The sequence below is a fragment of the Schistocerca nitens genome, chromosome 4, assembly GCF_023898315.1.
Source record: "Schistocerca nitens isolate TAMUIC-IGC-003100 chromosome 4, iqSchNite1.1, whole genome shotgun sequence".
NCBI lineage: Eukaryota > Metazoa > Arthropoda > Insecta > Orthoptera > Acrididae > Schistocerca > Schistocerca nitens.
In genome coordinates, this window is record NC_064617.1 from 551,864,369 (window position 1) to 552,008,547 (window position 144,179).

Sequence of the window (144,179 nt, forward strand, 5' to 3'; positions counted from 1 at the left end):
ATTCAAAGATGTAGTAGCAACAGCAATTGAGAGATTCATACCTCATAAACTGGTAAGAGATGGAACTGATCCCCCATGATACACAAAACAGGTCCGAACGCTGTTGCAGAGGCAACAGAAAAAGCATGCAAAGTTCAGAAGAACGCGAAGATTGGCTAAAATTTACAGACGCGCGAAATTTGGCACAGACTTCAATGCGAGATGCCTTTAATAGGTTCCACAACGAAACATTGTCTCGTAATTTGTTAGAAAATCCGAAGAAATTCTGGTCATATGTAAAGTACATAAGCGGCAAGACGCTGCGCAGTGACGATGGTACTGTTACCGACGACTGTGCCGCTAAAGCGGAGTTATTGAACGCAGTTTTCCGAAATTCCTTTACCAGGGAAGACGAATGGAATATTCCAGAATTTGAAACACGAACAGCTGCTAGCATGAGTTTCTTAGAAGTAGATAACTTAGGGGTTGCGAAGCAACTCAAATCGCTTGATACGGGCAAGTCTTCATGTCCAGATTGTATACCGATTATTTTCCTTTCAGATTACGCTGATACAATAGCTCCCTACTTAGCAATCTCATACAACCGCTCTCTCACCCATAGATCTGTACCTACAGATTGGAAAATTGCGCAGGTCGTATCAGTGTTTAAGAAGGGTAGCAGGAGTAATCCATCGAATTACAGACCTATATCATTGACGTCGGTTTGCAGTAGGGTTTTGGAGCATATACTGTATTCAAACATTGTGAATCACCTCGAAGGGAACGATCTATTGATACGTTATCAGCATGGTTTCAGAAAACATCGTTCTTGTGCAACGCAGCTAGCTCTTTATTCGCACTAAGTAATGGCCGCTATCGACAGGGGATCTCAAGTTGATTCCGTATTTCTAGATTTCCGGAAAGCTTTTGACACCGTTCCTCACAAGCGACTTCTAATCAAGCTGCGGACCTACGGGGTATCGTCTCAGTTGTGCGACTGGATTCGTGATTTCTTGTCAGGAAGGTCGCAGTTCGTAGTAATAGACGGCAAATCATCGAGTAAAACAGAAGTGATATCAGGTGTTCCCCAGGGAAGCATCCTGGGACCTCTGCTGTTCCTGATCTATATAAATGACCTGGGTGACAATCTGAGCAGTTCTCTTAGGTTGTTCGCTGATGATACTGTAATTTACCGTCTAGTAAGGTCATCCGAAGACCAGTATCAGTTGCAAAGCGATTTAGAAAAGATTGCTGTATGGTGTGGCAGGTGGCAGTTGACGCTAAATAACGAAAAGTGTGAGGTGATCCACAAGAGTTCCAAAAGAAATCCGTTGGAATTCGATTACTCGATAAATAGTACAATTCTCAAGGCTGTCAATTCAACTAAGTACCTGGGTGGTAAAATTACGAACAACTTCAGTTGGAAAGACCACATAGATAATATTGTGGGGAAGGCGAGCCAAAGGTTGCGTTTCATTGGCAGGACACTTAGAAGATGCAACAAGTCCACTGAAGTGACAGATGACACTACACTCGTTCGTCCTCTGTTAGAATATTGCTGCGCGGTGTGGGATCCTTACCAGGTGGGATTGACGGAGGACATCGAAAGGGTGCAAAAAAGAGCAGCTCGTTTTGTATTATCACGTAATAGGGGGGAGAGTGTGGCAGATATGATACGCGAGTTGGGATGGAAGTCATTAAAGCAAAGAAGTTTTTCTTCGCGGCGAGATCTATTTACGAAATTTCAGTCACCAACTTTCTCTTCTGAATGCGAAAATATTTTGTTAAGCCCAACCTATATAGGTAGGAATGATCATAAAAATAAAATAAGAGAAATCAGAGCTGGAACAGAAAGGTTACGTGTTCGTTTTTCCCGCGCGCTGATCGGGAGTGGAATGGTAGAGAGTATGATTGTGGTTCAATGAACCCTCTGCCAAACACTTAAATGTGAATTGCAGAGTAATCATGTAGATGTAGATGTAGGGATGGAACAAGGAGACCATAAAAAAAAAACAGATTAGCACTGGCGAAAACGGCATTCGGGCTAAGCCTCAAACATTCCTGCTAGCGCCAAACATACACCTTAATTTGAGCAACAAAATTTTTGAGGAACAGAAGAAAATCGGTGTCTTTGAGATGTGGCTCTACTAAATAACGTTAAAAATGTGGTGTGCTAAGGTACCACAGAAGAAGAGTTTGCGACAGTTGGTACCGTAAATACCGTGGACCTTCATCCGCAGGAGAAACATTCCTGCGCTCAAACCAATCACGCTGCACGCGAGAATCACGCCACCTGGAGCGGCAGCGCCACCAGGAAGAGAGACGCACGCTTAACTATCCGTGCTCTCCTAGAGATTCTTCGTCCTAGTCTATCTAGGAAGTTCCTGCACAGTGTTGGTCGTATCAAGTCTACAAGTCCTCGAGTGAGACAAACAGTGGCCGGTAGATAGACATGGTTATTCTTCAGTAGAAACATAACAATGAATAGAATTATCGTGCACCGGCGGATACCGCCTACCAGAGATTTAACTGAGTACTGTATTTCCGAACTGTTCTTCGAATTGCACATCAAGATAGAAGATTAGTTTCCTTCCGTCTTAGTTCAGAGTACATTATTTAATGTGTGTTCATGGAACTGTGGTCATCGCAGGGCGCATTAGTATTAACAAAGCTGAGTATTATATTTTAATATTCACTTTTCCGTGTTACTTTTATTGAGTGTGTGCTGCCCTAGAACCCAAGCATCTACCCTACCAGATTCAGCGGCAGAGAGATTTTCACCAAAGTGAAACTGTGGCGGCAAAGAGAACCTTAATATTCAGACACAGGAATAAGTATTAGTGCTGACGAGGTAATGCGCTAACAGAACAGCAAACTAGTTACGCCGTTCTCAGTCGACGTATATATAATTGAATGTGAGTGCATCACCCTCGCGAACAGAAGAAACTCTGTAGACCTAAGTGACGATGCCGAAGTGCAGGGGATGTAATTCGTTGTAAACAGAGTCATCAGCAAACGGCGACTTGCTAGACCACAGGCATTGGTGTGTAACGAGAAGTGTCCGGGTCGTTATAGAAGAGCCAAGTGGAGAACTGCGTATTACAGAAAGCACTGTAGTTGCTACAGTGTTGAACATAGATCCGAAAGAAGTGATTGAAGTACTTACCAAGGAGCAAGAGATGCAGGTTGTAAATCCCCGTAATGACAGTGCGAGTAAATTAACTGGTGACACTTGAACCAATCGAACAGAATCTGCTTGCCAAGTTAAATCATTCATTGCTGGAAGATCAGAGAATAGTTTCTCCCGCTACACATAGCCTCGTTGATAATTTCCGAGAATGGGGTAATCTTCCACAACTCCCTTAGTTCAACTCACAATACATACCGCGGCTCAGGAAGCAGTGAGAGTAAGTCGAGACTGAGGGTTCTATTGCATTACATTCTTAATAAGTTTTACATGCACTTATTAATGAAGCCAAACCAGTATTAGCGTGTATAGAACGTGACGATAAGCAAATAATGCAGTACTCACTTTAAAAATACCATGCTACTATCTAGCACACTATAACACATCATGAAATTTTTTGCCTCTCAGAATACTTCTAGTTGTACAACAAGAGGGCTTAAATCTGTATATCATAAATCACAGAACAATTTGAAAAGGATAACAAGAAAAGTTATATAATTTTAACCCCAAACACAATGCCGAAAACATACCTCACCAAAATCCGACTCCGTAAACTCATCACAATCAGCAGCATTTTCCTTTCTAGGATTAAGCTGTTGCCTGTTCCGAACCCCGTAACAAAATCTTTCCCACCTTTTTCGAGGTGTTCCGAAACCTCTTTTCTCATTCGGCTTGAAGTTCAGAATTTTATGGAGAATTCTGCGACATTCCATTCTTGTGAAGTGTTGTCTCTAATCTTGCATGCTACCTCTCAAACTTTTTTGCATTAATGTTGAAAATATTTTATTCTGTTCTAATATTTTCATTTCTCATCATCTCTCTTCTTGTGCAGCCATTAGCCTTTCTTAGGAACCTCATGCGAATTGTTTTAATTTTTCTATAGTCATCCAGATTTCGCTTCCAACAATAACAGACGAACCGCAATTACTTTGTAGAATTTTGTGATAGTCGCTTTTTGTACTTTATGGCCCAATGTTCTGCTAATGTGACCGCAGACTGCCTGGCATTTGTTTTTTTTTTTTTTCAGTATCAGAATAGTAAAGAAAAGTTATAGAACAGCCTAAACAAGAGATGTGAGGCTCTTGTTGTAAAACTGAATTATCCAAACCACTTTTTGATCTGACTGAATACTTACCTTGGAATGCTATTGATTTCATTTTATTATTAGAAAATTTAAAGTTGTACTTCTTACAAATTTCCTGCAGCAAGCATACTGATCTTTGAAGATGATCTTCATTCTTCTGAATGATGACGATATCATCAGCAAACAACAGTATATCCAGTTATTCCTCAGTCGTTTATCTTAGTTCCATTGTTTACTTCACATTTCCATTCATGAAGAATGAGAAAATGATTGTCCACACTGTTGTCTGACATCTTGGTTAATAATTATTTCTTCTAGTCGATTCCTACCTCTGGTTATTACAAAGCATCTAGTCTTGTATAGACTTTTCACCACCTCTATTAGATGATAAGGACATCCAAATTCAGACGTAATCTTCCCCAGGCTATCACAGCCCACACGGCCAAAAGCCTTCTCAAGATCAATTAGGGCCATATGTGTTTCTATATTAAATTCTCTGTGTTTTTCTATAATTTTTAAATGAAAAAAATGGTTCAAATGGTTCTGAAAACTATGGGACTTAACTACTGAGATCATCAGTCCCCTAGAACTTAGAACTACGTAAATCTAACTAACCTAAGGACATCACACACATCCATGCCCGAGGCAGGATTCGAACCTGCGACCGTAGCGGTCGCGCGGTTCCATACTGTAGCGCCTAGAACCGCTCGGCTACTCCAGCCGGCCGTTTTAATTACAAGCACATTGTGTGTGCATGAATGACCTCATCTAAATCCGTTTTATTCTTCAGAAAAAAATAACTTCTTTGATATTCTTGAAGTGGTCATTGATTATCTTTGAGTATAGTTTACTTGCACAGTTTAGAAGACTGATGCCACGATAGTTTTTACACACATTACGTTTCACTTTCCTCGAAAGAGAGATCACTTCTGCTGCATACCAACGGTCGGGGATCTTGCACTTCGTCCAGTATTCCTTTATTAACTGTAGAAGTCTTTTATCCAGTGGTAACCCTCCATATCTAATTAGTTTGGGATTTATTCCATCTATTCAAGTAAAGTAAAAAACAAGGGGCCCAAGCATAATAAGTAAAGTCTCATCCTTATGGCAACGCATTGCACAGTAAGTAAGAGAGCAATTCAGTCAACATCACAGTAAAACAGGTAAAAATTTATTAGAACACAACATGTAACTATTGGCTAGTTTTAACACAGTATCCCCTATAACGGCGTCACCCTACTGGAAATGTGATCAGTAACAATTTAGATCCACCAAGCAAGACACAATAGCCAGAACTACAAAGATTTGCACCTGACATAACAGGCAAAACCAGCTTTAACCACCGTACCTCAACACATACCATGGGTAATATTAACTTCTACTCTCCCAGCACCACTCTTCTTGAATCCACCTAGTCAAGTACCACCTGCTCTTCCACAGCAAGACCAATGCGCTGTGTGGACAGGCAGCACGTCAAACCCAACTCCCAGACTCCAACAGATGGCCTATGCTGTTTTGTTACACGAACTTCTGCTCTGCCTCGTCCAGCTCGCTTCCATCTTAGATAATCACATCCCTCGTGATCCCTTGCTGCCCACCTTCATGCCAGCACCTCTCCATTGGGGCGCCACGTGTGGCAGCGCTCGCCATCGACTGCCGTTCAGCAGGTGACCTGTACGTGACGCACATAAAAATTGTTCTGGCGCAACCACAAGCGCCGGAACGAAGAGTAAGAACCCAAGGCCAGAAAGGGTGGTGAAGGGACGTCATCCAGTAGCCCGTTGACAAGGATAACGCCATGACAGGAGCGACCTCTGCTAGAAGTGAATATAAGCGCCGCTCCTGCCAGCCTCGCCCGGACATTAGTGAACAGCATCAGCGCCGCCTAGCAGAGAGTGCTGTGAATTCAGTTATTAGTGATCCACAAACAGTGTGACAAACTTGCAAGAACTCTGACTTGGTTACATGTCGCCCATCGCTTGTCACACCTTTGTAAATACAAGTTAAGCGTTGCCAATCTGCTTTATTGAAATAAAACTACTAATGTTATTTGGTTGAATTGTTGTATAGCATTCCGAGAACGCAGCATCCCTTAGGTACCCTATACGAGATGAGTGGACAGGACACCACATTTGGCGACAAGGACTCAACACAAATGATGCCTGATACAACCTACAAGCTGCTAGGAAAGTAAATGTCACGTAACGCACAACATGGTATGGGAGAAGCAGTACCCGTCATTCAAGGACTGTATAGAACTCCATATAGTCTACAAGCTGTACTCGAACAGATGATTAATGAGCAGCTGGCTCAGGGTTTTTGAACCTAGAGAACCATCAGATCGACCGAGGCCATGACTAATAGTAATTGTCTGGAAAAATAATCTACAGGAAAACAGAAAGACATGTTTTTCGTTGGTAACAGGAAGTTGAATGCTGTAATGCCACCACGTATTCATCCGTTGGCAAATATGATATAATCCTCGGGTTTTCTTGCTTCATAGGAAATCTTCTCTGTTTGTGATTTAACCGGTGCATACAGGGATAAAACATCATTTACTGTGCCTACGAGTGCATACAACTGTCTCCCTTTGGTATTCACACTGCACAAGCAACATTTCAGTGACTAACGGGTACTATCGTCAGAGGATTAACAACCATACACTACCTGGTTCACTCACTGATGTTCTCATTTTAAGCCAAGACATAACAACATGCTGAAAGGTGGTGAGCACTATTTGAGACATTTCGCATGCAAATCTTTGCTAGTCCATGTCAAAATTTCATTTCCTTGTAGCTGAAGTAGAATATTTAGGAAACAGGATAACCGCAGATCTAGCATAACCTGCTTTAGAACTAGTAGAAGCTGAGAGGAGCTATAGGGACCCGGTAAACCTGAGAGAACTGCACGCATTCTTACACCTTGCTAATTTTTACTGAAGATTCATTTCGCAGTATGGTGGCACAATATGCCTGATGGCTACTCAAAAATGTAGCGGTTTTTACTTGGCGTTCCAGATATTCAAAATCAATAGAAACACAGAAAATTGGTTTTGACGAAGGACCCATTATTGGCTTGTCCAGACTAAACAAAACCCTACATCCCAGCAAATTAGGCTAGCAGTTGAGACGTCTTATCATAAGTAACTAACAGAAAAGAGCATAAATTTCCAGTAGTTTTCCTCCCTTCTGAAAGGGACAGAAAAGGAGTTATGTGTTTTATACACCATAAAATAGTCAGTTGAGAATTCATTGTAGTAACAGATCATGCACCACTGAAGTGACTTCTAGACCTGGAAGACCTCAGCAGCAGATTACCCTTGTGAGCCTTGCATTTAAGTGAGTACTAATTCCATGTAGTTGATCGACCGGGGAAATGAGATGTTGTATTTCCACACCGCCACATCTCGTCTCATAAAACTCTGATTTGAGTAATGAAAGAGGCCAAGAGCCATTTATTTGCCAATGTATAATATTTAACTACGCATTGTAATTATGAATTTTGATGATTTAAAAGGGGAAATGAATCCAGCGCCACTGACGCGCCTAAAAACTATAAACTAATTCAGCGTGCATATAAAAACATCGGTATTAAAGACAGACTGTGAAGACATTTGAATATTTAAAAAAAAAAGACAGCGCGCAACCCATCGTCCACTGCAGGGCGATATCACTCTCTTTTTATCTCCTGTATAATGCGGACGCACCATTACATAGGCGTCAATATAAGATCTGCAATTTGTTTAAATCTACAGAGATATATTGTTATTTTGTTGCATGTGAGACTAGTATGTGTGAAAAACGCAGAGTGGTGAATGAATGAACATTTCTACGTGATATCTAAACTTTTCAAACGACTCAGGCTCTGTCATTGTTGTTGACGTAAGTATTAACATGTTATATTTGTTTCAAACCCAAGCTCGTAATAATAGTGTCAATTACTCTAAATTTGTGTTTACTTTGGTAGTTGGACAATCTTAATCATTTACTTTCTATGTGCCAAGTTTTTTCACAGAGACAACCGTGTCCGAGGTGTCATTGTGTAGACAGAACAGTCGAGGCCGACGTTAACGTACTACTTACATTACTCATTCTTCAAACTCAGTTTTAAACTGGCCCTTAGGTACATTTTCAGTGTTAGTGACGTCCGGGAATTTCTTGGCAAACTTTACTTCTCAAGTCGCACATCGCTCGCACAAAGCCTCGCTGTTCCACAATGATACGCGGCACTTTCTAAACGGGAACGGGAGCCACGCAAGTATATGTTGCTTCCCCTTCTCAGTCTGAAGCTTAATAATAATATTTACTTACAGAAAGCACATAGCAGTCCTGATAGATTAAGTAGGGAAGACAGAGAATGATTCACAACTCTTAGGAAAGACGAATTAATGAACTGACATGCCGTATCAATTATGAAAACAAGTTTTAGGTAGTGTAGGTGCCCACCAGATGCAGGGCCCTACGGGAGTGTCGCATAAACAAGCGGACGTGCGATGGTGAACTACTTTGAAGCATTGGGGTCCAAACGTCACTTAATTACCAAACATTTAATTTCCAAGAATTGTCCATTCACTGTCTTTCTACCGGCGCTGGCTATGAGTGCTGAGCTCGCGCTGCATCAAGCCGCAAAGTAGCACGTTAGCGCCAGGCGATGAACCTGCCGGCGCAGGCTGTGGCGCTCACGGAGTCAGCTGCACTAGGGGCGTCACACGAAATTCTTGAGGTAAAAGTACAAGAACACTGAAACCCTTAACGCGGATACCATTCTAAGGATATATTTGACTCCAGTGAGTGGGTAAGTTGCTCTCTAACATGCATTCTTCTTGTGCAATATACTGTATTTCCTCCGTTCCGCCAACTGTGAATGTAGCAAGAAATGGTAGTAGGATGTATAATACTCGCGTATGTTAATTAGTTGCAAGTCAACTTAATTGCAATTAATAGTCCACTTTTACTTAGACGTTCATACGTCTTTTTATTATAGGTGGTATCATGAATGTGATATAATTTTTTCATAATCGTCGTTTTTAAGTATTCCGAATTATCCCAAAGGTTTTATCTCATTGCTAACTGAAGTCCAGGGTTAAGATACTTCACTACTGATGCTTTGGTTCTGTTGTATATCATACGGTGTCGGGAAACGGCAGCAGTGGCACGTTCTCACGCCAGAAGTCCATGTGCTCGCCAAGCCTGTCGTGTGCGAGCGAGAAGTTGGCCTGCATCAGCAGGTAGCTGCGGCTGCTCAGGTCGTACGGCTCCCACACCACAGGGTCCGCCTCAGGGGTAGGGTTCCTGTCGGGAAACACAACATATCCATCGTCTTTGAGATGTTGTAAAGATATTCACAAGTACACTCTAAAGAACAAAACAGAAAACTCCTCATTTCAATTGTGTATAAATAAGCCTAAATTATGTACATATTCAAGCAATCTGGAAGCATAATTCACTGTCACTGTACGTGCTCCAAGTTGATGTTAAAGGCTACTTCTGGCTTGTATATGTTTACGTTCAGTGATGAATCTGACCTGTCACAACATGAAGCAAATGCAGTTATTACTAATTCTATTTCATTTAGCACTGTGTATATCGAATCAGTTCTCGGAAGTGAAACAACGTTTTTAGATTTCAGTATTCTTTCAAAAATTGATTATCTTTAAAATTAATTTTTTGTATAATGGAAAAACACTGAGAAGTAGCATAAAAATGACATTTGAGAAATGAGAGCCACCGTTGTGCAATTGGTAGTTCTAATGCAACCACTCACCAGGAAAGTACTTGGGCTCGAACAAACAGATCTGTATGAACGTTTGGTTACACGACCATTATGTACCTCTGAATGTGCTGGTGGGTGTCGTTTTTCTGCAGAACTCTGCACTCATTCTCTAGATATCACTGTAGATGTAATTGTAGACGCCATAAACAATGCAGGAATCTTAACTATAAATGTAAATGCGGAATGTCAATAAAATGCTCCGAGCAATACAAATGACTACGAAACGCACAGTGAAGAAATGCAAGTTGATCGCATGGCGTATTTGCACATTCTATAATATCAGTGTTGAACGCCACGTCTGTGACACTTTTGAAGTTGTTCACTGGTTCATCAATATCGTAGCCAGCGTTCTGCCACGCGTAACGAAGCATTGGTCTGTATACTCCCGTAGCTAACTGATTGTAAATTACAGAATGCATATTCATGATAAAGAATCTGTCTTGCAATTTCGGCTGCATATTACTGGAACGTAGTTTAATGAAGTCTGTTATTCTCTTGGCATATATTTTATATTGCCTGAAGAAATACACATCCAGACGTTGTGCATATTTTTTTAGTTTTAGGCGGAATGATATTTAAATCTTCATGTTTTCCGCCAGATGCTTCCAGTAGTACTCGTTCATTCTGATGTCCAGACCAGGAGTCACAAAGTACTAATGACTTTCTCGACAAATGTGGATTCAAAACTGACAAAAAAAAGTCTTCAGATGTTGTTTCGTCATCTTCCCACTCACACTTGCATCAACGATGACATTTGGAGGGCACCGCGTTTCTATTTCCCTTGACACGCGGGGTCCAAACTTTCCACTGGATTCTTGGAAGCAAATATAGAGTTTGTCTGCCAATCGTCCGTCCATTGATATGGCAACATCGGTCGTGTAACTATGTGTTGCACAGTTAACTGATTGCAACATCGCGACAGTGTTTCTCTCTCCTTTCATGCATAGTGTTCTGTCACAAGAAAGTTCATAGTTGAATTGATTCTGATCACAGTTCCATACAGAACTAATATCGATGTTTTCTCTCGTGATATGCTCATTGACGTCAGCAACATACGTTTGAGCTCTTTCAATCAGCTCTTCTTCGTCATTCTTATCTTTTCGTGCTTGGAGCATAGTGATACGGCGTGATGTTATCCTAAACTCCTTTTTCAAATTGGTAATAAATACTAGTGAAGCTGTATAGTTTGTACACCCGAGATTTCTGGCTACGTCCAATGCCCAATGTTGTAAATGCCAATAATGAACGGCGGAACCGCATTCTCGCGCTTCATTGAATTTCGCCATTACACGCTCCTTGATGGTCTTGAACAGCAGTGTACGATTTCCTTTGAAAACTGTATTTCCTTCTCTTTTCTTTGCCACGTAATCCAGTATGTTTTTAATATTGCTTTTAGACTTCAGTTTAGGGTTATCTTTTCAGAAGTGTCGAAACCTCTTACGTAATAATCATCGTACATGTTCTCCAGTGTGTTGTCATCAAACGCCGTGATGATACTTGCAACTTTAACCTTCTTCTTGGGAGACGGTTGGTACTCACTGTCACTGCTTCCATCGCCTCTTCCCGCAATTGCCGTAGCACTACCGTTTGCAATGAGTTGTTCGTCATTATCATCCCTATCATCATCATTATGTGTTAGTCTTACAACAGTATCTGTTTCTAACTTCTGCTCATATTTGTGCACTATAATAGATACCATAAAACATGCGCATGATTCGTCTTCTACACCAATACCATCTTCACGAAGAAGGGTTCTTCGTAACTTCATCTCAACCAATCGCAATACATTAGCAGGATTGATTACCAATCGCCGAGCCATCCTACGCTTCAATACACAAATAATGTCACAAAACGCAACTTCAGAGGCACACTGCACCGTCCCTACTGATCTCGACTGGCGTACCGGCAGGTCAGTGTGCAATGCGGCATGGCATACGCAGAGGCCTCTAACGGACGAGTGCAGAGTTTTGCAGATGCGGGAGCATTACCAGTGCAATAAGAGACCTTTCGATTATTTCTCACATGGTTTTGGTGTATTTGTGTTTGTTCGAGCCCAAGTACTTTCCTGGTCAGTGGCGACAGACAGAGGAACAATGATAATGACCACAGGAAGAGTTATAGCCATATTGTAACAAAAATGCCAGCTAGTTTGAAACACCTGAAACCTAGGCTACAGGAAAAGGCCTTAAACGCCATTCAGGATCTCATATCTCATGATCGTCCACTTCTCCTCCGGTGGGTTAATTTAGATGAATGTACCTTAGTGTAATCTTTAATCGTTAGAACAGAAACAAACTTGGCGTTAATGACGGTCGTTTTTGAACCGTTATCAGCAAGGAGCGGTGGCAACTAGCGGAATGTGTCAGATAACGACATATCGACTCAATTAATGATGGCGAGAGGTATCTACGATGACAAAGGCGCTAAAAACAACTAGTCCACGTCACGTTTTACTACATAGCACTATATGTAACTAAATTGGTTTCGTTGTGTGCATTATAGAATTTACCTTAAGTCTCTGTTACATAATTTGAGTATGAACAAGAGAGATGATTAATACCGGAAAATAAAGTACTCAGTTGAAAAGTAGATAAATCTGAGACATCGCAGTTGGGGGATGGAAGCTGTGAGTCTAATCAGCAGTCGTGATCCATCAGTCCTCAGGTTTGTCGCAGTCAACCACGACTACGTCTCCTTCTCAGAGTAGTACTTGCATCCAAGCCTAAATTATTTGTTGCGTGTAGTCGAATCTTTATCTTCGACGAAAGTTTTTAACCTGTAAAGATCCCTCTGGTACTACGAGAGTATAAAGGCAGAAGCCTATTTCAGGCCTTTTCCTCACATTTTTGTCTTTTTTTATGCTTGATTTCCGTATGAGATTCTTCTGCTTCATATACTTTCCGATTCGATTTTTTTGCTGACTTAGCACTTGTATCGGGAGCTGATTACATACGTGATTGTGGCTAAGACTGTAACAACGTAGATAACTCATCTCTCTGTACAGAATGCAACATACCGTACCAACAGTAGCCGTTTCTCTTTAACTTATCTAGCTCTGCGACTACCGGAAATAATTTCCACTTCAGGCGGGCTGCAGGTGAAGCTTTCAAATGCTGTAGAGGGATCATCCATCAATGAAAGTGCTATTTTCGCGGTAATAGACCATATAAACAGCCGAGCGATTTTTTCAGCTATAATCCTGCGGATTACCTGGATAATTGGACAGGACAGTCCAAGGAGCGTCTAGCGCTTTTCGCAGCAGAACGGAGCACTGGAGTGGTGGGTCGAGAATTTCGCCTGATAGTGAACTGTCGGTGGAGTCTTCAACTGTCCGTTTGCCGATACCCCTCGGCGTTTGGTCTTCAGACTCCATTCCGGACGCTAGATATGCGGCCACACGTGCGTCTATGGTTTTTCTTACCTCTGCCTTTTCATGGGAACGCAGGGCAAAGCTCACACCAAAATTTCCAGAGTTTCTACAAGCGAGTTTGGCCATGAGAATATGGATGAACACTGTTCTCGTTTCTGAAAGCTCAGAGCTTATTGTCGGCTACATTATTAACTTGTTGGTGGGAATTTGTTAGCTGACTTTCAGATCCCTTTTTGGAGGAGCTCTTAGGCCCTGTCTGTGATTGGCTAGAAGAACTGCACCGAGTATATTTCCGAGGTCTGAAGGAAAACTTTCTAGAATTAGAGAAGTACTCTTACTCTGGACTCAACTTATGGTTCCACGTGTGTTCGTGTTTCCTTGAGTTCGGCATCGTCCACGTCGTCAAAGTTCAACACTGGACTTAATTTGGACTTTTCCGCATCTCTGAAAGGTAATAATGCAGGTGCCTCGAAATCACAACATTCCAATCCACACTGACCACAACTTGCAGCCACTGTAGTACATGACACAGAGACCCTTCATCAGCCAGCCCAGTCACAACCACGGTACGACCGCTATTTCAGTGCGCTCGCCAAAATTCTGAAGTCACGAGAAGTGAGAGGGGAGAAGTTCATTTCGATTTATGTTTTCAGTTTGTACATCATACGCCCTACGCACTCCACCAAGTTGTATGCATGTGTTCTACAGTCTAATTTGCTCTTTCAAGGGGATCTTTTTCCGTATTCAAATAACCACACATGTTTCGATTCTGTATTGAGTCCATTCGCTGGTGTTCATACGTCTTGTGACGATCTTGATAATCCTCTTATTACTTGTTAATCTGTTGAGCACTCTGTTCTGACCCATACTGTTCTTTGTAATTTTTTTCATTACTACAGATTTTTATATCACCATTTGAATTCACAGATTTTGTCCGTTAAGCGTATGAACGCCACTTCAATCGTAATTGTCTAGTATCATGTTCGTGATGACTCAAGTAAGCATTCATTTTTTTACTTTATTCTGTTGTAGTAACGTCGTTAGAAAGTTTTTTCTTAATCTCATCTTTGATGTACTTTGCTGAAATTTACGTTTTCTAACTAAATTCCATATTTACTGGATCAAACTCTACGAATCTGTGACTAACAAATTAATTTATCCATTTGAGCGCCAAAGTCTTCCAACCACAAGCAACAGTCAGGGCCCCTGAAACGTTCAGGAACTTATTTTATGGCGTTTCCAGTGAGTACACGGGGGTAATATATCATTTCATACGATCGAGGATGAGAGTACATGTAGAGCTACAGGTTGCGATCGCAGTTCAACTGGCTTCTGGCAAAATTTATCACTTCATGTCTCGACACATGTCCTATCATCCTTACCCTTCTTCTAGCCACTGTTTTCTACTTTTTTTTGTAGATGACTTTATGGTAAACCTCTTCATTTCTTATCTAATCAGTTTACTTAATTTTAAATATTCTTCTTTATAACAACAACCCACACGCCTCTTTTTTCTGTTTTTCCACAGTCTTTGACTCAATTCGATACAGTGTTGCTTCCGAGACATAGGATTTCAGAAATTTAATCCTGAAATTTAAGCCATTGTTTGATAATAATATGCTTCGTTTAGGCAAGAAACCCCTCTCTGGCCTTTCTAGTTGGTTTTTCTGTCCTTCTTGCTTCGTCCATCATCTGTTATTTCGTTTCCAGGACAGTACAGTTCCTCCACTTCATCTGCTTCGTGGCCTCCAAAATTTGTGGTAATTTTCTCACTAATCTGGTTTCTGCTACCCTCATAACTTTTTTTCTTTCGTGTGCGCTCAATTAATATTCTGCGCTCTGTAGTCTGTTCATTCCAGTGTGTCCTGTAAATTTTTCTCGCTATCACTACAAATGGCAATGTGATCAAAGAATGCAGAATACAGCTGCAAAAGTACGAGAGCTATTCGGAAAGTAAGGAACGATAGGTCGCGAAATGGAAATCACAGTGAGAATCAGAACTGTTTTATTTGCAACAGTTAGCTACAACTTCGAACTACTTATCTCCATAGTCACCGATCCGACTTAGACGTTTGTCGTAGTGTTGTACCAACTTTCCAGTACCCTCGTTATAGAAGGCAGCCGCCAGTGCTTTCTGCCAACTACGCTGGCCCACAGCTCGTTGTCTGTACCAAAATGTCTTCATAGCCAGCGGTTCGTGTGAGCAGAGATGAAACTCAGAGGGAGACTATTACGGGCTGTATTGTGGGTAATTAAACATTTCCAATTGGAAACGATGAAGGAGCATCTTCATTGCCCCTGCAGAATGCGGCTGAGAAGAAACCACACGACAGTCATCTAATTTGGCTGCATAGCTTCAGGCGAAATTTCTCACCAGGCCCTCGTACTTGGCGTGAGACACTGTTGTTCTAGGTATCTTTATGTACTCCCTGGGTGCTCAGAACTGAAAAGAACGACGTAACGTGATCGACGGGCATACTAGAGACACTGCCCAACACACCTGTGGAAAACTTCATCGGAGTTTCACTGTGGTTTCCATTTCACGGCCGATCGCTCCTTGATTTCCGAATAACCCTCGTATTTTGTGCCCAGTTTTATTCACATTACTTACGACTCGTTTGTCTGAGTCCTGCATGCCAATATTTTAATTATTGTGTTCTGCTCCAAATTTCCTGTCCTAACTAATATTTACGTTGTGTTCTCATTCCCCAACAACAACTAATTCCATAACTTTACGACAGAAGCTCAGGTTATTTGACAATTATCATGATCAGCGCATATTTTAGTTGTAAATCATATTACAGAAAGAAGAGATTTACCAAAAATCCTGGGACAAGCAAGCCTATGTCGGCTAGTAGACACCAATGAGGTGGACAGAATATTTAGAAAGGATAATGCATATGGGAACAGCTGCCCACAGAGTAACCACTTGAAGGTCAGCGAAGGTGCAAGTACGCGGTAATCACTTCTCAGAAGGAGAAGAGGCGACAGGAAAAAAGCGCAGCTAACTCCTGTTTATAAAAGGGGAACACAACGGACCTGCAAACCTTCAGACCCGTGTCTTTAACATCGATTAGCTGTAGAACATAATCTCGGTTCGAATATAATAAATTTCCTTGAGAGGGAAAAATCTCCTGTCCACGAATCAGCCCTGTTTTAAAAAGCATCGCTCGTGTAAAACTCAGCATTCCGTTTTCACACATGGGATACGGCGAACGATGGATGTAGGGCAACAGGAAGATTTCATATTCCTACATTTCTGTAAAGCATTTGACATGGTGCCATGATGACGACTGTTAAGCATACTGAATAGGTTCCTAGGGATACGAGTGGCTCTAAAATTTAAGTAACACAACCCATTGTGTTCTCCTCGACGGCCAGTGTTCATCAGAGACAAGGGTATCGTCAGAAGTGCCCTAGAGAAGTGTGTTGCTGTTAATGTGAGGATACATAAATGATCTGGCGAGCAGGGTAAGTAGCAGTCTACGGCTGGTTGCTGGTAATGCAGTGGTGTATGAGAGGGTGTTGTCATTGACTGGCTGTAGGATTATACAAGAAGATTCAGGCAAAATTTCTGGTTGGTGTGAATAATGTCAGCTGCCTCCGAAAGTAGAAAAACGGAAGTTAATGCAGATGAATCGAAAAAGAAAACCATAATGTTTGAATACAGTATTAGTGTTTGCTGCTTGAAACAGTTACATCGATTAAACATCAAATGTGAATGGCCGACTTCTGTTTATTGGAAGAATTTTATGGAAGTGTAAAGGAGACCTCTATAGGACGCTAGTACGACCCATTGTTACATACTGATCCCGTGCTTGGGATCCGCATTCTCTCAGATTACAGCAAGACATCGAAGCAATTCAGAGGGAGTGGGGGTGGGGGAGGAGTTGCATTGGGGGCTGCTATCTTTGTTACCGGTAGATTCGAACAACACGCAAGTATTACGGAGATGCTTCGGAAACCAAATGGGAATCATTGGAGGGAGGGCGATATTCTTTCGAGGAACGCTATTGAGAAAATTTAGAGAACTGGATTTCAGGCTGACAGCAGAACGACTCTGCTGCCACCAACGTCCATTTTGTGAAAGTATCATGAAGATAGCTCGTTAGAAATCATATAGATAGCCGTTTATCTTCGCTTTATTTGTAAGTGGAACAGCAAAGGAAATAGCTGATAGCGGTAGTCTACCCTCCGCCACCCAGCGTACTATGGCTTGCTGAGTATGTATGTAGATTCAGATACAGATTTGAAGCTAGGCTCATCGTACAAAAGGTTAGACCAAGTAACCAGTGTATTAATTGGATATAACTGCCGATACACTGCAATACAATGTGCGAAAAGCCCAAAGATAATGAAGGACGTCGGGTGCAGTAGTAATCGAGTAGAAACTATCCTCGAGAAGCGTGTAAAAGGACAACCTTAACCAATATCAAAGGAGTACAAAAGAAGTGTCCAAGCAGCAACCAGTCATTAAAGTTGAGGCAGGAACCGGTGATATTAGTTGACAGAATTAGCTACTGATGGAGCAGTAGAACTTCATCCAGAAGGCGACAATATTACTTCGGGTAGTGCAGCTAGAACTGATACATAAGTGGCTAACTTAGAAGTGTCCCCTATATGTTTCACTGAACAGTGTTGAACAAAGATTGTCTATGATTCATATAACAGTGTAGTTGAATTAAGCCAAGGGCCATTGACATAATATTTTAGACCTGGTAGCCATTGATGTACTGTAGTGGTCAGGCAAAGTTTCCACTGAAGTAGCTGAATATTGCTTGTCCCCTGTGAAGTAGGACAACGGCCAGTGATATAATAACTAGGCCAATAAGTGCCCATTGATTAAGTAGTTACGCCTCTTATCCATTGATTTAATAGACAGCATAACAAATACCAACGACTACACCTTTGCCTGAGTGAGGCACCCCATGTAGTGCATCTGATAGGGTTTATACACTCCTGGAAATTGAAATAAGAACACCGTGAATTCATTGTCCCAGGAAGGGGAAACTTTATTGACACATTCCTGGGGTCAGATACATCACATGATCACACTGACAGAACCACAGGCACATAGACACAGGCAACAGAGCATGCACAATGTCGGCACTAGTACAGTGTATATCCACCTTTCGCAGCAATGCAGGCTGCTATTCTCCCATGGAGACTATCGTAGAGATGCTGGATGTAGTCCTGTGGAACGGCTTGCCATGCCATTTCCACCTGGCGCCTCAGTTGGACCAGCGTTCGTGCTGGACGTGCAGACCGCGTGAGACGACGCTTCATCCAGTCCCAAACATGCTCAATGGGGGACAGATCCGGAGATCTTGCTGGCCAGGGTAGTTGACTTACACCTTCTAGAGCACGTTGGGTGGCACGGGATACATGCGGACGTGCATTGTCCTGTTGGAACAGCAAGTTCCCTTGCCGGTCTAGGAATGGTAGAACGATGGGTTCGATGACGGTTTGGATGTACCGTGCACTTTTCAGTGTCCCCTCGACGATCACCAGTGGTGTACGGCCAGTGTAGGAGACCGCTCCCCACACCATGATGCCGGGTGTTGGCCCTGTGTGCCTCGGTCGTATGCAGTCCTGATTGTGGCGCTCACCTGCACGGCGCCAAACACGCATACGACCATCATTGGCACCAAGGCAGAAGCGACTCTCATCGCTGAAGACGACACGTCTCCATTCGTCCCTCCATTCACGCCTGTCGCGACACCACTGGAGGCGGGCTGCACGATGTTGGGGCGTGAGCGGAAGACGGCCTAACGGTGTGCGGGACCGTAGCCCAGCTTCATGGAGACGGTTGCGAATGGTCCTCGCCGATACCCCAGGAGCAACAGTGTCCCTAATTTGGTGGGAAGTGGCGGTGCGGTCCCCTACGGCACTGCGTAGGATCCTACGGTCTTGGCGTGCATCCGTGCGTCGCTGCGGTCCGGTCCCAGGTCGACGGGCACGTGCACCTTCCGCCGACCACTGGCGACAACATCGATGTACTGTGGAGACCTCACGCCCCACGTGTTGAGCCATTAGGCGGTACGTCCACCCGGCCTCCCGCATGCCCACTATACGCCCTCGCTCAAAGTCCGTCAACTGCACATACGGTTCACGTCCACGCTGTCGCGGCATGCTACCAGTGTTAAAGACTGCGATGGAGCTCCGTATGCCACGGTAAACTGGCTGACACTGACGGCGGCGGTGCACAAATGCTGCGCAGCTAGCGCCATTCGACGGCCAACACCGCGGTTCCTGGTGTGTCCGCTGTGTCGTGCGTGTGATCATTGCTTGTACAGCCCTCTCGCAGTGTCCGGAGCAAGTATGGTGGGTCTGACACACCGGTGTCAATGTGTTCTTTTTTCCATTTCCAGGAGTGTAGAAAGAAGCCAGGTGTCTCTTGTCAGTGTTGATCACATGTGAAATACGATGGAGTAATAAGTGAAGGAATTCCGGCCTATGTGTATGTGTTTGTGGATCTGTTGTTCAGACAGATCTGTTGTTCAGACACCTCACACACAAATATGAGGGATTGTAGTAAATATACTTGTTTTAAGAATTCATTTAATCTTGCTACTTTGGTAGATCACCATACCCATAATAGAACCTGTCCTGCTACCCAGAACCAACCCTAAACAACGAAGGAGACTATTTCCTCTCGACTCCTTTATAATGGTTAATTAGGGGTGAACTACTATTACAGCAGCACAATATTGTCGTCTACTTTCTGACTGCACTGCATAGGTCACACCACTCTAGATTGGTAACTTTGACCTGTGCCGGGACATGTCACACCAGCCTGCATCACTTCTGAATCTTTCCACCCCTTAATTACCTAATTCCTTTCATTTCCCAATTTTCTTGTTCCATTTATTTTTATGAAGAGTATGTAACGCCATGTTTCGGTTACCCTGCTCCTCCGCACTCTTTTACGTTATATTGCGCCAGATCTGCAGTTTTATGCAATAATTACTTACTATGAGGGAGCTAGATGTCGTTTACACAGCATAGCTACTTTATCTGTCAGTCTATATCGTCATTTAGAATTTTGGCCTCATTGCTGTCCCCCTCTCCCCCCTCTCCCCCTCCCCCCCCTGCTCCCCCCCCCCCGCCGGCCAGAGTGGCCGAGTGGTTCTAGGCGCTGTAGTCTGGAACGGCGCGACCGCTACGGTCGCAGGTTCGAATCCTGCCTCGGGAATGGATGTGTGTGATGTCGTTAGTTCGTTAGGTTTAAGTAGTTCTAAGTCTAGGGGACTGATGACCTCAGAAGTTAAGTCCCACAGTGCTCAGAGCCATTTGAACCCCCAACCCCCCAACCCCTCCCCACCCCCTCATACTACTCTGTATATTTCGGTTTTCCTTCGTTCTTCTCGATGTCGCTTCTATTTAAGGATATTTTTGTATTCCTTATGTATTCAACTACAACGGTATTCTCAACAGCGCATTAAATTTTACGTATAGCAGGTTTCGAAGGACCATCCATATCCACATAGACTTCACTGTATGTGGATATGGAGGGGCATGTGGTCAGCACATTTCTCTCTCGGCCGTTCTCAGATTTCTGTTTCTCAGTCATATAGCTCCTCAATTGGCATCACAAGGGCTGGGTGCGCCTCGCTAGCCAACTGCTCTCGGTAGACTCACACGGTCACCCATCCAAGTACCAGCCAAACCCGACCACGGTTGACACCGGTTACAGACGGGAACCGTGTTACCACTGCGGGAAGGCCATTGTTCATAGGAGAATACAGCATCGACGGAAAATTCGTCTGTCTTCTGACTTTCAACCAGTGAAAGGAAAGATCGTGAACGGGCAGGATTTTCTTGGATTGGTGAGACCTGCTATGTTTCCAAATGGTAAGGTTGCGAAGTAAAACATCCAGTTGGCTTCTATGGATGTTCTCTTCCGCAAAATAGTCTTAGCAAAAGCCTAAAAAATTACCTCACCAATCATCTGGCGAAATCATTCTGTATGAACAAAAAACCACAAAAAGAAAAGAAAGATAAAAAAGAGATAAAAATGAGAGACAGAAGATCTGCTCTTCATGGCAGTGCTCTGGAGGACGTCTCACCATGAGAGTCAGCTTCGAACTAGTTTAAGCGTTTCTCCGAGGGGTAACATCTTACACAGTCCGGTAAGTCAAGTCTTTAGATTTGACAACGTGCTAGTTTTCAAGTTTTTGTATTTTCAACTCGTATCCCCGCATTTTTAGTTTTCCACCTTTGTAAAATGCTGCCACTACACTTTCTGTTGCTGACTACGTTTGTAATACTGTACTGAGTGCTCACAATGACGCATTTAATTTCTTGTTCGAAATATTTGTATAGAGCTCCAGTGGCCAAATGTGTCAACAACGGGACTTAACAGAAAGACGTCAATCATAAACTAACTAGACGCAGCCTAGTGATGCTCTTAATTTCTAACGCATTGACCCTTCATATACTGGAAGTATGCATTTACTAGTGATTTGCTTGCAGCAAGAATTCATTATAATTTCGATAATTTAATTTTTCATTCAGCCCGCCCAGTGTCAAACAAGGCAACTACGTACCCATATTTTGCGAAGTTCGTCCAGAGACGCAGCATATTTCTGCGCACTTTCTCTTCTTCTGAGTCGGGGTCTAAGTTATATTCTGTATCTTCTCTCAGAAAAAGAATAGGTAACTCTCCTGCATGTGACACTCCTGAAAAAGAACAAGAAAAAATGGCATATAGAAAAGATTTCTTATTATTAACTATACAGCATCTGAGGAACTAAAGAGCAACTCTACGACTTCCCTCTTTTACACAGACAACGACACAAACACTTGCTGAATATAAACATTTTTGTGAGGGACATAGAGATCCAGAAACAAATGAAACAATATTTCAGTCCCCCTGTTTTGACAAACGGTTTTGCGATGTTTCCCACGTTTAAGGCAACTGGTAGTCCTCTCCAGATATTCCCAAATGGGAACCCCTCAGATTACCTGGATTTGGCTCAAAAGAGTAGCGCTCTTCCATAGAACCGGATCTCATAGGTCATTAACTACGCGAGAAATTTTATTTCCGTATTATTCGCCTAGACCCAGAGGCTATTTTCCGTTCTGAACGTCAAAACCAAGTATCTCCGTAGAAATTTAACTCTCTCAAAGGATAAATCTTCCTTCAGCCTCCCTGTTGCCTCAACTAGCGACAACTACTTTACCCTCAGAGACCGTAAAGTGTAATGGAGCGCAGAATTTTATGACTCATTACCACTGTTTTCAATGACCGAAAACTTTTTTCCAGTATGTTATTTGAAATATCGTCAGTGAAAAGCATATTTTAATGTATTTTAGAAACTTATATATATACAGATCATCTTTCGTCAAAAACTTTGCCCATCTTTGTTTCATTTGAACTCTTGTGTCTGAGGAGTGGAATATTAATCCGCTGCCAGCCTATTATTGCTCTTCTGGGACGAGAGAATGAAATAATAACAAAGTAAAAGAGGGAGAGAGAGTGACTATAACACTTCCCCAGAAGAGGGAAGAAGTGAACAGACCTTCCGAAACATAGCGATCACAATGCAGATTGGTACAGCAAGAAACGAGACAAGATAACAGTGTTGGTGCTGTTGTTTGGGATGATTCTGACTTTCTACACTAATACTGACCTGAACTTACATTACGTTCACTCGTAAAGTTCCATTTTCATTAAATGTTTGCCCACGTCTTCGCATCACGTTATACGACCCAAAATAAGGGCTTCTAGAACAGTGCTTTTGAAAGTGTTACGAGGCTTTCAGATGCTAATACTTCTTGGTAGGATGAACGATCTAAATTAGTCTTTCGATTCGGGTTAACCGGCATTACAGTTCATGCAAATGGACATTAGTTTTACTTCTGTATGTGTGCAGTGTAATTTGCGCATCCGAGGAGTTGAGAGCGGTAGATTTTGGTATCTTTTTTGGCTACATGGCAGTACAGCGACGCACTACCGGATGACGTTGCAAATTCTATTATATCGACTACAGTTTGTTTTGTGCTTCAGTAATTACTACTGTATAAGTTTGGCCTAGGGTTTGGTTGGAAGTGGACGTGTTTTAACAAGGACTGTACCAGATACTTCATCCACGAAATTATTGGAAGAGTATTGCCTTCTGGTTTTAATTAAGCGCATGGAGTAGTCACAATAAAAAAGCTATGCGCATTCAGTGCAAGTGACTGAACATCATAAATTTAGCTGGGCTGTTGAAGCTAGATTCAGGAAATATTTTATACGAAGATTACAAGTTTCGTATCTAACGACGAATAACCTGTAAATACGAGAAATTGGCGACATGAGAAATAATGGAGAACAGTCGAGTTGAAATTAATTACCATTATCTCGGTTTGAATTTCATTATGCTCTAAAGTAATGGTAATGATGATAATTAACAGCTCATTTCAAATAAAAGAAACAAATTTCCATTTAAATCGCCAACATAGCAATACCGCTTAACAAACATATATGTGACCATGAGAAAAAGATTGAATAATCAACGGGAGGGATACGTTCTATGAGTCGGGGGATGGAATGTCAGAAGTTTGACTGTTGAAGGGAAGCTATAAAATCTGAAAAGGAAGTAAAATGGAAGGAAGGCAAGGATTTCTGCTCAGATGAGTATAGGGTAATATCAAGCTCATCAGAAAATGATATAACAGGAGTGGGATTCGTTATGAATATGAGGTAGGGCAGAGATTGTGATACAGTGAACAGTTCAGTGATAAGGTCATTCTTATCAGAATCGACAGCAAACCAACAGTGACAACGACAGATCAGGTATACATGCCGACGTCGCAAGCTGAAAATGAAGAGATAAAGTAAATGAGGATATTGGGAGGGTAATACAGTATGTAAAGGGAGATGAAAATCTAGTAGACACGAGGGACTGTAACGCAGTTGTAGGGGAAGGAGTAGAAGAAAAGGTTACAGGAGAATATGGACTTGCGACAAGGAATGAGAGAGGAGAAAGATCAATTTAGTTCTGTAAAAAATTTCAGGTGGTAATACTCTAATCAAGAATCACAAGAGGAGAAGGTACACTTGGGAAAGACAGCGTGCTACGAGAAGATTTCAGTCAGGTTACATCATGGTCAGACAGAGATTCCGAAATAAGATACTGGACTGTAAGGCGTATCCAGGAGCAGATATACTCGTAGACTCAGATTACGATTTGGTAACGATGAAGAGTAGGCTGAAGTTTAAGAGATTAGCCAGGAAGAATCAATACGCAAAGAAGTGACACACAGAGTTACTAAGGAATGACGAGACACGCTTGAAGTTCTCTAAGGCTATAGATACAGTAGTAAGAAATAGCTCAATATGCAGTACAGTTGAAGAGGAATGGACATCTCTAAAAAGGGCAATCACAGAAGTTGGTAAGAAAAACACATGTACAAAGAAGTTAACTGCTAAGAAACCATGGGTAACAGAAGAAATACTTCAGCTGAAGGATGAAAGAAGGAATTATAAAAATGTTCAGGCAAATTCAGGAATACAGGAATACAAGCCGCTGAGGGATGAAATAAATAGGAATAGCAGGGAAGCTAAGACGAAATAGCTGCATGATAAAGGCGAAGAATTCGAAAAAGACATGATTGTCGAAAGGACTGACTCAGAATGCAGGAAAGTCAAATTAACCTTCGATGAAAATAAAAGCAAGAGTGGTACATTGAGAGTGCAACCGAATTACATTGTTAATTGCAGAGGAGAGAGCGGACAGATAGAAAGAGTGCATTGAAGGACGCTTAGAGGGGGAAGATTTGTCTGATGCGATAGAAGAAGAAACGGGAGTCGATTTAGAAGAGATAGAGGATCCAGCATTAGAATCAGAATATAATAGAGCTTTGGAGGACTTAAGATCCAATAAGGCAGAAGGGATCGATAACATTCCATCAGATATTTTTAAATCATTAGGGGAAGGGGTAACAGGGTGTGTAGAATGTATGAGTATGGCATTACACCGTCTGACTTTCGAAAAAATATCATCCACACTATTCAGAAGACCGTAAGAGCTGACAAGTGCGAAAATTATCGCACAATCAGCTTAACAGCTCATGCATCCTAGTTGCTGACTAGAATAATATACAGAAGGATGGAAAAGAAAATTGAGTCTGTGCTAGATGAAGATCAGTATCGTTTCAGAAAAGGTACAGGCACCAGAGAGGCAGTTCTGACGTTGCAACTGATAATGGAAGTGAGGTTAAAGAAAAATGAGACACGTTCATAGAATTTGTCGAGTTGGAAAAACCGTTCGAAAATGTAAAATGGTGCAAGACGTTAGAAATTCTGAGAAAAATACTGGCAAGCAATAGGGACAGACGGGTAATATACAATATGTACAAGAGAAAAGAAGGAATAAAAAGAGTGTAAGACAGGCATGTAGTCTTGACCCCCAACAGTTCAACCTGTACATCGAAGAAGCAATGATGGAAATAAATGAAAGATTAAGGAGTGGAATTAAAATTCAAGGTAAAAGGATATCAATGATACGATGCGCTGATGACATTGCTATACTGAGTGAACATGAAGAAGTGTTACATGATATGCTGAATGGAATGAACTACCTAATGAGTAAAGATTATGGACTGAGCGTAAATCTAAGAAAGACGAAAGTAATGAGAAGTAGCAGAAATGAGAACAGCGAGAAACTTAGCATCAGGATTGATGATCACGAAGTAGGTGAAGTTAAGGAATTCTTTTTCCTGGGCAGCAAAATAATAAATGTCGGACGGAGCAAGGAAGACATCAAAAGCAGACTAGCTCTGACAAAAACGGTATTCCTGGCCAAGAGGAGTGAAGTAGTATCAAACATAAGTCTTAATTTGAGGAAGAAATCTCTGAGAATGTACGTCAGGATCACAGCACGGAATGGTAGTGAAACAAGGACTTGGGGAAAACCGGAACGGAAGTGATTCGAAGCATTTGAAATGTGGCGCTACAGACGAATGTTGAAAATTAGGTGGACCGATAATGTATGGAAAGAGGAGGTTCTGTGCAAATTCGGGGAGAGGAAGAATATGCGGAAAATACCGACAAGAAGAAGGGACAGGATGATCGGAAATATGTTAAGATATCAGGGAATGACTTCCAGGGTACCAGAGGGAGCTGTCGGGGAAGACAGAGATTAAATACATCGAGCAAATAATTGAGGACGTAGGTTGCAAGTGCTACTATGAGATGAAAAATTTGGCACACGATAGGAATTAGTCGCGGGCGGCAACGAGCCAGTCACAAGTCACAAGACTGACGAATTTCCCCCCCCCCCCGCACTCCCCCACAATTCCCCCCCCCCAAAGAAAAGAAATGTGAAGAAGAATATATTTTTCAGAGAAGTTTGATATTTATGGTCATAAATGAGAATTATTGATATTATTTATGTCAATGAACCTGGTATCAAACAAGTTACACAATAGAGGAGCGTGATATATTAGAATTCTCCTATGATCATTGCTTGTAGCAAAAATGTGTCATGGTGTTTCTTTTATTTAGAGTTGTAAATAGAAACGTTCACTTTCTCTGTTGCTGTTTTGGATTTGTTCACTATCACTAATCTGCGCTCTCGGTACTTGCAGTCATACCTTCCGCTGCCTATTAAATTTTCAACAGTCGAGTAGCCGTCCATCTAGGTAACCACACGCTACTTGTTCACAGTAAGAGTACTTAGCATTATGAAACTAGCAAAGGTACACGTATACGCTTGCCTACTCACGGCACAATCTTCTGAAATTGCCATCCACAATTACTGAAGTATTAACCGCGGCTCACCTTAATATCGCTGTGATTGTTCAGCAAATTTGGAGGTGACGAAGGAACTATATGTGGAGCATAGAAGTTTCAAGAAGCGGCTTGCCACATTGTGGGATCTGACTGCACAACTACTGTGGGAGATAAATGTGTCAAAATATGCGTAGAACTAAAGAACTTTCTTACGTTTTTGTAGCGCAACAGAAGAAACATGCAACTATGTACGTGTGATACGAGTAACATGAGGATCGCTGAAAAATCTATCAAGAGGAGGTTATGTTACTCCAGTTACAAACAGTGCTAACTGAATCCATCCTTATCGGTATGTAAAAAGGAGTTACACAGCTTACTACAGTCTCTATACACAAACAACAACGCAAAGAAACATTAGTCTGCTAGAAGTGTTTTCTGTTTTTTGCAACGAAATTTTAAACGAAAGAAAAGATTATGTTAGGCATTAACTACATTATTGGCATTTGTATCTTTGCGATTATCTAACTTACCCCATGGGTTTGTGGCAACGATATCTCCTCTGTAGTCGAACACGTAGAAATAGAGCGTCAGGTTGGAGACCTCGACAACTTTTCTAATCAAAGCATCGTTGGAGTCGAACGATCCGATGTCGTCGTTGAACTGTGACATTGCAAAATATAAATAATGAAGACGGATGACCTTCGTGTGCTTCATACTAGGCAGATGGAAAGAGAAAAAATAATAAATGTAAATATTTGTAATGTGTAATTAACGTAAGGAAAATGGAATAAAATAGACGTTACAGGTGCAGAGTCTCTACCAAAGTATTTTTTAATTTTTACATTAATGGCTCAAAATTCTGACCTGGTTTCCTCTCTACCCCTCCCTCCTGCGCAGCTCCCCACCCCACGCACGGCCGATACATTCTTTCTTCTGCCTAGGACCTAGGGCCTGTTCCGGTCTCGTCATCTCTTCCTACACGTCTCTTGCCCCTTGGTTTACAGTCTATTCGTAGTTTAAGAAGTCTCTGTCGTGGCGTACGAAGTACATATTCTCTCCATATTTTTTGTTATTGGAATGCCTTTAGTGGTACTGATTGCATCCGTTGTTCTTCCCTTATCGGTTCGTTTCTAATCTTATCTTCCCTAGTGCAGCCCTTCAGAGACCCTAAAAATATTGTGTCTGATGCATGTAGTTGCTGTAAACCATTATTTCTCAGCGTACAACTTTTCACCCCATGTAATAAAGTGGAAGCTACTATGGTTTTTAAATGTTAAATTGGTCTCTTTCCTTGTTTCCCTTCTCCTTATAATGCCACATTTACCCTCGTAGGTACTAGATTTTCCCCATATCTATATCTTGATCATATGATACGTCACATCCTAAATACTTGAAATAAGAAACGTGTTCCATCGGTTTATTAAGGACGAGTATTTTTGTTTGCATAGGAAGAATACATGAAAAGGCCATTGTTTCATTTTATTTTTGGATATAGTCGGATTGTAGTTTGCTCTTATTTCATTTGATTTATGTAATGCCTTGTATAATGATTAGATCGTCCGCGAATGATATCGCATTAATATGTTTATTCCGCCAAAATTTAGTACTATTGGTAAATAGTAACACGTGTGTTAATGACTTCTGAGAAAAATTTGTTGGTGTAAATGACGGTCTTAGTTTATAATCCCCTCCCATGAAACATGGACCTTTCCGTCGGTGGGGTGTCTCACGTGCCTCAGCGACACTTATAGATCAGCAATGTATATTAATCGTTACAAATTTGTCGTGCTCATCGACAGAGGATTCGAAAATACGTTAATAACAGTCTTCGCCCTTAAAAGTGAAAGTTAAATATCACGTAGAAAAATAAGCGTGAGTGGTAATTAACATTACAGTGAAAATAATAATGGGATAATTATTAGATGACATCAAGACTGTAATACGTAGCTATGATTGCTGTGGATGTTGTGATTTACTTTCTGCTTGGAGTGAAAAGCTTAACACAGAGTGCAATTAAGTGTAGGATGTAGCTGTGTGTCCGAAACATTGATTAATATGAAACACAGGCACTTTCAATCACGAATCATACGAAATACAGAGATTAGAAACGACTCTCACAATTGTCTGCATAAAAACTCTTGAACCGCAGATAAGGATCTTCAGCAACATACATTCGCTAAACATTTTTCGTAGTGTAGAAATTAACATACAGGATATGAGATGTTAATCATCCTGATGACATTTGCAATCCCGAGTACCTTTTTTTTTTACCACTTTACTTGGTCACGAAGAACAACACTTCCCAAGATTGATTACTAAATAAGTAATGCCCATTGTGGATTACATATATCTATAAAGCTAGAGTATTGACTGGCGTTAAAGTAAAAATCGAATAAGATAAAAAGGTAAAAGTAGCCACATTGTCACAGATGAAGTGTGTCCTACGTATAACGTTGCAGACATTTTCGCCATGACAGCGACTTACACAAAGATAACGCAATAAGTAATTACGTAGCTAACTTGCGCACCTACTGGTAAAAACCTGCAGTTCTGTTTTCATGTAGATAAAATTCTCTGGCTATAACACTTTACTTCGTACAAGTATATGAAAGGCGAAGAGCCTCGGGCGACTTTGAGACATTGTCCGATAGATCGCTTACACCAAGGTTTCTCAGATTAAACACAGAAATCATAATTTTAAAAAATAATACGAAACGTCGCAAGGAGACACCATGTTATTAATGGTTTTACGCGGAGGAAAGTCTATTCATAACATGGTGCTTTCTTTCGACGTAAAATACCCTTATCATTTCTGTGTTATTAGTTATGGCTTAAATAAAACAAGTTTTTCTCATTTGTTATAATTTTATGTATTTTATAAACCTCGAAAATAAAAAGGTGGTCCATAAAGGTACGTGGATGCTCAGAGGGTGTCGTCAGTGGAGACGTTTGGGAAATCTCTGATTTACACTGGCTGACAAATGCTCCGGATTCCGAAACGCAGTTCCACAGGAATAATCACAGGCAATGATAGACACAGTACATATGTAACTACACTGGAGGGGTATATTTGTAACTAAAAATGGAACAAATTTCACGACGTGGGAAAGCAGGCTAACAAAGATAGATATTGTTCATGTTTGACATGGGACAATCTCCCAACATAAAAGTCGTTATCGCACTCTCAGTAAGAAATATGCCTGCACATTTTGCACCTTTTCTGCATCCTATTTAACAAACTGTTGAGAAGTCCTTGTGGAATATTGTCCCACTCCACTCTCAAGGTGGTTTTCAGTTGTTGCACGGTTCGGGGAGGGGCTCTTTGTTGAGAAACAGGTCTGTCAAGACCACCCCAGGCATGCACTAAGGTGTTTAGGCCTGGAGAATACGCAGGCCATCGCATACGTTCAATATTTTTACCTTCCAATGTGCCGGACACTTCAGCAGTCCTACGTGGGTGGGCCGGACAGAGTGGCCGAGCGGTTCTAGGCCCTACAGTGTGGAACCGCGCGACCGCTACGGTCGCGGGTCCGAATCCTTCATCGAGTATGGATGTGTGTGATGTCCTTAGGTTAGTTAGGTTTAAGTATTTCTAAGTTCTAGGGGACTCATGACCTCAGAAGTTAAGTCCCATAGTGCTCAGAGCCATTTGAACCATTTGAACCTACGTGGGTGGGTACTGCCGTTCATAAACATGAAGCCGGGACCCAACGCACCTCTTAAACATGTGGACATGATCCAGAACCTCCACTCTGCAATATCGTGGTGCTGTAACGGTACCTCGCTCAAAGATATACAGCAGTGTTCGGCCATTGCTCACAATGCCTGCCGACTCAGTGACGCCTGGGCCATACCGACGACGATAATGAACATTCTGGTACCCAGAATCACTTCCACAGTGAAGTGGCATTCGTCGGAGAACTCTGCTCTGGACCAGTGTTGCTGAAACCAACTAACGTGCTCCCTACGCCAACGAACTCTTTCTCAACGATGGCATAGTTGAAGTGGTATGTATTTAACTGGCTTCCTAACATACAAGCCAGATTAATTTAATCACCACGAAATGGTTGTGGCACAGATACACGTATCAGTAGCGGTTGCAAGGTCTGCAGTGATCTGTCTGGTAATGAGATGTCTCTTCTTTCCCGGAATTAGGGCTGAGTATCGATCATCTTGTGGTGGAGTGGTCCGTCTAAGACCAACGGGATGCTTCCACATAGCACTTCCACCTTCAGTGGCCTTATTTAATCCCGAGATGACACTTTTGGACAGGCCCGTTATGGTGGCCACAGTAGTGATGCATTGAGCGACTTCGAACTGTCCTACTGCTCGTCTGCGATCATATTCACTCAACGATATCTTGCAGACATGTTGCGCAGATCGGTTCCACAACAACATTCATCACCACCGTCCTGCATGAGCTGTCAAATGCGTAAATGCGTACAGAGCATACGTGCAAAGACTGCAGGGAACACGTCCTGCCCTCTACATTTCCTTTCGTTATTATTGATAGAGTGTTCCGTAGCAATTGTCGGTTGTTCCGAAGCTGTTCGTAGACGTTCCTTAGCAAGTGTCAGCTGTTCCTTAGCATTTGTGAAGCAGTGTACGTACGTCGTGAACAATAACCATAACACTCTCTTAGGATGCTTTCCACGCTATTTTTACATCTAACTGTTTCACGCCGCTAAGAACGATAGATGTAGTTCCATACTTTGGGAAAAAGCGTGTACATTGTTCCTCTGGAAGGTCGTATTCACAAGCCGACATTGCGTGACTGTATAGGATACCTTTCGAAAATCAAGCAAGATAGCATCAACCAGGTTTCTGTTATCTGCTATCTTCTAGATCTCATGGACGAACAGAACAGTTAAGTTTCACAAGACGGCTGCCGAGAAATCTGTGTTGCTTCGTGCAGAAGATATTATCAGTCATCAAAACCTTACAATAACAGAGTATAAAGGTTATTCGAAAATTCTACAACACGTTTCGTTCAGTGGTGTTGGCTTGTGGGTATAGATACTTGCATCTGTACGACAATCATTAACGGAGAACGTAATCACTCGCGCCTTGCTCCAGTAGCTTGCATTGTTTCAAAGTTCAAGAGACTTACGATAAATGCTGCTAGAACAGGTGAAGACTTGTTTTCTTAATTTACGTTGTTTATAGCCCGTTATGTCACTTTTCCTCTGTTGAGCTTGTCGTACTTCGCAGCCAAAGGCTCTGGACAATAGGGTTTCAGTTCAGCAGCGCTCGGATACCAGGAGACTTTTTTGAAAGCCGTAGAATATGGACAGGAATGGTTTCCAAATGTTGTGCTTCACTCTGAAAGGGATGCCGTGTTTATCTGTCAGCATCTGGGGTCGACAATACGCTCACAGACTTCCTGAGATCCTTGAGCACCGACCTATATTAATGTTTCACATGTTATTCAAGAAAGTGACGCAGGAGAAGTATCCTCTTCTTCAAGAAGAATATAGTAGTAATGCTGACAGGAGCCGACTTGGGCTACAGAGCGATGTAGGAACACGCGCCGAAATACTGACCAAAAGACGTAATATAGAAGATAGAAGGAATAAGAGGAAACTTACGTTTATAGCTTCTGAAGAAGTGGAGGAAGCTTTGACGACGCTGACTGGGGCATTGTCCTCAAAATGTTGCAGGTAGCAGTGATGAAATACAGGTAACAAAAAGATCTACGGCCTGCGCAGAAGCAACACAGGGTCACAAGAGTCGAAAGATTTGAAAGGAGGCAGTAGTTGGGATGGAAGTGAAACAGTGTTGCATACAGTGTTACACAATGTGTGCAATTAACAAGCAGCAACGGAAAGTAAATGGTTACCTGGAAAGGATGCTAAAATTCAGGGAAAAGAAATAACACTGACATTTGCCGGTGGCAGTTGGCGAAAGACTTCATAATTCAGATGCTCAGAAAAAAAATTATAAACTGAACGTCAACAAAAGCAAAACAACAATAATGGAATATAGTCGAAAGAAATTAGACGTGCCAAGGTAAATACATTGAGAAGCGACACACTAAATGTATCTGATGAGTTCGGCTGTTTGGGCAGCAAAATAACTGATGATAGCCGAAGTGAAGGAAATATCAAATGCAGACTGGAAATAGCATGAAAACCGTTTACGAAGAATTATTTGAACATCTCATATAAATATGAATACCAAGAACGCTTTTCTGAAAGAACTTGTCTGGAGTTAGTAATGTACAAAAATTGAATAGTCGTAAACAGTACAGACAGAAAAGAAACTTTGGAAGTGTGTTACACATAAAAGTTGCAGATTGGATGAGTAGCTTTTGTAACTACAGGTCCTGAATCGTACTGGTAGGAAATAACGTTTGTTCCACAACTATATTAAAAGAAGAGATCACTCCAAAGTATATATGATGAGGTATTACGGAAGATTGAAGAGTTAATTTGCAATGGAGGCAAGTTGGAAGAGAAGGGTATCTGGGATAGGGTATTGAAGAAGACTTCCAAATTTTGACTGCAGTGAGCAGGATAAATAAACATATCAAATTATTAAACGTCTTTGTTAAGACAAGAGTATCTTAATATCTATAGCTGTACTGTATTTGTATACACTAATGTAGCAGTTGTGCAGAAACAAAGAGGCTTGCAGTTTGCTGAAATACACAAGCTTGTATAGTTGCATCAAACCAGTCTTCAGATCAAAGCTCTCAAGAATAAATGTGATTGTAGGCAGACTTTGTAGTTGATTGTAACGCTTCTCTTGCTGGCTTCGGAAAAACCAGTAGGTCCTTCTATTCATTATCAGATCCTTAGTCAAAATTTCACCAAATTTTTTTTATTTGTTTGCCGAATTTCTCTCCTTACTCCCAGTTTGGCTTATTTGAATATCTGTTTCTGTGCAACACTTCATTTAAGACCCTGATGAACCTAACATTGTTCATGTAGCCTTCCTCTGACTCAGTGTTACAGCAAACACTTATGTCATGATGGTGCAGCTTTGTATGTTAGGAGCATAGTTGCTCGTCTCATAAAACACCTCCATTTCAGGAATATATACTTCAATTTACATTTTGCTTGTCGATTAGGCTAGCTTGGTAATTAGGAACCAATAATAGCAATACAGAAATACTCACGTAGACCAAAGGGTCTGGATCATCGACAGAAAGAGTGTTGTTGCCAAAGTAGAAATCCTTCAACTTGTAGGCGGCCTCTGTCTGCTGTTCTGACGTAGGGAGGTGAAGACTGGGACCTACCACAGCTGCAAAGTCTTCGTTCAGACTGGCGATCAGCTCAGAGTCTTCAAGAATTGTGAATCCTGTGAAAAAACTACGAAAAATAAACAAGAGCGAGAAACTGCAACATATATGCGGTAACACAGCTGGGCATATCAAACTTTCAATCTTCTCTGTTAAAACAAATATGTACTAAAATCTTTTTCTGTCATATATATTTGTATATACTATCCATTCATTAAAATCGATTAAACTGACTACAGTATTTGTAAATTGTTATGTTAAATAGATCTTAATATAAAGGACGCAACAAAATCATTTATGAATAACTGACTATTTTCTCTCTGAATTAGTTGTTAGAAATAGTATTTTGACAGCAACAGATATAAATACCATAGAAAAACAAAGCGAAGTGAAAAAAATGGTTTTTTGAAACGCTTTGACGTGTAAATATGTTATTTAATCAGCAAAGATTTTTAATGAGCAAAGATTTGAACTGTAGACAGCATGCTCGATTTATGTTTATTATGGCATAGCTTTCCATCTTTAAGTACCTGCCAGGAAACTCTGGTTTCGTTCGTTTTATATCAGTGACGACGAACAATTGGCCCAGTTACTTCTCCTGTAAAATATATTCCAGTGGTTTATTGGCATTTCAAACAAATGGAATGAAAATCGAGTGCTGCGTCCAAAAATCAAAGAATATTATGAAACTTTCTGACTCTGCAGTTCACAATTAAGTGCCTGGCAGAGTATTCATCGAACCAGCTTGAAGCTATTTCTCTATGTCTCCACTCTCGAACAGCTAGCGGAGAAAATGAGCCCTTGAATCTTACTTTATTATGATAATAATTTCTTTCTGTGTAAATGGGAGCCAACGGAAATTTTTCATACACTGAGGAGAACGTTGGTGACTGAAGTTTGGTAAGAAGTACCTGTCGCAATGTGTCATATCCGTGGCACGTCCTCCCCTAGTTGGCGATAATACAGAACGAATTGCCCTTCTTTGAACTTTTTCGATATCCTCCGCCAATCCTATCTGATGCGGATCGGACGCCGCATAGCAGTACTCTAGAAGTGGGTGGTCAAGCGCAGTGTAGGTATTCTCTTCAGTAAACCTGTTAGACTGTACTGTCAATAAACCGCAGCCTTTGGTTTGCTTCCGCCCATTATTACCTACGTGATCGTTTAGGTTATTCATAATTGTCTTCACCAAGTATTTAGCTGAGTTTACAGCGTTCCGTTTTGTGTGATTTATCGTGTAAATTAAATTTAGCGGATTCTTTTTAGTGTTCATTTGGATGACTTTACACTTTTCATAATTTAGAGTCAATTTCCACTTTTTGCTCCATATAGATATCCATTCTAAGAAACACAGCCCCAGTTAATAGAAGAGAAAATTTCAGCGGACGAAAATGATTGACGATAGATTATTAAGAGGACTAGACTGACTTATCACGTGTTATTGATGGGAATTTATTATACTATAGTCTGTATTTTTGGTTTCGACCTTTTAGTCTTTACGTATAAAAGTAGCGGTTCTGTAACAGCACTAATACGTTAAGATAAAATGAAGCATATAAAGGCAGCTGATGGAACATTTAAGAGACGTTAGACGTCTAATTTTAAAGGGCAAAATAATATCTTTGCTGACATTTTTTTAAGCTTGAATTTGTGCTAGTGTTACGTTTATCGAGAAAGCGCTGGTATTGGGGAACAGGTTTTGGCAGGAACGTTCCAGATAGCAGCAGACAGGCGATACGTACCAGTTTCCGCAGAAGTAGTGCCTGTCATGACAGGAACCTTGCTGAAACGGCCGTCGATGAGCATCTGGATAGGGGAGTCAGAGAGGAAGGCACCCTCCGTGTCGGGCTCGATGTTTGGCGCCCATAGAACGCTTATAATCTGCTTTTTCTCCTAGAATCGTAAAGGGAACTGTAGTTCACACATTAGATACTGTAAGTCATGTAGGTATCAAAACTCTACCTAGCACCACATATAATTTCGCTTTAACAAGTTTGTTTGCATGGCCGTCCTCCGCAGCAAGCATAGGAATATTTTCTTTCGTAAATGAAACCGCCTTTCCCTGCTGGCACTTAATTTATTCATCCCAGACGCATTTCGCCTTTTTCTTGTTCTAAGGCATCATCAGTGGGATGATTTGCTGATCTGCGACCTCCAGACCAGATGAGAGGAAACGCAGATCAGAAAATCGTCCCACTGATGATGCCTTAGAATAAGAAAAAGACGAAACGCGTCTGGGATAAATAAATGAAGTGGCAGCAGGAAAAGGCGGTTTTATTTACAAGACAAGTAATTCCACTTTGTTTAGAATATCACTAAATCGTTAATATCACATAAGACAAACAGATTACAAACATTAGTATTATGTATAAATACGCACTGAAAAGTAATACGTAAATTGGCTGATATAATTTTAAAGAACCGAACCAGTTGTCTAATGGACAATCCAATAACGGGTGTCACGATCTAATAAAGTTATTTCACGAAGAGTCAATGCTGCTTTAAATGTGATTACTAGCTGTGATTTTCGAGGTATAACAATGAATTATAAAGATTCTTGAAGACTCATAGCTATGTAAAATTCAGACGATCAGAGGAGAAGGTGCTATTTTCTGTGATTCAGATTAGCGAAAAATACTACAGATTACTGTTCAGTGACAATTTGGAGTTATCCGCTTATGAGGGAAGTGACATACATTAGCTGCTGGTGCCTATATATTTCATGAGTGTTTGGGCTTTGTATTATTTCACCAAAGAAATCCATCGTTACCGAAACAAGCAAGACGAAGAAACTTCAGCTACTTTTCAAAACGTAGATTAAAACCGGAAATAGCACCATCGAATATGAATCTGAAATTAATTAAGATTATTATTACATACGAATTTCTTTTCTCTGTATCAGACCACTGGCTGAACAACGAGGATCACTGCAATATATGTTCCAGCTGAAAGGATTTTCCAGGGTGACAGATAAGGATGAGAAGCTATTGCGCCAGTAGATAGACATTGTACAGCTCGTAAGTAGCAGAGTTCCAGAGAGAGCTGCTGCAGGAATGATGTGTTGCAGGATTAGGAAGAAGTGTGTCTACGTACTTCATCTGTCTGGATGAGTGAGTCGTCTACCAGAAGGTCTGTGGCGTTCACTGACTGCAGGAAGTCGACCAGCTGTTGCGAATCGTCTGTTTCGTAGCCGAGAGCGGCGCCGTCTCATAGAATGAGTGCGTGCTGCTGCGGTCGAGCGTGGGTGTCGGCCGATGAAGTTCCCGCTCTGCATAATGGCTCGTGAGAACAGACCTGCGCAGTGAACTCAGTTTTAGGGCTGAGAAATTCATTACAGATACAACAACTGAAGAGATCATTATATTGGCTTGCGTTTGGAGTGTTCTGTCTACACTGGAAATCAAAGTTAATGCAAGGCGCCTATGCTGCATTGTTAGTTACGCTCCGCGTACTTAGTTTTCCTCATGTTAATATTGTCATACCTTGAAATATGCCTTTTACAGCCGACATATAGACGCGGAATGGAAATGTTGCAAACTGCTAAAACTCATTTCTTCAGTTTCATCCACAACGCTTGCCGCCTATAGCAAAAGTAAGCCAACCCGTAACTAATGTATAGTTCGTTCGTTTGTTATTATGACTGTCTTACCATGTCCTCTAATGATGTCCATCAGCATTGAGACACGTTGTAAAGTGATTCCGGTCAGACTGCATGCTCAGTTTCCACTCAACATAATGTAGCGCAGGACCGTTTTGTACAGTAATTTATGTCCTCCAGAGACATTGCTATTTTCTTGCAAATCTGTAATTTTCATTTTTCCCACAGATTAAAAGTTCAGAGCTTTTGTGTCTGGTGAGAGCACATCCCCTTTTGTGTTTTTAGAAGCCAACGAAATTCAGTTGCTCTGGTAACAACTTCTATAATTATTTGTGCGAACTGGTAAAACATGGGTTGTCATAGATTGTGCAGTTCCATGTCTTTCAGTATCTGTTAGGAACTGTACATATTTGTGGCTGTTTAGAGTTCCAACGATAAAACGAGTCGGTGATGTGATTCTTGAAAATCCTGCAATACACGTTGACAGACCAAGGCCGTTGTTCGTTGTTTATTCACTTCCCTTAGCTGCCGTGGCTTTTTTTTAATTGGCCAGCAGTGCATATTGTGAAGAGGAATTTGCTATGTTTTTTAGACTACGCTTCATCTGCAAACAAAATTTTGCATTGAAACGCAACTTCACTTTGTAATGATCCTTTGCAAAAACACTCTACCTTTCTAAAGCTATTCGAGTAGCTGATCCAGTAGCATGGAATCAGATCCTAGTACTGAGTGCGGGAGAAAGCTCATTATAGTTGAACGTTAGAAAGAAGAAACAACCAGTTAAGAGAGTCTGGGCTGTATAAATCGTGATGTCGATCATAAGTTTTCGGAAGGCGAACTGACAGCAGTCACAGATGTTCATAAGACTGGAGCCCTTTAAACACTTTAACTGGACAAGTAATGTTAATAGCAGAACAGAGAGATGTCTACACAGAAGTGCAGTAGGGTATCAGTTTCCAGAGTCATGAAATATATAGCGGTATTCCCGATACGGAAATCTGAGTCGTCGTCGTATGTGCCTGAAGATGTATATACAAACCAAGAGACGCTTTGTTCTGCAGTGCGTCTTATTTAAACAAATAGTCTATGGAAATATTAGTCAATCTTGTTAATGAATTTGATTACATACCCAAGCTCTTCGGGGGAGGGAGCGGGAGGGGCGCGGGCGTCCTTCCACAACAAAGAAAAGATATTACCTCCACAATAGTTCCAGCAGCGTTGATCTAATGTGCGTAGGACGGCGGCCCAGTATCACTCTTGTACGGGCATAGCCACAATAACCGAATTTACTTCATCGTTATTGATGGAATCACTTAAAAACACTGCCAACTCTCACTTCTTTATAGATCTAATGATGTCACTGGGAGTGGAATCGTCCTCAGAACCATAAAAACATTCATTTTCAGTAATCCGGATCTTCATCCTCACTAAGAACATCCGACTAACCATCAGCAATGTTGTAAAGCAGACTTAAGAACCAGAGCGATTTACCGGTCTCTGTCAGAGCAAATTAGAGACAACTATATAGGAATTGAAATACGTTTCATTGAGAAGTTCCCTTTTATTCCTTAAGGAAAGTGCGTATGGTGAAATTGGTCAAAAAGTGCCACTTTCCGATTATTATCTCTTAATGATATTTGATCTCTCCTGAATAATGTGATACATCATTTGTCGATTAATTCCAATTGAAAGTGTAGTTTTTATTATTTCAAAGTTAACAGTGCAAATGTAAAAAAAATCCAGTCATTCTGCACTGACTTCCTGAAGTATCTCTGTCTCCGTAACTATTCAGTCTAGAAGGCTGTGGTTTTAAGCTATTTATTCCTTGAATTCATGGCAATGTTCGTGCTGAGAGGTTGGATGCAGTGCGAAAACAGAAACGGCGGTATTGCACATGCATTTTGTTGAGACTCTAAATGGTAAAGGAAGACTTCCGACAAAAATGTTGGTGTATTCCAGCAATATTACGGAATGGCAATAAGAAACAATACACATGACCTAAGGGATGGGCTACATTCTTCCACAAATTACCTACCGATGATACACCTATGTATGGTCTCTGCGCACCTGGTGATGATTCATGATGGAAGTACCACAAAGGCAGCGGGTACACAGGAAAAATTTTGGCACAAATATAGCATACTATCAGCAGTGATGGAAGCTATTAAACCAATATATAGAGAGAATGCTGATTATGGGCCTGCTCGTTTCTAGGAGCTGTCATGCCTCCTATGTAAGTTTATATCAAATGGAATGTTTAAATCTGATTTTCTGAAAATGAATTTTTTTAATTTGTGACCAATTATCTGGGAACTATTACCGATATGTGTATCTAATTTTACACTGTGTCACCTCTTAGTATACTGCTGCTGCTGGACCACCAAAATATTTCTACCTATATTTTTTTTACTTAAAGAAGCAAAATCGTTTTTCAAAAAATTTTACATGAATTTTTTTAAAAATCATAAATAACTAATTATTTGTCAGTATATTATGATACTGGTACTGTAATAAGAAAAGGAGTGAAACTATACTTCATAAAAATTTCCAATCTCTATCTGTCAAAGGTTCTGCGATAATGGGTCACCAATATTGCAAAAATTAACACCGTAGGTGCAGCATGTATGTAATCGCCTTAATGGTGACTAATTTCGGATACCTGTACACATTTTCAAAGCATCTGTAAGTGTGAGAAATACAGGCTGTAGCCTACGTACATCAACTGCCCCTGCATTGATCAATGCGATACTATGGCCGACTCAACAACAGTAAAATACACTACATAGTCCGGACATTCTCCAATATCTGACCTATGTGGCGTATTTTACTGTTGTTGAGTCGGCCGTAGTATCACTTTGATCAATGCAGGGGTAGTTTACGTACATAGGCTACAGCCTGTATTTGTCAAGCTTACTGATGCTTTGAAAATGCTAGTCACCATCACGAAATAAAAAAGATATTTCTCAATGCAACTTACGACAGAGCTACAACCATTTATTTCAAATTTTAAGACAAGTTGCGGACCTATTTTTCACCTTCGGCATGCTGCAAGTTAGTAACGATACAGTAAACTTTCTTCAAAGAGCACACCTCTGCGGTTCAGTTAGTTCCACTAAGTAGTCCTTGACAACATGAAAATCAGTTTTACTGCTGTCCTCTTAGCATTTCAGAATTATCCGTAAAGATTGCATTAGAAACGAAAAATACTCTCACGGTAAAATCTTAATGAAGCTTTATGTGCCGTTCGAAGTGTTGTTTGTTTGGTGGATATTTCATTATTTCTTGCTTTTCCTCCAACACGTGGAGTGTTGGCAATTCACAGGCACGAGAAGCATCCAGAATTTCCAAATATCAAGTCAGGTTTAATGTTAACCACGCTCGTCTTATCTTGAACATAAGAGTTTTACGTTTGAATAAGATTTTTAAACGTAGACTGGTATTCCTTGGGAGTCATATTTCATGAAAAGCTATTATCAGTTGTAAGAGAATACTCTGATAACCTAGCCGCTGAGGGCCCGGAAGCACATCCCTCCTATAAGAGAATATGTTGTGAAGACTTTAAAATCAGTAAACAACTTGATGTTCTTCAGTGGAAGATTCAGATTTTCTTTACTACAATTTCACGGAACACAATCGTCCTGACAACATTATGAATGCACTTTCAACGGAATGAATTGATCATGTTATAACATATGTAACAAAAACGTATGGTCAAACTTTTCATGAAACATTCCTCACACGCAGAGAAAGAAAATATGTTGTATGGACATGGATCCGCAAACGCTTCATTTCCATGTCAGAAAGTTTATACAACTCTTCATCACATTAATCATGGAAGACACAAAGGGAAAGTAGTGTATCGGTACAGTAGGAAACACTCCCCTAAATTAAATGTCACATCAGAGATCAGCTAACGTTCTGTCTCAACATTCGAGAAACTGACAGCCATGGCTAGTGATAAGGAGAAAATACTTTCGATTCAAGAAGATAAGAATATATGAAGTGTAGCGTATTTTAAGTTCCAGTGTTCGCTTTACTGTATTGGAAACAGATACCATAATTTTTGAGTAGCATGTTTAGACGGATCCCTAAATGGTAAATTATTTTATTAGTCACTTTTTCCAGATATTATTTATAGGATATCGTTTTTATAGCATGAGATTCTAAACACTCTGTGCTGAATGAGACGTGAGTTCATCATCAAATTCTTCGTCGCCAACTCTCTGTGTGCACTTCAAGGTAGCAAAGTTGAAAAGTTGACCTAAATGTTCAAGTCGTGAGGGATTTATTTTCCGTCGTTAAAAACAACAAGAAAATACGTGGTATTTTCCACCAGGCGCGTTTTTCTTTATTGGGTTAAAGCATCATCAGTGGTCTGTAATTAAAAATGTATTTACTATTGGATTCATTTTTAAGATGGAAAAACAGTTCGTTAACAATTTGTTCGGTTTTATTTACGGTGATTTCTACTTGGTTTCTCGTCTACTTCTGAAATTACCTTCCGCACACTTTGTCGTATGCTTTATAAAACGTAAGAACAACGGAAAATTAGACCACAAGTATCGGTGTCTAATGAAGAAAGACATCAAAGACGTGCTAGCAGACGGTATTTAATGATGTAGGTGAGAAACCAAGCAGGAATAACTGTAAATGATGTCGAACAACTTGTTAACGAACTATTATTCGGTCTTAAAACTGAATCAAATTGTAAACATCTTTAACCACAGACAATTCATGATGCTTAACCTCAATAAAGCGAAACGCGTCTAGCGGAAAGGCACGAATTTTCTTGTTGTTGTAACGACGGAACGAAAATTCCCTCAGGGACTTTAAAGCAACTACGGACAATATGGCCACACAAATGAAGAAAATAAATGTCCACGACTTACTTACCTGGTTAAAAACGGAGGAGAAACTGGTCCAAATGGGAGTCGAAAGTCTTGTTCCAAACTCTCATTGTTTTAAATTAGTTGCCTTGAATCAGTGGATAATGTGATATAATTATAGAAATGAAGTTCTGCCTTGAGAAAACACAACCACTTCTTGTTTAACACCCAGACGTGTTTCTGTGAAGTTTCACTATCATCATTCACTTTATTTATTTTCATAGTGAATTTACTGGTGTCTGTACGGATGTCTGACATTCGCTGTAGAGCTGATTTTTGTTCATGTGTCTTTTTTGTCGTTGTTGATTACTCTTTTTCATGCTTCTGAATGTTTTGTAAACTGACTCTTTATTATCTAATATATTCACTAGCTGGTGTGAAGTGAGTATCTGATGAACAGTGACATTGCCTGTTAGGAAGCACAGTTTGCATAACATGCAGAGTAATCTACAAAAAGCATCATACTGAAACAGATACCATCTGATCGTACTGCAAATGTCAGACAATCACATGAATACCAATATGCGATACTATGAAAATAAGTAAATTCAATGACAGTGGTGAAACTTCATCGACACATCCTTGTGTGTTGAACAAAAGCTATATATGGTTCACAGAAGCTACGGTTGTGGAATTCAAATCCAGATCATGAATTTAGTGCGTCCCATGAGTGGTATATAGCATATAAGCAGCGGAGGCAGCTGGCCAATGAAGTCTTCATGATGAAGGTGCTCCTGCTCCATCCTTACGCTGTACAGTTGGGTTTTATCGTGCACCAGCTGGAATCCAGGATCACACGTCTTACGAAAAATGTACAGAAATCATTGCTATATGTCGTGCTTTTGTACTGAATGTGTCACATTGCCAGAACCAAACATATTTTAGTTGCGTAGATCTTCTAACATAATGTCAACACAGGTGAGAACTCTGTCGTCGCCAAACTTGTTTCTTTCAGCATTACTGGTGGAGATGCCACTTGTAGCAGGGTAACACCTGATAAAAAGCTGCTGGGACGTATCATTCTTTGGGATAAACAGAGACCCTTCTTCTAAAATGGCTCTGAGCACTATGGGACTTAACTTCTGAGGTCATCAGTCCCCTAGAACTTAGAACTACTTAAACCTAACTAACGTAAGGACATCACACATATCCATGCCCGGGGCAGGATTCGAACCTGCGACCGTAGCGGTCGCGCGGTTCCAGACTGTAGCGCCTAGAACCGCTCGGCCACTCCGGCCGGCAGACCCTTCTTCTAACGGGATGCTATTCCATCATACCACTGCCCGCTGTTGGGAAGGGTATCACATTTGATGAAATCGAGGATTGACATTGTTTCGTCTCAGCATGACACCGTACTTTACTGAAGTCACGAATATTGCAGAAGCCCTTCTGGTACAAGAGTCAGTCCGTGTATCAGTAACGAGTAAAAGTTCGTACCGTCCACTTTACACTCGGAAACCATCCACAGAGTTATTCAGTAGCATGTCCGGCAAAAGTCTCAAGAGTCACTAGAACAGTATGGTGCAGCACTTTTCGCAGGTGAACTCAAACGGTAAGTTCTGAATGTGAGCAACATGCTAGAAGGTATCTTCCCGAAGTAACCGTGGGCTCAGATGCAGCAGCATTTACTTTCATTGAGTGGCTACTGGGTACGTCCACATTACTGGGTGTGGTCTATCTGGACGTCGAAAGTGGTCTGCAGGACACGTAGCACCGCCTTGTGAACTGCCGCCTCCATCTGCACCTCAGTAAGTTTAATATGGACAGTGCTTACATGCACTAAACTTTGAGTGAGGAAAATCCATCTGAGGCCATCAAGCAAGCAGATCATCAGAGACTAACGATACACAACCCAGCAGTTGACATATTATGTACATGTGGCCATCTGATTTCTACCCAGCTATGTCCTGCGCTGTTTAAAAGACTCTGGGCTCTTAAGGTAACATAAATGAATATACTGTAATTAATACTCGGCTTTCTGGAATTTTGTAATCTACACTTAGAACCACTCTAAAGGAGCACTTTCTGGAAGCTTTTGCAGAGATTTCCTGCGGCCCCTATAAGTTAAATAATCTAAAGATGTTCAGAAACTTAGAATATAGTCTTACCTGAGGACATCGGTGAGACAAAATGCAGAGAGATGGAAACGCCACCGGCGCTTTGTCCGAATATTGTGACCTGCTGAGGATCGCCGCCAAAGCTCGCGATGTTCCTCTGCACCCAAGTCAGCGCCAGCTGCTGATCTTTAAGACCCGCGTTGCCAGGGGCGACAGCGTCTCCCGTGCTCAGAAAACCTGCAATTAACCATGATATTAACCCACGATTTCAATATTTGAACTAAAAACACTTTATCTTCACCGATGCATTGAATGCTGTTAGGGACAAACATTGATGACTTGGACGTGAATTACACCAAATTAGATCGGCATTACCGGGTAAGTGAAGCCTCAAAGCCATCCTGTCAGTGGAGAAATAGTTACGCGACAATCCTTCCGTCTTGCGAAGCAACCTCATGATAGTAGAAGTTAAAGATATATTTCGTTAGTTTCGAGGGCACGTGACTTTTTCAATGTGCCATGTGAACTTGACTAAATTTACATAGGGCAGAGAAACCACACCGCTTCAGGAACTTTGAAACGTCATCGATAATGGACCATAGCCTTACGAAACAATATAAACTCTCTTTGGAGATAATTAAATCCTTCTTCTGGTACTAGGATATGGAGTAGTGGATTTAATGGCTGAAATATACGTGGGACTGGGTCCTAGAAAAGGTGTGTTCACAAAATATTTAACATAACAACTGATAGCAAATAGAGGGATTGCTACTGAGGTGGTCTCTGTTCTCCTTCCATTCTTCATATTTATTGCCCACCTGTTAGTGGGTATTTGAGCATAGGGGCTGTACTGACTTGATGGGCCATACAGTGTGAATTCTGCCACATATGATGAATTTTTGTAGATGGGCCGGTTTCCAGCCTTTTCCTACATTTCTAACTTCTTAAACGGTATATAAATGCCCAGAACTCTCGATATCGATTTTCCTCTTCTATATAGGATTAAGTCCACGTGGAGGCTGCCAGGAGCGGTTTACTTATGGTTTTTAGTGTGTCTTTTATAACTACTTTAGTTCACCTGCTAATATTGAGGTTTAGGAGTTGGTGGAACAAAATTTAGGAATTCCATCGTGTTTAGCGGCTACTGGGGATTTATAATCATGATGCTATTCAGTTTCGGATACCGTCTCGTGTCATGTCTCCGCTTCTCAGTCGGGGAGATCCGCCGTCCTTGAATGGAATCCACCCGGCGGATTAACGAGGAGGGGCGATGAGCAGACCAGACTGGACGCAGTCTTAAGCGAGTTCCCCTATTCCACCAAGTTATTTCCGGGCTGCTATCCAAATCCGCCCAAGTTACAGGTCTTTCTCTGACTTTTACGTGAATAACACCATTCGCAGGCAATTGGGGTACACATGTTCCGTCTTTGGGGGTAACGAGATGTCGAGGGAAAGGACACTGGCCACGCCTTAAAGTAATCACAGAAAAATCCATCAATAACTATGCCGATCTTGTGCCAACACGGAATAAGATCACAAGGAAAAGAAAAGGAAGAAGAAGCTATACGGTTTCGGATACTTGTCGTGCCGTATCTCTCATTTATTTGTATGTTTTGAACTTTCCAACTGATTTCTACGTAAATTACATTACTTCTTCCTAAAATATAGATTCAATATTCACCGTTCATTTTGATAGCTCCTTTTTTGGACATAACTTGAATTCCTCTGATGCAAAATCATTCACCCACGTCACTAGTTAAAGATTGTCGCTTAATGTGTGCTTTTGTTCATAATCTTCTTCATTGACATACAGTATTCATTCATGAGTTTTTGTTATCTTTTGAATATTCACCTTTTGTTGTTTTTAGAGCATTATTTGCATCGCTGATCGTATTTCCTCATCCTGTAAATCTTTCTTCATGAATATGAATTGAATTTTTACATCATCACGAAGAAGTAATTTTGCAATAATTCCAGGGATTCTGACTCACACATTTTTTTTTTTTTTTGTCAGTTGTACAGGTACACACCTAGACCCCATGAAGACCAGCTTGAAAGTAATACCAGTCTCCAGTCTTCTTCAATCTATCACGGACACGTTACAGCGGTTGATCAGACATTATATAGGAGAAAAACACGTCAATCAGTTCTTATTTATTTTTCTTCAAGTTAAGAGTTTCGGTATTTCACTGTTGCCATCGTCAGGCCTCTGAACATTAAACATCATCAAGTAAACAACGTAGTCTATTTCTGATGTGTAACACAAAATAATGCTACAGATACAAAGCAAGACTGGCAAAGGTTGTTAACTACACAAAACGTAAGGTAAAGAGATATGAAGAGTTAAATGTGCACACTTCACACCATAATAAAACATGTATTGGTTGACATCAATAAACTAACACGTTACATATAATGACCTCTAATAGAAACTACAAAAAACAGGAATGTGAGATGTGACATAACCAATCAAATGCATGAAATGATCGGGAATCAGAACACATATTAGTAGAGGGGTTCATTTTAACCTTTTTAAATACACATTCAAGTCATACGGAAAAAAATCCTAATTATAGAAAGAAGACCACAATCTTTGATATAAAGCGTAATGTTAAGACGTATTATGAGCCATTAATGAAAGTAACTGAAATATCGTCTCCCTACCAAAGAAAAGGTTTTCCGTAGCAACCCCAATAGTCCTTGTATTATTATGTGAGGGACGGTACAGAATTAGCTAGTGCGGAAGGAAATCATAAACCTGAATAGCATAAAACTTAGTACCCGACCAGTAGTTATATGCTAAGCATACCTTTATCATCGAGTAGTCTGAACTAACCAGAAGACAAGCACTAACGATGGCTAACAAGAAACTCTAGACATCACATCAACTGTTGAAAATGCACTGACGAAGAAGAAGTGTATACACAGGACGTTAGTGGTATAAATGCAAATATTTCTATTGTCTGAGGACAGTTTACTGAACAACATTAAATCAGTATACAATTCTTTGGCAGACTAATGATTATTGCCATTACGAGTAGTATGTTCTTAGGTTGGTGAGTACCACCAAGTACACAAGGCAGTAAGTTAACTACTAATATTCGTTTTCCCCTGAGAGCAAATCAAGTATTGAAGTATGGATGTGTGAACGTAAAATGCATTGTCCACTTTATTGTCCAATTACGACCAATTGGAAAGCGGCGGGCACTAAATTAAACAACTTTCACATTGACTCAGGTACATGTTAAACTACCAATGACCATAATATCTCTTACTGTAACCCTAACACACTTTACGAGATGAAAGTTTCTATGGAAATATCAACACAAGAGCGCAAAAGGCATGGTTAATAAAAACCTTGGACTCTAATTACCAGAATCGCTTTTCAGTCAAAAGTACATTCGATGGCCCTAATTAGCGTGAAAGGCTTAGAAGGCACCGCAATTTCTGAACAACACAAAAATTCGATTTAAAAAAATCTGTGCCGACCAAAAAGTCTAAGCTAGTATGCGTATACACGACCGGAAAAAAATGGTACACCGGCAAAGACAGTTTCGATTTGGATCCCATGACAGCGTATCTCATCTGAGGAATAGTAGATGTACTGATAATGGTTTCTACGTCACCCGCCAACAGATAGCGCAGTGGCATAGCTATCCGAGCGCCATTTGCGTGTACCCTTTGATAGGGAATGCCTACAGCCAGAAGGCTCAGTGTGCTGCAAACACGTGAAGCAAACAGGCAACAATGATATGAAGATGCACTCGTGCTTCCTACTGCCAATTGAGCGAGTTTGAAAGCGGCCAAATTGTGGCCTTCGGAGTGGCAGGATGGTCCTTTTGAAGAATTGCCACACAGGTTCGACGTGCTGCGTCAGTTGTTCAACGCTGCTGGTATCAGTGGTAACGCCAACATCTTACATCCGTATACGAGGTCCTAGGTGCTCACGCAGCACAGACGGCAGGCAGGTTCGTTGTATTATTACCGGCAGCGGTGGTAGATCGCGTCGCTACCACAGCACAAATAATAGGGCTTGTGACCCCAGACGTGTCAACAGGAACTGATGTGAACCTGTTATTAGCAGCGGGACTACAGTAACGCACACAGCCCATCTTCCACTCACGCCACAGCAAAGACCTGTGCGGTGCGACTGGTGCTGTCGGAGGAACACTTGGAAGATGGAATGGCGTGCCGTGGTCTTCAGCGATGAGAGCAAATTCTGCCCGCACGAGAGAGGTGGTCGGCTGCGAGCACGACGTACACCTGGTGAGCACTTTCTCATAGAAAGAATTCATCCAAGACACATTGGTCCCACCTCATGCACTACGGTCTGGGGAGCGGTATGCCATAACTCTTGTTCATCTCTGGTGCTTCTTGATGGGACGGTAATCTGCGCTGTGTATGTTCGGAATGTTGTTGCACCCATTCTTCCTCCGTTCTTGCAATAGGAAGGTGATGTGTTGTTCTAATGGAATAATGCTCACCCACACACTGCCCGTGAAATTCACCGTGTTCTGCAAGACGTACAGCAACTTCCCTGGGCAGCACGATCTCTATACTTGTGGAATGTGATGGAACGAGAAATGACTCGTGCGACTCGCCAACCAAGAACTCGTACAGAACTACGTGAACAGTTCGAACAGGCCCTAACGTATCCCAGGACAGTTGAAAGGGTTTTGTAGTCCCCTTTCATTATCATTTTATTCCTTTCCAATGATACAGAACTCTCTTACATGCGTGAGTGAATGAATGTGGGTGTGTTTCATTTCGCTATACGGTAGTTTAGTCTGATGCAGAGAATCAGAGGTGGGCGTACAGAATGGCCAAACCTTGCAGTTTTCAGGTAGGCAAAGTGGTTTGCTCACATTTTGTGAAAGTTACCCTCGTTCGGTTGATGGCGGAAGCCTCATCTCTCGGTCTTCTTGGCCACGGGGTCGCGTGGGAGACGTTGGAGTGTGTGAGATTGGCAGTCTGCTTCCAGCTCGCCGTGGGTCTGCAGCCTAGGTCTCTTTGAAGAAGGGTGAGTTGACTTAACCGCGTTTCGCGTTGTCTCATAGCGAGAGGGGAGCTTTTAGCTTTTGGTCTCGCGTTTCGTCTTATAAAGATTGATTTGCTGGGTCGCAGACAGGACTGCAAGGCTTTTGCAGACTTTCAATTTGATTCCTAATGCAGACTTGACTTTGATCCGTGAGAGGAACGTACCACAAAGGCGTTGCATATGTTGGAGCGCCCTCGGTTCAGGGTGAATGTTTGTGTGCCTGCAACTGCGTGTGTATACTTTATTATCTTTCCCGAATCTTAGTAATCTTTACTTCTTTGTGAATTTTCAAAAATGGCTCTGAGCACTATGGGACTTAACATCTGTGGTCATCAGTCCCCTAGAACTTAGAACTTCTTGAACCTAACTAACCTAAGGACATCACACACATCCATGCCCAAGACAGGATTCGAACCTGCGACCGTAGCAGTCGCGCGGTTCCGGACTGAGCGCCTGAACCGCTAGACCACCGCGGCCGGCTTGTGAATTTTGTTTGTCTCATTTCTTTATGTCCGTTGAAAACATATCCACATTGGTTAATATTAGAGTTTGATGGCCCTGTGCCATTATCCTTTGTCTGTTCAAATGGGTCCTCTGTAAAATGTTAATTGTTCGCGATTGTGTGGTTTGATGTCACTAAAATTTCGCGACGGCAGGTAGAAACAGAGTCTCCGTGAACCACGTGCGCTCACGAGTCTGTTGTGAAACGTACAGCGTTTCACAAGCAATTGTACTTAGTTAACAGGCAACAGCAGTTCTATAGATGCATTACATCAATGTTTTAAGGAATAAAAAATTTTTCCTACAATCTTATCCAGTGTACCGATGTTACGTCTCCATTACCTGTGTCATTTACCTTGTAGCTTTCCTTATCAGCCCATCCATAGCGTTTCCATGTGCACAGGTCCAATAATTAGTGTCCTTTTTTTATTTAATACAGATGCTCTGGAATAGATCCTGTTTTCAGGAATGTTGCTGCAAGCTGCAGTTATGCACAGTGTTCATGCACTCTTTACTTTATTCAATATTTGATGCACGGGAACAATGCCTGGATCATATTAATAACTACACCCCATTATTTATCAGTGACTTTACCAAGAATGTTCTTTTGTGAGTTTGTCTTATGAATAAATTAAGTAATTTTCCGACTCAGCGCAACCTCTTACTTGTCGTGTGGCTAGAATTGGTGGCGACCCAATCTTTTACGTTGATGTCAATGTCAGATCGGATTTTCTTACTCAAAGTGCGCGTGGCCCTTTTAGCCATCAGGATACATTCAAAGTGCGCTTCACGCTTCTTACACATAGCGACCTTTTATTCACGCTACTTACACAGTGATCGCCAGCTGTACGATAGACTGGATGCCAAAAGTAACGCCTGCATTTCCACTCTTGGAGGACATAACCAAAAACTAGTATGTTCAAAAATGGTTGAAATGGCTCTGAGCACTATGGGACTCAACATCTTAGGTCATAAGTCCCCTAGAACTTAGAACTACTTAAACCTAACTAACCTAAGGACATCACACACACCCATGCCCGAGGCAGGATTCGAACCTGCGACCGTAGCAGTCCGGCGGTTCCGGACTGCAGCGCCAGAACCGCACGGCCAAACTAGTATGTGTCTTTCAGCTTGGGTCGATACCTGTTACTCAGAAACGCTTCTGCTATTCATCGGTAAATGTAACCATTTCATGTTGTCCATATGCAATGTTGCAACAATAAATACTGAATGAATTGGGAAGCTCTACAAGGGGGTACTAATTCTTTTTTTGGCACTGTATATAATGTTTATTGATCTACTTTATTGCGCCACTGGTGATATAAGATTCTGTAACAGTTGCGTGGAAGAGTGTGCCAGTTGCTTGTTTCTTAAAACTCAGATCCACACACTTTTCTGCTGGACAATAATTAAAGTTTTTGTTTCGCGTTAGGTGACGATGGAGATGAAGGTTGTTTGAACATGAACGTTCATTTTGAAGATTTGTGGAGAGAAAGCGTTTCCTCTTAATCATCAAACTGGTATCCTAGAAAACGTCTTGTTCCAAGTATATGCACCAGATTTTGTTACTCTGTTTTATTGTTTCACCTCAATATCAGACTCACTGATTATTATTATACTTCTTCAGTTTGATTTTTATTAAACGGGACACATCAGTAATTTCGGATACAGATATATTGGTTACTGTGTGTTCTTCATGGACAAAGCGTGTAGTTTACGGTTAGCGTTGTGACCTTAAAAATTGTGTAGTGCCACACAACCTCGTCCGCAGAGGTGAGCTGTGAAGAACTGTTTTAATACACTCCTGGAAATGGAAAAAAGAACACATTGACACCGGTGTGTCAGACCCACCATACTTGCTCCGGACACTGCGAGAGGGCTGTACAAGCAATGATCACACGCACGGCACAGCAGACACACCAGGAACCGCGGTGTTGGCCGTCGAATGGCGCTAGCTGCGCAGCATTTGTGCACCGCCGCCGTCAGTGTCAGCCAGTTTGCCGTGGCATACGGAGCTCCATCGCAGTCTTTAACACTGGTAGCATGCCGCGACAGCGTGGACGTGAACCGTATGTGCAGTTGACGGACTTTGAGCGAGGGCGTATAGTGGGCATGCGGGAGGCCGGGTGGACGTACCGCCGAATTGCTCAACACGTGGGGCGTGAGGTCTCCACAGTACATCGATGTTGTCGCCAGTGGTCGGCGGAAGGTGCACGTGCCCGTCGACCTGGGACCGGACTGCAGCGACGCACGGATGCACGCCAAGACCGTAGGATCCTACGCAGTGCCGTAGGGGACCGCACCGCCACTTCCCAGCAAATTAGGGACACTGTTGCTCCTGGGGTATCGGCGAGGACCATTCGCAACCGTCTCCATGAAGCTGGGCTACGGTCCCGCACACCGTTAGGCCGTCTTCCGCTCACGCCCCAACATCGTGCAGCCCGCCTCCGGTGGTGTCGCGACAGGCGTGAATGGAGGGACGAATGGAGACGTGTCGTCTTCAGCGATGAGAGTCGCTTCTGCCTTGGTGCCAATGATGGTCGTATGCGTGTTTGGCGCCGTGCAGGTGAGCGCCACAATCAGGACTGCATACGACCGAGGCACACAGGGCCAACACCCGGCATCATGGTGTGGGGAGCGTCTCCTACACTGGCCGTACACCACTGGTGATCGTCGAGGGGACACTGAATAGTGCACGGTACATCCAAACCGTCATCGAACCCATCGTTCTACCATTCCTAGACCGGCAAGGGAACTTGCTGTTCCAACAGGACAATGCACGTCCGCATGTATCCCGTGCCACCCAACGTGCTCTAGAAGGTGTAAGTCAACTACCCTGGCCAGCAAGATCTCCGGATCTGTCCCCCATTGAGCATGTTTGGGACTGGATGAAGCGTCGTCTCACACGGTCTGCACGTCCAGCACGAACGCTGGTCCAACTGAGGCGCCAGGTGGAAATGGCTTGGCAAGCCGTTCCACAGGACTACATCCAGCATCTCTACGATCGTCTCCATGGGAGAATAGCAGCCTGCATTGCTGCGAAAGGTGGATATACACTGTACTAGTGCCGACATTGTGCATGCTCTATTGCCTGTGTCTATGTGCCTGTGGTTCTGTCAGTGTGATCATGTGATGTATCTGACCCCAGGAATGTTTCAATAAAGTTTCCCCTTCCTGGGACAATGAATTCACGGTGTTCTTATTTCAATTTCCAGGAGTGTAGTTTAGGAGAGCTGATTATAAGAGGAAATGATCACTTACCAAGCTGCCCCAGGCGGTAATTAACAGTGACCAAAATGACGCCGTAGGAGATGAAGAAGTCGGGACCGTACTCGCGGTCAGAGCCGCTGCCGCGTACGTACGATCCGCCGTACACCCAGAACATGACGGGCAGCTGCGCGCCCTCCTCTGGAACGCCCGGCACGTACACGTTCAGGTAGAGGCAGTCCTCCGAGCCGCTGCCGTCCTCTTGGACGCAGTCGCTGCCGTACTGGGTGGCATTACGCACTCCATCCCAGTTTCCTGCCGGCTGCGGAGCCTGCGACAAATTGTTGGAGTGAATTTCAAATCGCGTAAGGCTTCTTCAGATATGCGTTAATCAACGTTTTCATTCAACCGAAACAGGTACAGATATAATAACTATAAGTGCTGAATGTCACATAAAGTCCGATTGTCTTTGTGAGGTAGCTGCATGTCCTACTTTTACGCATTTTTTGCAGGAATCTCATTGTTGCCTACGGCTGCTTGTAATCATGGAGCAACAGCTGATTGGGCTGTATCCAGTGGTAAAGAAAATAATCTTCGCCTGTCCCAGTGATTCGTTGTTTAAGGTTATCGATCGCATCGTGCGTGAAGTGAGTAACTATCACTTGGTGCTTACAGTTGACAGATAGCATTCTTGAAATGTAGGCACGTCGGTATCTGTAACGTGGAACGTTGTCGCTTTAATAATTGTTTCAGACAGAGTGTTTGGTATTACGAAGTGCTTTCAATACATAATTCATCCCCCTTTTTTCTCTACCAATTTCGTCTGAAAAAAATGCGGCATTTGTTGTGAGACATTGTGGAACATTTCCTCTTCAGCCTCTATATTTTCATAAAGTTCCGATAGGTGGAGTGTTTACATGTAGACTTCAAAATGGTGTCTGTAACAGAGAGACGTTCCAGGCGGAGATATCGCTAAGTTGCTTTGGCGGAAAACCGGAACATCGCAGATATTCATAGGCGCTTGCAGAATGTCAACGGAGACTGGAAGTGACCAAAAGCACGGTGAGTCGTCGGCTGAAGCGTTTGTCGTCGTCGCTAGAAGGCCATGCAAACCTGTTCGATCTCCTGCGTGCCGGCCAGACGCACACAGCTGTGAAACTGAAGAAACGACTTCAGCGTGCTTGTAGCCACAAAAATGCAAACGAACAACTTTATAGCAACGCAAGGCTTCACACAGGTCTGCAACCCGAGAGGAGCTCAAAATACTTAATTGAACTGTTCTCCCTCATCCAACTTACAACACGGATCTATCAGCTTCCAACTTCTATGTGGTTGGCTCAATGAAGCATGCACTCCGCGGGAGGCAGTACGTCGGTGGTGCGGAGGTCATTGATGCAAGCAAGACGTTGCCTCCGTCGTCTACCAGTAGTGCGGTACCATCCGGGCGAAAAGCCCTCCCGGTAACGTAGTGTATGGCTGTCGCACTGGACGAAGTTTCTACATCTACGAGTTGAAAAATTGGGTTTTGTAGCCAAAAGAGCGGGGAATACAAAGGTATATTGGAATTACGTCTTTCCGATCGCTCAACGAAGGAGGCAATAATTAAGAAGTTTGTTACCTGTAATTAAATGTTAGAACTTACAACCAACATCATCCGAATTTCCAGAATGAGATTTTCACTCTGCAGCGGAGTGTGCGCTGATATGAAACTTCCTGGCAGATTAAAACTGTGTGCCCGACAGAGACTCGAACTCGAGACCTTTGCCTTTCGCGGGCAAGTGCTCTACCAACTGAGCTACCGAAGCACGACTCACGCCCGGTCCTCGCAGCTTTACTTCTGCCAGTACCTCGTCTCCCACCTTCCAAACTTTACAGAAGCTTCGCAGGAGAGCTTCTGTAAGGTTTGGAAGGTGGGAGAAGAGGTACTGGCAGAAGTAAAGCTGCGAGGACCGGGCGTGAGTCGTACTTCGTTAGCTCAGATGGTAGAGCACTTGCCCGCGAAAGGCAAAGGTCCCGAGTTCGAGTCTTGGTCGGGCACACAGTTTTAATCTGCCAGGAAGTTTCATCATCCGAATTATCATCATATTCAAACTAAAATTTCCTCATTAACTTTCAAATTAAGATACATATATCGATGCACCTGCGTGTCGTAAATGCGACCGGTAGACATAATCATAATCAGCAGAACGGAAACTTATGACCCACGGATTGGACTGGACTGGAATGGAAGAGTAGAAGAGTACTGAACGTTGCAGTGTGTCCGGAAACGGACGGCATTCGTACCAGTGCGTTACCCATAAACATTAATGTCACGGGCGCAGTAGTTTTGACCCTATGCGCTGGGAGAGATAGCGTTGCGTCATGTTACCGGGCCGCCCACGGGCTTAATGAAGTATGTGGAACTGGTCTGTTGTCAACAAAGACTGCCCGTGCCCACTTTACTACCATGCACTAAGAGGGCGGGTTAACTTCCACCGCCATTTCGCTGATGGCTGTACTCGGCGGTTAACTGCAGTGAAAATAATACTGAGAAAGACGTTTCTGGTCGATACAAGCAATAAAAATAATTATGATTCTGATAGGACTCTGTATCTGAAACCCATGCTTTTCAAAATACACCCCTTAGCGTACTACGTACATTGAACAGCTAAAAATTTATGATATGTTTAATGGCAGGTTGGTCCATATTTGGAACGCAGTACCGCAGCGATACTACGTGTAATGATTACGATAGTTCACGGGGAAGGATATTGGCGGTACGTAGCACCAGCTGTGTGCGCACAGGACACGCAATTCTTGTCGAGTAAGAGCCCATAGTATTTAACTGTGGAACTAGCCCATCATAGGAACATCGGGCTTAGATTAGGCGAATCTGATGCCCAAGAAATCAGTGTCAGCTACCCTCAAACCATTGTACCACGATTCTGATCTTGTGGCACGTACAGTTATCCTGCTGATAGATTCTGTTGTCATTTGGGAAGACATCGAACATGAAACAATGCAGGTCCTCGACAATAATGTTCACGTAATCCACAACTTTTATGATGCCTCAGGTAATTCGAACAGGTCCCACGGGAGTCCAGGCGAATGTCCCCCACAGCATAATAATGTCCACAATGACCCATCACGTGTCTCGGTACTGCTGCCCTCCTGCACGGCACAGTATCCAGACGCGACCATCGACCTAGTGTAACATGAAATGGACTCATCCGCCCAGGCGACAAGCTCCCATTGATTACCATGCTATCTGGATGATCCAGTGCCCCTACTGCTGTCGCAGTTGACAGTGTCCTTGGATCAAAATGAAAATACGAGTGGGTCGTCCGCTGCAGAGCCCCTCGTACAACAACGTACGCTGAACAGTGTGCCCCGTAGCATTTCTGACTGGACCAGCATTTTGCTGCAGACGTTGACTGTTCAGAGATGTCACTAAACCCACCCAAAGATGTAAATAACCATGAATGACCAGCGCCTAAGAGACGGAGTGGGTCCGACAGCCGATCAGTTCCAGTCACTCCACCAGGAATTAGGTACAGGGCTCATGTTGTCTGTAGTTCAACCATGCCTAGACGGTCAATACTGCATCCGTATTGATACTTCGTGCCAGGAAGGGCTCTCAACAAGGGAAGTGTCCAGGCGTCTCGGAATGAACCAAAGCGATGTTGTTCAGACATGGAGGAGATACGGAGAGACAAGAACTGTCGTTGAAATGCCTCGCTCTGGCCGCACACAGGACTGCCATCACGCTCTCATCACCGATGAGTGTTGCATATGACTTGAACCAGACCATCGTCGGAGACGACTAAGCGGCACTATGTGGGGCCGACATACGCCGCTGGTGATCATGTAAGGCGCTGTACGGGCTGTACGATAGTGCAACCAAATCGGCAGCATATTGGCGAGCCATTCGTCTTCATGGACGACAATTTGGGCCCTCATCGTGCTCACCTTGTGAATGAATTCCTTCAGGACAAACACATCGCTCGACTAGAGTGGCCAGCATGTTCTCCAGATATGAACCCTATCGAACATGCAATGGGATTGATTTAAAAGGGCTGTTTACGGATCTACACCGAATCGCCGTTGAGGAGTGGGACAATCTGGACCAACAGTGCCTTGAGGAACTTGTGGATAGTATGCCACGACGAATACAAGAATGCATAAATGCAAGAGGAAGTGCCACTGGGTATTAGAAAATGGTTCAAATGGCTCTGAGCACTATGGGACTTAACATCTATGGTCATCAGTCCCCTAGAACTTAGAACTACTTAAACCTAACTAACCTAAGGACAGCACACAACACCCAGCCATCACGAGGCAGAGAAAATCCCTGACCCCGCCGGGAATCGAACCCGGGAACCCGGGCGTGGGAAGCGAGAACGCTACCGCACGACCACGAGATGCGGGCCTGGGTATTAGAGATACCAGTGTGTACAGCTATCTGGACCATCACCTATGAAGGTCTCGATGTATGGTGGTACAACATGCAATGTGTGGTTTTCATGATCAATAAAAAGGTTACGGAACTCCGGAACCGAGGTGATGCAAAACGTTTTTGGTGTGTTCATGTTAGCCAATGGAAGTATTTGGGCCTCTAAGTCTTATGTGAAAATCGTCGTGTTTTGAATATGTCTTGACCGGGGGCCATAGCATTTACTGCGACACATTACGGATATAGAATGCACAGTACGATTACGAAACACATGAGCAATTACACTCAATTTGAATCAAGCGCATTCATTGGTTTCGACATTCACTGCTCATGATTAAATATTACACTTTCCAAAAGCTTTACGTCAGTGGCTTAAGTCATTGGTTTGGCATGTGACTATGTATAGACGCACTCCTTCGAGGCTCATCGTGGTTGTTGCCTCTTCTACCAGCTCATTTGATTATTCTATTGTTCTTGTTTCTACATGAATAATTTTGCTCCGAATCATTAATAAGGAATTTGAAAATCTATAGAAATACAACTGTAACATCTAATTTTGACCTATTTTGTATGTGTATCGATATTTCTATGTCAGTTTGAATTGTTACTTATATAAGATGTATCTGTGATTGAAATTCTTTGATTATGTATACATGTTTCAGTTATGTGAAACTTTTGATCAATTTTGTTTAAATTATGCTTGTGAATTTAAATAACTACTGAAATAATTGTTATGTCATGGACTATAAATGACTTGTTCCTTAATTAGGAAACGTAAGGTTAAATGTAAAAGATGGGCGAAGCACCACAGCTACGAAAGTAGACTGGCGGAGTGAAAAAGCTGTGGTTGGCGCGCAAGTGGCAACTCGTGATTTGTGAAGGTAAGGACTCTAGGCTGAGCAGTGTTCCTCGATAGCAGAAGCGGGTCATTGTCGCTCATATTCCTGAAGTTTTGAGACGAGAAGAGCGTAAGGGCAATATTTATGGGCCTCGGATGCTGCATTATCATCGCTCGGTTTTTGGCCTTGTAAAAATATAATTCCATCGCCATAAGATATGTAACAGGGCGAGCGCAACGATATTGGTATGATTGCATTGCTGCCAGGGTAACAGCCACTGCAAATCGCGCCACCAGTGGCATCAGTATCCCACTAAATTATTTATATTTGGCACTTTGTAAATGGACCAGCAAATTATGAAATTTGGTTGATTATATAATAATAATCGTAGTGTTACTAAAAGCACTGTCTTACACCCGTGAATATCCCAAATCCCAAACCTCGACAGGAATCCTATCCTAGTAAATTTAATTCTGAGTGTCCAAATTTGTTATGAGAAAGTGGTTGAACTTGAATTTAATGTTGTGTTGTCATTTGCTCAGCCAATTATAATTTTGAGTAAATCAAAAAACTGCTTATGAAAACACATTAGTTATTTAAAGAGTTATAGTTTACTGTGCTTTAACTAATTAATAATTAATGGTAAAAAATGGCTCTGAGCAGTATGGGACTCAACTGCTGTGGTCATTAGTCCCCTAGAACTTAGAACTACTTAAACCTAACTAACCTAAGGACATCACAAACATCCATGCCCGAGGGAGGATTCGAACCTGCGACCGTAGCAGTCGCACGGTTCCGGACTGTGCGCCTAAATTAATGGTAAGAATATTTATCTTTTTTCATAAATACTGGTGTAGTTTTGTTAATGAACACGGTTCTTCAAACCATGAACCTTTAATGATCCTTATGTACTAGGCTAGTTAGTTAATGAAGCAATGCAAAGGCTCTGAATGAGTTAGATTTGCTTTATGGTTAGTTGCTTCAATCCGAGTTTAGGAAAAACTATTTACTGTCTTATCTATTCTAATGGAAGTTGGTTAATGCACAAGCATAGAGACCCTATACTAATCATTAATAGATTATGATCATTAGCAGAACCCCTGATTTAAATTCAGAATCATTCCAAGCTTTTCCCTATTCGGTATTACTACTACTTCCATGTGTCTCGGTATTTTGTTTTATAAACTGTTGCACCTTCTTCAATTAAGGTACGTGTTGTTGAGAGGCATATGTTGCTGTTTACTATGTCATTGGCCGTTTGCCTTTCTGACTTACAAGTTAGTAGCACATTTATCTGCAAGATTAGACTACTGTGTTATAGTGTGAACAGATCTAAGGAAAGAGTTCAGTGTGCGTGACAAGGAATGTTAGGTTAGCCTTAGCACTGCATTCTGCTTTATCATTTTGCTTGACACAAGCATGCCTAATTAGGCTGGCGACCTGTTTCAATATGTAATGTTACAACTTTCTTTTGAGCTGGGAGAATGTCTGTTCCTGACCCACCGTTTGCTATTATTTACACTCTGCTGGAGTATTTCAGAAACGAATCTCAGTTTGACTGCTCCGTTTCCATTAGGTTATCTCACGATCAACTTTTCAAAAATTCCTACCAGAGGTATAACGTTATCATCGATTACCGTTTAAGGCGACTGATGGTACCGTTACAAAGTGCATTGATTGATTTCAACATTCACTGTTCATGATTACATAATACACATTCCAAAAGCTTTACATCAGTGGCTTTAGTCTTTGGTTTGGCATGTGACTATGTGTAGACGCACTCCTTCGAGGTTTATCGTGTTTGTTTCCTCTTCTACCTGTTCATTTGATAGTTTCATTGTTCTTTCTTACACACAGATCATTTTGCTCAGAATCAGTAATAAGGAATTAGACAGTCTATAGAAATACAACATGTAGATATGACCTCACCTCTAAAGAAGTGTTTCGATTGATTTCCCCTTGCTTTATGATTGTAAACATGTGTGGAAGTCTGGCTCTATATTGTTTCCAAGATTCCATACAACTATATATATAAGATATATTGTGTCTGTCTGTCTTTCTGTATCATCAAATGTACTGACGTAAATAAAAGCGACTTATTTTTATTTTACTTCTCACTTTCTTTCCAGATTCAAAACGAAATATTTCACACCATCTATGCAAATGTTGTTATAGTCTTAAAATATATATTAAGAAATGGCTAAATATTACCTTTCTTCGATATTTCTCTTAGCAACTATATTAACTATGTGTAAGCGTAGGCTTCCGCGGCCGTTGTCTTCTTCAATAAAATTCTTCAGGGTATCAGACCGCATCGTCATAATTTAAAATGCGCCAACGTTTCGGCCAGCGTTGCAGCTAGCCTTCATCAGGGCCTTACGTTAACTCTTTATATTAACTATGCGTGCTCTTGCACTGAAAACCCACTTAATTCCACGTATATATGTACAGCATGTTCTGCATATTTAAGTCAAATTCTTTCCATAATAAACACCTAGCTCACAGTTAGCCTACCTACAATGCTTTTTTTGTGCTTTTGTGAATATGGTAATTTTCTTTTAGGACGAAATGTTTATCGTTTTTTATTCTAATGATTTCCATGTCTTTGTCTCTGGTGATAATTGTATCTTGATGATTTGTCTTGTACTTCCACGCTCTTACATGCTTTTTGCATCTGGTGTCAAATGTTCGCATGGTCTGACGTATACAGTACATCTTCCTTTACATGTATTACATTTTACATGATGTACTCCTGGTTTCTGATAAAGAACTGATGTTATACTGCTTATGGAGAATATTTTTTATTGAATTTTGGCCTTGGTGAGCTCTTTTTATGTTTTGTTTTCTGAAAGTCTTAAATATTCAGTGTGTGTTCTTTTGATTCTATGGCATTGTACATCATCTTTTGTTTCCTTTTTTTCCCACTCTGTGTGTTCCTGTTCTAGTGTCTTGTATATTGGTTTGTGTGGGAGTTTGTTCCTGTGTTGGTGTTAGCTGGGTGTTTGCTCTTTTATGTTCGGTAGTTTTATTCTTCACCTTTCTTACTATGTTTTCTTTGTATATATTGTTTCTGGCTTTTTGTAATATGGTGTTCATGACATTTTGGTAAATGTCTGTGTCTCATGGTACAGTGTTTTTTCGGTGCAGAACGCACCAGAATACTGCTTACTTTTGTGTGTTGGGTGATTTGATGTCTGGTGTATTGTTATATTTATTACTGTGGGTTTTGGTAAACGAATCTCCGTCCGTTGTTTTGAACCTGTATGGGATGTCCAAAAAATATAACCATTAATTTTGCTTTTTTCTATTGCAAAATTTATCCAATCATGAACAGAACTTCTTTCTTAGTGCAACTGTTCAGGTTTACTACTTGGTGCATCTGTTATTAACAATATGTTTTCTATATACTGAAGACAGTGTAGAATATTGTAACTACTCAGCACTTTTTTATTAAATATGACCTGCTCTACATGTTTCATAAATGTTTAATATCGTCTGAGACAATGAGCATTCCACTGGTAATCCGCCACTCTGCAAAAAGAATTCATTATTGGACTGAGATAGTTCTGTACTGTTACTAGCTGAAGCAGATCGATTCATTCTTTCATGTATTCAAGTGGCAGTCCAATATTTCATTTCAGGTATTTTGTGATTTGGTATATTGAGATAAATATTTTCTATATCACATGTCAGGTAGGTGGCTACATCTGAAATTTACACATCTTTTACGTATTGAATGTGTTGTCTAGTGTTTCTTATTATTCTGGCCTGTTGCAATATATAGATTTGCGATAAAGTTTTCAACACTTGTCTTGCAAGTGAAAATGTGAGAGCATTTATAGTTCATTGTAGGTCTGGCTGGGAGATCTTTCTCGTGAAACTTCGGTTGCATTAGAAGGAAGATAACCTGGGAATCGATGGGAACAGTTTTCTTTCTTCATTGTCTTATAACATGTGTTCAGTTTCATCCACAGCGTTTGTCCACTTCTTATGGGACCTTTTAGTTAAATCTTATTTTTGTTTCATAATTATACTTTTGGTGACAAACGTATTTCTGTATTGAGTCTTCTCAGTGTTATGGAGTCTATGTTGATTTGGTTTGCAGTGTTTTCTTCCAACTGCATTTTACATTTATGACTTCATTGCTTACAAACTCCCTTGCTAGAGGAGTGTTTGCCTCGCATGTTTTGTTTCTATTTTCCCTTACGAGAATGCTTTCTAACTCAGCTATGCGGTTTCCAGTGTATTTTTCGCCTGTATGTATTCTGACATTGTACTTCTGAGCTTATCCAAGGCGTTTTATTTCTTTCGTAAATAACGCAGTGGCAGTAAGGTTTGATATTTTAGGATGGACTTTTCGCCTATATTTATAAAGCATCTTCCATATCCAAACTGGAAGTATGGATGTATAGTATGTCTAAGCATTTTGAAATTTGTAGATTAGAAACAGTATTTATTGTAAAATTACAGTACTGTTAACTCAAGGCTCTTTTGCTTCTTGTTTCCATATTTTGCATATCAATACTTTTTACTTCACTATTAGCAGAGGCTCAGGTCTAAAGAGAGTTGGCTGTCCATTCACTTTTGGCAATACTTCGACTTTTTTTAATCCACTTTTCATCATGCCGATCTGGTATTTTCTGTACTTCAACTCAGGTTTCCGAAACTAGAGAAGATAAATAGTTCCGTAGTTTCATATATGCCGCACTCAGCAGACTGTTTCTTTTTATTCATTCGCCGGCCGCGGTGGTCTAGCGGTTCTGGCGCTGCAGTCCGGAACCGCAGGACTGCTGCGGTCGCAGGTTCGAATCCTGCCTCGGGCATGGGTGTGTGTGATGTCCTTAGGTTAGTTAGGTTTAAGTAGTTCTAAGTTCTAGGGGACTTATGACCTAAGATGTTGAGTCCCATAGTGCTCAGAGCCATTTGAACCATTTTTTTTTATTCATTCGTTTTCTGTGTAAGCTGGCAGGGTTATCAACGAGTGAACGCAGTTTTTTAGTATAACATTAAATATGGATAAATGATCACAATACTTCATGGATCGCCTGCTCAATACCATCCCTTCCGCTCTCATCTCCAACGACTAGTTCCCATTCAGCATTACAGTTTCATCCCACTTACGTTCACTGTAGTCACTACTGCTCCAAAAAAACCTCAAACGATTACTGTCCATCTTCCTTCCCATCCTACTCACATTTATGCGGCAAATCCAACACTCTCACACCACCAACCACTCTCTCACATTCATACACACACACACACACACACACACACACACACACACACACACCAACTGTATCAGAAAATATTGTTCTTAATCCATAAATAGCAAAGTGTAGAAACATATGTATCCAGTGTTACTACGGAAGACACTTTACAAATAAAAGTGGAACTCGTCTGATGAAAATACTGTTTCATTACACTAACCTTAGGGCGATAAAACCTAAGATGATTGGTTGTAGGGTATGGTTCGATCGCTTTTGGGGAGGCGAGTTACCGCATCTCTTTTCCATGATTGCAAATTGTTAAAATCAGAGGATCAATATGGTTGTACTGAGTCCTTGCAGTCCACCCTTAACAACATCTTACACCACTGAATGTGCAGTATTGCTGTACAAGATAGTCACACATTGTATTAATTTTACTTGTACTGTAATAAACTGACACAAATTGAATATTTCAGATACTTTCCAAGATCCAGCATGTATTATTTGTCTGAAACTGGATTTCCCTGTTTCATTTTCACCACTTCATTACACGTTTGCAGAGCTTCGAAACACTCTTTTTTTTTTGAGACTCTCTGGATTCCATGGTGTGTTGAGACCAGTGTGGACTGTGTAACAGGACGGTTTCTCACAAATATCCAACCACACTTCTAGTCAGCTGAACTCTTACCTGGAAACGCAATTTCCCCAGTGGCGGCACAGCGTACGGGATGCCCAGAAAAGCCGTGTAAGAGGTGTTGTAGACGCTCGTGGCTGTGGTTCCTCGCAGACCACCCTGCTCAACGGTCACCAGCACATCCTCTCCCTGGAACAAAGATGAAGTTCAGTTGAATGCCATGATTAAGATAATGAGATGAAGATGCTTTTTCTTTACAGTTTTATAGCTAGATAAATATCTGCAACAGCAAAAGATATTGACAAGAAACGAGGAAACTCGTTCTTCAAATCGCTAAGAGCAGAATACTTCCACAACCAGCATTTAAAACGAATATGAAGTGAGCCGTGCAACAGGAACAGGATTTCGTGAATATACCGTGAGGTGATACAGAGCTAGTAACTGTATCATAGTGAATCAGTTACATGTCTGATGCATTGTGAGGTACTACCAAGTGCTTCGAGTCAAGTCATATTCATATAACATTCCTAGTTAATTTCAAGGGAGTTTTCTGTTTGAATATGAAGTTGTGTGTCGAGAAGAAGAAACAGCTGTTATACGCGATACAGAGAGAATGAGATGTTACGGTTTAAAATACTGTTGTCAACTGCGTCAGTACAAACCGATGACCTCTATAACTTGAAAAAACAGCTAATGGTTGTTGCACCCATGCCGACTGCTGTTCACGGCGACAAAGGCTGGAGTTTGCAGGCTGGTACCGTAACAGGACGTGCACTGAGTAACGACTAGTGGCGTTTTCGAATGAATCACGTCTTGTGCTCCATCGACAGATTATCGTTGGCTCGTAGGGCATGAAGCAAACACGCTGCAACCAGTAATGGTCTGGGAATGTTTTCGTGGCATTCTCTAGATGATATCGTCATTGTGCGTAGCACAGTGATTTAGCACAAGTATGCTTTTATCCTTCGGGTCATGTCCAGCCTGACATGCTGTTTGATTTTACTCGGTACGAGGAGCTGTGTCACACAGGTTTCCGTGTACCTGTGTGGTTTGAAGAGCATCAGGATGAGTTTAACCTACTGCCCTGGCCACCAAACGCCACGGATTAAAAGCCAATCGAGAATATGTGGGGCCATCTCTATCTGGCTGTTCGCACCGTGGATTCTCAACGGAGAAACTTAGCACAGCTGGCCATGTTGCTGGAGTAGACATGGCAGCAGGTCCCCGTCGGTACCTTTCAGAACCTCCGCAGAGACAGGCCGGACAGTGAAGGGCAGGTGTGTTTATAGCGGTAAAAAGTGCAATAGTATCGAAGGAAATTGACGGAGATCAGAAATGTGAAATAATTTGGGTGAAGGTCACGGTTAAAGCAGGCTCAAACATGGTAATTGGATGTCTCTATATGTCCCCTGCCTCAGCAGCTGTTGTGGGAGAGCACCTGAAGAAAAATTTTAAAAATATTTCGAGTAGATTTCCCGATCATGTTATGGTTCTGGGTGGAGATTTTAATCTACCAGATATAGACTGGTAAACTCAAACGTTTATAACGCGTGGCAGGGACAAAGAATCCAGTGAAATTTTTTTAAGTGCATTACCTGAAAACTACCTTGAACAGTTAAACAGAGAACCGACTCGTGGCGATAACATATTAGACCTTGTGGTGACAAACAGATCCGAACTATTTGAAACAACGCAGAACAGGGAATCAGCGATCATAAAGCGGTTGCCGGCAGGAGTGGCCGTGCGGTTCTAGGCGCTACAGTCTGGAACCGAGCGACCGCTACGGTCGCAGGTTCGAATCCTGCCTCGGGCATGGATGTGTGTGATGTCCTTAGGTTAGTTAGGTTTAATTAGTTCTAAGTTCTAGGCGACTGATGACCTCAGAAGTTACGTCGCATAGTGCTCACAGCCATTTGCACCATTTGAACCACAAAGCGGTTACTGCATCGACGATTTCAGCCGTAAAGAGAAATATTAAAAAAGGTCGGAAGATTTTTCTGTTTAGCGAAAGTGACAAAAAGCAGATTTCAGAGTACTTGACGGCTCAACACAAAAGTGTTGTCTCAAGCACAGATAGTGTTGAGGATCAGTGGACAAAGTTCAAAACCATCCTACAGCATGCATTAGATGAGTATGTGCCAAGCAAGATCGTAAGAGATGGAAAAGAGCCACCGTGGTACAACAACCGAGCTAGAAAACTGCTACGGAAGCAAAGGGAACTCCAGAGTAAACATAAACATAGCCAAAGCCTTGCAGACAAACAAAAATTACACGAAGCGAAATGTAGTGTGAGGAGGGCTTCGCGAGAGGCGTTCAATGATTTCCAAAGTAAAGTTCTATGTACTAACTTGGCAGAAAATCCTAAGCAATGTTGGTCTTATGTCACAGCGGTAGGTGGATCAAAACAAAATGTCCAGACACTGTGTCACCAAAATGGTACTGAAACAGAGGATGACAGACTAAAGGCCGAAATACTAAATGTCTTTTTCCAAAGCTGTTTCACAGAGGAAGACTACACTGTAGTTCCTTCTTTAGATTGTCGCACAGATGACAAAATGTTAGATATAGAAATATATGAGAGAGCGATACAAAAACAATTAAAATCCCTCAAAAGAGGAAACGCCGCTGGACCTGTTGGGATACCAGTTCGATTTGACACAAAGGAACTTGCCCCCTTGCAGCGGTGTATCGTAGGTCTCTAGAAGAGCGTAGCGTTCTAAAGGATTGGAAAAGGGCACAGGTCATCCCTGTTTTCAAGAAGGGACGTCGAACAGATGTGCAGAACTATAGACCTATATCTCTAACGTCGATCAGTTGTAGAATTTTGGAACACGTATTATGTTCGAGTATAATGACTTTTCTTTAGACTAGAAATCTGCTCTGTAGGAATAAGCATGGGTTTAGAAAAAGACGATCGTGTGAAACCCAGCACGCGCTATTCATCCACGAGACTCAGAGGGCCATAGACACGGGTTCTCAGTTAGACGCCGTGTTTCTTAACTTCCGCAAGGCGTTTGATACAGTTCCCCACAGTCGTTTAATGAACAAAGTAAGAGCATATGGACTATCAGACCAAATGTGTGATTGGATTGAAGAGTTCCTAGATAACAGAACGCAGCATGTCATTCTCAATGTAGAGAAGTCTTCCGAAGTAAGAGTGATTTCAGGTGTGCCGCAGGGGATTGTCGTAGGACCATTGCTATTCACAATATACGTAAATAACCTTGTGGATGACATCGGAAGTTCACTGAGGCTTTTTGCGGATGATGTTGTGGTATATCGAGAGTTTGTAACAATGGAAAATTATATTGAAATGCAGGAGGATCTGCAACAAATTGACGCATGGTGCAGGGAATGTCAATTGAATCTCAATGTAGACATAGAAAGAAAGATCCTTTATCATTTAGCTACAATATAGCAGGTCAGGAATTATCTGGGAGTAGGCATTAGGAGCGATTTAAAATGGAATGACCATGTAAAATCAATAGTCGGCAAAGCAGATGCCAGATGGTTCAAAATGGTTCAAATGGCTCTGAGCACTATGGGACTCAACTGCTGTGGTCATAAGTCCCCTAGAACTTAGAACTACTTAAACCTAACTAACCTAAGGACAGCACACAACACCCAGCCATCACGAGGCAGAGAAAATCCCTGACCCCGCTGGGAATCGAACCCGGGAACCTGGGCGTGGGAAGCGAGAACGCTACCGCACGACCACGAGATGCGATCGCAGATGTCAGACCTCGATTCATTAGAAGAATCCTAAGGAAATGTAATTCGTAAACAAAGGAAGTAGGTTGCAGTACATTTGTTCGCCCACTGCTTGAATACTGCTCACCGGTGTGGGATCCGTACTAGATAGGGTTCATAGAAGAGATAGAGAAGATCCAACGGAGAGCAGCGCGCTTCGTTACAGGATCATTTAGTAATCGCGAAAGCGTAACGGGGATGATAGATACACTCCAGTGGAAGACTCTGAAGGAGAGACGCTCAGTAGCTCGGTACGGGCTTTTGTTGAAGTTTAGAGAACATACCTTCACCGAGGAGTCAAGCAGTATATTGCTCCCTCCTACGTATATCTCGCGAAGAGACCATGAGGATAAAATCAGAGCGATTAGAACCTACACAGAGGCATACCGACAGTCTTTCTTTCCAAGAACCATATGAGACTGGAAGAGAAGGGAGAACCGATAGAGGTACTCAAGCTACCTTCCGCCACACACCGTCAGGTGGCTTGCGGAGTATGGATGTAGATGTAGACTCTCTTCCAGCATGTATTGCAGCAAACCGTGCTGCAGAACGTAGTTATTCAGGTTTTTGTGAGGTGATCACATCACTGTGAGTGGACAGCGTAAGCCGGCCGCGGTGGTCTCGCCGTTCTAGGCGCGCAGTCAGGAACCGTGCGACTGCTACGGTCGCAGGTTCGAATCCTGCCTCGGGCATGGATGTGTGTGATGTCCTTCGGTTAGTTAGGTTTAAGTAGTTCTAAGTTCTAGGGGACTGATGACCACAGCAGTTGAGTCCCATAGTGCTCAGAGCCATTTGAACCATTTTTTTTGGAAGGCGTAAGTGCTTAATAAATACCGCTATACGTAGCAATAAATATTCATCATAGTAGAAATGGACAACTCGGTCTGTCTCAGTATAAAGCTTCAGAGCAGCATTTCGGAGAATGCTTGCACACTACCATACATTAGTCACCCCCCGCCCACTCCCAGGAGACATCACACTAATACCCTGTAAAACCAATACCGTGATAACGACCTCACTTAAGACTCAGGGCGAGGAAGAGAGTCAACAAGTTATTGTAAATCTTCCCACATGCAGCAGAAGCCATTGGCTGCTGGTTATACCATGCCCCGTAGAGCTGCCAGATTGTCTGTTGACTGCTACGTTTCAGTCCCTGCTCCAAATGGTCCCAGAAATATTTTGTGGGATCAAGGTCGGACGAATAACCGGACCAATGAAACTGCGGCAGGGTGTCTGAATTTTCGTCAAACCAGGGACGTACGTGTGCAGTCCTATTTACATAGCTGATATCATCCTGGAAGACGGCTGTAGCAAGCACCAAAGTATACTCCTCATGAATCTATGAACTAAATGGCAGCAGATGGTTACAGAACATGTTGAAATAAATATTCTGGCTCATGTTCACGGTATCATGAATGACCGAGCACATGTCATGGTACGAAAAGCACTTCTAAAACCTCACTGACCAACCTCCAATCTAAAATACATCCTCCATCCAATGCGAGATAAGCACCTCATTGGACCTTCGGTGCTCTCAACACGTTATGTCCTTTCAAAAAAGATAAAAATGCTACTCTTCGGACCACCCACACATCTGCGGTCAGCTACTGTCTTATTGTTTTCCCCACTGAAGAAGTGAAGCTTAATCTGTCGCTATAAGGAATGGCAAACTGCGGGATGCACGACTCCAAATGTAACATGTGGATCACTTCGTAATGTTCGCTCGGCAGCTGGCCGAGATGACCCTGCATCCACTGCCAGCGGAAATTATTCCTGTCTGGTGAGAAACTAATTGTCACTGACGAAGAGTGATACTCGCTTCCAGTCCCTGACGATTAGAGCCGTCTTGCGGCTACTGTTCTTCCACCGTGTTACGTGGCTGCGAGTGCTACTCTATTCCATGTAGATACATTGGATAGTCGGCTCTGACATAGCAGCATACTGGGCCACTTCACTCGCGGTGTCGTCATGGACTCACCCAAACACGACGGCTGTTTGCGGACATATTGCCACGCCTGCACGTCAACGATTCCTAATGCGTTCATTATACAAACTCGAATGACACAGGCACACCAGTCCCCTGCCAGAACTTACATCAGCGATGCAGAATCACATTACACCCTGGTTCCAGGTCTACATCTACAGCGCTCCAAAGGGCACAGCATGTCTCTTTATAGGGTGATTAACATTTTGGCCTGTCAACTTGCGTATTTCTGTATGTCCGTATGATAACGGCATACTTTTCAGTTTTACTAGGGTTTCGATAGATGCATTGGATTGAATAATGTTTTACCTTGGCGAAGACTGCAAAAGCGAGGAACATTAACGATGCAAACGATGAACGGCTCGGCTTCATGGCTGTGGATACTTCCCACGGGAGTGGAATACTGGTGATTCGAAACAGAGAGCCGTCAGACAGCAATCAGCGATGCCGAGTGAAAAGCAACGGCTTTTATCGGGATATCAGTTTTGGAGCTGTTATGTCTCGATTAGATAGCCATCCGCTGCGTGCTAATCAGCTGATATGTAACAACAGATGAAGATTCGTTCAAAAAATGGCTCTGATCACTATGGGACTTAACATCTGAGGTCATCAGTCCCCTAGAACTTAGAACTACTGAAACCTAACTAACCTAAGAACATCACACACATCTATGTCCGAGGCAGGATTCGCACCTGCGACCGTAGCAGTCGCGCGGTTCCGGAAGATTCGTTCTTTAGCCAAAGAAGAGTAAAGGGATGCTTAATATAGGCAAAAATCGTAACTTCAAAAATATATGTCAGACGTTTTATCTGCTATCACTGTACAGCGCAAAAGTTCCTTCAAAGTTTTTCAACTAGCAAACAAGAGGTAAGGGAATAATTTCTTGAAGTCCTCTGATATTATATCAGAATTATATTAGGAAACTGATTTCGGATATAATATTTAAGGAAGATTCGTTTCGTATGGTCTACCTCCTTCACATTCAAAAAGTAAGACGACGCTGCAAGAGTGTTTAAGCCACGAAAATAACTTTTCAAACAAAATAATATTCACGAGTCACTGATGTTCGTCAAAATGCCCCTTACAGAAATATTAGCAGTTACCTTAAGCTCATTCACTCTAAACAAAAAGGATAAGTTTCGAATTGTTGATAAAATATTTGAAATATGCTACTTTACAGACAAATTACATTTATTTCTGTCTGCAGAAGTACAGATACATTGGCCACTTGTCAAACCAGCAATCAGCCACAATATACAGGGTGAGTCAGGAGGAAAGGTACATGCTTTCGGATGTGATTGTAATAGTGATATGCACATATGTCCTGTCGTTAACAGTATCCGAGGAAACTAATGAAATCAGTGGGGGAACGGGCAAATGCAGGAGATAGTACATGAAAAATTGTGATCTAATACTTTGTTTAACGTGTACATTTCCTCAAAAAAGGTGTTCACAAAGTCTACCATCAGCCGCAATGCATTTTTCATCTCTTGTACACAGCTGCTGTGTTGTTGATATGAGCTCATTCGCACGGTCCTTTATTTATGCACACGCATGGAAAATTCGAGCGAGCATTTCCTCCTTTGTGTCCACTCTTGTCCTTAGGCAAACCCAAAAAATTAATCTAATGGAATGAGATCAGGAGATCAAACTAGCGTCCGGCCATCCAGATATATGTTTTCTGTGAGTTCTCTGAGCCGCTCCAGCAAATTCCGTAACGGTTACTTTGAAAGGGCGCGTCAGATTTCCTTCCCCATCCTGGCACACAATCCGAGTTTGTGCTCCGTCTTTAATGACCTTCATGTCGACGGGACGTTAAACCCAATCTTCTTTTTTTACTTTGGGTGAAAAAATGGTTCAAATGGCTCTGAGCACTATGGGACTTAACAGCTATGGTCATCAGTCCCCTAGAACTTAGAACTACTTAAACCTAACTAACCTAAGGACATCACACAACACCCAGCCATCACGAGGCAGAGAAAATCCCTGACCCCGCCGGGAATCGAACCCGGGAACCCGGAAGTGGGAAGCGAGAACGCTACCGCACGACCACGAGATGCGGGCCTTTGGGTGATGTCGGTGGCCAATAAATGACCTAACGGTGCCCGATTCAGTACTGAGAATACGTATCAGTGAGGTTCTGTCTCACTTGCATATTGAAATGGTCGTTTTGGTTGCATTCGCATGTAAGCGCTGGTGAAGAAGGACATGCGACTGACGCCTGTGATTTTAAAACAGCTGTATGTCAGATACGGTTAAGAAAAGGGCATATATTCGTTTGAAGTTTTTTGTTCAGAATCACCAGTATTATCATCATGCACAGAAGAAGTCAAAGAATTGGAATAAGATAAATGTTTACACACCGTTACAGCGCCACCGCAGCGTTGTATGCATCCCATTATCTGTATGCGGTGATCTTGTTTCCGTGAATGTAGGTACAAATCTTGAATCTTTGATGCGGAATGCATGAATAATGGGGCCAGATAACTCATTCCCATTGTTCCGTACACCAATAAAGATATATGTGAGTTCCGCGTAAGCTTAATTTTCTATAGCGTGTAACAAACGATGTCTTACGCATGGCGGTCCGTCAGCTCAATAACGACAGTGTCTGTGAGATAACAAAACGTTTTGAAACTTATGAGTTCACCGACATTGTAATCCATTGACAACAGTTCCCTATTTTATGTTCTCCTTTACAGAGCACCGAACGTATTATCCATTCCCTTAGTTTCAGTTACTGCACAAGCAAAATCTGCGAATTTAGATGTTTTTATATGCTAGCGTTTGTGACAGTTGTTTCAACACGAATGAAGGGTCCAAACCTTGCAGCGTTGGTTTCAGTAAATATAAACTAGTGCTGTAAAGTGGAGGGATACCAGCTGGTCCAGCAGTGACCTCTTGTCATTGAACACAAAGTTTATTGTTAGATCTTGCTCAAACGAAGTGTAAGCTTAAAAGCAATCGCTTGCAAAAGATGCATTTGTTGTGTATTATGGACTTCGATCAGGCCACAATGCTCGATGTCCCAGACATGGTTTGGTGACAGTCCAGTTCATACGGGTACGATGACACTAAAGTGATGTCTGTGGACTCGACAGATGAAGGAAACAGTCGTACACAGCAACGAGCGTGCAGTTCGCTACACAATGTGCCAACAGCGAAGTACCAGCGACATATTGTCCATATCACATGTTCTGCTCAAAGTTTAACGCTGCAACTGATGTACAACTTTATGCATCGACTGTTTGTTCTGTTGCAGGATGGAGTGTTGGAAAACATATCGCAGTGTTAACCGGCCTTTTCTAGGAAAACCCGAACGCCTCAGAGTGCAATGGGCGCCAAAGGGCGTCCCTGAAGGGCTGCGTTACATCATAAAGGGTGGAATTGGTACACATGTCGATATTTTTGTATGTGGTACCTTAATATGTGCACACATCAGAGTATCAGTTCTTTTCTCTCTGCATCCAACAGTCTTCTCAAAAAAACGTAACAGACTTTAAGACAAGAGTTTATTCTCCACGGTCGTACTGCACAACTAAGTGGACTAAGACTATTAGTACAGACTAACTGTTTTGAGTTCACACGACCACGCTTAAGCCCTTTGTCTGCTGCCAGGGGAAGACAGACATTTATGGTTTGCTCTTGCCGAATGTACTTGGAGTTACTAACCAATCTAAAAACATACGTCTTGTAGTAGCTATATTTCCGCAAATGACGTTAATACTGATGTAATGTTGTTCAGTACACTGTTCTCAGTCACCAGTAGAATTCCCTGCTCCTATACCCATTTCACCCTGGATACTGCTTCAAGAGGTGTGCTGCGTTAATTTTCCTTACGGTGATGGTGATTATATGTTCCATGCTACGCGATCTGGCAGCTTACATTATAGAGCAGCATAACTGATAAATATGTTGTGGGGGTCTATAGTGGCAATGTATATGTATTACCTGACGGTGTATATGACAGGCATTGTCAAACATGCAGATTTAGAATAATAGTTTGTTGCATTTCATTTCCGTTTTTCATTATGGACACACCCTCGTTGGAGTAAAGTCGAGAGGTTTTCGCCAGGTCAACTTCGAGCATTACGGACGTGAATCATTTATGAACATCAAACATCTGCTACAACAGCGCATGACAAGAGCATAAGAAGCATGTTACGTTCCATTCCGTTCTGATGTACTTGCTGGAGCACACTGAATCCCCTCTAATGGCTGATGAATCATCAGCTTGAAGGTTAGTGTAGGTGGTGAAGTTAGGGGTGGTTCGGGGGGAGGGGGGGGGGAGAGGGAGGGAGGAGGAGGATGGTTTCAGAGGCTGTAGGCTCAGTTATTCAAACAAAACGTCACTCTTAATAAAATATTCTGTGCTGTTATGCCGTGGTCGAATGGTTCACATGGCTCTAAGCACTATGGGACTTAACGTCTGAGGTCATGTCCGCCCCCGGTAGCTGAGTTGTCAATCCTAAAGGTCCCGGTTCGATCCCCGGCTGGGTGGGAGATTTTCTCCGCTCAGTGATTGGTTGTTGTGTTGTCCTAATCTTCATCATTATCTCCATCGACGTGAAAGTCTAAGAAGTGGCGTCATATCGAAAGACTTGCACCTGGCGAACGGACTACGCGATGGGAGGCCGTAGTCACACGACATTTACATTTATTTATCTGAGGTCATCAGTCCCCTAGCCTTAGAACTAATTAAACCTAACTAAACTAAGGACATCATACTCATCCATGTCCGAGGCAGGATTCGAACCTGAAACCGTAGCAGCGTCATGGTTCCGGATCGAAGCACCTAGAACCGCTCCGCCATAGCGTCCGGCGTGGTCGTATGGATTTTGCATTAAAACTCAACGTTTCGCAGCAGTTGAGCTGTCATTCCCCACCCCTCTCCACTTTCTATAAATTGATGGTAAGTTCTTATGGGACCAAACTACAGAGGTCATCGGTTCGTAAGCTTACACACTAATTAATGTAACTTAAACTAACTTACGCTAAGGGCGACATACACACCCATGCCCAAGGGAGGACTCGAACCTCAGACGGAGGAAGCCGCGTGGACCGTTACAAGACGCCATAGACTGCTCGGCTACCTCGCGCGACCACCTTCTACAGTTTCCCTTCAGTTCTTCTGGTCGTTTTTTTAACCGTTCTCTTTGTAGTACCCACGTACATCGCCCCACAACTGCACGATATAAATTTCCGTTTTTCGCAGCGGTTTGAGAGTACGAAAAGCCGATTTTAGGTCATGCTGTACCTTCCTGGTGGTTTGTAGAATACCGCGAAGTTCTGTTTTTTTCAAGATTGTTTCTGTGCGGTCAATAACGTCCTGAATGAAAAGCAGGAAAACTTTCGATTACACAGGCGCTTGTGCATCGCTATGACTTTTGCGCGGCGGTCTTAACGCTCCTTTAACCTCAGCGGACGAATAACCATTCTTTGGGAATGCATTAATGAGGTGCTGTACTTCCACGTCAAGCAGCTCTGGTACGCAGCTGTTCCTTGCTCTACCCGCCAACGTTTTTGTGATGCTTCACTTTTGTTGTTGGTGGTTGTTGGAATCCAGGTGAAGTAAAGGGACTGTGTACCCTTTCAATTATGTATTGGTAAGCCAGTGTGAAAATAATATTTATTGTGTCATGTTGATGACCATAACATAAATTTCTGCCAAGTACAGTACTAGTTAATGTTTAGAATAAGAATTATAACATTTTTCAAAAAAATGTTCAAATGTATGTGAAATCTTTTGGGACTGTACTGGCTCTGAGCACTATGGGACTTAACATCTTAGGTCATCAGTCCCCTAGAACTTAGAACTACTTAAACCTAACTAACCTAAGGACATCACACACATCCATGCCCGAGGCAGGATTCGAACCTGCAACCGTAGCAGCCCCGCGGTTCCGGACTGCAGCGCTAGAACCGCACGGCCACCGCGGCCGGCCGGGACTGTACTGCTAAGGTCATCAGTCCCTAAGCTTACACACTACTTTACGTAAATTATCCTAAGGACAAACACACACATCCATGCCCGAGTGAGGACTCGAACCTCCGCCGGCACCAGGCGCACAGTCCATGACTGCAGCGCCTTCAGACCGCTCGGCTAATTCCGCGCGGCTATAACGTTTTTGTTATGTGTATAGGTGTGTTACATTCATAGCGTAAGCTACCTTCTTCTTTCTTGAAAACTAGCAATACTGCCAACATAATTTGTGAAGATTAACACTTTTTACTCGCGCAGGTGCTATGGAAGTAATATGCAACTCCATAAAAATCCGGACTGTACTCATACGTAACAGCCAACCAACGCGTAATCCGTACCCATTCTTTCTTTTTATAAGACGTACCGCTGTTATACATCAGTATAGTAAATACAGCTGTTTTTATTACCGGGTCCTGACCAACATTTCTGCTAAATTATGCCAGCAGCACGAGATCACTGTGTTTTTATTGTGTTTCATTACTTGTCAGTGTCTAAGGTTCGCATGCTCAATTACCAAACCAAAAACAGTTACACAATAAGTAGCCGGTATATAAAGAACATTTCATCCCAACCTAATAACTCATAATAAGAAAGAATTAAATAGGTACTTTTTTTATTTTAAATTTTCTAGTAATAAAGAAAGTGTGAAAATAATATTTATTTTGTGATGTTGAAGACCATAATATAAATTTCCGCAAAGTACATGACTAGTTGTCATTTAGAATAAGAACTATAACATCTTTGTTAAGTGTAGAGAACTGTATTACATTTTCTGTCTCATAATCCAAATAAAATTCAAATTGTCTCTGACAGTGAACTGGTTAACTGCAGAAGTTCACTCCATTCCTTCAGATCGTCTAGATCTAAAGAAATTTTTGTGAGTGAGCTTACGTAAGACTAGTGATCTGCGGCTGTTAACGACTTCCCTCCCGCCTGTAGTACCGAGCGAGGTGGCGCAGTGGTAGCACACTGGACTCGCATTCGGGAGGACGACGGTTCAATCCCGCGTCCGGCCCTCCTGATTTAGGTTTTCCGTGATTTCCCTAAATCGCTCTAGGCAAATGCTGGGATGGTTCCTTTGAAAGAGCACGGCCGACTTCCTTCCCCGTCCTTGCCTAATCCGATGAGACCGATGACCTCGCTGTTTGGTCTCTTCCCTCAAACAATCCAATCCAATCCTGCCTGTAGTATTCTTACTATACGAAAGACCCGCTGTTGCACTCTATAATTAACATTGCTATTGATCAATAATACCAATCGAGTCAAACAGTCCTCGTGATTGTCCATATGCAATTCTATCTGGATAGCGACATGCCCTTCATGTACATCGTCATTTAGGAGAGAACACCCTGAAGATCAGGTGGCAAATTCATAGAATGGGAGTCCTGTAATTAAACACGTAAGTCTTCAAACTAGGTCAATATAATTCTTCTGGGTTTGAGGCCACATTGTCAACTATAAAATTCTGACGTTTCGGCGACTATGGCGAGACACCATCCTCAGGGTGTACTGCTAACTGTTGAATGAGCACTAGTTTGGTTACTTATGTACTATGGAGAAGTGCTGTCATTGGGTATGATGGTGAGGAGGAAGGGTATTAGGTGTTCTTTTCTTGATCTGTGCGCTGCGTGTCGTCATTGGTGGAAATAGGAGTTTTCCATTGGAGTTTCCTTTATTGCTTGCCATTGGAGGAAATCCGCGAATAGGAAAGTGAGCGGCGACTGCAGCGAAGCGTTGTTTATTAACTGCCTGGCATCGGCTAGGGCGCGTCAGCACTCTGTGTACCCTCCGCCGCTGAGGCCCACCGCGCGTCAGTTGCTTTGCGAGAGCTGACCTTCCGCAAAGTTGTTGTTGCTCGCAGCCAAGACGCTGGAAGTCGGTACCCGTCTTCTCTATTCATATTCTCGAGTCCCTTCGCTATTTTTATACCTTTTCTATTCTTCCTCCTCAAACTAAACGGCTGTTTCGCCAGTACGCGGTCCTCCCGAAATTCGATCTTCATCCTGCACTGTTCCTGGTGTTCTGCCACCGCTGACTTGTTGTATTGTTTGTGACGGATATATCTCTCGTGTTCAGATAACCTTCTGCTTATTGGACTCCCAGTCTCACCTTCATATACCAGTCCGCTTTCGCACCCGATTTCATAAACTCCGGCGGCATGAAACTTGCCAATTGCATCTTTCATCAAGCCCAGAAAGTCTTTTATTTTGATGTTGCTACGAAAAATCGGCTTAATACCTGCCTGACGAAAATTTTGCCCAGACGTTCAGTAAACCCGTGTACATATAGTAGCAGGATGGTGTTCCGTGCTTCGTTCTGCACTTCCCTGTTGCCCTCCTCCTTTGCCGCCATAGTTGTATGTGTCATCCTCATGTCGTAGCCATTAGTTACAAAAATGGACCTGTCTTTCTGTAGTTCAGCTTTGAGATTATGTTCATCGCTGATCCTGTAGGCTCTCTTCGTAAAAGTTTGCATGGCTGATTTCTTTTGCGTAGGATGGTGGTGGGAGCATGCTTGCAGGTACCCGTACGTGTTGGTGGGCTTTCTATAAACTCTGTGTCCTAGCTTTCCGTCAAGCTTACGGTAAACTTCCACGTTGAGAAAAGGCAATACCCCGTGTTTTTCTATCTCCTAGGTAAAGCGAATTTTGCTGTGCTAGTGACTGAGATGTTGGTGGAAGTTCCGAAGCTCTTCTCCGTGTGGCCAGATGACTAAGGTGTCGTAAACGTATCGTAACCAGCATTCCGGGTGTAATGGTGCGTACAGGAGTGCTGGTTCTTCAAACGCTTGCATAAGAAGACTCTCTGGGCTCGACGAAACATACAATTGACAAGTTTCATGCCGCCGGAGTTAATGAAATCGGGTGCGAAAGCGGACTGGCATATGTAGATGGGAGTGGGTGTCCAATAAGCACAAGGTTATCTGAACACGAGAGATATATCCGTCACAAACAATACAACAAATCAGAGGTGGCAGAACACCAGGAAGAGTGCAGGATGAAGATCGAATTTCGGGAGGACCGCGTACTGGCGAAACAGCCGTTTATTTTGAGGAGGAAGATTAGAAAGGGTATAGAAATAGCGAAGAGACCCGAGAATATTAGAGAAGACGGGTACCGACTTCCAGCGTCTTGGCTGCGAGCACCAACAGCTTTGCGGAAGGTCAGCTCTCGCAAAGCAACTGACGCGCGGTGGGCCTCAGCGGCGGAGGGTACACAGAGTGCTGACGCGCCCTAGCCGATGCCAGGCAGTTAGTAAACAACGCTTCGCTGCAGTCGCCGCTCACTTTCCTATTCGCGGATTTCCTCCAATGGCAAGCAATAAAGGAAACTCCAATGGAAAACTCCTATTTCCACCATTGACGACACGCAGCGCACAGATCAAGAAAAGAACACCTAATACCCTTCCTCCTCACCATCATACCCAATGACAGCACTTCTCCATAGTACATAAGTAACCAAACTATTGCTCATTCAGCTGTTAGCAGCACAGCCTGAGGAGGGTGTCTTGCCATAGTCGCCGAAAAGTCGGAATTTTATAGTTGATGCACTCTTTTCACCAAACTACCCTGTCCTCTCCATTTAACTGTGGAAATCCCATGGTACTGTTAATGCTACCACTCCTGCTTTGAATTTTGAGTCATTACTTCCGACCGTAATTTGTTTTTCGATATCTTTACATTTTTATGCAGCCATTTCGTCTTAGCGTCCTTGCATTTTCTGTCTATTTTATTCCTAAGTGATGTGTATTTCTGTGTTCCCGAATTTCACAGAACGTTTTAGTACTTCCTTATTTCATCGAGCAACTGAAATACTTCTTCTGTGACCCACGGTTTCTTCGCAGTTACCTTGTTTGTACCTATGTTTTTCTTTCCTACTTATGCGATTGCCCTTTTCAGAGATTGCCACTTCTCTTCAACTGATTTGCCTATTTATTCCACATAGCAGTATCTACAGCCTCAAAGAACTTCAAACGTACCTATTCATTCGTAAGAAGATAAGTAACCCGCTTCATTGCTCATTGATTCTCTGTGACTAGTCTCTTAACCTTCAGCCTACTCTTCATCATTACATTGTGATCTGAGTCCATATCTACACTTCGGTACGCCTTTTAATCCAATGTCTGATTTCTGAATCTCTGAAGGGCAATCATGCAATCTAACTTAATCCTTCCCGTATCTCCTGGCCTTTTTCCACGTATACCACCTCCTCCTCTTGTGATTCTTCAACATAGTATTCGCTATTACTAGATGAAGTTTATTGCAGAACTCAGTTTTTCTCCTCTCTCATTCATAGTAGCAAACCCATATTCTCCTGTAAATTTTTCTTCTAGTCCTTCCCCTACAACCGCATTCCAGTCCTCCGTGACTAATAGTTTTTCATCTTTTATCTATTTCATTGCCCGTTCAGTATCCTCATACACTTCCTCTATCTCTTCAACTTCGACTTGAGACGTTGGCATCTTGTATCTGAATTATCGTTGTTGGTGTTCGTTTATTGTCGATTCCGTTGAGAATAAACCTACCACTGAACCGTTCACAGTAGCTTTCTCTCTGCCGTATCTCTCCTTTAATAACGAATCCTCTGCTGCTGTTCATATTGCCTTATACTCACATGATCACCGAAATCTCTGTCTTTTTTCAATTACTCTTCACTGACCCTCACTATATCTAGATTGAGCCTTTTTAGTTCCCTTTGCAGATTTTATAGCTTCTCTGTTACGTTCAAACTTCAGACATTCCACGCCCCGACTGGTAGACCGATATCCTTTAGTTACTAGAGAAAAGATTGCTTTTCTCTCATGGTCACTCCCACCCTGGCACTCCTCTCCCGTTGATCCGAATAGGGGACTAGTCCGGAATCTTATGTCAATGGAGAGAGCATCATGACATTAATGCAGTGGTTTGCACTGCCTTTTTCATCGTCATGCCGTTGATGATTGTTCATTGTCCATCTTTATTCCAGTTCCCCGGAGCAATTGGAAGAGAGTACCCTCAACCAATTTCCGCTCCTCCGTCCTCTTTGGCTGAATGAAGCTTTCTTATGCCAGAAGTCTTAGTCCGCAACTTCTGGTGATATTTATTCAAAATTTCGGCGGTGGCTTTGTTCTAACCAAGGACCAGAAACGTATTGATTACTGATCACAGACGATACCGTTCCTTGTTTATTTTTAGTCAGGTTTGCCAAAAGCATAGTAACGAGAATGGAACATGAGAACAGAAAAGGAACTCCACACCTCATCCAACTCCTTGACGGCTGAGTACCAGGTACAGCATATTCGCGAAACTCGCACGATAGCATGGCAACCTTTGTTATGTTCAATGGGCCGTAACCATAAATTGGTAAAAGACACAAGGATCCGCGTGACACACGCTGTCCACTACGTAATGGACGTAATACCCTACAAGCCTCATAACTGTACTGTTTTTCGTTCTGGGAAATGAGGTTGAGTCGGGAGGTATGAAAATCTCATTGGATATTGCCGCTTCCCTCATCCTGCGAAGAAAGGCCATTTGCCGTGGAGCCAACTCTAATGTCTCTATCCGCAGGCGCCAACAGATGACATGATGTATCCATTTTATGGCAACGGCTGCATCGATCTGTCTCTGTAAGGCCTATGCGGAAAAGTCGAACTATGGTGGGTAGAAGGTTATGAACGACTTGGTACCACGAGGCAGACACTTCCATCGGAGAAGTAGGTAGCCTGACACTGGACCAAACAACCTTCCGTGCTGTCTCCCTAAAGTGACCCCAAAGAGAAAGCGCGAGTTAGAAACGTCGTGCGTCATAGTAGCATTCTGACAGAGATGCAACTGGGAAAGAATACCAACCTCATAACTGATACCAAGAAAATATTCAGGAATGTGCATTACTTGATTATTCATCATATGAACATCTATTAGAGGGCAAAAAAAGAGATATATGTGATTTGGGGACGCGAAGACACGTTAAAATTAAAACAGTGCGTCGAAGTAGTTAAACAGAAGCCTTTGACCATCAGGGAGGCCCCGACCTCCCATCAGGAGGGTTCTCGCGATAACATCGTAGTGCATCCGAAAAATACAATGTCGCCAGGTAAACCTGCCCGATAATCGTTGTAGGTTTCGGAACATAATCACAGAAAGGAGAAAAATTTTATTAAGAAAATAACCTTGGTTTAACACATAATTTTCCAACGTCCAAACCTTATGAAATACGGCTGGTCCCGGTGGAGGTTCGAGTCCTCCCTCGGGCATGGGTGCGTGTGTTTGTCCTTAGGATAATTTAGGTTAAGTAGTGTGTAGGCTTAGGGACTGATGACCTTAGCAGTTAAGTCCCATAAGGTTTCACACACATTTGAACATTTTTGAACCTTATGAAATAACGAGAGGGAGCAACGTTCGTGCTCAAGGATCGCTCCTTGAATCCTGTCAGGCACGAACTTCCAATTTAAACCAGAAATCTCCATCGAGTCTATGGAATCTCAACCGCGTCAAACCACCGCAAATTGCGCAACCGATACATCCGGCCGTTAATCTGTGCTCCCATAAGTCGTCAAAATGCATACAAAACGTACTTGAGCACCAGTATGCCGTCATAGATACGAAGCAGTACCATAGCATCATCGGCATATTCGCGAACGATGAACCTTCCTCTCAATAACGTCGAGCCACCCTATGGAGCAGCCATGGGCCTCAGTAAAGTTTCCAGAAATAGCACGAATAACGACATAGAAACGGGAATCCCTTGGAGGACACCTTGACACAATTCTTTGGGGAAGTAAGACGACCATTCACGTCAATAGACGGCTGAATGCCATTAAGTATACAGGTGAAGACCGTCGTACAGCATCATTAAAATCCACAGTCGTCGACACACGCAAGAGAAAATCATGACTACCTCGGTCAAACGCATAATTAAAATCATTAAAAGGTATATCTCCCGACACAGGAACAACGGAGGTAAAGGCGAGATGAGATTACGACCTTCAGCAATGGGGGACACAAGAGTACGAGCCGGCAGAAAACTCTGATAACGCGCGTCAGTGTCAGCAAGCAGAACTGATAATTGGCTATTTTTCAGCCACGCTACGATTTTATAATCAAACGTGAGTAGCGTTATCGGTCTTTCCTGATCCACGGACAGACGTTTCGTCTTTTTGGGGATTAAAACAATTTTTACGATCGGGAGAGATGTGTGCCCTTTGCACCACTTCATTTACCAGAGAAGTTGTCGTATCTCTGTCAAAGGCCAAAACCGAACCTAAATCTTTGGGAAACCCATCCGAATCCGGCTATTTGCGGGATGGAGAGCAAACTACAATGTCACATACCTATCGCGGTAAAAAACTGCCAAAAGTACCTCATGAAGAGCTGGCGTAACAACACTTATCTACGAGGGAAGTATTCAGGGCATCACCACTGGAAGAAACATCCTAAACCATTACCTTCTCAAAGAGACGAGAATGGGTAGGCGTGACTTCAAAATCTTCAATATCCTGAGTCCGCCAGCTTTTAAATTGTGCTGCTGGTGACGGTGCCTTAATGGCAACAGCGGTCGCATCTGAGAACAACACTATCTAGGAGGGAACTAAAATCAGCAGACGCTATACTGCCTGAAGTCACTCCATTGTACAGATCGGAAAAATACCAGAAAAATTCACGTGTTATATCAGATTGTGATGATCACTCACGACCTTGTGTAGAGCGAATGGTAATGGGACATGGATTTTGAGATCGCTTAAGCCGAATTACATGATGCAGAAACGCCAACTCATTCTGGAGTATCGAACGTGGTTGGGATTGCAAACGAACACAATCTAATTTTTGTCTTTCGAGTTGTAGGAGTTTCGCCATCACGTAGGGAACTTCCATAATTTTTAAAGGGTTGTCTCGAGCACTGTCATAACGATCACGAAGGACAGCATAATAAAATTCCCGAGTCCTCCTCATTTCAGCCGCTTTACCAGCGCTAAAGCGTGTGAGGGCAATGCGAAATCGGGTTTTGGCAATGGCAACACACCATTCCATAACTGAGGGACAACAGACTTGGGAATAGATTGCCCGGTTCCACACGGCATAAATGATATCATTGAGAAAGGGATTCTCCAGATGTAAAAATATTTTACTTCCAGAGAGGGCGAGAAGAATGTACCGGCTGCTCGACTTCGTTAAGAATCACTGGAACAGTACAGCGGTCAGTGAAGCTAGTACTGGGTTACATCAGTTGACAAGAGATGACTGCAAAGGCAAGGAGACAACTAAAAACGGCAAGTCGACTACTAGAAGTACCTGTAAAATGCGTAAAACGCTCTAATGTTAGTTGTATGCAGATTCAAGCATTCTGTAGACTTAACGACGTTACCTTATGATTAAGTTCACAATGATAGTTATAGTGGGAGTCTGATTCACAGGATGTGAATCAGACCCCCCCCCCCCAGTCAAAATGTTTCATCTTTTACGAAATAAACGAATGGCATCTTCCTTATAAAAGCGTGAGAGGTCATATTTACGACAAGATCCAGATGGAGGAAAAAAGAAAAATTAAGTCGAGAACATAAAAATGACTCCGTATACCCAAACCGTCGACCAGCGTTTCAAAGTCCATGAAATAACGTCCCTATACAGCACGGATATGCCATAGAACTTTCTGTCGCAACATTAAGAAATAAAGAATACCCACGGGGACAAAACACATGAAATAATACTTCTTGCGAACACACATCAGCTTGGGAAACATAAAAAGTGTTGTAACTCAGTAAGCCGTAATGGAGAAACACCTGCATCAGTTAACACATGTAAGGCATGAAAGTAGAGCTACAAAAAAATGTACGCACCACGTCCCACTCTCCACAGCACTGGAAGACGGCGGGGGCGAAGGTACAGGGTTTGAATCCTCTCTAGCGGAAGGTGCAGATCCCATGCTTCGTTTTTATCGTCGTGACGTTGCACGCTCAGGTAGGATATGTTGTTTCACAGCACTCCATGAGAACATAACTTCTTGACGTGGAAGTGTAGGGGGCTCATCAAGGTCCGCTGCGGAGAGGGAGGCTTAGCCGCTTCACTCAACGGAATGCGAGGAACACAACCGGGAGCGAAGAAACTCAACTTCATGTAAAGAATAAACAGTCAACGCAGCGTCTGAAGCTGGCTTCATAATCTGACTACCCGAAAGCGATAACCTGTTACTCTCTCGTATCAGATTGAGGAAGGGATCACATCTCACTAGAGTCCTGTAAAGGCAGAACAGCATACAAGGTCTTCATTAAGGACAGGTGTACTGCAAAATTGAGAAAAACATCAAAATTTTTATTGCGGAGTTTACTAGATTGATTCTTTAAGAATAACCTCACAAAGTGACGTAACGGAATTCTGGCCAGAAACATGTCTTAAAGTTTATTTGAGCGTCTGCTCCTGCAACGCCCCCTCTTTCTCTGCTGTGATCCACTTTCTGTGAGAAAGATTACCTTTGCTTGTTCCTTTGTTTACAATGTGGTTTTTTTAACAGTCCGTGCCACAAACTTATTTCAATTTTTAGATTATGCATATATTAAACTGTTTTTTTCGAACTGAGTCTTAATAGTGGACGCATATTCAAAACCGTAAGAAAACGTCGAATTTCTCGTGTGAAAGGTGCAGGAAATTTAGGTAACAATATTACAGATGCTGCTCTTAAGTAGGAAGAACAATTTTTGACAGAGTTACTGAGTTCATCAAAGAACAAAATTAGTGAAGAAACTGATGATGCTGTGTACGAGTTTCCCAGTGGGTTTAGATTAACTGACTTAGAAATACTAGCACATATGCTTGTGGATGCGGTAATTGTGAGTCAAAAGGCCTTAGACAGTACTTGTGTCCTCAGTTGTTCCGAAGATAGCTGCATGTGATGAGTATCTAGCGCTCAATGGAGGAAATGTACGTAGGGTTAGTGCATACAGAGACTAGACTACCATCCAGAAGCATTCACACTAAAGATACTCAGAACTAGCGACGATGCGCGACTGGACACAGCTGAGGCAGCAGAAGGAAAAATGAAAAGTTGTCTAGACAAAGGAGGCAGGGGAGGAGATTATTCCAGGATGATGAGAAAGAGAATAATGATTACGGATATCGACAACGTTAGTCCCCAGAGGTAAAGCAGTATTGTCATAAACTGAAATAAAAACTTTAAATGCGAATTGCCATAAGCTGACGTTTTTGAGCTGATGTACCTTGTCTCAAGAACTATAAAAGTTATAATCATGATATTTGGCATAATTTTTAGTAATTGCTAACTGAATAATCCTGTACAACACTTTTCCGTTATCTTTTCTCTGAGAAAAGTTCTCCCTTAAAATTTGAGAAAAATATTAAGCTGTTCTGAGTAACACAAAACTGACAAATTTATTTCAAAGTAGCAATGACCTTAAACAAAAATCTATTAGCTTCTTATGTAGATGTAAATTGTGAAATTCCAGTTTTATTGTTTGATTAGTTTACGAGAAAAGGTACATTGTAGAAACAATGGTAATTAAAAATTCAAATACTTATAAAATGTATTTCGATGCGCATTTTCAAACAAAAATTGCGCAATATAACGGGCATTGCGTTGTACATAACAGACTCACGTTTTACTATCTTAGTTGTAATATTTTGAAGATATGTATATTTAAGAACAAGAACAGATTTTACCCTTTGTCTGACCTTCAATCATCGGAAACAACAGGACCAAACGTTGATACGGGTGGAGCAGAAGATGCAGATGCAACGTTATTTCAACAGCAACAGAATCAGCTTCGTCATTCCTGGCGAAACAATATTCGCAATTATCGTCAGTATCAGAGGATGAACACCGAAAGAAGCATGCTCCGCCACCACAAGAACGGGTAGGTGTGAAATCAAAATATTCACCGGCCTACGTCCGCCGGCTTTTAAATTGGGCTACACGTGCTGGCGCCTTAACGGCAACAGCGGCCGCATCTGAAAATGGTTCGTAGCGTTCTCGCTTCCCACGCCCGGGGTCCCGGGTTCGATTCCCAGCGGGGTCAGGGATTTTCTCTGCCTCGTGATGACTGGGTGTTGTGTGCTGTCCTTAGGTTAGTTAGGTTTAAGTAGTTCTAAGTTCTAGGGGACTGACGATCATAGATGTTAAGTCCCATAGTGCTCAGAACCATTTGAACCATTTTTTGAAAATGGTTCAAATGGCTCTGAGCGCTATGGGACTTAACATCTGAGGTCATCCATCAGTCCCCTAGAACTTAGAACTACTTAAACCTAACTAACCTAAGGACATCACATACATCCATGCCCGAGGCAGGATTCGAACCTACAAACGTAGCGGTCGCGAGGTTCTAGACTGAAGCGCCTAGAACCGCTCGGCCACTCCTGCCAGCGGCCGCATCTGAACATGCCGGTAACGGCGGATAAAGTCGAGCGGAATGGGGGGGCAACGTCTCTTCAACGTCGTTTAAATCGGGAGAAGTACTGACAGCATATTGCGAAGACACAAATTCAGCTAACGTCAACGGACGACGTTGGATTGGATCTGAGATGGCCACTTTCATTACAAAGGAAGCAGGTTCCTTCTTGCCCTGCATATCTAACGTGAATCTGGTAGCCAAAAACATTCAGGTATCAAGGAACATTGTTTGAACACACACTGCTGTGGTTCGGATACCACTGTAACACTGCGAATGACGAAACTTGCTGCCAGAATAAAACTGTATGACGGACCGAGACAAGAACTCAGGAACGTTGCCATTCGCGGGCAAGTTCTCTACCATTTGAGCTACCCGAGCACGTCTCACGACCCGTCCTTACACCTTTAATTCCGGAAATACCTCCTCTCCTACCGTCGAAACTTCACGTCGTCCAAGCTGGGACTAAGCCATGTCTCCGCAATATCCTTTCCCCTAGAAGTGCTAGTTCTGCAAGGTCTGAAGGAGAGCTTCTGTGAAGTTTAGAAGGTAGGAGAGGAGGTACTGGTAGAATTAAAACTGTGAGGAAGGGTCGTGAGTCACGCTTGAATAGCTCAGATGGTAGAGCTCTTTCCCGAGAAACGCATAGTTTCCAAGTTCGAGTCTCGGTCCGGCACACAGTTTTTATCTGCAGGAAGTTTCATATCAGCGCACGCTCCGCTGCAGAGTGAAGATTTCGTTCTGGATATCAAGTGATGTTCAGCAGACCAACGTTCTCACCGGATATGCCAAACGACTCTACAAGGAAACAACGGCGCCTTAAGAAATGAACCGTCCAGTCAAAGATTGTAAACTGTAACCGAAATACATTCGATCGCCGCATTTACAGGAAGGACTGAACTAACGGAACCATCACGATGTGTAAACATTAGCCAAGGATCACCCCGAGAGAGATGAAGGTCTACTTGCAAGATATGGTGAAACTTCAGAAAACATACACACAAATCAGAAACAAAGTAAGCAGTATCTACCTGATCAAATCTAATTCGAATCGTATAAACCAACCAATCGTGAATTTTTTTATGTATAGAAAGCCCAGTTGCACATGAAGCGTAGTCTTGTCAAAACGGAGACGAACCCCTACGAGAAATATTCTTGGTAGACTCAACAGGCATCATGGCACAGGAGAGAATGTCACAGACAGAGGAAAAACAACGAGCTCCGCTAGGCAAGAGCGATGTGACACCGGCCAATATACACACATGACTGAGTATACAGAAGTTCGACAAACGCGGCGCTACTAGACAGGCGGAAACACTAGGAAACCTGCTCCCTCGACGCGCAGTGCGTAGATACCCTGAGACCACGAATGACACTTCCGTGCATCTAAATAAGTTACTTGCTCAAAATCAAAAATAATATTGGCAAAAAATTATCCAAGAAACAGTTTGCTGTAGAAGGGCATTCCAGTTGATTTTCCTATGAGATATCAGTGTACAGACAAAGACAATGTGATACTTATTGCGAATCAGAATGTGCACTGTTCTGTGAACATATTGCTGAATATGAAACTTCCTGGCAGATTAAAACTGTGTGCCCGACCGACACTCGAACTCAGGACCCTTCTTTCAGGAGTGCTAGTTCTGCAAGGTTCGCAGGAGAGCTTCTGTAAAGTTTGTTACGTAGGAGACGAGGTACTGGCAGAAGTAAAGCTGTGAGTACCGGGCGTGAGTCGTGCTTCGGTAGCTCAGATGGTAGAGCACTTGCCCGCAAAAGGCAAAGGTCCTGAGTTCGAGTCTCGGTCGGGCACACAGTTTTAATCTGCCAGGAAATTTCATATTAGCGCACACACCGCTGCAGAGTGAAAATCTCATTCTGGAAATATTGCTGAATAGTTATAAAAAATTTGTGAATGGCCTTTTGGAAATTAAAAATAAAAAAGGTCACTGACTGTAAGAGACTCAGAATGTAACGTTGTATTTAATACAAACAGAAATTAAAATTAAAAATCCCTTTTGATTTTTGTTATTAATAAAATTTCATGTTTTTTCACTAACTCTTTAAGTTGTTTTCAAACTGTACAACACTATGATTGTTATCAAGCTTCTTTCTTTAGAGAGGAATACCCTAACAATACAGACTGAGGAAATAAACTTTTCTTAAAATCTGTGATGTTTGGTAGACTAGATATGAGTTTAATAACGGAAAACGTTTTTGGTGAGTAAGAATAAAAAGGTGGATAATCTTACGTATCAGACACATACTGTGGTATATTTGTAAAATATGTAGAAAATTATTTATGATTAAAAAGAGTCTGTATTTATTCTGAAATATTTTGAAACTAGAAATATGAATTAAAAAACTTCTTCAGTCAGAGATTTTCTTGTTTCACTAAATACACGAAGCATTTTGGACGCTGTGAGTCCATAATCAGGTGTGAATCTTCTTAATATATGATTAACAATTTCCCTTGAAAGAGATGAAACGCATGTTCCTGTCGTGGAAATGTTTGATGTTAAGGTATGAATTTCGTAAGTCAAATGCGAAAAATATGTGCGAAACAGTGGAAAAACAAACAGTGTACACTTACCAGACAATCCAAGAAAAGCGTTTCAAATTTTTAACGCCATCAAAGAAGACACCATTAAAGAATTAACAAATACAGTAAACACTCTTAGAATAGTTCTTCAGAGTTGCTAAAAACTGTGGCTTCTGAAATCTATATGTGCATTTAACATATTTATTTATATATATTTATGGAGGTACATCTCCAGTTGTTCTAACAGATTTAGTTCTTACCATCAGCTTCATTGTGCAGCACCACCAAAATGTTATCTAGACTGTTGATGATACTTTCGTTTCTAACATATGTTCAACAATAAGTGATTTTTCGAAGTTGTTGACACTGAAAACGTGTTCTGAAGTTTGCCGGTCGGAGTGGCCGAGTGGTTCTAGGCGCTACAGTCTAGAACCGCGCGACCGCTACTGTCGCAGGTTCGAATCCTGCCTCGGGCATGGATGTGTGTGATGTCCTTAGGTTGGTTAGGTTTAACTAGTTCTAAGTTCTAGGGGACTGATGACTTCAGCAGTTAAGTCCCATAGTGCTCAGAGCCATTTGAACCATTTTGTTCTCAAGTTTCTGTCTGTTTTTCCTTCATAGCAGGCAGGAGAACTGGGGCGTGATACTTTGTACACTCCACAGCTGTTGGATTTTTTGTAATTTGATTTTATCTTACAGACATGTAGGTTTCCTAACTTATTTTTGGTTGAGAATGCAACTAAAATTTGTTTTGGTTGGAAAGGTTAGCGGTTTTTGTGATATGCGGCCCAGTTATTGGATACTGGCAAATATTTTCACTTGTTTCATAAGGTACCCATTCGTTAGCTTACTTTTAAGTATTTTTCTGTCTAAATTGTCAAGTATTTTGACTGTGTACCATAGTTAAAATGTATCCACAGTTTATCACGGTGTTTTCACTGTTTGTAGCTCATTCCCAAGTCTGTTTTCTCCTAACTCACGGGAGGGTATCTGTGTAGCATGGACCTAAATGCAGCATGTTTCTGTGTGGAGAGATGTCATGATAGGTTGTTCAGTGTTATGTCTGTGTATGTATATTTTCTGTTTATGCTGAACTTATGTTTTTGTTGGTGGTGATTTTTAAGAACAAGGAAATGTATGCTTTTGTTGTCCTCATATTCTATTGTGTATTTTATGTTTTTGTTTGAAAGAACTGGTTAATGATACTATTCTTCAGTCTCCTCTTTTGTCCTGTCAAACAGATGCCAGGAATCATCAACATATCTCAAGTAATGTATATTATTTTACTTGTGACTCTATTTTTTTTTTTAAAGAACTTAATTTACAAATAACTGAATATGCGTGCCAGTGAGCTTAATTTGCTACCGCCAGTGGCAAGACCGTCTTTCTGTTGGTGAAATGTTCCCATTTAATGTAATATATTTCTGTACCAATAATAGCAGTCAGTTTGTTCAGAACTAGTGTAAATAGGTTAGTTATATCAAAAGAAGTGAGCCTGCACCTTCAGAAACTTCCCAATCTTTAATTTTAGTTCTTAAATTATTTGTGTTCTTAACTGTGTATGACTTATCAAAAGTATAATATTGCTTCAAAATGTCATTCAGTAATTGAGATAGACTGAAGACCGGTATGTTTATAAATTTCACAATATGCCTCAATGGAGCATGAGGTTTATGGGTCTTAGGTTAAGTTCTCAGCCTTCGGTCTGTGGGATTCAAAAAAATAAATGGTTTTGTTTTTCTGTGAAGAGGAAATTGCATTTATTAACCATTCTCTGACCTTTTTTTGAAATTTCACAGTTAGATCTCGTTTAAGCTCTGTTATGTCCTTTTTTTCAGAAAAGGAAGTGTTTTAGTGACGTATTTATCTCTGTTTATAATTACTACAGAATTGCTTTTGTCAGCTTTAAGATACATGGCTTTGTTGTTATTGAGTGCCATGTTTTTGCTATTTACTAGTTTTCCCTTTTGATAAACTGCTTTGGGGCTTTCTTTATGTTTACTTATACTTTTACGATTAATTTTATTGTGTTGTGTGTTAGGAACGTCTGCTCAGTGTTATTTAGGTCAGCTAAAGTAGCTGCTTCTTTAGTATGTATGATAAGTTTTCTAGATTACTGTTGCTTAATCTGTGTTTTTCACTGTGTTTTAGCCCTTTCCTGAGTAGATGTTGTTCTTTTCCACTGAAGGTAATGTAAATTTGGGTAATGTCTCTCTCATACAACTGTGTTTTGTTGGATGATGGGTTGTCCTTTTGCTAATGCACTTTTAGTTACATGGCTTCTAATTTATTTTCACGCCTGGGTGTGATTTCAGATTGCATTTTGTTTGCAATACTTTCAACATACTCTTCAGCAGCTTTTAGTTCTAATAAGTGTAGTGTATTAGGTAATTCTAAATATGTGTAATAACAGCACCTAATGATACATTCTTTTTTTTTATACTGAGATTTTACTTCTGACTTCATCCATAGTATCTCACATTTCCTTTGGGCAATATGGACCGCAGCAGAACTGTTTCTGATCTTAACACTGACATAATTAGAACGAAAATCATATGTTTCAGTGAACTTGATACTGGGACTGGCTTTCATAAGTTTTATTTTGCAATTGCTGTGTAACAATGTTGCTTTCAGTGCCTGGCTGGGCAAATTCAATTTAATTTTATGTATACATTTCAGTGCAAGCATAACTGTATTCAGTACACTGGATGAATTAAAAAACGCCTTGAATCACGAATTTTCGTGGTTTGGTGATTTACTTTTGCTCTAGAATGAGGTAAATTTCATATTCCTGTAGTTAAAGTGTTTCATCTTAAGTTATGAATTTCGTAAGTCAAATGTGGAAAATATGTGCGAATCAGTAGAAAATAAACAGTGTAAACTTAGCACACAATCGAAGAAAAAAAATTTCTTCATAATACCAGATATTTAATTATTAAAAAACTGACACATGCGTAAAACAACTGTAGAGTAAGTCTTTAAAATTACTAATAGAACTATAGCTTGTGAAACCTGTCTTCATTTAACATAAAATCTGTTTTCGTGATTTTATGGAGGTACATCTCCAGTTGTTCTACCAGATTTAAGTTCTTCTCATTGGCTCCATTGTGCAGTTTTCTTTACTGTTGATTATATGTTCCTTTTACAACATGCGTTGTACAACAACTGATTTTTCAAAGTGGTTAAGACTGAAGGAAACTATGTGTTCTTGAAAACAGGTTTTGAAGTTTCTGCCTGTTTGCCCCACGAAGTACGGAGAAACAATAGGGTACGATACTTTCTACACTCAACTGCTGTTGAATTTTTGTGAATTTGCTTTTATGTTACGGATGATGTTGTTTCCTAACTTAATGCTTGTTGAGAATGCAACTGTTGCAGTTTCTTTAAAGATTTGTGATTTTTTGTGATATGTAGCACATGTATGGGGTACAGGCAAATATTTTCTCTTCTTTCGCAGTACGCTCATTCGTTGTTTCACTTTTGTGTATTTGTCTGTCTAAATTATCAATTGTCTTGGCTTGTATCAATTATTTATGGCAATAATTTTGGTTGTATCAAGCTCATTCTTAGGGCTGTTTCTTCCAAATACCAGATTTTATGTTGACAATAGACTACGCATAACAAACAAGGCGTTCGGTATAGGTGCTACTCTTAGCTGAAGAGATTGGCGAGACCAAAAAAATTCTGACTGATATGCTACATCAGCCCAGTAACACAGCTGTCGAAAAAAGGAAGATATTTTTTAGGACATAACACCCGCAACTTTCATAGCACTACATCAGATGGTGGTGGTGGTAAGTTCCTATGGGACCAAACTACTGCGGTCATCGGTCCCTAGGCTTACACACTACTTAATCTAACTTAAAGTAACTTAGGCTAAGGATAACACACACACACCTATGCCCGAGGGAGGACTCGAACCTCCGACGGGAGGAGCCGCACGAACAGCACAATGTGCCTAAGATCGCGTGGCTAACCCACGTGGCCGCTACATCAGAGAAGACATTTTTGTTTACTACCATTTTGTCATTTGGAGATAGTTTGCCATGGGAAAAACTGTTTTGATAAAACTACATTTCAGACAAAACAAAAAAAAAATGAATGCCTGAAGACAATTGGTGACCATTAGCAGTTATTTCGAATTGGATCCAGCCTGGCACAAAGTTTTAGTTGCTGCCATAGATTCATAACACAACAGTTTCAATATACCTGGACAGTTTGCAGTGATAGTACTTGAAGCTAATATGTTTTCACTGATTTTTTCCAGTCGATCCATTCATTTTATTTCATTCGATTTAGTTCATTTAAGAATTTGTTGCAATACGTACTTTTGTAGACACCGCTCAAGTTAACTTACGATAGCTAAAAGTTTTGTTTATTGATCAGGCGGGATTTTTACCAGCATATGAAGTAAAGTTCTTTGATCCGATGGGAGATATATTGATACATAAATTATTATCAGATGAAATATGTAAGTATTCTGAAGAAACGTCAAGTATAAAAAGAAAAAAAAGTAGCTGTTTGTGCAGCATTTAAGGGCTGCCAGAAAAATTCGGTATACTGTTATGGACAGTTCTTTGTTTCAGAAAAATTTAGTCAAACGATGAGCCACGACTTGTGGTAGGTAGCGCCATATTTGTTTTCCAGGCAACAGAGCAAAGATATTCTTTCGTCAGTAACAGTAACTCAAGGTAAAGACTACCTCTGCATTCAACGTGTCAGAGTAACACCTTCCTATGTAAAGTAAACGATGACTGTATTGTATCTCTGTGAGCGAACGATACCGAAGAGTAAAAATGTGTTGCATAATATTACGTAGTAAACAGCAACTTGCGATAGGGAAATAATACATGCTAAAAATCTGGCAGTCAACTATACAATGTCAAGGCGTTGTATTATTGCCCCTTAGTCCCACCTAATTCTCACAAATAGAGAATGAAAAATATGTGCAATGAAAAGTAAAATAGGTTGAGAATTCCCTGCCATATTCTCCATCTTGTAAAGCATGGGTAAAAATATTGAAGTTAACTAGCAGCCCGCCTTGGTCTAATGAGTAAGAAATGAAATAAAATTAAAGAAATAATACATATAAACAACCGAAAACACATCTACAAGTGCTGCAACACACATCCACATCCTTACAGCATACAATACAAACAGTCTGAATGAATAGAATTTTAACAGACTTGAGTCATTAAGAAAATAGAAGATACATTAACTGCCCTGTCAAATTATACATTGTGTAACATGGACAATTTAAGGCACCTGAGTAGGAAAAATACTGCTGCAATTTTCAGTTTCAGTATTAATTGTGTGCTGCTTGACAGGCACGTCGAATAAATACCCAGGCGTAACGCTGCAAAGCGTCATGAAACGGATTGAATGCGTAAGGTCGATTGTAAGGAAAGTGAGTGGTCGATCCATTCTTCATTACTTTTAGTATGTTTTGGATCCCTTCCATGTTAGATTAAAGAAAGACATTGGTCGGTTATATCAGCAAGCAGATTTTAGGAAGTGATAAAATGGTACGTGAATTGAAATGGGAATCCCTTTTTGAACTGGTAGGGTAGTAGCTTAGCTGCAGAATTTTTGTTCTACCTGATCATTCAGATTTACAGAAGACATTCTCTACTGTAACAAGCAATTCTAAATATTTATGGGCACAAACTTACGCTATTGAAAGTGATGTGGTACAACCAGTAGCAGCTTATCGCCGATTTGTAGGAAGTAGTTCAATTTATTGATCATATAAGTACCGTGTATGAAGTAAAGATTATGGACAAGTGTTAGACTTCGTTCGACGACTAATAAAACGAAATAGCCTCATTTAAATTGTCTAGGAGGAGATGATAATCAGATTGCCTTAGTACTGATGCTGTTTAATAACCACTGTACTGTCAAATAAAGGTAGCTAAAATTAGAATATCCCGAGAGATTCACACCGCAATCTCGCTGGTTTGGATGGAACAGTGGTAGCAGGTGACAGGTAGTAAAGGTATGATGACAGATAATTCTGTAGTACTATCGGTCAGACGTTACTGATTCAACGTGAACAACGGTATCTCTAGATAACTTAAAGTGGTGTAGATGAGCTGTGGAATAGTTCAGAACTCATACGCAGAATGAGGTCGTTGTATATTGTGACAGATCTCCAGGCAACATATGCAAATGATGATAAGAGCTACAGAACTGCCAGCAGTCGAATACATTGGTTAAAAGGAATCATAAATAGTTCACAGTGATACATTTTAGAGTACGTCATTTACAATTTCATTTTTAATTTTAACGTAAGTTTCAACATGTCACCAGCACAAATCGTTGTCATGCGTAGGTCCGCTACCACTACTCATTACGTGAGACCTAGTGTGTCAGTTGGTGCTGGGATACGGCAGTAGCGGCACATTCTTGTTCCAGAAATCCATCCTTTCTCCGAGCCTGTCGTGCGAGAGTGTGAAGTTGGCCTGCATTAGCAGGTAGCTGCGACTGGTGAGGTCATATGGCTCCCACACCACAGGGTCCGCCTCAGGAGTGGGGTTCCTGTAAAAGGAAATACCACTGTATTGTCTTTTACTTTTCTGCTTGATAAGTTATCTTCTTGTATTAAATCTTATATAGGGTGAGTCAGGAGGAAAGGTACATGCTTTGAGACGCAATAGTATTAGTAATTCTGAACAAAAAACTTCATATGGACATATGTCCTATTGCGAATGGTTTCCGAGATAAAACACGTTTAATATCACTTTTTTACGTTTTTCTTTAATAACTTGAAAACCGCACACTCCAAGGAAAACGTCTCTCAATACAGAATTAAAGTAAATAAAATTTGCAAAAAAAAAAAAGGACTAACAGTTTGCGCGAAGAGATCGCGAGAAAATTGGAAAACTCGCTCGACGCGCGTGCGCTGTAGCTTAAGTACTTATTGTAGGCCAGTTTGATGTAGTTTTCCGAATTGATAGACCACAAGCGTACTGTATCAAAATGTTCGTCTCAACTTCGTATATAGTACTGTGGTACGTTGTTCTGTTGATGGTGCGAATGGAGCGGTCTACTGCCTGTCGAATCTCTGGAACAGTTCTGAAGCGAATGCCACGAAGCGGATTCTTCATCTTCGGAATCAAATCAAAGTCGCAATGACCTAAGTCCAGGGAGTATGGTAGATGGTACAGTACTTCCCAGTACCATCGAGCTAAGAGAGCAGCCGCAGCTTGCGCTGTATGCGCCCGCACATTGGGTGGGTTGCGCAGAAAGTGTCGCCGCTTCTTTCGCATGTGATGCTCCAGAAATGAACAGTAATGCTGTGCATTGACGGCCTGACGTGGAGGAACGTAATGCGTTAGGATAAGACTATCACAGTCGTACACGAGAATCACCATAACTTTAGACTGCTCCATTCGCACCACCAACAGAACAGTCTCTGCTAACGGTATACTACGCCTTCCACATTTCTGGCAACAGGTTCTACACAACGCTGGTGACTACTTTGAAGGGCAGTAACAGGTGCAAACATGTACCTCTTTTGCATCGGTTGTCAAAAAATAGTTGCCACTATTTAAGTTCCAACCCTCGTATGAAGAATTTATGGAGTGTAATTAAGATGACACGTCGGGGAAAACTCCGACGAGAGGTGCTGCTGCTTCGTGATAACGCACGTTCCCATATTGCGAATATCGTAGTGCAGAAATTACGCCAATTCAAGTGGGAGACGCTCGCGCTCCCGGTCTGTAGTCCTGATTCCTCTCCATGAGATGGACATGGCATCGTACACTTCCAAAAAGCCTGAAATGTCGACGATTCCTTTTGACGAAGGCGTGCAGCAGGCTGTTTCGGACTGCTTCACGTACCACAGCACGATGATTTACCTAACACTTATCTTCAATCTGGTGCGTCGTTGGGGTGATTGCCTCAATGCTCACGGCGATTTTTCCTGATTGGCGTACCGATTGTGAATTGTGTGGCCTTTCAAAGGAAACCTTTTAATCACTGCTTTTACATGCAGTATTAAAAGACAACAAAGGTAAGAGGGCGAAGTAACATTACGTCGTTAGCTGACTGAGGATAGTACTGTTGTCATTAAACATTAATACTGATGTCCTTTCATCCTGAATTTTAATCCCACTCTTGAACTTTCCTTTTATTTCCATCATTGCTTCTTTGATGTATAGATTGAGCAGTCGGGGCTAAAGACGAAATCCCTATCTTACACCCTTTTTAATCCACTTCGTTCTTGGTCTTCCACTCTTATTATCTCCTCTTGGCTCCTGGATATGTTGAATATTACCCGTCTCTCCCTGTAGCTTACCCCTATTTTCTCAGAAATTCAAACATCTTGCACCATCTTTTATTATCGAACGCTCTTCCCAAGTCGACAAACGTGTCTAGATTTTTCTTTAGTCTTGCTTCCGTTATCAACAGCAAGATCATAACTGCCACTTTGGTGCTTTTGAATTTCCTAAAGTCAATCTGATCGTCTTCTAACAGACCTTCAATTTCATTCTCCATTCTTCTGTATATTATACTTGGCAGCAACTTAGATGAATGAACTGTTAAGCAGATTGTGCGATAATTCTCGTACTTGTCAGCGCAGTCGTTGGGATTCAGCGGATGATGTTTTTCCCGGAAGTCAGTTGGTATATCGTCAGACTCATACTTTCTACAAACCAACAAGAATAATTGTTTTATTGCTACTTGCCCCAATGGTCTTTGAATTTACGATGGAATTTTTTCTCTACCTTCTGCCTCATTTTATTTTAAGTCTTCCAAAGCTCTTCTAAATTCTAATAGTTTATCCGCTATCTCTTCCCTATCGGCTGCTGTTTCTTCTTCTATCATACCATCAAGTAAGTCCTCACCATCATAGAGGTTCTCAAGGTACTCCTTCTACTTACCCATTATTTTCTCTGCATTTAACAGTAGAGTACCTTTTGCACTCTTTCTTTTGACTTCACCTAAGGTTGTTTTGACTTTTCTATATGCTGACTCAGTCCTTCCGACAATCATTTCTTTTTCGATTTTCCCTCATTTTTGATGCAGCCATTTCACGTCAGCTTCCTTGTACTTCCTATTTACCTCATTCGTCAGCGACATGTATTTCTCTGGTCCTTAATTCCCCTGAACATTTTTGTAGTTTCTTCTTTCATCGACCAGCTGAAGCATTTCTTCTATTATTCATGGTTCCTTTGCATTTACCTTCCTTGTACCTATGTTTTACTTTCCAACATCTGTGAAATCACTTTTTAGAGATGTCCATTTCTCTTAAGTTAAACCCGTACTGAACTATTCATTATCGCAGTATCTAAAGCCGTAGAGAACTTCAAGCGTATCTCTTCGTTTCCTAGTACTTCCGTATGCCGTTTTTTTGCGTATTGATTCTTCTTGACTTGTATCTTAAACCTCAGCCTATCCCTCTTCATTAATAAATTGTTAGCAAAAGCAAAGGTCGAAGACATATTACTAAGAGTAATTTGAATGAGAAGAAGCAACTTAATTCCCTTAATAAAGACAAATTTCCCATCCGGTTTACACAGATTACGATCCCTTTCAGAGTATACCGATGAAGATGCATTAACCGCCAGCTAGACTAAAGGTCCGTGCCTAAAGACTGGAAAATAGCCCAGGTCACACAAATTCACAAGAACGGAAATAGATGTAATCCACTGAATTAGGACCTGTATCATTGAAATCGATTTATAGTGGGATTTTGGGACATATTCTTTGTTCCAGCATTGTGATACACCTCGAAGAAGACTATCGTTTGACATAATACCGGTGTGGGTTCGGTAAATGTCGTTCTTGTAAAATACAACTGGCTCTTTAGACGCACGAAGTAACGATTAGTAGTCACTAGTGATCTCGAGTTGATTCCCTATTTTTAGTTTTTCCGAAGGCTTTTGACACCATCCCACGGAAGCTGCTTCTAATCAAATTACATGCCTATAGAGTACCATGTAAAATGTGTAACTGGATTCGTGGCTTTGCTGTCACAAATGTCACAGACCATAGCGAGTGACGGAAGCCATCTAGCGACACGCGAAATGAAATCTACAGTCCCACGAGGAAGTGACTGTGTTCTTAATTAATGTAAAGGATGTAGGGGACTACCTCAGTAGCGCTCTTACATTGTTTGCAGATGATGTCTTTTAGCATCTTGATTACTTTTCAAAAGCAACTTCAAAATTATTTCGACAGGATCACTGCATAATGTGAAAATCATTGACTGACCTTAAACAATAATTAGTGTGAGGTCCTTCTCATGAATACGAAAAAAATTGCGCTGAATTTCTGTTATACGCTGAATCAAACAAAGTGAAAGGTTGACTATTCAACCCATGTTTTAGGGGAGTGTCTGTGATTAGTGATCAAAACGCCCTCGGTCCCGAATTCGAGCGCCGACGTTCCTTAAATTCTGAATAAAAATCATCAGCAATGGCAGCAGAAGACTTCCTGCATAGGAAGTCACCCTAATTATGCCAACTGCATTGTCAAAGATTGCGGAGCATTGGACAGAGGGAAAGGACACTCTATAGTCCCTGGGATGGGAAACAGCCTCTAAAAGGCTGTTTCTTATGAGCAATGATCAACGGCATGACAATGCAGAAGGTCATGGAAACGATACAATGACACAAAAAATTACTGCATGTCGCTGCTAGTGGGCATCGATTTACATCAGCGGGGAAGTTTGAAAGTTAGTGTCAGACCGGATTTCGAACCCAGGTCTCCTGCTTCCTAGTCAGATGCACTGACTACTGAGCCACCGCATCTGCCCGGATTACCCCAGCACGCCTCCCGTCAGACACAAATTGTCAACTTATCCTCACACTACTGACGTAGTGCCCCTGATCCATTGTCTACATATAGTCGCGGTCAGTGAAGTGAATTGGGAAGAAGACAAGGATTTCTCGTCAGACGAGTATAGAGCAATATCACCAGCAGCAGAAAATGGAATAACGGGAGCAAGATCCGTTAAGAATAGGAAGGTAGGACAGAGAATGAGCTATTGTCAACTGTTCAGTGATAGGGTTGTGCTCATCAGAATCAACAGCAAACCAACACCGACATCAACAGTTCAGGTATACAATCCGACGTCGCAGGCGGATGGTGAACAGGATGATACAGTGTATGAGGATACTGAATGGGTAATTCAATCAGTAAAAGGAGATGGAACTCTAATCGTCGTGACGGACTGGAATGCAGTTGAAGGGGGAGGAGGAGAATAGAAGGCTACAAGAGAATATGGGATATATACTGGTATGAGAGAGGAGAATGACTAAGTTTTGCAACAAATTTCAGGTGGTAGGAAAGAATACTTTGTTCAAGAATCACATGGAAGATGTCTGCTTAGTAAAGACAGGGTGATACAGCGTTGTTTCAGTGAGATTACATCATGTTGAGGCACAAATTCCGAAATCAGATACTGAATATTAAGGCGTTCACAGGGGCAAATATAGAGGCAGCCCACAAACTGACAGGGATGAAGAGTAGGCTGAAGCCTTGAAGACTAGACAACAGGCCGGCCGGAGTGGCCGAGCGGTTCTAGGCGCTACAGTCTGGAACCGCGTGACCGCTACGGTCGCAGGTTCGAATCCTGCCTCGGGCATTGATATGTGTGATGTCCTTAGGTTAGTTAGGTTTCAGTAGTTCTAAGTTATAGGGAACTGATGACCTCAGCAGTTAAGTCCCATAGTGCTCAGAGCCATTTGAACCATTTGAACTAGACAACAAAAATCACTACACAAAAAGTGGGATATGGATTTACTAACAATGAAGAAATAAACTTCAAGTGCCCTGATACTGTGGATTCTGCAATAAGAAATAGCTCAGCAGGAAGTACAAAGGAAGAAGGACGGATATTTATAGAAATGGCTACCACAGAAGTTGGAGCAAAAGAAGTAGATACAAGACAGGAACCTCCGAAGAAACCATGGGTAACAAAATAAATACTGCAGTTGATCAACGAAAGCAGGAAGTACAGATATGTTCAATAAAATTCAGGAATACAGTACACTTAGGAATTAAAAAAATAGCAATTGCAGGGAAGCTAAGATTAAATGGCTGCACGAAAAATGTGAATGAATCGAAAAAGAAGTTATTGTCGGAAGGAGTGACTGTGGGACATAAAAATGTCAGGGCAAATTTCGGTAAAATTAAAAGAGAGAATGGTAACGTTAAGAGTGGAAAGGGAATTCTAAGGGGACACGCCATTAGAATCAGAATTTAGGAGAGCTTAGCAAGGCTTAAAATCAAATAGGGCAGAAGGAACAGATAAAATTGCATCGGAGTTTAAAAATTTTTGGGGAAGTACAACAAAACCATCATTCACACTGGCGCTGGGATGCATAATTTATGAGTTCGGCGATATACTGTCTGACTGTGGAAAAAAACATTATCGACACCGTTCCAACGTATGCAAGAGCTGACACGTGCGAGACTTACCGCACAGTCAGCTTAACAGCTCATGCATCTAAGTTGTTGACAAGAGTAATATACAGAAGAATGGAAAAGAAAAGTGAAGATCTGTTAGAGGACGATCATTTTGGCTTTAGGAAATGTATTGAAACCAGAGAGGCACTGTTAACTTGTCGTTAATAATGGAATCAAGCCTGAAGAAAAATCAGGACACGTTCATAAGATTTGTCGATCTGGAAAAAGTGTTCGACAGTGTCAAATGATGCAAGATATTCGGCATTGTGAGGAAAATAAGGGTAGGCTGCAGGGAGGGACGGGTTGTATACAACTTCTACAAGAGCCAAGAGATACGAGTGGCACGCCAAGAACAAAGTACAAAGATTGCAGAGGGTGCAATGAGGAGTGTAGTAGTCTTCCATTGCTATTCAGTCTATACGTCGAAGAAGTAATTACTGAAATAAAAGAAAGGTTCAATAGTAGGATTAATATACAAGGTAAGAGGATATGAATTTTAAGATTCGTTGATGACATAGCTGTCGTCAGTGAAAGGGCAGGAGAATTACAGGATCTGTTGATTGAAATGCCATGAAACGAATAATCTAATGGGAACAAAATATGGAGAGAGAGGAGTAAATCGAAGAAAGACAAAAGTAATGACGAGTAGCAGAAATGAGAACACTGAGAACATAAATTTCAGAATTGGTCATCACGAAGTAGATGAAGTTGAGCAATTCTGTTACCTAGGCAGCAAAATAACCCGTGACGGATGGAGCAAGGAAGACATAAAATTCCGACAAGTACTCCCAAAAAGAAAATTCGTGACCAATAGACATATAATAGTGAAACATACATTTTAATTTGAGAAAGAAATTTCTGATAATGTACGTTTGGAGCACAGCATACTATGGCAGTGAGACATAGACTGTGGGAAAACAGGAGCGGAAGAGTATAGAAGCAATTTTCATGTGATGTTAAAGACGAACGTTGAAAATTAGGTGGACTGATAAGGCAAGGAATTAAGAGTTCTCCACAGAATTGGCGAGGAAAGAAATGTTTTGAAAACACTGACCACAAGTAGGGACAGGACGATATGACAGCTGTTAAGACATCAGGGAATAACATTCGTGGTCCTGCAGGGAGATGTCGTGTGTAAAAACTATAGAAGAGAACGGAGACTGAGTTACATCCAGAAAGTAATTGAGGATGCACGTTACAAGTGCTAATCTGAGATTATAAGGTTGTGCACAAGAGGCGATTTTGTGGTAGTCCTCATCAAAGCAGTGAGATCACTGATAACTCAAAAAAATCTAAGGATCTAACGATTATAATTTCGAACATCTTAAATAGACAGCAAGCATCTCTCACGAAATGTTCTGAGAAAGGAGAAGGGGAAGGGGAACCAGTGATTACCTACACAATACTCCTTCGGCCTCTGCTGGTGCATGGCTGTGTGGTATGGAAGGCTTGTTAAATAGGACTGACGGCGGATATCTACAAAGTCTAGGAAGGTCAGCGCGTATCCTGTTATCGAGGAATAGGGAAAGTGTATCACAGGTATGGTAAGCAAGCTGCGATGGTGATCATCAAAACAAAACTGTTTTTTGTTGCATCGAGATCGTTTCATAAAGTTTCAGTCGCCAACTGTCCCTTACGAACGCGGATATATTTTGTTGACCACCGCCTACGTTTGGAGAAATGACCATAGTAATAAAATTAGACTAACTAGAGCTTCCATGAAGGTATTTACTTGTTCATTTTCCCACGTGTTTTCAGAGAGTGGAAAAGTCGAGAAATATTTATAAAGTGGTTCGATGAACCCTCTCAATAAAGTGTGGGTTGCAGAGGAATTATATGAACGAGAATGAGCAATTGACCTTGGTGACGCCAAACTGACTCCCACGTGATCTGTATCGGCAATGGAGTTGAGTAAAATGATGTTCCACTACGTCAGTCAGGTGTCGTTGTCAACTGAGATGATATTTGTTTGTTACTGAGCGTCTTGTTCTATATGAATTGACAATGCATGAACAGAAACACATGAAACATGTAATTTACGACCCACAATATGGTAGTAATTGGAGCGATAAACCACTGGCATCCCTTAATGAGCCCATGCACTTCTTTCGACTAAGGATAGAAGCTGAAGTAATGAATAAAAATTGTCGCAAGGTTGGGTATTGAAAACGATTGTCCTCGTTACTGAGCAGATGTGTTATCCACCACACCACCCTGGCATTGAGGCTGAAAGAACTGCACGGACTACCTCAGTCCAGTGCCCTCCCTAAGCAAATTTCAAATCACACCTCATCCCAGTTTCATTTTCTCCTTCTTGTTAGTATTTCCGAGGCTCTTCAGTACGGGAACAGCACCCCAGCTTTGTACGTAATGGGGAAATCCTGCCGGGGTGGTGTAGAGTATAATATATCTGTCCAGTTAGTAGGACACCCGGTTTCAAGCCCCGACATTGGCACAATATATAAGCTTATATTCTTATCGAAAATAAGGTCGTGGCGCACTATGTCTCCAGGAAAATGTATTTTCATTAGATAAATAGATCTTTTGACTAAACTATGCTAAGAGATTTCGCACAGCAAGTGTATCCCGGTACTGACTGTAGAACAGGCAGGTGAAGGTGAGTGACTGTCAATTAATCTTCTGGGCGGCACTATAGTTCAAACTACACTATATCATCAGAAGTATCTGGACTCTTATTAGTGTACATTAGTATGGGGTGCGCCCACCCTCCACTTTTATGACAGCTTGAGCTCTGTTGGGTCTGAATGTCTGTCGCGGAATGGAAGTCCATTCTTCCTCAAGAGCCTCGTTTTTTACTGGCAAAAATGCCTCTCGTGACATACAGTGACCAATTCTGCATTTCATGTGGTTGTCCGGATACTTTTGATCACATAGTATAAGTGCTTGCATGTGAGCGTGGTTGCTGTCCTCCTCGAAACTATGTAGATACTCGCAGAGTTGAATAAGTACACTTGGAACTAGTGCAAGTGTACTTTAGATTATATAACAAGGACTCTGTACGCAGCACACATTTCTGAGGAACGATAAACGAACCCGTATTTGGCGAAGTTCGTCCATAGCCGCAACACGTTTCTGCGTATTTGTTCTTCCTCCGATGCGGTATCCAGATTGTATTCTGTGTCTTTCCTCAAAAACAGGAAGGGAAGTTCCCCAGAATGTATAACTCCTGTAAAACATATAAAATATGAAACAATAGGCGTTGGGGTGTATGCGTGACATTTTGTCGGTGAACTAAGGAAATGAGTTACAGTTATATTAGGAATTTACATTCTTTTACGCACTTCATCGTATCATCCCCTATTATAGAAACGGTATGCATTGGAACATAATGCCACTATTTCAGATTTTGAATTATGACCTAGTGTTTAACTGCTGAATAAGCCTGAACATTATGGCAGTTAAAGAAGCCTTTATCCTTTCATTTCAAATAATCCACATAGCAGAGCCATTTTCTAATCTTGCCCAGCACAAAGACACGTACCACTTACGTTCGATGTTCTCGTTTGTGGAAATATCTTGAAAACGAAGACAACAGTCTACATTGAAAGATTCTATTAGAATGAATTAGTATACATCAAATACGCTTAATGTGAGATGATAAGTTGAAGTGCCGATGCATAGTATCAGTTAAATAGCAAAACTAAATAAAAAGCTAGCGGTCCCTATTACTCACTGAAATAGCGTCAAGAATTGTTTGAATTTGCTCTTGGAAAACTGCGATTAAAAACATGATTTGATCTAGAACTTACCCCATGGTGTAGTGGGCACATTCACCCCTCTGTAGTCGGACTCGTAATAATAAACTGTTAGGTTGGAGATACTGGCCAATTTTCTCACCAACGAATCAGTAGGCTCAAACGTTCCTATGTCGTTGTTAAACTGTAACAATGGTAAAACTGTTTTCTTGTATTACGCCTGTGCAGCTATAGTGGTGACAAAAGAAAGATTTTACAGTGTCTTAATGTATAGAGAAGCAGGAAAATTAATCTAAGCAAGATATTAACGAAATAATGTAAATTGTGAACCTTCTGGACGTTCATATTGTTGGAAATGGAAATATAGATGTACTGGATACACTCGTAATAATAAGACAGTTCAACGTAATTTCTTAAACACAATGACAATAACTTCATCAGAAAATAAAGTCTTTGTACAATAATGTTCTTCTTTATATATTCCCAAATTTGTTTCACAAGGTAAATAGCTATTAACGAATATGGAGATGATCAACTTATAGGCTGATAAAAAGTATTGTCCAGAGAGTATGTATGATCTGGGATTTGTAGGTGTGTTTTCATGAAGCAGTATTCCAGACGCATGTTTCTGATGGTGTACTTGACTTGTTGAAGAGCCGTTAATGTTGAACTTTTGTTCCATGGAATGTCAGATATCAAGAACAAGAATTCGAATAATAAGCTATCATTATCGTCTGTTGAGTTAAAGTGATTTAACTCCAGCATAAAAAACTACTGCTCACATGAAGTTCTTTACTTTCTATAGAACTTCTGTGAATTGTCAATATATTAGTTGATGTCGTTGGATCTAAACAGAATCATTCGAAAATAATTACCTATTGATATTACGTTATACAGGACACAGCTTATGAATTCTTACTAACAATGTCACTCAAAATATGTGCGATTCAGTGTTGAGAGATTGTAAGAGTCAGAGACGAGTCAGCATGGGTGATTTCACAGAAAACCTGTACTTATTACAGCCACAGAATGGGCAACACCTGGGAACTACGTGTTACGAAAATTGTAACAAGATTGAATTACGCCAGTCGCCCGTTTACACCAAACGAGATAGCTCCAGTGGATGAGATTGTCATACTCAAAGGGATCAGTTCCATCTAGGTGTCCAGATATCGTAATCTTTACATCGACTTGATTTTTTACTCTTACCTAACTTCCGCTTTACGAGGACCTCTGATAGATCAAAACATACCACCCAGTGCTGTCAATATGTGAATCTCTTTCATTTTTGATGTTAATTTGAAAAATTAATTGAAAAATTTGAAAATTAATCGAAATATGAGAAACAAGTAGGACATGCGAAGTTACTTATTTGATGACTGCTCCACACAAGCAGGAATGAGGCGAAAAGATATAGTCACGCTCGTGATAGAATGATAGCAGAGACTTTTTTTTTAAAAAAAAAAAGAGACTGCTACAGAGATAAAAGACATGGGACAGTGGATCGATTATGAACATCGACTGTTCCATAAATAACTATAGCAATGAAATTTAAAACTTGTCCGACCTATTACTTACTCTTAAAGTTTCCCAGAAACTGCTGAATGTTTGTAAGTTCCTGCCAAGACATAGCACCCGCAGTACAGGGGTAGAGTCTAATTTAAGTAACCAAAACGTCCTCGGTCCCAGGTTCCAATCACGCCACTGCTCAAGTTTTGATTAATAATCATCATTGGCGGCCGAAGACTTCCGACATGTAAGTCACCCTTATTCTGCCAGTGGCCTTGTCAAAGAGGGCGAAGGGGCTGACAGAGTTTCTGGATACTTTCTTGTCCTATGGGTGGGAAACTGCCCCTAAAGGCGGAAGAATCAACAACGATCAACGGCATGATGATGCAGAAGGCAATGGAAACCACTACCATTAAAGACAGGAAACGTGTATCTACAGGACAGGTGGCCAGTAATTGGAAAAGTGTCGTGATGATCTCTCCATTGGCAGAAGATTCCCGTAACGTCCCCGATTCGGATCTCCTGGAGGGGACTGTCAAGGGGGAGGTGCCCATGAGAAAAAAAATGAATAACAAACGAAAGAGTAACGTTCTACAAGTCGGGGCGTGGAATGTCAGAAGCTTGAACATGGTAGGAAAACTAGAAAATCCGAAAAGCGACATGCAAAAGCTCAATTTGGTTGTAGTAGAAGTCAGTGAAGTAAAATGGAAAGAAGAGAAGGATTTCTGGTCGGATGAGTATAGGGTAACATCAACAGCAGCAGAAAATAGTATAACGAGAGTAGGATTCTTTATGAATAGGAAGGTAGGGCAGAGAGTGTGTTACTGTGAACAGTTCAGAGATATTGTTGTTCTTATCAGAATCGACAGCAAACCAACTCAGAAAACGTTAGTTCAGGTACACATACCGACGTCGCAAGCTGAAGATGAAGAGATAGAGAAAGTATATAATGTATATGAGGATACTGGAAGGGTAATACAGTACCCAAAGGGAGATGAAAATCTAATAGTCATGGGGGACTGCGATTCGATTGTAGAGAAAGAAGTAGAAGAAAAAGATTCACGAGAATATGGGCTAGGGACAGGGAATGAGAGAGCAGAAAGACTAATTGAGTTCTGTAACAAATTTCAGCTGGTAATAGTGAATACTCTGTTCAAGAATCGTGAGAGGAGGCGCTACACTTGGAACGGCCGGGTGATACGGGAAGATTTCAGTTAGATTACATCATGTTCAGACAGATTTTCCTATATCTGGTACTGGAGTATAAGGCGTACCCAGAAACACATATTGACTCAGATCACAATGTAGTAGCGACGAAGAGTAGGCTGAAAGAATCAATATTCAAAGAAGTGGGATGCGGAAGTACTAAGGAATGACGAGATATACTCGAAGTTCTGTAAATCCATAGATACAGCATTAAGGAATAGCTCAGTAGGCAGTACAATTGAAGAGGAGTGGACGTCCCTAAAAATGACCATCATACAGGTTCGAAAGAAAAAAATATAGGTATAAAGAAGGTAAATGCGAAGAAACCATGGGTAACAGAAGAAATACTTCAGTTGTTCGAAGAAAGGAGGAAGCCCAAAAATTTCCCGGGAAACTCAGGGATACAGAAATACAAGTCGCCAAGGAGTGAGATAAATAGGAAGTGCAGGGAAGGTAAAATGAAATGACTGCACGAAAAAGGTGAACAAATCGAAAAATATATGATTGTAGGAAGGACAGACCCAGGAGACAGGAAAGTCGAAACAAACTTAGATGACATTAAAGACAAGGTTGGTTACATTAAGAGTGAAACGGGAATTCCACCGCTAAATGCAGAGGAGAGAGCGGATAGGTGGAAAGAATATATTAAAAGCCTCTATGAGGGGGAATATTTGACTGGTGTGATAGAAGAAGGAACAAGAGCCGATGTAAATTGGTAGGGGATCCAGTATTAGAACCAGAATTTAAAAGAGCTTTGGGGGGCTTAAGATCAAATAAGGCAGACGGAGCAGATAACATTCCACCAGAATTTCTAAAATCATTGGGAGAAGTAGCAACAAAATGTTGTTCAAGTTGGAGTATAGAATGTGTGGCGATATACCATCTGACTTCAGGAAAAAATCGTCATACAATTCAGAAGACTGGAAGAGCTGGTAAGTGCAAGAATTATCACACAGTCAGATTAACAGCTCGTGAGTCCAAATTGCTGAAGAGAATAATATACAGAAGAATTGAAAAGAAAATTGAGGATGTGCTACATGACAATCAGTTTGGTTTTAGAAAAGGTAAAGGCACGAGAGAAGTATTTCTGTCGTTGCAGTTGATAATGGAAGCAAGACTAAAGAAAAATCAAGACATGTTCATTGGATCTGCCGACCTGGAGAAAGAATTGGCCAATGTAAAATGGTGGAAGAATGGTGAAACGATATCAATGATACGATTCACTGGTGACATTACTATCCTGAATGAAAGGGAAGAAGAATTACATGATCTGCTGAATGTAATGAACAAACTAATGAGTGCAGAATATGGATTGAGAGTAAATGGAAGAAAGACGAAAGTAATGAGAAGTATCACAAATGAAAAACTTAACATCAGGATTTATGGACAGAAGTAGATGAAGTTAAGGAATTCTGCTACCTCGGCAATAAAATAACCAATGACGGATGAAGGAAGGAGGACATAAAAAGCAGACTAGAAGTGGCAGAAAATGCATTCCTGGCCAAGTGAAGCCTGTTATTATCAAACAATTTGAGGAAGAAACTTCTAAGAGTACAAATTTGTAGCATAGCGCTCTATAGTTGTGAAACATGGACTGTGGGAAAACCAGAACGGAAAAAAAGAATCAAACACTTAAATGTGGTGCACAGACGAATGTTGAATATTATGTGGACTGATGAGGTAAGGAATGAGGTGGTTCTACGCAGAATCGGAGAGGAAATGAATATGCGGAAAACACTGATAAGGAGAATGGACAGGATGATAGGACATCTGTTAATACATCAGAGAATGGATTCCATGGTACTAGAGAGAGCTGATGAGGGCAAAAACTGTTGAGGAAGACAGAAATTCGAACACATCAAGCAATTAATTGAAAACTTAGGTTGCAAGCGATACTCTGAGATGAAGAGGTTGGCACAGCAGAGGAATTCATGGCGGACTGCATGAAACGAATACTATTGAAGACCATGCGTGATTAACCCAGTTGTCACAGCGTATGTGCTGCTCGTGCGCGTGCGCTTGTACTGTTACTCAGCACGCTGCGCCACGAGCCTTCCACCGTGGAAGATGGCCTCAACGATATCGGATTAAAAAAAATGGTTCGAATGGCTTTGAGCACTATGGGACTTAACTTCTGACGTCATCAGTCCCCTACAACTTATAACTACTTAAACCTAACTAACCCAAGGACATCACACCCATCCATGCCCGAGGCAGGATTCGAACCTGCGGCCGTAGCGGTCACGCGGTTCCAGACTGTAGCGCCTAGAACCGCACGGCCACCCCGGCCGGCGATATCGGATCAATCGTCTTTAGACAGTAAAATCGCTGAATGATACCGGCCGGCTACGCAGAGCACGAATTTTTTCTGTCAGAGAATTCCATGTAGTGTGTAGCCCGATTGATAAACGACTCACACACTCGTATTTCCATTGATACATTGCTAACAGGAACCATACGTTTGACATATACGATGTAACTGAGGTTTCACTCATTTCCATCGAATGACCAGTAGAATTAAAGTTTTCGGCGACAGGAGACTTTCTGGTTTGGAGGAAGCGAGTATTCCGCCGGTGTTCCACTGTGCGATCCTGAAGACTTGTTTGTCCTGTATAACATTTGCCACACTTGCCCAAAATCCCACAAATACCAACCTTGCCCAACTCGAAGTCGTCTTTAATAGTTTGTACTTGTAATAAACGTCGCCGTTAAGAGGAGTCGCTTAGATGTATTCAAATGCGATTTTTGAAGAAATTCATTGCATTTAATCATAGATGGATAACGTAAGGTAACTTCAACCTTAAGTCTTTGAAGCGGGGAGCTGTTTGGCGGGTGGAAAGGTCCTTGGACCATAAAATAAAGTGTCCTAGGGCACTAATTTAACAAAATGATTAAACCTTTTACAGTAAGAAAAAACGAAGTTTGATACAATCCCTTAGAAGCGTGGGACTAATATGATGATTAAAAGACAACAAGAAGCCAAATTGAAATTATCAGATAATTCAACTACTAATCCGTATTCATCAACGTCTTAATCACCATAGGACGTTGCCCGTTTACAGATACTATCAAGAGAATATATCTGCACACTATACTTAGCAACTGCACAAATGACTTACGGCCCAATCACAAGTGTCTACTACGATGTAGTCAAAATATTTTGATGTTTTAAGCAGTAGTAGTACAAGTGGTTAACAACGAGTTAAAGGGCGAATCCAGTCAAGAAATTATTCTCATGAACTGTGCAAAAGACTTAAGGCCCGATGATATGTGGCTCCCACGGCGAAGCCATTTCAATTAATACAATTTTACATACATGTTTCATCAAGGGTCGTTGTGCCTTGGTCATGAAGGTCAGTTTACCGTAACGCCAACCAATCTTAAGTGGACTAAATTACAACACCAGGAAGCTTAATAGCATTTGCGTCAAATACAAAATAAAAGTGTTAATGGCAGGCGGACTTGTAAAAAATTTACAATCGCTGAAGATGCTTCAGGATCTTAAGCTTAAACACAGAGAGCTGTTACTGCGCAATGGCCGAGCAAAATATCGGTTTCAACTTATACTATACGTCGCCCTTAAACGGTGCCGCTTAGATTTACTCAAACGGGATTTTTTAAGAAAATAGTTGCGTTTGATCATGTACAGTTGACCTGTTAAACACCGTGGCAAGACAAGCGCTTGATTTCAAGGTTGTAGGAAAATAAACAGCGACAAAAGACGACTATGTAGATGGAAGCAGCTGATGCCAATGGGCATCATCAGTAAATAAACAAATGATCAGATAGTTGTCACACAGGCTGCTGGTTCAGAAAATAGCAAATGACAGGCAAAACAGACATGATGTAATCAGCTGCCCAGCTGTCTTACCAAACCAGGTACCTTTTCCTAAGATATATTACAAAATCGTTTGGTGTCACCAGATACACCAAAGCGTAGAATTAGATCCGTGATAAATAACGCATTAAGTAATGGTTTACCAGTCATGTAATACACATAGGTAGGCAGGGTATAAAACAGTTATAGTTAAGTATAACACCAAGGCATAAACCAGTCTGAAAAGCCCAGAAAGCAATAAATACTACTCTATTAAAGTACAGGAGGACAATGAATTGAGCCAATTGGGAAAGCACTAAGCGCTAAACTCTTCTTCAATAAAATGACAATGTATTATAGGCTGGCGAGCATTGAATACAAAGTATTGTCATAAAATACAATACACTAAATAGTACACTACTGGCCATTAAAATTGCTACACCACGAAGGTGACGAACTACAGACGGGAAATTTAACCGACAGGAAGAAGATGCTGTGATATGCAAATGATTAGCTTTTCAGAGCATTCACACAAGGTTGGCGCCGGTCGCGACACCTGCAACGTGCTGATGTGAGGAAAGTTTCCAACCGATTTCTCATACACAAACACCATTTGACCGGCGTTGCCTGGTGAAACGTTGTTGTGATGCCTCGTGTAGGAGGAGAAATGCTTACCATCACGTTTCCGACTTTGATAAAGGTCGAATTGTAACCTATCGCGATTGCCGTCTATCGTATCGCGGCTTTGCTGCTCGCGTTGGTCGATATCCAATGACTGTTAGCAGAATATGGAATCCGTGGGTTCAGGAGGGTAATGCGGAACGCCGTGCTGGATCCCAACGGCCTCGTATCACTAGTAGTCGAGATGACAGGCATCTTATCCGGATGGCTGTAACGGATCGTGCAGCCACGTCTCGATCCCTCAGTCAACAGATAGGGACGTTTGCAAGACAACAACCATCTGCACGAACAGTTCGACGACGTTTGCAGCAGCATGGACTATCAGCTCGGAGACCATAGCTGCGGTTACCCTTGACGCTGCGTCACAGACACGAGCGCCAGCGATGGTGTACTCAACGACGAACCTGGGTGCACGAATGGCAAAACTTCATTTTTTCGGATGAATCCAGGTTCTGTTTACAGCATCATGATGGTCGCATCCGTGTTTGGCGACATCGCGGTGAACGCACATTGGAAGCGTGTATTCGTCATCGCCGTACTGGCGTATCACCCGGCGAGATGGGATGGGATGCCATCGGTTACACGTGTCGGTCACCTCTTGTTCGCACTGAGGGCACTTTGAACAGTGGACGCTACATTTCAGATGTATTCGATCCCTGCGAAACCCTACATCTCAGCAGGATAATGCACGACCGCATGTTGTAGGTCCTGTACGGGCCTTTCTGGATACAGAAAATGTTCGACTGCTGCCCTGGCCACCACATTCTCCAGATCTCTCACCAACTGAAAACGTCTGGTCAATGGTGGCCGAGCAGCTGGTTCGTATCCATATACCTGTCACTGCTCTTGATGAGCCGTGGTATCGTGTTGAAGCTGCATGGGCAGCTGTACCTGTACAAGCCATCCAAGCTCCATTTGACTCAGTGCCCAGGCGTATGAAGGCCGTTACTACGGCCAGAGGTGGTTGTTCTGGGTACTGATTTCTCAGGATCTATGCACCCAAAATGCTTGAAAATGTAATCACATGTCAGTTCTAGTATAATATATTTGTCGAATGAATACCCGTTTATCACCTGCATTTCTTCTTGGTGTAGCAATTTTAATGGCCAATAGTGTATATGAGGCATGCTGTGTAAAATCAACCTTAACAGTATTAACTCTGAACACTACTTTAATAAAATACTAAATGAGGCTGGCAAACGTGACAAAAAAGTCAGAGCGGGATCCAGTAGAATGATACGACAGACAGCATGACTTGCGGAGACAAGCCAGCCACGCTGCTCAGAAGCATTGCGAATGGACTACCAAGTCTGAAACTTGACAAACATTCTCCGCAAATTACGAATAGGAATCCAGAAAATAGGCCACATGCAGCCAAGTATCAAAACGAAACCGAGCTTCTTTGATTGGTTCACAACAGTGGACTAGAGTTACAACACAAATATCATGTAGGCGCGGGAGTAACCAAGATACAATGGTTCACGCATAAGGAGAGAATAAAGATGACTGACCATTGCAAGAAAGTCTCACCAAACAGTCCACAACATGGTCACGCAACGGTTCCCTGAGTAGGCTTGCTTCCTTCAACGGTCGAGCAGCTGCAAGATAACTTCAACTGGCGTGATGGCGCCAGTAACCCTCCACAGGACCTGCTGCCGCATTCCATCTATGTTAAGTCCGGCACAGCGCTTACAAGTCCACGGCAAACACGGTCCACTACTGCCAGCAAGTGACTTCCCCAAAGCTAGCCGGGAACGGCCCTATGTCCGTGTCCGCTACTGTTTATTCGAGCCGTCTTGGGGGGCCAGGCGTCCTCTGGTCTCCCAGCAACATGCCAAACACTGGGCAGATGCAGTCGATAATAGGGTAACAAACCAGTCGTGCACACAGTGTACAATTGTGCCTACTTCCGTGGAAACATTCCCAGTACACACTATTGATCAAAAGTATCTGACCCCCCTAAATAATACACAATTGGTCAATAGATGTCACTAGATGAGGACCCGCCAATATACCAGGAGGTATGGAATACTGTTGTCAGTAGGGAAGCAGTACCAGTGAAATGAGTCTGTCAGAAGAGCTTAGTGACTTCGGATATTGACTAGTTATTAGATGTTACCTGGGTAATAAATCTATCAAGGACATTTAAATTCTTCTAAACCTGCCTAAGTTGACAGTGATGTGACTGAGAAGCGGAAATGCGAAGAAACAACCACATCAAAATAAAAACCACCAGGACCTCATATACTGACAGATAGGAAGATCGAGCATTACAGTGGGTGGCTACAGAAACATAGTATGAATTCAGCGGAGGGAATCACTTGAGAGTTCCAAAGAGCTGCCAGCAGTCCAGGTGCAGCAGCGACCGTATGTAAGGAATTAAAATGAATGACGTACAATGGTCCTGCAGCTCTTCACATGCACTGTTAACAATGAAGTACAGAGAAGGTTTCATGGGAGGTGATTTTCATGGTTGGTATGTGGTTCCCTTATTGAGCTTAAAAGAAGACGCTTAATGCGGAAGTAGAATAACACATTTTGGAACGTTGTGTACTGTGTGTAGTAGAGAAAACTTTCCGAGTTTATGAAATTGTTGTGTTAGCATGACTGTGCAACCTCTCATGAAGCAGCAGATGTGAGGCAATGGTCTGTGGACAATAACATTCGTGAGACGGACTTCTCTGCCTGTAGTCCCGAGATAAACCCCTAGGAACGCCTTTGGACTAAACTACAGCGTCCAGTTACCTCCAAACCCCAGTGTTCATCACCACTACCTACTCTGGGGTGGGCTATTGTCGAAAAATGGACGGCCATTTCTCGACAGACATCCAAAGATATCACTGGAAGCGTCTCCAGCAGAGTTCAAGCCGTCATAAAGGCGCCCCCCATGAGAATGTCCGCTGTCAGGAGTCTGAATACTTTTACCAGACAGTTTGTGGTAACTATGCTGTTATTCTTAAGCCGTCGTCTTTTTCCTTGTTCCGTTGTTTGTATGTGTGTAACTTGCTCTATATTTGCTGATACAAATATCTATTGTTCATGAAAAGATTTTGGAGCTTTCCAGTTCTGCTTGCAGTTCATTGGAATCTTGAATGGTATTGACACGGTGGATGTAGGTCTTCAGGGCACTCATTGTTTGTACCAGATAGTGGGGAACTATTATCCTGTCAATATAGGTCTGTATGATACGCCTTTCGTACCAGCAAAAGTCCAAATGTGCCCCCTGTCTTACGTTGCACAGAGACGTCTAAAAACAACAAACAACTTCCTTTCTCTGTCTCCATAAAAAATTAATGTGTTAGTATATGGAGTTCAGATGATGAAGGAACTCTCAGTGATTGTCTAAACCATGAGGACAAGCTGTGAAAGTATCACAATGAAATCGTCAAAATACTGTTGGCTTTAAAACTTGTCAGTGCTCTTTGTTCAGAATCGTCAGTAAAATGTTTGGCCACCAATGCAGTCAAAGGACTCCCCATAACAACACGGTCAGACTTTTCGAAACGCTCGTTGTTAAATAAAAAGTGCATCGAAGAGAGAGTGCGCTCAAATAATGCTGTAATGTCAGCATCAAACTTTTTCCCAATGAAATGTAATGAGTTCATCAGAGGCACATTTGTAGAAAGTGAAGCAACATCAAAAATGCCCCATAAGTCGTTGATTTCCAACTTAGGTGACTTAAGCTTGTTGATAATATCAGTAGAACTTCCTGTACGACGTTTGCAGTGGGTTTTAGTAAAGGCACCAAGTACTTCGACCGTAAATGGCTGCTCTTGTTTTTGCCACAGTAGGTCATAGAGGGACACCTTCTTAGTGTATTTTTGGCAATATATACTGTCTAGATGGAGCTGAACTACGTGGCCTGAGTCTATTAATGACCTCTTTTGGTAGAGATGTCGAAAGTTCCACTAATTGGCTCACTTTACAGTTAGTATAATCCTTTTAGAATTGAGATTTTTGAATAAAATTAAAAAAAGCATCGATCTTCGTAACATAGTCCTTTTGTGGCATGAGCACGATAGCGTTACCTTTATCTCCTTTGACTAACACTGTTTCCATGAACCCTCTAAGCTACCGACAGCTGCTATCTCAAAGGAACAATGTTGCTCGTCTGTGACACGCCTTCCGTCAAGGCAGAGTCGAGATGAGTACCCTCTGATAAATCTGTTGCAAAACTGCGCACAGCCTCTTCAATGGAACAGACGAAGTCCACTACTGATGGTGAAACGCATAAGAGCACAGTTAAGACCCCTTTCCAGGACAGAAACAGTTGTATCATCTGTAGATTTCCCAATCAAGTTGATAGTGGATCATCGCTCAAGGCGAATATCATTCAGTCTTTGCAGTCTTCCCCGTTGTAGAGTTAGATATGGTAACGCTCAAAGGTAACGCTACATTCGTTAACGCTAAAGTCCTCATGGCATGGGAAGACTAAATTAATAAGATCATTCTACAGCGAAATGGCTTGAATCTTCAGCGCTGAAACAATTAAAACATTTGTAATTGGACTCGTGACCGTATGTACTCATTTAAAGTTGGAACTCGCAGCAGAACCTACGACCAGTCAACTTTATCCAGGACACCATACTTAATTTAAGTGTGCATTCATTCATACACATTGACAACCATTAACTGAAATTAGTTCACTCACCCTTCGCCACAAAAACAACACATTCAGATCTTAGGAACAGCACATACTAAACTAAAACATTAACAGTATTTTTCGAGTGAATCTCATGGTGACATAAAATTCTGTTTCGTTGATTTGCAGTTTACTCATTCATTATGTTGTGCTGCGACTAAAACACCATTTGAAAGGGTTATTTTTTGTTGCACCACCTGACAACTCTCGCCGTCAGGCGACCCCATCAATGACAAACAAAATATTCGAATACCATCCCACTAACAGTTCGAACGTCAGCCACTAACCTGGAGTTCCAATTTGCGTATTTTTCGCTCATACGGAGTACTTGACATAATTTAACTCCACAAATGTTGGGTATGAATATGTGCTTCACTTCGTCATAGTACAGGGTGGAGAGCAGCATATACGAGGATGGACAGGACAGAGAAATTTCTGTAAACAATATCTAGTATTTCGCAGAGTACATACTTCAGCTGTAGTTGACCCGATCAGATTGATGAGGATGTGGGCATCTGCAGGAATTTATAAGTGAAAGGACTGGTTAAAAATTAATGAAATCAACGTGTTCCATGCACGAGTACATATGAGAGCATTGAGGGTGGTCTGTGAGGGCTGTAGCCTGTCTTTGGGGGGGGGGGGGGGGGTATAGGAAAGAAATCGCATCTGAGCTAGCTGTAAATGTTCGTCTTCAAACTGACGCTCTGTAGCGGCCAGCATTTAACGTTCAGTTTCTCTCTCACGTTTCCCATTGGCTACCCATAACGGACGCATTTTGGGCAGATTATCAGTAGATAAATTTATTGATGTCTTTTTATGTATTCCCATACTCTGAGACAAAGAGATGGAATAGGATTTGAGAATGAGTGAAACTTTTCGTAACAAGAATTATTCAACAAGAAAATTATTGACATGCAAACTGAATAATTACATAAGATTTAGTAAATAACAAGTTTGGAAATATGTTTCATTCGTGCGATGATCTTCATCAGAGTACTCACATTGACGAGGGTATCCTTGTCATTCAAAGAAATGGTGCCATTGCCAAAGTAGAAGACCCTCAGCTTCTGGGATGCACTTGCCTGCTGCTCCACTGTCGGTAAATGGAGTACCAACTGCATTCTCGAACGCTTCATTAAGACCATTGACAAGCGACGGATCCTCAAGTATTGAAAACCCTGTGGGAATGTTAAACTCATTGAGATAGAATATTGGTCTCTCATTCATAAAAGCTGTCTCCACTATGGTTGTGAGATCTCAGCATTAATGTCAATTACACCAACCTAGTTCGATTACGGAGTCTAGATTCCTGGAGAACTACGTTGTAGTCGCCGGACTAACATTACTTTTCTTCAGGTAGCTATCACAGTCGTGCACTATTTCTGAATTGATAGCATTAACCGACGTCTACTTTAACTATTGTTTATTTTGCAGTATTACGGTAAGTGAAAATTTTGGCGATATACATCTCAGTAAATTAGATTACCACGCCTATTTTCATTCTCTGCTTTCGTATGGCCTCATATACTGCGTAACTCATCATTGAGTAAAAGAGTGTTCATTGCACAAAAGCGTGTAATCAGAATAATTGCTGGAGCTCATCCAAGATCATCTTGCAGACACTTATTTAAAGAGCTAGGGATCCTCACTATACAAATATTTAACATCATGCAGCACGTCAGCAACCGTATATGTATAGAAAATAAACAATTTTTTTTAGCCTTCAGTTGCAAAGTAATTTTTACTCGTTTACCTACGTTTCGTTTCCAGTAACGGAATCTTCTTCAGAACAAAAAATTAAATTATTTTGAGAGCCAAACACTGGCCATGTCACAGATTAAAAGATCTGTGACATGGCCAGTGTTTGGCTCTCAAAATAATTTAATTTTTTGTTCTGAAGAAGATTCCGTTACTGGAATCGAAACCTAGGTGAACGAGTAAAAATTATTTTGCAACTGAAGGCTGAAAAAAATTGTTTATATCCTCACTATAGCCTACAATATATATATTCACTTATGAAATTTGTTATTAACAATCCGAATGAATTCAAAAGTAATAGCAGTGCACATGGCTACAACACTAGGAGAAAGGATGATCTTCACTACTCACGGTTAAATCTAACTTTGGCTCAGAAGGGGGTAAATTATGCTGCCACAAAAGTCTTTGGTCACTTACTTAGTAGTATCAAAAGTCTGACAGATAGCCACATAGCATTTAAAAGGAAATTAAAAGAATTTCTGAATGACAACTCCTCCATTAGATGAATTTTTGGATATAGTAAGTGGGTAATTTCCCCACCCCCACCCAAAAAAAAAAATTAAATGTCGTGTAATATTTTGTATAGTGTAACATCTTGTATAGACACCTTTTATTAACCCGACACGTTCCACATCAGTACGAAGTGTCGTATTCGTGATCTATGGAACAAGTAATAATCTAGTCTAATCTAACCCTGATGTCTTAAAAGGTGTCCTACCTGTTCCTTCTCCTGGTCAGTGTTTTCCTTTCCTTCACAATTCTATGCAGAACCTCCACATTCCATACCTAAACAGTCGCACCTAACTTTTAACATCCATCTGTAGCACCACATCTCAAATGCCTGGATTCTTCTCTGTTCCGATTTCCTATAGTCCATGTTTCAGTACAATACAGTGCTGTGCTCCAAACGTACATTCTCAGAAATTTCTTGCTCAAATTAAGGCCTTTGTTTGATACAAGTAGACTTCTTTTGGCCAGTGCTAGTCTGCACCTTGTTCCGTCCTCATAGCTTATTTTGCTGCCTAGGTACTAGAATTCCTTAACGATCTACTTCGCGACCATCAGTCCTGACGTTAAGTTTCTAACTGTTCTCATTTCTCCTACTTCTCATTACTTTCGGCTTTCTTCAATTTCCTCTCAGTCTATATGCTATACTCACTAGTCAGTTCATTCCATTCAGCAGATCATGTAATTCTTCTTCACTTCCGCTCAGGATAGTAGTGTCATCAGGAATCATATCATTGACCTAATTTCATCTTCAATTTTAATTCCACTCCTGAACCATTCTTATATTTCCATCATTGTTTCTTCGATATACAGATTGAACAGTAGGGGCAAAAACTACATCCCTGTCTTACAGTCTTTTTAATCCGAGCACAACGTTCTTGGTCATCAACTCTTATTATTCCGTCTTGGCTCTTGTGTGTATTGTATATTACCACTCTCTCTCTATCTATAGCTTACCCCAATTTTTCTCAGAATTTCGAACATCTTCCACCATTTTACACTGTAGAAAGAATTTTTCGGGTCGAAAAATCCTATGAAGGTGTCTTGCTTCCATTACCAACCGCAACGTCAGAATTGCCTCTCTGGTGCCTTTACTTGTCCTAAAGCCAAATTGATTGACATCTAACATATCCTCAATTTTCTTTTCCTTTCTTCTGTATATTATTCTTGTCAGCAACAAGGATGCCTGAGCTGTTAAGCTGATTGTGCGATGATTCTCGCACTTGTCAGCTCCTGCAGTTTTCATAATTGTGTGGATGATATTTTTCTGAGAGTCGGATTGTATGTCGCCAGACTCATACATTCTCCACACCAACGTGAATAGCTATTTTGTTGCCACTTCCCCAAAGAGTTTTAGAAATTCTGATGGAATGTTATCTATCCCTTCTGCCTTATTTGATCTTACGCCTTCCAAAGGTCTCTTAAATTATAGTTCTAATACTGGATCCTCTATCTCTTCTAATTCGAGTCTTGTTTCTACTTCTTTCACGTCAGAAATCTTACCCCTCATAGAGGCCTTCAGTGTACCTTTCCCACCTATCCGTTCTCTCCTCTGCACTTAACAGAGGAATTACCATTGCACTCTTAATGTTCCTACCCTTGCTTTTAATTTCACCGAAGGTCATTTTGATTTTCCTATATGCTGAGTCAGTCCTTCAGACATTCATTTCTTTTTCGATTTCTCACATTTTCCATGCAGCCATTTCGTCTTGGCTTTCCCGCACTTCACATTTATTTCGTTCCTCAGCGACCTGTATTTCTTTGTTCATGAAATTCCCTGATCATTCTTGTACTTCCTTCTTTCATCCATCAACTGAAGTGTTTCTTCTGTTACCCGTGACCTCTGCACAGTTACCTTCTTTGTACCAATTATTTTCTTTCCAACTTCTGTGATTGCCCTTTTTAGGGTTGTCCATTCCTCTCCAACTGTACTGTCTACTGAGCTATTCCTTATTGCTGTACGTACTCGTAACGAACTTTAAGCGTATCTGTCGTTTCTTAGTCTCTCCGAATCCCACTTTTTTTCGTATTGATTCTTCCTGACTTCCTGACTTCAATTTTAACTCCACTCCTAAACCATTCTTATATTTCCATCATTGTTTCTTCGATATACAGATTGAAAAGTAGGGGCAAAAACTACATCCCTGTTCAGTTCAGCCTATTCTTCATCACTACTACATTTTGAGCAGAGTATACCTGCTACTGTGTACGCCTTACAACCCAGCATCAGATTTCGGAATGTCTGTCTCATCACGCTCTAATCTAACTGAAACCTTTCCCTAAGACCCGGCCTTTTCCATGTATACCTCCACCTCTTGAGATTCTTGACCTGAGTATTCGCTATGACTAGAACAAATTTGTAGCAGAACTCAGTTAGTCCATCTTCTCTCTTATTCTTTATCCCTAACCCATCTTCTCCTTAACCTTTCCTTCTACTCCTTCCCATACAACCGCATTCCAGTCTTACGTGACTAATAGATTTTTATCTTCCTTTATCTACTGAATTGGCCGTTCAGTATACTCATATACTTCCTCTATCTCTTCATCTTCAGCTCAACTTTGTTGCGGCGACACGCCGATTTCGGCCACATAGCTGACCAAGGCAGTATAGCATGATGTAAGCTAGCTCACCGCTGCGGACGACTGGGATCTTTTGTTTCAGCTCGTCCACCTCAATCAGATTTCAAGTCAGCCACTAAGGGTGATGCAACAATAGTTCGAAACACTCGCCTTCTTTCAGTACTTGTCTTGCAACTATGAAACTGTCTTACTTTGCCTTCATATGAGTTCGAATATATTTTGTTGGCCGCATTAAAACCGTATCGAAATAACTGCTTCATTCTACTATATTTATATAATCTTCATTTTACAAGATGCTAACTTTATTGCTTAATTTATCTCGGTATGTTAATTGCATTCTTGTGGCGAATGCTACTTTCCAAGAAAGACAAAATATTCCTTTGTACCACATACATCATCTTGAACTACGACTACGTAGAGAAAAGCAAAGAAATTAGAGCGTAATGTGTGAGTGAACGATGGAGTTTTCCCCACTGCCTTTTTGCGAATACAGCGGGATATTGAGAAGGGAATTATGGGGGATGAGTCTATATCTACATCTACTTGGATACTCTAAAAATCAGATTTAAGTGTATGGTAGAGGTTTCATTGAACCACTTTCATAATTCTCTATTATTTCAATCTCGTTTAGCGTGCGGAAAGAACGGACATCTATATCTTTCCTTACGAGCTCTGATTTGCCTTATTTTATCATGCTTATCGTTTCTCCCTATGTAGGTCGGATTCAACAAAATAGTTTCGCATTCGTAGGAGAAAGTTGGTCATTGGAATGTCGTGAGAAGATTGCTCCGCAACCAAAGACGCCTCTGTTTTAATGATGTCCATCCCAAATCCTGTATCATTTCAATGACACTTTCTCCCCTATTTCGCGAAAGTACAAAGCATGTTGCCCTTCTTCGTACTTTTTCGATGTACTACGTCAATCTTATCTGGTAAGGAAAGAGGAAAGACAAGCGTAGTGTAGACAGTCTCCTTAGTAAATCTGTTATATTTTCTAAATGTCCTGCCAATAAAACGCAGTCTTTGGTTAGCCTTCCGCACAACATTTTCTGTGTGTTCCTTCCAATTTAAGTTATTCGTAATTGTGATTTTTAAGGAATTTAGTGGAATTTACGGCCCTTAGATTTGACTAATTTATCGTGTAACCGAAGTTTAACGGATTCCTTTTAGCACTCATGTGGATGACCTCACACTTTAGAGTGAAGGAGTAATAGGATTACTGGAAGTATACTCCAGCTCACACTGTAATTCAGATGTGAAATATGTGAGGAGAACCCGAATTTGTTTCTGTGTAATGGGATTATGTGCTTCTGCCCTTTTAAGTATTTTTACTCTGAACCTATATGCCACTGAACCATTTGGTGTCTGATAAAATATGGGCAATTTCATTTACAGCTATTCCTAACCCTTGCAAAATACTACGTCTGCATTTTTTTGTGTAGGAATACCCTAAGTGTAGCTATGTCGTTTTTCTCAGGCACTTGTACTGAAGTATTACATTTCCCTTTCCCGCTACAGTCGGCACACTTATGGCCTAGATGGAGCGTGTATGACTAGCACGTGAAAAGACCTTCCACTGCTCAAAATCTAGAATAAAAATCGTCACGACGGGCTGCCGAAGACTTCCGGCGTAAGGAGTCATCCTCGTTGTGTCAAAGGACGGAGGAGCAGACAGAGGTTGAGGGCATTCTCTTGCTCTCGGCTTGGAAAATTGCCCCTGAAAGGTCGAACAATCGACAATGATCAACCGCATGAGAATGCAGAAGGCAATAATAATCACTGCGTGAAAGACACATGATGGGTATTCACGCGACAAGTAGCGTGTTATTGGAAAAGCGTCATGATGATCTCTACATCGTAACAAGATCCAGGATTACTCCCCCATTCGGGTCTCTGGGATGGAACTGCCAAGAGGGAGGGGACAATGAGAGAAATATTGAATAACCAACAAAGGTATTTCCGCGAGTCGGGACGTGGAATGTCAGATGTTTGAAAGCAGTAAGAAAGCTACAAAATCTAAAATGGAAATTGCGAAAACGCAGTCTTACTGCAGTAGGTATCAGCGAAGTGAAATTAAATGGAGAGAACTTCGGTTTAGACATATCAAGGGTATTATATCAAGAACAGCACAAAATAGTATAACGGGTCTATGATTCGTTTTGAACATGAAATTCCAACAGAGGGTGAGCTACTGCGAACATTTTAGTGACGGGTTGTTCTCATCAGATTCGACAGCGACGCAACGACAACAAGATAGTTCAGTTATACATGCCGAAGTTACAAGAGTAAGATGAAGGGACAGAGACAGTATATGACATTGAAAGGACATTTCTGGACGTAAGGGGAAAAGAAAACTTAATAACCATGGGGGATTGGAAATGCGATTGCAAGGGAATGAGCAGAAAAGAGAGTTATGGGGGATTATGGGCTTGGTAGTAGGAATGAGAGAGGAGAAAAATTACCGATAATTTGAGTTCTGTAAAAAATTTCGGATGATGATACTGAATACTCAGTTCAAGAATCACAAGAGGAGACAGACACCGCAAATTGCAGCTGAATTACAAGGTCAGACAGAGATTTCGAAATCAGACTTGTAAGTCGTACCTAGGAGCAGATATAGGCTCAGATCTCAATTTAGTAACGATGAATGGACTGAAGTGTGGAAGGAAGTGGGATCCTGAGGTACTGAGGAATGATGAGACGTGTTTGACGTTCGTTAAGCGCGTGGATGCTAACGTTAAGAATGGAATGGGAATTCCATTGTAAAACTTTGAGGTGAGATGGCAGGTGGAAATGGTACACTGAAATCCTCTGTGTGAGGAAGCACTTTCCTGATTAAGTGAGAGAAGAAATTGGAGCTGCTGTGGAAGACGTAGGGGATCTAATATTAGTCGAAATTTAAAAGGGTTGTGGAAGACTTTAGAGCAAGTAAGTCAGAAGGGACAGATAAAGTTCCATTGAGATTTTCAAAATCATTGGGATAAGTGGCAACTAAACGGCTATTGGAGTTACAATATACCAGACTGGCGACGTATCATCAGGTTTTTGGCAAAATGTCATCCACACATTTCAGAAGATAGCAAGGGCAGCTAAGTGCAAGAAATGTCTCGCAGTCAGCTCAGCAGCTCACGCATCCAAGCTGTAGAGAAGAATAATACATAGAAGACATGAAAAGAAAACTGAGGGTCAGTTAGATGACGATCAGTTTGGTTTTAGGAAAGTCAAAGGCACCAGAGAAGCAATTCCAACTTTCTGTTTTATAATGAAAGCAAGGCTGAAGAAAGGTCAAGACACTCTCATAGGATCTGTCGGCACAGAAAATACGTTTGGCAGTGTCAGCAGGGGAACGTTGTTCAAAATTCTGAGACGCATATGAGTAACCTGTAGCGGGAGGCGCGTAATATACAGTATGCATAGCAACCAAGAAGAATCTAAATGACTGGGTTACCACGGATGAAGTGCTTGGTTTAATGAGAGTGTATGACTGGGATTCAGCCTTTCGCACCAACCGTTCAATTTATACATCTAAGAAGCAGTGACTGAAATAAAAGAAACGTTAAAGAGAGAGTTTAATATTCAAGATTAAAGGATGTTAATAATAAGATTCGCTGATGATCCTAAGTCAAAGTGAAGAAGAATTACAGGGTATGTTGAATGAAACGAACAATCTATATGAAAAGAGAATAAAGTAGACATAGATCAAAGTGATGAAAATCAGAAGAAATTAGATTAGCGAGAAACGTAACATCAAGATCAGTGACCATGAAATAGACGAAGTTAAGGATTTCTGCTACCTTGGAAGCAAAATTACCCATGAAAGACGAAGCAACAAGAGTATCAAAAAGCAGACTGGCACATGAAAGGATGGCATTCAAGGCCAAGAGAAGTCTAGTGGTATTTAACATATGCCTTAATTTAAGGAACAAATTTCTGAGGCTTTAGATTTGGAGCATAGCATGGTATCGTGGTGAATCAGGTCAGTGGGGAAACCGAAAGAGATTCGTAATATTTGAGATGTGGTGTTACAGAAATCAGGTACACTGATAAGGTGAGGAATGAGGAGGCTCTCCGCAGAATTTGTGAAGAAATGAATATTGGAAAACACTGACAAGAACAAGGGACAGTAAGACAGGACAAGGTTAAGACATCGGGGAATGCTCACCCTGGTAATAGAGGGTGCTATTAAGGAGGCAGAGTGTGGAGGAAGACGGAGACTGGAATACATCCAGCACATAACTGAGAAACCAGCTTGCAAGTGGTACACAGAAATGAATAGGTTCGCACAGATTAGGAATTCGTGGTAAGCCGAACCAGACTAGTCAGAAGACAAGACTAAACAAAGCCCTTCTCATTCAAATTTCACATTTATTACCTATGGGTTCCTTTTTTTAATATGTTTATTATAACAGCTCCAAAATGAGAGAACCAAATACATGGCTTTCAATGATTTTCGTAGAATATTACTTGTTATTCTCAAAATTAAAACTCAAGTTCAACAACATCGAATTCTTCTACTGATGTATTCCTTTAAATATTATAGTATGTGCTGTTTTCTAGTCACTTCAGTAGAAGCGCTCTTAACAACGATGTTCAATAAGCCAATAACAAAGCAAACCGGACGAAACTTATTCGCCTCACGTTTCGCAACAATTGTCGGGAAAATCGACAATTCAGCATGGCGGCTGAGTTCGTGAATCCAGGCAAACCGGACAGTAGGGTTGTAGAAGGAGTTACCTCTGCTTCGGCACTTGAGAAGCCGTCAGATTGACTTTGAATAAAAATTCCTGAAGGTATATTTTTAACGTGATTAACAAAGTTACTAGGGGGGAACCGGGGGGTTTTACCGAACTGGGTGTTAATCTTGCAGTCCTGCTTGACGACGCTTCAGGAGGGCGGAAAACAGGAGGGCTGAAAAACCATTAAGTACCCTGTGATCCTTCGTATCACATGCTAGGCCAACAAACTTCCTCCTGCCCTAGTACACAGTCATTTTTTTCGCATTTTGGACGTTCCATCCATATTAAGAATCGCTCAATTACATAGTAAAAGAAAAATGTGAATACATGTCCAAGTGCCGGTACACTTTTTACACTCTTTTTAAACATAGAAACAGTACAACTGAAGATACTCCACAAGATAGAGTAACTCCATTTCAAAGATCTCTCTACGTTCTATAGATGTAGGGTGGGGGGGGGGGGTGGAACATGTTCATTGCGGATGCAGCCCCACAATATCCTTAGGGAAGGGTTGGAACGTCCGTAGGTGTCAGCAATGTCAAAGGCCGTCAATGACGTCTTCCCATTGCTCATCACACTGTCAACTGTCTTTTTCGACCGCGCAGTGTGTGGGAATCAACGCCCCAAGGAAAAGGATGTTTCATTGACGCCCTTTATGCCACCCCGTGTGGCCTCTATGGGTCGAATCTGAGCGGCACTGTGTAGGAAATGTTTCCTACGCCAATCATAAGAAAACAGCGTAATTTCAACGCTGGGTCTCGCGATTCGACCTCTATCGCAGAGATGTCAAAAGAGGGGATGAAATGTGGGTAAGTGAGGCTGTGACGACCTTCTCATAGTTTGACACGTCCATGGTAGTGTTGGAAGAAATTTGTTGAAACCTGGTGTTAATGCGATATTATTAACCCATATTAGAGCTCACATGAAAGTGTGAACTTTGGCCTTTGTCTTATGGTCAGAAGCTTCGCCGAGCTCGAGCATGACATCACCATTGTAGAGAAAGGCTGCAGGCCCTTTGGAGCCCAAATGAAGACATACATCGGAATGGGAGACCATTAGGGGAGTTCGAAAAAGTGATCATTTAATTTTGATGCGCAATATATGTAGAAATTTGAAAATCACTTCACATTTTTTCTTTAGGGCCACCGGATGTTACCAAATGCTTTGATTGTTGTTTCGCTCCGGTGCGAAGTCATATCGTCCACAGTATCCAACTGATGCTAAAATGGTCTGAACCATATTTTACTTTGCTCAGACAATTCGGATAAATTCGTTTCCGCATTTGCTTTTGATTAGCGTTAAACAAGTGCTACACCCATATTAGACTAAAATAGCTCTTAATTAATATTTCTTCAGATATGACAATTGCATTAACTACTTCATACATCAGAGCGTCTTTTTACAGTACGTTCTCGGTGTTTCCATTTAAGCCAGCAGTCTCTGGATATCCTTCATGTGTCTCATTTCAACGAGGATTCCGGCCATATTAGCTTTAAACCACTCTTTCCTTTCCCATTTGGGACGTTCCATCGATATTAAGAATCGCTCAATTACATAGTAAAAGAAAGATGTGAATACATGTCCAAGTGCCCGTACACTGTTTACGCTCTTTTTAAACATAGAAACAGTACAACTGAAGATACTCCACAAGATAGAGTAACTCCATTTCAAAGATCTCTCTACGTTCTACAGAGGTAGCCTTGAAAAGTTTGTGCTTCATGACAGCTAGCTAGTAACCTGAGAATCACATCACATCGACACCCCATGACAACCTTCGTATACAGATTATTTCGAATGTAAAAGAATTGCACTTGGCTACTATTATGCAGTTGATACGTAACTTATGTCACGAGATAGCAGATAGCTACAACCTTCGTATACTGAGTATTTCGATTATAAAAGAACTGCACTTGGCTACTATTACGCATTTGATACGTAACTTCTGTCATGAGAAAGCAATTAACTACCGATACTGTAGCTAAATAACAACTATCAGTTCAGTATACTTATTTATATAAAGCTAAATTTCTGCTTTAGGCAATAAGCATCGATTTCCCACACACTTTTCTGAATTTCGTAATAAACTGTTTATAAGACCATGAAAACAACTCCTTGACTCGTGATGGTCCTTAACAAAGCTATTCATATCATACACTAACGGTCTATTATAGTTTCTACGATATCCTTGCGACTATAAATTCACTGTTGACCTCAGTCGCGCGACAATAATGTACAGAGATATCTTCTAAGAAACGATCTGCGAGGGCTGAAAACAAAGTAGGGGCAACCTAGTCCAGACATTGCAGGAGATCGGGTATTCGCAAACAGCGGTCGAGTGGCGTTTTTGTCGATCTGTTGTGTGCGTTTGAGATGCATTCAGTTTGGAGTGTTGTTCTTGTGCAACGTTGAAGTGAGGAGTGTCGATATCACGGCTCTAAAGTATTTTTTTCAAAAAGTGATCAACGGCAGTAGATTAAAATCGAGTTTTATCGTGGCAGAAATTCCACCAGAATGTCTTCGAGCATTACGTGAAGGCTATGGCGACAATCCGTTACCATACAAGAGGGTTTTACTACGGGTTAAGGCGATTCGTGCGAATCGGAGTGAGACTGTCGTTTTGCACCGCACCGGTCATGTTGCCGATTTCTGGTGCGACATCTGCGTCCAGCTAAGTTGCACAAACGTCCACATTTATTGTGAGACGATCGTACTATCATGTTGCATGTCAGTGCACGTCATACTGCCAAAAAGATCTTATTTCAACGATGGCACTGGGACGTCCTCGAACATCCTCCGTACTCACCAGACATGACTCCCTGTGACTTTCACCTCTTTCTGAAGTTGAAGAAAATCCATCCTAGGTGGTCGACTTACGGATGTGGCATCTACATCCAGCCCTGTAGGGCGCTCCGTCGCTGTCATCAACAGAGAATGCCTTGCAAACGGTCAAAAACGGCATTCCGACATTGAACAAAAGGTAATAGACTTCGCTGGTGATTACGTTGAAAGGATGTAGTGATATTGTTAGTTAATTAAATACTGAGTTTGATCAAAGTTGCCACTATTTTATTTACAGGCCTTGTGTCGAAGCTTCAATTAGAGAATCTGCGAATAATTTCTTTTAAATCAAGCTTAGTGTAATATTTTTTCAATAACCTTAGGGAAACACATATTTAGAATCGCCATTATTATCAGTACCTAGATCTTTCTTTGAAAATAAAGATATGGATCACCGCATCGCTGCTTGACGAAGCGAAACGTTTTGTACGAATATAATGTGTTCCAAGATTTCCGTGACGTGCATGCACATCGCAGGATTTTACGATCGTGGAGCATTTTGTGATGCCCCAGACTAATTATAAGCTCCACTGTCTAAGTAATGAAGTAAGATATGTAGCTACAATGTAGCTAGGATTGTGTTCACGGCATAAATCTACAAGGAGCTAAGAAATCCCTAACTTTGTTTCTTTAACAATGCATTTTGTGTAACTTTTTTATCCGTAAATACGTGCTCTTGCGAGTTTCGATTCCGGATGCATATAGCGACCAAATAAAGTTCTAACGAACCATATTTTAAGTTCATCTGTGGGTGCAACGTTTGGAACTGGCTGATATTGCCATCAGTGTTACTTCATTGATTGCGATAGTCATAGATGAGAACGAAACTCGTTAATCATAGCATTCTTTTTGAGTTTAATTTACAAGAAACATTATATCAACGTTTATAAGTTACTTTATTATTTCTTTAGGTTAAATATGCTCATGCACGAGTCATTGAAAATCATGAATATTATTACTTCTCTTCACAAACATTTGTTGAACAGTAATTTTAACTATGCGACGAGGAGGAAATGAATACCGGAAACGCTGTAGACTGATTCTTCGCACGCACAGCGAAAAAAATGTTTTGCAATCATTATTAATTTTCTGGTCTTGTATAAATTAGCTACATTGCCAAATATGTCTTTTATATTGATTTTCCGCACGCACAACTTTGAAGTCATTTTCTCAGTTTCCTTCAGCAAGAACTTGTACCATTTGTACTGTCGGCTCCTTCATTACATGAAGTTTGGAAACTGCAAACGTATGTTTAAAACTAGTTGTTATTACACAAATGCCAGCTGTTGGGGTGGGGGAATGTATATTCATTGCAACACATACGTCTTCGTCAAAACAGTATTGTGTGGGTTAAGGATTGTGACCTCACTCTTTGGTGTTATGACTGAGTGCATCTGAATTTTATATAAAAGAACCAGTAATGATTTCATTTGCCAAAAGTTAAGGCTACTTTAAAAAAGAATTATAAACATTTCTGCAAGCTACATTGCTTTCCGCCTTGGAGGTTATCTCTATTCTAACTAAAACATTAGTAACAGTTAAGTGTGGTTCGTAAAATTTTATTTACTAAGTACTAAGGTGCAACAAATTTTAGCTCTCTGCAGAACGAAATGATCTTCTTAATGCTAATTTTTTTATGTAACTTACTTAGGGTCACTCTGAAATGTGCAAGTTCTATTAGACAGCTATAACTGCTATTATGAACTGTTTGGCTATGCAATTACAAAGACCCTGAAAACAGAATTTACAGTTTAAACACAATACAGGCACAAAACTGGATACACTATATTGCGAACAATTTCAGTTCATATCTTGGACTTTCTGCATGGAACACAACTAAATTTGAAATATGGTGGCTCAACTAGGGTAGATTTAAGAGTGGGTTGTTCCACGCAACATTTTTGTGAAATATAGTACGTAAATTCTCAGTTCATCAGTCTCCTGTTTGAAATATGAGTCTCGAATTGACATACAACTTAGTTATTTTAATATTCTTGGCAACCGGAATAAAATAATAATTCAAATCTTCCCAGTTCAGATGATGCAATTACTGAAAGATTCAAAGAAAAATAGAGTTTAATTTCAAACATATACCCGATTCATACAATTATAGCTGGTGCTCCCTTTAATTAACACTCGACATGTCGGCAAAAACACGTTTAAATCAGGAGGTACGCAAAAAACATCATCCGAAATTGTGCTAACTGCATTCTCTGAAAATTATTTCGAGCAGTTTGTTCAGAAGCCCAGGCGAATGGCAAACGGTTGGGAAACACACTTGACCTCTTAGCAATAAATAATCCCGAGCTAATAACGAGCATCAAAACGGATACAGGGATTGGTGAATACAGGGTTTTCGTAGTGAGACTGAATATTCTAACCCACAAATCCTCCAACAATAAACGAAAAATATATTTATTCACAAAAGTAGAAAAGAATTCACTAGACACCTTCCTGAGAGCAGTCTGCACTCCTTCCCAATTAACAATGTAAGTGTAGACCAGATGTGGCTTGAATTGAATGAAATAGTATCGACAGCAGTCGAGAGATTTGTACCAAATAAATTACTAAACGACGGAGCTGATCCCCCTTGGTACACAAAATGGGTCCCACACCTGTTGCAAAAAAAACGAACATGCTAAATTTAAACGGACGCAAAATCCTTTACAGAAGCTCGAAATTTATCGCGGACTTCGTTGCGAGATAACAGATTTCATAACGACACTTTGTATTTTAAACGTGGCAAAAATCCAAAGAGATTCTGGTCGTATATGAATTATACTAAAGGGAAGACACAATCAATGCATTCTCTCCGTGAATACTATAGACGACAGGGCTGACAAAACAATTAACCACAGCCTTCCGAAATTCCTTCACCAAAGAAGATGAAGTGAATATTCCAGAAATCGAATTAAGAACACCTGTCCACATGCGTAATGTGGAAGTAGTTATCCTCGGAGTAGTGAAGCAACCTAAATCACTTAAAAAAAGCAAGTCCTCGGGCCAGAGTGTATACCAATTAGGTTCCTTTCAGAGTATGCTAATATAATAGCTCCATACTTAACAATAATATATAACCGTTCGCTCGTCGAAGGATCCATACCCAAAGACTGAAAATTTGCACAGGTCACACTAATATTTAAGAAAAGTAGCAGGTGTAATCCACTAAATTACAGACCCATATCATTAACGTCGATATGCAGCAGGATTTTGGAACATATATTGTGGTTGAATATTAATATTACTTCGAAGCGAACGGGATATTGACACGAAGTCAACACGGATTTCGAAAACATCGTTCCTGTGAAACACAAACAGCTCTTTACTCACATGAAGTGCTGAGATTTCAAATTGATTCCGTATTTCTAGATTTAAAGAAGCCTTTTGACACTGTACCACACAAGCGGATTGTAGTGAAATAGCGTGGTTACGGAACATCGTATATGTTATGTGACTGGGTTCGTGATTTCCTGTCACAGATGTCACAGTTCGAAGTAAGTGACGGAAATTCATCGAGAAAAACACTTGATATTTCTGGCGTTCCGCAAGATGGTGTTATAGACCCTTTGCTGTTCCTTGTCTATATAAACTATTTAGTTGATAATGTGAGCAACAGTCAGTCTTAGATTGTTTGCAGATGATGCTGTCGTTTATCGACTAGTCAGGTCATCAGAAGATCAAAACAAATTGCAAAACGATTTAGAAAAGCTATCTGTATGGTGCAAAGATTGGCAGTTGACCCTAAATAAAGAAAAGTCTGAGGTCAGCCAAATGAGTACTAAAAGGAATCCGTTAAACTTCGTTTACGCGATAAATCAGTCAAATCCAAGAGCCGTAAATTCAATTAAATACCAAGGAATTACAATGACGAACAACTTAAATTGGAAGGAACACAAAGAAAATGTGGTGTGAAAGGTTAACAAAAGACTGCGTTTTATTAGCAGTGCACTTAGAAAATGTAACAGATCAACTAAAGAGATTGCCTACACTACGCTTTTCCATTCTCTTTTAGAACACTGCTGCGCAGTATGGGATCCTTACCAGATAGGATTGACGGAGTACATCTAGAGAGTTCAGAGATAGGTAGCATATTTTGTATTGTCGCGAAATAGGGGAGAGAGTGTTACTGAAATGATATAGAATTTGTGATGGACAACATTAAAACAATTGCGATTTTCGTTGCGGCAGAACTCTTCTCACAATATTTCAATCACCAGTTTTCTCCTTCGAATGCGAAATATTTTTACGATGACGACCAACATAGGGAGAAACGATCATCATAATAAAATAAGGGAAATCAGAGCTCGCATAGAAAGATTTAGGTGTTCACTTTTCCGCGCGCTGTACGGGATTGCAGTGACAGGGAATTATTGTGTAGATTTTTCGATGATTTGCAGAGTATCCATGTAAATGTAGATGTAGATATATGAACCAATAGGTAGATTTCATATTAAATCAAGAACATACTCGAGGAATCATTATACCTTAAAATGACCGACGGCTATCCCTATGGCTAAAACAGACTGTACAGAAAATGGAGACGCTAGTTGAAACTCGACTACCATTCGTTACATGCTAAAAATGGATTTCTGCTGCTGTCAAACAGTACAAAAAATGTTGTTGATTCAGCCGCATTTAACTCAAATGTGAACATGTTACTGGATCATAGAAAGATGGAAAAAATATAGCTGCACAACATTTCTTATTACATGATCAAGTCGCCAATATCTGATGCTCTTTGGACAAAGTACTGGTAACAGGCTAGTTGTACGTGCCACAATTCCCGTATATGATTGGGCAACATGGATATGAATTCTAGAGTTACTGACTATGACGATATTTACATATATTATCAATATAGAAATCTTTATTTTTGAAATCATATGACTCTCGACATTGACAGACAATGTACCACTGAGTGTTTTGCATTAGTTGTTCTATGTCTTCAAATTTGAAAATTTATACGTACTTTTAGTGGATACTAACCAAGCTCTCCAGAAGTAACCCCTGTCAATACAGGCACCTGGCTGAATCGTCCGTCGAGCAGAGACTGAATGGGAGACTCTGGAATGAAGGCGCCCTCCAATTCTGACTCTATGTTTGGAGCCCACAGCATAGATATGATCTGACTTTGCTCCTAGAACAGGAACACAGTATCAGTTTTCACCTTTTCTTGAAAACTTAATTCCTGCTTTGAGTAGTTAGAAACTGTTATCTCGTAGCTTAATTTCATATTTGAACATGCCTCCTACAGCATATTTATAATTTTCGGAAAGATATGCATTGATTTACACAGTCATCTTAATGCAGTAGGTTTCATTAACTTATTACCTAATTTATATGGATTACACCGGGTCCTATTATAAAATATGAAAGAACATTTCTATATCCAACTGTGTAAAGGCTCTAAACCTAATATACAGAGATTCCAAAGTATCCTTATATAATATGCCAATATCAAATAAAAGTATTTGTGCCTTTAATAGAAAACATCTTGTACATATTCAAACTAAGCCATATTATCTACTCGTTTCTGAGCCAACATCCATGTTCCATATTCTCCATTACTGTTATGGTTTCCTGTCAAGTGACAGAGAAAAAGAAAGGGATGATCTTATTTATTTAGAAAAGATGGAAATCTCTAATAAAACAGGTTTGCTTATTGGATTAAGACATAACTACGGTAATAGAGTAGGTACATATTTATCAAATCTTTGCGACGTACGTGGAGAAAGTGTCTGCGCAGCAATCGCCGACATAGTGTACGTGAGGCGGAATAATGGGAACCAGCCCACATTCGGCCAGGCAGATGGAAAACCGCCTTAAAAACCGTCCACAGACTGGCCGGCACACCGGACCTCGACACTAATCCGCCGGGCGGACTCGTGCTGGGGACCGGCACGCCTTCCCACCCACAAAGCAGTGCGTCAGACAGCACGGCTAACCGAGCGAGCACGCGTCTGACTTAGTAGCAAATATTTCAGTACCTAACTACGACAGCAAAATAAATTTGTTTTCTTCTTTTGCAAGCAGAACGCAATGCAGCCGACTGAAAAAGTTTTTTACGGCGAGGATATCGTCTGACCGTGATGCACAGTCAGTTACAATAAACAACAAACGAAACACTTTTCTACCACTGACAATCTCACTGAAAATGTTTGGCAAATGACATAATGACTAAACACTTTTAAAATAAATTAGGAGAAATACACAAGGAAATAGATGGAAATATATTTATATCGGTTGAAACTAGCTTCATATTACAGGTGATTGGTAAGGCTATTAAAATTAGAAATCTCACAAGATGTGGAAGTATGTAACACATCTCGATTTCTTTTCTGGAAGCAATTAATGGTATATGGCAAATGGTACTTTGGATATCACTATGATTTTTCTCCTTTTCGTTCCATTTGCGAATGGTGCGTAGAAGCTAGAGTTTGGAAACTCCTTGGTAAGAGCTTGTATTTTTCTCGTACGAGTTATTTTAAACTGGAGTTAAGTTTTTCGTACTCGACACAGGATTTAAGGATAGTTCAGTAATAACAAATTACATAACAGACTCCAATAAATGAACTTAAACTACTAAAAAAAGCGTGAATGTTTGTAAGCGATCTTAAGTTAGTCAGCCAACAGAAATAAATCCATCCGAAATGCACTGAAAGAAGAAAATTATCGAACACCTATAGAGCAATATCATATTAAGAGTGAGATGAAAAGTTTGTGCATTATATCTTTCGCGTGATAAGGATGAAGAATGCACGTTCCTAGGACATAGCAGTTTCGGATGTGGTGAAGTTCCCCATTGGGGTAAAGTTGACCAACAAGTTCAAAACAACTATCGTGTTAAGTAACTACAAACTGATGATGATAATTGCTTTATACTAATGGAAAAATCACTACACAAAAAATAAATAGCGTAGAGTAATGAAATTTTGGGAATGCATTTGTACAGGTAACATATTTAAGTAATTAACATTGCACAGGTGACTGCAAGGGCGAAATAAGCCATTCTAAATGTGAAATGCTGGTACATCAATAGCCGGAGTAAACCGCAGAATGTTAAATGCAAGCATCCAAACATACACGCGTTGTGTTGTACAGGTGCCTGATATCAGTTTGTGGGATGGAGTTCCCCGCCTGTTGCTCTTGGACGGTCAATACAGGGGCGGTTGTTGCTGTTTGTGAACGACGCTGAAGTTGTCGTCCGATGGTGTCCCATACGTGCTCGATTGGAGACAGATTCGGTAAATGAGCAGGCCAAGGTACACCGTAGAGCATATTGGGATCGTTATCCTGTTGGATCACGTTCGTTGGAATGCTGGTCATGATGGCAGCACAACAGCTCGAATCATCAGACTGACGTACAAATTCGCGGGCAGGATGCGTGGGAAAACCACCAGAGTGCTCCTGCTGTCATACGAAATCGCTCCCCAGACCATAATTCGAGGTGTAGGCCCAGTGTGTCTAACGCACAGACAGGTTGGTGGCAGATCCTCACTTGGCCTCCTTCTGCCCAAAGTCGGCCACCACGGCCACCGACAGAGAATCAGTTTTCATGATAAAATACAACAGACCTCCACCCTGCGTTGTACTGAGCTCTCTCTTGACACAACTGAAGTCCCAAATGGTAATGGTTTTTGATCAGTGGAATGCACGCGATAGGATATCTGACATGGAGACGTTCTTGAAGTAACCGATTTGTAACAGTTCGTCGTGTCGCTGCTGTGTGAACTGCCGCTCAGATTGCTGCTGCAGATGCAGTGCGATGTGACACAGCCAAAGCCGAACACTATGGTCTTCTCTCTTGGTAGTATCGTGTGGCTGCCCGGAGCCTGTCTTTTTGCGACCGTACATTCCCGTGACCACCCCTGCCAGCTACATTCCAGCCAAGTCTTTCTGCAGTATCGCAGAAGGAACATCCAACTTCTCGTAGCCCTATTACACGACCTCGTTTGAACTCAATGAGGTGCTGATAACGGCGCCTTTGTCACCTTAAAGGCATTCTTGACTAACGTCAACTCACCGCGTCCAATACTAAAGGTAATTAACACTCATGACCCTTAGAGTGTGTATTTAAAGCAAACCTAATATGCATGCTCGTAGAGGCGCTACGTGCGCCAGACTTATGCGACTTCCGCAAAATTTGAATGACAATCTTTCAGTTGTAGGAACGTGGCTCCCAACTTTTGTTTATGTCACACAACTCTTCCTTGGCGTTACTATTTCTCTCCATCACTGTAATTTAGTTATTAGAGTTAATCCAAAGGTTAACAATCTAAAGCTACTTTAATTCGCTTGAACCATATTCCGAAGCGATACCGTTTCTTTAGATGTACTTTGTGTGTGTAACCGAAGTATGCTAGAGGAATAATCTTTGTTTCTCAAAGCCGTCACCTTGTAAACACGACTTTAAGACATTAAATTATGAAGTATTAACAATCCTTGAAGTTACATTCACGTCCACAGAAATTTTAAAATGGTGGGGCAAGTTCGTATATTTTCCATTTTTATACAGATGAGTTACTCCTTTACGACATAAGAACTAACTTTTATAGGTGACATAAAAGAGATATGACGGTTATTCACTAAGTACATGAAGGAAGACTCTGTATTCCAGATTACAGGCAGTAGGGGTAGGGGTGCAGTGCACCCTCTTTCCCCCATTGCAGACGCCTATATTCAACTGCAGTGAAACAAGTGGAGCGAAATGAGTTATGAGAAAGACTTTCATTGCCCAGTATGATGCAATGTTTGTTGTTTGTTTGTCCCATGTTTGCCGAACATCAGTATTAAATAATGTTTTTCATACAGGTTGCCAGAACCACAAATTTATGCAAATACAGTTCCATTTTCCACCATGTACGATCGCTGTCATTAGTATCACAGGACTGTCTGAATTCGACACATTTTAAATGGCACAATACCGAAATCTGCTGATCGTGTATTATGAATGGCAGTTGTTTGTATCAGGTCGAAAATCAGTATTAAATCAGAAATTCTGAATGAAACTCTTCGTCTCTTACCTTACTAGTTTAGTTAACTTACAGTATCCTTCCGTAACATTGCGTATCAGTCGCCTAGCTTCTCTTCGCCACCGATGTTTCCACAAACCGTCATTCACATCCATACAGTGATATGTCACAAACTTGCGATCTCAGAAGACGTTAATTCTTCTCATCAAGGCCAGTGGTAGATTTTAGAAGTTTGCCTTCGCTAGTGAGCTTGTTTCATATATCCTATATATTTTCACTCACCATGCGCTGTTTTCCATGAAAGGCAGCACAATTCCTTCAGTTCGTCATCCACACTTTTGTTGTCAAGCTTGTTATAAATCTAATTTCTGGGGCTCCTAAATATTTTAAATGTTCTTTGGTTCATTCACAATCCATATTCTGTGCTCAGTAAACTGTTCATTCCATTCGACGGGTCCTGTAATTCTCCATCACAAACACTGAGGATATAAATTTAAATTGTCAGAGCCTTTGACACTTTCGATTAACAGGACTTCTGAATTTTTTTCTTGTGGTCGGATTTACCGCATTCGTGATATAGCATCGGTTGGAACAGAGCCAATACACTTTAATAATAATGTATGTTTTATCCGATACTTGCAATTCCATTTTTATTTTGTACTTTATTTGTAAAAAAATTGCTACCATAGACTAAAACAATACTTTTGTACTCATATCTAGACCTAATTTATCAAGTAAAGTGCAAGGGTCTGCTGTGCCAGTCACTCCCACTCGTATATTAGTTAAGACTACATCTACATCTACATCTACGTACATACTCCGCAATCCACCATACGGTGCGTGGCGAAGGGTACTTCGTACCACAACTAGCATCTTCTCTCCCTGTTCCACTCCCAAACAGAACGAGGGAAAATGACTGCCTATATGCCTCGGTACGAGCCCTAATCTCATCTTATATTTGTGGTCTTTCCGCGAAATGTAAGTGGGCGGCAGTAAAATTGTACAGCAGTCAGCCTCAAATGCTGGTTCTCTAAATTTTCTCAGTAGCGATTCACGAAAAGAACGCCTCCTTTCCTCTAGGGACTCCCACCCGAGTTCCTGAAGCATTTCCATAACACTCGCGTGATGATCAAACCTACCAGTAACAAATCTTGCAGCCCGCCTCTGAATTTCTTCTATGTCCTCCGTCAATCCGACCTGATAGGGATCCCAAACGCTCGAGCAGTACTCAATAATAGGTCGTATTAGTGTTTCATAAGCGGTCTCCTTTACAGATGAACCACATCTTCCCAAAATTCTGCCAATGAACCGAAGACGACTATCCGCCTTCCCCACAACTGCCATTACATGCTTGTCCCACTTCATATCACTCTGTAATGTTACGCCCAAATATTTAATCGACGTGACTGTGTCAAGCGCTACACTACTAATGGAGTATTCAAACATTACAGGACTCTTTTTCTTATTCATCTGCATTAATTTACATTTATCTATATTTAGAGTACGCTGCCATTCTTTACACCAGTCACAAATCCTGTCCAAGTCATCTTGTATCCTCCTACAGTCACTCAACGACGACACCTTCCCGTACACCCCAGCATCATCAGCAAACAGCCGCATATTACTATCCACCCTATCCAAAACATCATTTATGTAGATATAAAACAACAGCGGATCTAGCACACTTCCCTGGGGCACTCTTGATGATACTCTCACCTCCGATGAACACTCACCATCGAGCACAACGTACTGGGTTCTATTACTTAATAAGTCTTCGAGCCACTCACAAACTTGGGAACCAATCCCATATGCTCGTACCGTAGGAGTCTGCAGTGGGGCACCGAGTCAAACGCTTTCCGGAAGTCAAGGAGTATGGCATCCGTCTGATACCCTTCATCCATGGTTCGCAAGATATCATGTTAAAAACGGGCGAGTTGCGTTTCGCAGGAGCGATGCTTTCTAAAGACGTGCTGATGCATGGACAGCAACTTCTCTGTCTCAAGGAAATTCATTATATTCGAACTAATAATATGTTCGAGAATCCTGCAACCAACCGATGTTAAGGATATTGGTCTGTAATTTTGAGGATCCGTCCTTCTACCCTTCTTATATACAGGCGTCACCTGCGCTTTTTTTCCAGTCGCTCGGGACTTTACGTTGGGCAAGAGATTCGCGATAAATACAAGCTAAATAAGGAGCCAATGCAGTAGAGTACTCGCTGTAAAAGCGAATTGGAATCCCGTCAGGACCTGGGGATTTATTTTTTTCAACCCATTCAGCTGCTTCACAACCCCAGGGATGTCTATTACCATGTCCTCCATACGGGAATCTGTACGAGATTCAAACGGCGGTATGTTTGTACGATCCTCCTGTGTGAAATATTTCTGAAATGCTACATTTAAAATTTCAGTTTTCGTTTTGCTGTCTTCCTTTGCCAGGCCAGACTGATCAGTGAGTGTCTGGGTGGAAGCCTTCAACCCGCTTACCGATTTTACGTAAGACCAGAATTTCCTTGGGTTTTCAGAAAGATCTTTTGCTAAGGTATGACGGTGGTAGTGGTTGAATGCTTCGCTCATCGCTCTTTTTACAGCAGCACGAATCTCTACTAACTGTTGCCTGTCCTCATTCTCCCGAACTTTCATGTACAGCGAGTGCAACTGCCTTTGCTTCCTGCGCTGTTAAACCACGGTGGGTCTTTTCCGTCCGTAACCCACTTTTGCGGCACATACTTGTCCAATGCCTGATTTACAATGTGTTTAAAATTTGCCCATAATTCTTCCACGTTCATCGTACCGGAAGTAAATGAAGTCGATTCATTTACTAACTGGGGTGCTAACAACTGCTTATCTGCTCTTTCAAGTAAGAATACTCTCCTCGCCCTCTTGACCGACTTTTTAACATTCGTAAAAATAGTCGTAATGACAACAACATGATCACTAATCCCTGTCGCAACACTGACACCGTCGATGAGGTCTGGTCTGTTCGTGGCTACCAGGTCTAAAATATTTCCATTACGCGTTGGCTGTCGATTTAGCTGCTCAACACAGTTTTCGGATAACATGTTCAAAAGTAATTCACACGACGGCTTGTCTGTACCACCTGTAATGAATCCATAGACATCACAGTCTATACTAGGTAGGTTGAAGTGACCTCCGACTAATATAGCATGATCCGGGTACTTCTGCGATACAGAATGTAGACTCCCTTTGAATGATTTTAGAACTGTCACGGTGGAACCTGGTGGTCTGTAATAACACCCCACAATTAACTTTATTTCCCCTAGCCCTGTTAAACTTGTCCAGATAACTTCACAATCACGCTCTACTTCGATCTCAGTAGACACAATATTTTTGTCAACTGCAATGAAGACACTACCTCCTACGGTGTCTAATCTCTCTTTCCGATACACGTCCCAACCCTCACTAAATATGTCAGAACTTCCTGTCTCAGGGTTCAGCCAGGTCTCAGTCCCGAGAATAATTCGCGCGCCATACGCTTCCTGGAGGGCAGTAAATTCAGGAACTTTATTCCGAACACTCTGAAAATTTACTGCTAGTATCTTGATAGCTGAAGTGTCTTTACACTGAGCGCGTCCTGATTTCCCTGCCTGCACGTCGACTGGTGAGTGTTCATCAGAACACCTCGCACTACCACCTAGCCTAAAAAAAAACCATGTGCACGCCTCAAGTACTCTGCTACCCGAGTAGCCGCTTCCTTTGTGTAGTGTATCCCTGACCTATCTAGGGGCGTACCACAATTCCCCACTCAATAGCGCAAGTCTAGAAATCTGCAGCCAAGACCGTCACAGAGTCGACGAAGCCTCTGGTTGAGACCCTCGGCTCCAAACCAAAGGCTCCCGATCCACTCTGGGAACGATGCTGCAAATAAAGTGCTCTGCTTGCACCCCGCGTGCGAGGCCAGCGGTCTTCAACAAATCCGCCAGCCGCCTGTACGAACTGAGGATCGCCTCAGAACCCATGCGACCAACATCATTGGTGCCGACGTGAGCAACTACTTGCAGACGACTGCACCCCGTTCGCTCGATAGCCGCAGGCAAGGCCGCCTCCACATCTTGGATGAGGACCCCCGGCAGGCAAACCGAGTGCACATTGGATTTCTTTCCAGCCCTGTACGCTATTTCCCTAAGGGGCTCCATCACCCGCCTCACGTTGGAGCTCCCAATAACCAGCAAGCCTTTGCCCCCGTGTGCCCGCGCGGGCCCTGCTGAAGGAGCGGCCACCTGCCCACTGACAGGATGGACGGGCGAGGCCAGCCGGCCAGCCTCCACATTGGCCCTCCGCCTCGAGCGACGCGAACGTGTTGTAGTCTGCCACTCACTCTGAGGTGAGGGCGGCCCCAACGCGCCGGGTACACTGGAAGGTGCCTCGGCGGCTGAGTCAGCAACGCAACAAGCG

At 41.6% G+C, this 144,179-nt stretch overlaps 2 protein-coding genes across 2 annotated transcripts in view; both read right to left on the reverse strand.

Annotated features, from left to right (window-relative positions):
* Positions 1–9,064: 9,064 nt before the first annotated feature.
* Positions 9,065–70,929, reverse strand: LOC126252072 (cholinesterase-like). The gene is given in 11 exon segments (XM_049952919.1): positions 9,065–9,541; positions 21,942–22,074; positions 27,646–27,775; positions 34,236–34,417; positions 36,101–36,251; positions 37,452–37,563; positions 37,565–37,652; positions 44,951–45,136; positions 53,700–53,976; positions 64,812–64,946; positions 70,801–70,929. Coding segments are annotated over 11 exon segments (1,626 nt in total). The 5' UTR covers positions 70,864–70,929; the 3' UTR covers positions 9,065–9,372.
* Positions 70,930–96,351: 25,422 nt separating this feature from the next.
* LOC126252331 (cholinesterase-like) overlaps positions 96,352–144,179 on the reverse strand; it is a 67,356-nt gene continuing 19,528 nt past the window's right edge. The window contains exons 6-10 of the mRNA XM_049953217.1: positions 135,779–135,929; positions 119,375–119,551; positions 106,573–106,702; positions 105,857–105,989; positions 96,352–96,922 (exon numbers count right to left, since the gene is read on the reverse strand). Of these exons, the coding sequence (XP_049809174.1) occupies positions 119,394–119,551; positions 135,779–135,929 (309 nt within the window). The 3' untranslated portion in view covers positions 96,352–96,922; positions 105,857–105,989; positions 106,573–106,702; positions 119,375–119,393. The remainder of the gene's footprint in view (positions 96,923–105,856; positions 105,990–106,572; positions 106,703–119,374; positions 119,552–135,778; positions 135,930–144,179) is intronic.